General features: G+C 43.3%; 3 protein-coding genes, 28 non-coding genes and 1 pseudogene across 40 annotated transcripts; 16 read left to right on the forward strand and 16 right to left on the reverse strand.

The window, feature by feature from the left end:
* Nucleotides 1-2,919: 2,919 nt before the first annotated feature.
* Nucleotides 2,920-15,319, reverse strand: ZNF391 (zinc finger protein 391). Of its 9 annotated transcripts, none has more exons than XM_081523068.1 (4): nucleotides 14,574-15,319; nucleotides 7,448-7,556; nucleotides 5,524-6,675; nucleotides 2,920-3,369 (listed from the first exon to the last, which is right to left on the reverse strand). In XM_081523068.1, exons 3-4 carry the CDS (start codon nucleotides 6,594-6,596, stop codon nucleotides 3,351-3,353), a joined length of 1,092 nt encoding a protein of 363 aa, XP_081379194.1. In that variant the 5' UTR covers nucleotides 6,597-6,675; nucleotides 7,448-7,556; nucleotides 14,574-15,319; the 3' UTR covers nucleotides 2,920-3,350. The 9 variants fall into 9 exon arrangements, with proteins under 9 accessions (XP_081379194.1, XP_081379193.1, XP_081379195.1 ...); XM_081523067.1 differs by lacking the exon at nucleotides 14,574-15,319 and adding an exon at nucleotides 10,627-10,869 and having other exon boundaries at nucleotides 7,448-7,559; XM_081523069.1 differs by lacking the exon at nucleotides 14,574-15,319 and adding an exon at nucleotides 10,627-10,856.
* Nucleotides 15,320-23,830: 8,511 nt separating this feature from the next.
* LOC145519043 (uncharacterized) lies at nucleotides 23,831-25,648 on the forward strand (annotated as a pseudogene). Its single transcript, XR_014063492.1, has one exon. The product of XR_014063492.1 is annotated as an uncharacterized LOC145519043 (transcript).
* A 9,250-nt stretch (nucleotides 25,649-34,898) lies between these two features.
* TRNAK-UUU (transfer RNA lysine (anticodon UUU)) lies at nucleotides 34,899-34,971 on the forward strand. The gene has a single exon. It is a non-coding gene; the product is annotated as a tRNA-Lys (tRNA).
* A 4,005-nt stretch (nucleotides 34,972-38,976) lies between these two features.
* TRNAM-CAU (transfer RNA methionine (anticodon CAU)) lies at nucleotides 38,977-39,048 on the forward strand. Its single transcript has one exon. It is a non-coding gene; the product is annotated as a tRNA-Met (tRNA).
* Nucleotides 39,049-40,834: 1,786 nt separating this feature from the next.
* POM121L2 (POM121 transmembrane nucleoporin like 2) lies at nucleotides 40,835-46,104 on the forward strand. The gene has a single exon (XM_081523000.1). It carries the CDS (start codon nucleotides 40,928-40,930, stop codon nucleotides 44,018-44,020), a length of 3,093 nt encoding a protein of 1,030 aa, XP_081379126.1. The 5' UTR covers nucleotides 40,835-40,927; the 3' UTR covers nucleotides 44,021-46,104.
* A 134-nt stretch (nucleotides 46,105-46,238) lies between these two features.
* Nucleotides 46,239-46,312, forward strand: TRNAI-AAU (transfer RNA isoleucine (anticodon AAU)). The gene has a single exon. It is a non-coding gene; the product is annotated as a tRNA-Ile (tRNA).
* Nucleotides 46,313-52,759: 6,447 nt separating this feature from the next.
* Nucleotides 52,760-52,842, reverse strand: TRNAL-UAA (transfer RNA leucine (anticodon UAA)). Its single transcript has one exon. It is a non-coding gene; the product is annotated as a tRNA-Leu (tRNA).
* Nucleotides 52,843-56,752: 3,910 nt separating this feature from the next.
* Nucleotides 56,753-56,826, forward strand: TRNAI-AAU (transfer RNA isoleucine (anticodon AAU)). Its single transcript has one exon. It is a non-coding gene; the product is annotated as a tRNA-Ile (tRNA).
* Nucleotides 56,827-59,946: 3,120 nt separating this feature from the next.
* On the forward strand, nucleotides 59,947-60,020 carry TRNAT-AGU (transfer RNA threonine (anticodon AGU)). The gene has a single exon. It is a non-coding gene; the product is annotated as a tRNA-Thr (tRNA).
* A 2,216-nt stretch (nucleotides 60,021-62,236) lies between these two features.
* Nucleotides 62,237-62,309, forward strand: TRNAV-UAC (transfer RNA valine (anticodon UAC)). The gene has a single exon. It is a non-coding gene; the product is annotated as a tRNA-Val (tRNA).
* A 5,439-nt stretch (nucleotides 62,310-67,748) lies between these two features.
* On the forward strand, nucleotides 67,749-67,821 carry TRNAR-ACG (transfer RNA arginine (anticodon ACG)). The gene has a single exon. It is a non-coding gene; the product is annotated as a tRNA-Arg (tRNA).
* Nucleotides 67,822-68,443: 622 nt separating this feature from the next.
* Nucleotides 68,444-68,517, reverse strand: TRNAI-AAU (transfer RNA isoleucine (anticodon AAU)). Its single transcript has one exon. It is a non-coding gene; the product is annotated as a tRNA-Ile (tRNA).
* A 1,015-nt stretch (nucleotides 68,518-69,532) lies between these two features.
* Nucleotides 69,533-69,605, forward strand: TRNAV-CAC (transfer RNA valine (anticodon CAC)). The gene has a single exon. It is a non-coding gene; the product is annotated as a tRNA-Val (tRNA).
* Nucleotides 69,606-70,143: 538 nt separating this feature from the next.
* Nucleotides 70,144-70,217, forward strand: TRNAI-AAU (transfer RNA isoleucine (anticodon AAU)). The gene has a single exon. It is a non-coding gene; the product is annotated as a tRNA-Ile (tRNA).
* A 3,362-nt stretch (nucleotides 70,218-73,579) lies between these two features.
* TRNAM-CAU (transfer RNA methionine (anticodon CAU)) lies at nucleotides 73,580-73,651 on the forward strand. Its single transcript has one exon. It is a non-coding gene; the product is annotated as a tRNA-Met (tRNA).
* Nucleotides 73,652-74,182: 531 nt separating this feature from the next.
* On the forward strand, nucleotides 74,183-74,264 carry TRNAS-GCU (transfer RNA serine (anticodon GCU)). Its single transcript has one exon. It is a non-coding gene; the product is annotated as a tRNA-Ser (tRNA).
* A 638-nt stretch (nucleotides 74,265-74,902) lies between these two features.
* On the forward strand, nucleotides 74,903-74,984 carry TRNAS-GCU (transfer RNA serine (anticodon GCU)). The gene has a single exon. It is a non-coding gene; the product is annotated as a tRNA-Ser (tRNA).
* Nucleotides 74,985-78,131: 3,147 nt separating this feature from the next.
* On the reverse strand, nucleotides 78,132-78,213 carry TRNAS-GCU (transfer RNA serine (anticodon GCU)). Its single transcript has one exon. It is a non-coding gene; the product is annotated as a tRNA-Ser (tRNA).
* Nucleotides 78,214-78,851: 638 nt separating this feature from the next.
* On the reverse strand, nucleotides 78,852-78,933 carry TRNAS-GCU (transfer RNA serine (anticodon GCU)). The gene has a single exon. It is a non-coding gene; the product is annotated as a tRNA-Ser (tRNA).
* A 531-nt stretch (nucleotides 78,934-79,464) lies between these two features.
* TRNAM-CAU (transfer RNA methionine (anticodon CAU)) lies at nucleotides 79,465-79,536 on the reverse strand. The gene has a single exon. It is a non-coding gene; the product is annotated as a tRNA-Met (tRNA).
* Nucleotides 79,537-82,898: 3,362 nt separating this feature from the next.
* TRNAI-AAU (transfer RNA isoleucine (anticodon AAU)) lies at nucleotides 82,899-82,972 on the reverse strand. The gene has a single exon. It is a non-coding gene; the product is annotated as a tRNA-Ile (tRNA).
* A 538-nt stretch (nucleotides 82,973-83,510) lies between these two features.
* TRNAV-CAC (transfer RNA valine (anticodon CAC)) lies at nucleotides 83,511-83,583 on the reverse strand. The gene has a single exon. It is a non-coding gene; the product is annotated as a tRNA-Val (tRNA).
* A 1,015-nt stretch (nucleotides 83,584-84,598) lies between these two features.
* TRNAI-AAU (transfer RNA isoleucine (anticodon AAU)) lies at nucleotides 84,599-84,672 on the forward strand. The gene has a single exon. It is a non-coding gene; the product is annotated as a tRNA-Ile (tRNA).
* A 622-nt stretch (nucleotides 84,673-85,294) lies between these two features.
* Nucleotides 85,295-85,367, reverse strand: TRNAR-ACG (transfer RNA arginine (anticodon ACG)). The gene has a single exon. It is a non-coding gene; the product is annotated as a tRNA-Arg (tRNA).
* A 5,439-nt stretch (nucleotides 85,368-90,806) lies between these two features.
* TRNAV-UAC (transfer RNA valine (anticodon UAC)) lies at nucleotides 90,807-90,879 on the reverse strand. Its single transcript has one exon. It is a non-coding gene; the product is annotated as a tRNA-Val (tRNA).
* Nucleotides 90,880-93,095: 2,216 nt separating this feature from the next.
* On the reverse strand, nucleotides 93,096-93,169 carry TRNAT-AGU (transfer RNA threonine (anticodon AGU)). Its single transcript has one exon. It is a non-coding gene; the product is annotated as a tRNA-Thr (tRNA).
* Nucleotides 93,170-96,289: 3,120 nt separating this feature from the next.
* TRNAI-AAU (transfer RNA isoleucine (anticodon AAU)) lies at nucleotides 96,290-96,363 on the reverse strand. The gene has a single exon. It is a non-coding gene; the product is annotated as a tRNA-Ile (tRNA).
* Nucleotides 96,364-98,139: 1,776 nt separating this feature from the next.
* On the reverse strand, nucleotides 98,140-104,775 carry PRSS16 (serine protease 16). Its single transcript, XM_081523023.1, has 12 exons — nucleotides 104,573-104,775; nucleotides 104,336-104,496; nucleotides 103,377-103,476; nucleotides 103,106-103,235; nucleotides 101,441-101,564; nucleotides 101,113-101,190; nucleotides 100,980-101,027; nucleotides 100,235-100,525; nucleotides 99,264-99,405; nucleotides 98,768-98,947; nucleotides 98,543-98,688; nucleotides 98,140-98,425 (listed from the first exon to the last, which is right to left on the reverse strand). Exons 1-12 carry the CDS (start codon nucleotides 104,640-104,642, stop codon nucleotides 98,357-98,359), a joined length of 1,539 nt encoding a protein of 512 aa, XP_081379149.1. The 5' UTR covers nucleotides 104,643-104,775; the 3' UTR covers nucleotides 98,140-98,356.
* Nucleotides 104,776-109,203: 4,428 nt separating this feature from the next.
* On the forward strand, nucleotides 109,204-109,286 carry TRNAL-UAA (transfer RNA leucine (anticodon UAA)). The gene has a single exon. It is a non-coding gene; the product is annotated as a tRNA-Leu (tRNA).
* Nucleotides 109,287-115,651: 6,365 nt separating this feature from the next.
* Nucleotides 115,652-115,724, reverse strand: TRNAR-ACG (transfer RNA arginine (anticodon ACG)). Its single transcript has one exon. It is a non-coding gene; the product is annotated as a tRNA-Arg (tRNA).
* Nucleotides 115,725-116,884: 1,160 nt separating this feature from the next.
* Nucleotides 116,885-116,966, reverse strand: TRNAS-CGA (transfer RNA serine (anticodon CGA)). Its single transcript has one exon. It is a non-coding gene; the product is annotated as a tRNA-Ser (tRNA).
* Nucleotides 116,967-121,399: 4,433 nt separating this feature from the next.
* On the reverse strand, nucleotides 121,400-121,472 carry TRNAV-CAC (transfer RNA valine (anticodon CAC)). The gene has a single exon. It is a non-coding gene; the product is annotated as a tRNA-Val (tRNA).
* Nucleotides 121,473-121,896: the final 424 nt, after the last annotated feature.

Genomic DNA, 121,896 nt, shown 5'->3' on the forward strand with positions numbered 1-121,896 from the left:
TTCCAGGCAAGAGTACCGGAGTGGGTTGCCATTGCCTTCTCCGCATGAAATAGAGCAGAAGTCTAAAAGCCAGATAGATGCCATAGTCACGTACATAGGAGAGATCAGGAGAAGACTGAAATGTGGAAGAGCATGAAGGTAAAACGTGTGTTCTCTAAGGAGCTGAGATTTACTTTAGTTTCAGAGGTACAGTGAAAAAAACTAGTAAGAAGATGTGTCCCAGGAAAAGGAATCAGTCAGCATTACAGATGTAACAGTGGAGCTGAAAATTCTTCATTTGAGCAGAGGTCAAAGGATGACTTGAACATGAGGTTAGAAGGTATTAGCTGGACATATTGTTCCAGAAAGAATGCTAGTATACATTTTAAAAAATTATTACAGAAAATTTCAAATAAACACAAAACAGAAAAGTGAACTCCAGTGTATTCTTCACCCAGACTAAACAATAATGAATATTTGACAATCTTGTTTAGCAATCCCTCCCTGACTTTTTATTTTAAAAATGTTATTTTTTCCTGAGATATTTTAAAGCAAGACCCTTGTTGTATGTATCTTTTGTATGTATCTTGTTGTATGTATCTTTTGGGGCTTCCCTGATGGTTTTGGGGTAAAGATCTGGCCTGCCAGTGCAGGAGACACAGGTTCGATCCCTGGATGGGGAAGATCCCCTGGAGGAGGACATGGCAACCCACTCCAGTATTCTGGCATGGGAAATCCCATGGACAGAGGGCTACAGTCCATGGGGTCGAAAAGAGTCAGACACGACTTAGTGACTAAACACCATCACCACTGAACCCATGTATCTTTTAACCAATATGGACTTTTTCTTTCTTTTAAACATAACCATAATGTCATTATCACAAGTAATAAAATTAACAGTAATTTTATAAAGTTGTTTTGACAGCAGATTGAAGCATTTGCTAGGGTTTCCAAATAAAATCACTGGTATTTGGGAAGCTGGAAAAGAAATGCTTGATACAGGGACAGGACTAGTTCTTTGATGGTACCATTAAAAATTATACTGGAAAATACTAACATGGGGAAAGTTCAAGATAAATGTATATAGTAAATCTTTTGTTATATAAAACTAAAGCTTTTTTTGTTATGTATACACAAAATCCATCTCCATATCTAGCATATGTAGATATATAGATATCAGAAGAAGAAAAAAAGGCTGAAAGAACATTTACTACGTCCAGGGATGATCCAAGTAATGCGATCAGTATTTATTTTTCGGGTTTTATTTATGCTTTTCAGAGTGTTTGTGTATGTTAGGATGGGGGGGTGGGCAGCAGGGAGAACGTGGCCTCTTTAATGAAGCTGAATGAATAGTTAAGAAAGTGACTCATCTTCAATCTCAGTTCACATATCAGAAAAGTAGATTTAACACAGTAGGCGCCTAACACACCAGTTAAATGAACAAAATCTAACGGAAAAGGGTGAAAACTTCACTCTGCTTTATCAATTTTCTGGAAAAAGAAGTGACAGAGATTCAGGCTAGGCTACCTTTCCAAAATGAGGCTTATTGGTACCGCCACAGCTCGTTGCATTGCATCGCCCACCACGATAGCCTTTAGAATCTACAGCAGGAGAGACGCGCAAGAGGGTGTTTCAATGAGGGTGGGAATTGACCCTAAGACTTCTGGGAAATAGAGTCTTAGCGCTCTGTCGACTGCGAGTCTCTGAGCTTTCTGGGAATTGTAGTTCTCAGATGTAGGATCAGCTCTTTGGCCGATCTAGCTTCCGAGCGCCCCCCAGGAAGCTGGAAGATGGCTTGGAGCAGTTGAGACGGTCGCTGGCCCGCATCCAGTGGCTTCTAGGAGTAGCCGTCTCAGCTTTGTTAGGGGAAATCTGGACACACAAAGGTCACCATGAAAGTCCAGGAACACAGCGAAAGCGCGGAGCTCAGAGGCCTTTATCCCCGCGATGATCTTCGCACTCAAGCGCCTCCTTCTGGTCGAATGACGACAAGGAAGGCAGCTTGCCTCCACGAGAGCCTTTCTCCCCATCTATCTACAGCGTTTCTAGAAATGGCCCACGCTGAGAGTCTGGATAGGGGCTCCGTGCAAGGACAGAGATTATTCTGAAGACATGCTTCAGTGTGAGCCGAGTCACCGTGATTTTGGCAGCACTGGAAGACCCTCCGTTTTTCCTTAGAATAAGACTCCCTGCTCCAGATCACTCTTATCTTTTGACCCTACTTCCCCACCAGAAATTGCAAAAGTTTTGGATTCCACATTGACTTTAGAGTTGCAAATTAATCATATCAGGTTTTCAACTTTGTAATGTTTTGTATGCATGGCTAACTGCTGAGTTAGCCTATGCCCTCCATAGCTTACATGAAAGTTAACAGGAATTAAGGAATTGCTGGTCCCTCTTCTTCCTGCCCGTATCTAATCACCAATTTCATAGGATTATTCCTTTAAATCCAGTTGTTGTTTAGTCGCTAAGTTGTATTTGAGTCTTTGCAAGCCCATGGACCGTAGCCTGCCAGGTTCCTTCTGTCCATGGTTTTCACCAAGCAAGAATACTGGAGTGGGTCGCCATTTCCTTCTCCAGGGGGGTCTTCCCAGCCCAGGAATGGAACCTATGTCTCCTGCGTTGCAGGCAGAATCTTTACTCCTGAGCCACCTGGGAAGGCCAAGAGGTCCAGTAGTGGGGTCAAACCCTGATCCTTGGGTAAGCTGTTTAACATTCGTAAATTTCAGTTTCTTCATCCCATAATATGTTAAGTAAAATGACTCGAATGTGTGAAAAGAGCTGTTCTGGCCCCCACTAACTACTTGATTATGCAGTATACTCTGTCCTCTGCTGCTCTAACCCCGCTCCATCCCAAGAAGAATCTTCATATTTGCTTTTCTGAGACTTCCACCAAGAACTCAATATTTATTCACTGGGAAATAAACTGTTTGCCAGGTGTTGTGGGGAACACATAATTTAATTTTTGTTATCAAAAGTGCACTGTATAATTACATGAAGGCCAATGGAGAAATTAATCTCAAATCTATCAGGCTTTCCTTGAAGAATGGACATTTTCTCCCCATCCAAATACAGTGTAAGCAAGTGAGCACCTCACTTCACCTGAATGGTCACTTTCCATCTCTACCTGAATAACCATATGGCATACCACAATTTGTCATGATCTTGATCTTCTAGGCACCTTCTCCTTTCTCTAATGCTGATTTGTATTGTTTTCAGTTTTCTGTTTTATCATATCTTGTAAGCTGCCTTGAGTCATTTTTGATACACAATAAAGTAGGTGACTATTTTCCAGGATGGCAGTCAGAAGAAATATCTTCTTATTTTTTATTGTGACCCTAGTTTTCCATTTCTGTGGAGTTACAGGTCCTTTAGGATTGAAATGAAAGACTACAGGCAGATATGAAGAAATAGAATGATAACTATTAGCATTTATTGAGCACTTATTATGTCAGGCACTGTTTTCATCACTTTATATGAATAAACCCACCTACTCCTTAAAACAGTCTCATGAAGTGGAAAGCTAAGAGGCCAACGTACTGGGGGCTCTGAAGGAGAGCCAGTCCCAAGGCTTAATGTACATAATTAAAGATCAAACAAAAATGACCAAAAGATTCATAAGGTTGTCTCATCATTCAAAAGATTAAAGCAAATGCACCATTAAATTAAACCCTCTCAATTTAAGTTAAAACTACAATCCATTAGTTGGGTAGATGGGGCTTCTAAGAGATTTAAGACAATTTCTAACTTCAAAAAAGTTCATGGATTAAAAGCACTTGACAGAACCAGAGAACAGAATAAGAAAGTATGTAATATAGCAGAATGATGCAAACCATCGCTGTAAAAGACTTCTAAGAAGGTGGGGAATTGAAAGTATCACAGTGAAGGCAGGATGTGAGCAGGGCTTTAATAAAAGATTTCTGGAGATGTTAATACAAGGAAGAAAGCAGGACAGGTAAAAGAATGCCATGGAATAGTCTGAAAGGAAGCCAAGTGTGAACAGAAAGGGTATGGCAGAGACAAAGGGTAGGGCCGCCCAGAGTAATGGAAAATAAATAAATAGATCCAATTGTGGAAGGTCTTCAAGTTAAAGCAGTTTGAACTTTTTCCTGGGGACAATGGGAAACTAGATTCTTTCTGAGCTAAGTGATAGTTTAGTAAGACAGCTAGATAAAGACACAGAGATAAGAGCAGTAACAGTGTGTTCACTCTGGTAATCTAGGTCCAAACTACCAAGGAGTTGGCAGCAGCAGTAGGAACACAGAGAAAGAAATCAACTATTAGGCCATTTCAAATAACCCCTAGCAGGCTGATTACCCATGATAGAGAGGAATCGGTAAGCAATAATTATGGGGCATTTAGTGACCACTCAGCACTGCAGGACGTTTTGTAGGGATCTAAAATGAGATTTCTGTCTTTAAGAAGCTTACAATCTAATTGAATAACTGTAAGTATTATAAGCCAATAAAATGAAATTATTCTGGTTCAACTCTTGCCCCAAAGTCACAGAGCTAATCACTGTTAATCAGAGAAGTGCTGGGAAGTAGGAAAATTCATGGATCAGCACAGAATCATGGATCCCAGAGGCTCAAATTTTAAGGCATGAGAGTAGCCAAAAGTGTCAATTCTGCAAGTGTCAAGTAGGAAAAGGACTGAGAGGTAGACGCTGCATTTGTCCTCGATAGATCAGCTTTACAAGATCGGTGAGAGTCAGAACCAGAGGGTATACATTTCATGAAGTCTGTAAACAAAAAAAATGTTTTTAAACATTTAAGCATTTTTTTTTTAAAGATAATGTAGGAACTAAATATAAGATTTTTAGGACATTTTTGGTCAGGATAAGATAAAATAATAACTAGGATTAGTTAGGCACGTTAGTAGAACTATGGGTTATACTTTGAGGAAAATATGGTGTAGCCAAAAAGGTGAGGGAGGAAGGAAGAGAAAAACTGTCTTTTAAGTCCAGAGACTGAATTGCCTTATTATTGTTATCCCCAAACTAATGGATAGATTTTTATTCTGAAGCCAGCTTCTCTTCTGCTACTAGAGCCAGCAAGCCCGAAAACATCCACACACAGGATTTCCTCTTTTAAGTAAAGGGGCTGATGTGGTTGGGAAAGAAAAGGGTTCACTGGTTGTTCAGGGACCAAAGCTCCATGGAAGAGATAAGGTGAAGGACTGAAAGGTATAAGGTAGTAAGGTATATTGTAAGACTGGAGCCCTCCAGAATATTAGATTGAATATATTAAGGTTTTTAAAGTCATCCCCCCTTGTTGGAATGATCACTCATTTGACCAGGTATATTGTAAGACTGGAGCCCTCCAGAATATTAGATTGAATATATTAAGGTTTTTAAAGTCATCCCCCCTTGTTGGAATGATCACTCATTTGACCACTTAGTTTCCATAAAGGAAGGAAGGCTAGCTTGAAACTGGCTTATTGCTAGTGGGAAAGGAAAATTCAAACAAGTATATGTTTCTCTTCAGCTATAGGAGGTTATGCTATGTGCTCTTATGCCAAGATTAGTGAAAGCTCAGATATTACTCTTTAGTGTGAAGCTGCTGATGTCTAATAAGAGTTGAACTCTGACTGAAGGCTTTCTCACAGCTATTACACTTGAAAGGCTTCTCTCCGGTATGAATTCTCTGGTGAATAATAAGGGAGGAGCTCCGACTAAAGCCCTTGCCACACACTCTACACTCATGGGGCTTTTCTCCAGTGTGGATTCTCTGATGTTCAGCAAGGGATGAGCTTCGACTGAATACTTTTCCACAGTCATTGCATTCATAGGGGTTCTCTCCAGTGTGTGTTCTCTGATGTTCAATAAGAGATGAGATCCAACTGTAAGCTTTTCCACATTCACTGCATTCATAGGGATTCTCTCCAGTGTGTATTCGTTGATGCTGAATTATAGTTGAACGGTCACTGAAGGCTTTCCCACATTCATTACACTTGTAAGGTTTTTCTTGAGTATGAGTTCGCTGATGTTGACTAAGGTTAGTGCTTCGGCTAAAGGCTTTTCCACATTCACTACATTCATATGGTTTTTCTCCAGTATGGATTCTCTGATGTAGACTAAGGTGTGTACTCCGGCTAAAAGCTTTTCCACATTCAGGGCATTCGTAAGGTTTCTCTCCAGTGTGAGTTCTTTGATGTTCAATAAGGTGTGTACTTCGGCTAAAAGTTTTCCCACATTCATTGCATTCAAAAGGCTTTTCTCCGCCATGAATTCTCCTGTGGACAATGAGGTCTGATTCATAACTAAAGGCTTTAACACATTCATTGCGTTTACAAGGCTTCCTTTGCAGAAAGAGTTTTTGGTGTTTAATTAAGTCTGAATTATCTTTGGAGTTTTTCCGAGATTTGGGGGACCTAGCTCCCTTTGGAATTCTCTGCTGTGAATTAAATTTTGAGCTTAGATTAAATTTACTGGATTCAGGGCCTCTTTCCTTAGTGAAAATCTCCTTGAGAGACACTGACACTTTTCTGATTGCTGTTTTCTCAAAAGAAGATTTCTTCTGTACAGGACATTTTGTCTGCCTTGATAATTGGCCCTCACTTTTACAGGCTTCTTCATCCATAGGATGCTGGGCAGTATTCCCTCGAAGATTTTCCATTGCTGACCCTGAAAACTCTAGTTCTTCCAAAACAGCCTGATTGGTGGTGATGCTTCGGTTCAGTTCAAATCTTCCCTATCTGAAAGACATTTAAAGTGCAAATGTCACCTGTCTCTAGTGTAGAGAACAAGGAAAATAAACCACTAGAAACAAGAGACAACTAATTCATGCACGCTAGCAACTTTATATGGGGAGAAAGTTAAAACGGACAATGAAAGAGAAGTGAACGAGGCCAGAAGAGATAACAGAGTCCTCACAGTGGATGCAAAGAGACATCAAGAAATACAAGTAGTGGACTGGGTAATATGTTCAGCCCCCCAAAATGAAAATGAGTAGACATACCAATTGATGAGTAGAGAATAAGGGATTAGAAAGTAAAATGAGCTATTAGCTATTTAGCCAGTTACTTATGGTAAATGAGAGAAAGGAAAGGGATGAGAAGAGTAAAGACTCTCAAATGTAGAAAGATAACCACCCTCCTAAAAGCAAAAAGTGAGAAGACTCTGTCAAGGTTGGATGCAACCATTTTCTTGGCAATGAGAGAGAACAGAATTTCAGAAATGCTAATGATACCACCGCTATCCCCACTGAATCCACCAACCCTTCTTCCAACTAGTTTAGGTACACTTCTAAACAAGTCTACGACCCCAGATTTCAGAGGCTTAATAACACTTGCCAAGGATCTCATCTTAGATGAGATGTCAGCTTAACTTAGAGTTCATTGAGGCCAACTTGCTCATTGGACAGGAAACAGATTGAGTAACTTAAGTCACCCAGCAAATTATAAGAGCTTAGACTAGAACTCATGTCTCCTAAATTTCAAACTGGTGGTCTTTTCATAATACACTCACCTAAACAGATATTTTTTGGTCAGTCCCCTCTTCAGTTCCCTGAAGATCCAGTATGTATAGTTGTTCTTCCTCCAACTGTGTGATCATGTCCAGTTCACATGCTGGGATTCTGCTGATTAGAAATGATTTAACACAAGTCTATTGGTGCTGGAAACACAGGGCTATTGAGAGCTCAACATTAATGCTTTGATCTATAGAAAAGATAGTGTGAAATTTCACAAGGCTGTGGCAGAAAGCACTGGAGAAAATGGGTATCTGAAAATTCTGGGCTAAAATTGGTTCCAAGGCTATACAAATACCCATCAGAATCACTTATGGAACTTGTTACTCTAGATACTGGGCATTACCTCAGACCCAGGGAGTATGATGAGGCCCAGGCATTTGTATTTAGTAAGTTCACATGACTTGATACGTTGTATTATCCAACATGAACCTTAGAAGAAACACTCTAGGTTGCCTGAAAAATGTGCTCACTGGGACCAGCCTGCCTACAAACATTCTTCTCAGAGCTAGAGGATCTAAAACATAAACTCAGTCTCCCATAAGACAGGTGGTTTCTTTCTTCTGCTGGAAGGTCCAACACATGTCAAGGATCTTGTTTCCAAGTATTAGGTAACTGCATTCCCAGACGACTCCTTTAAAAAGCTGGCACCCCACATTCAGACTGTACCAAGCAGTCTGTTTATCTTCCTACTCCCAAGGTTGTTCTTACACTTTCCTTATAAGAAGGAAGAACAGCAAGGCCTTCTCCGAGAATACTGACCTACACTGAATATCTAGCAGAACATCCTGGCTCTAGCAGTAAAATGGGGAAGATATGGGAATAGGTGCCTATTCTTCTGAAAGCCTTTCTCTGAACTCTTGAGTTTCCCCACTGAAGCTTTTTCCTTAACCCATGCTCTTGTAAATTTATTCAGAGCCCTTGGGCATGACAGTAGGCAACCAACCGTATAATAGTTGCCCTAATGGTTCTGCTCACAGCATGCACTAGGTTAGGAGCATATCTGGTTTCACAAGTCTTGCCTTTCTCAGAGACTGGGAACCCTCCAGATGTCAAGGTGAACCTTGGAAGATGTTCATCAAGAAGCCATCCATGGAGAACCTCAAGAGCAACATGATGCTGCTGCTGTCTGTGTCCAGCTTTGCCAAGAACATTCCTTTCAACTGGAAACAGGGAATGCAAGACCCTACCACTGAGTTGATTGATAAGTCAGAATTTCTAATTTATTTAGAACCTTGGAATAAAATCCAGTTGCATACTTTATGGTGCTAATATTTCTTAGTAGGAATCTGCCTAACTGCTTAGGTTGGCTGGCCTACATTCTTGCAGCCCAGATCCTTAAGCTACTCTGCCATTACTCTGTTGGAGGTTTTGAGAATTTGTGAGGGTTTTTTGTTTGTTTTGGTTGGAATGTTGATTTCATGGTGTTATTAGAATTTAGAGGGGGCCAATGATGATGGCTACTTCTGCAAAAACAAATAATGTTCTTTATCCCGCCAGACTTTAAAAAAATTTGTTAATGGTTACGTGACCCTGGAATGCACCACTACTTTTCATGTAAATACAAAGTATTTTGTAGAAATTTGCTATGTAGTGCAAAATCAACGAAATACACTTCTTTCTCTTTGAATGATACTAGGAATTGTTCACCATTTTAGGAAAATCAAACCACTTATGGTATTAGAGTCATAACTATGACATTCACATATCAGCCTGCATCCATAGCTGTTGCATTCACAGTGATTCTATGTATAGGTACAATAGTCTGTTTTATCCAATCATTAACATGCTGAAATACATATTATTCTAAATTACTTTCCTTTTTTTCTCCTTTTTATTACAATTAAGGTAATATAGTGATATTATATCTGTAGGTAGTTAATATTACCTATAAATTTTATTTCAAGATAGTGCAAGGGACAGTAGGTCTTAAACGTAGAGAATTACTTCTCCAGTGCAATGGAACTAAAGTATTAACAGTTACACAATTGATAAATAGTGAATCTCTCAGGCAGTAAAGTGCAAAGCCTCTAAATCCTCTAAAGCAAAGTCCTCATCCCCAACAGAAGTCCTTGAAGATCTGAGAACATTCACACTCCATAAAGGTGACGTAGGTACAATGGGATTTTGTATATAGCGGGATATTATTATATTTTTACATGTTACAGTCCACCTTGGAGAAGGGTTATTTTTGATAAAATGTTCAGGTTTTTGGAGACAAAGGGAAACCAGGAAGATCTGAAATTTGAAGACAGTTATAAACTGACTCACTGGAACCCTTAAAACGTAGAATATCTAAAAACAGGCAGAATCTCCTGAACAGAGAAAGAACTAGAACAGAGTTCAAAGGAGAGAGCCAATTTTGAGGGTTTACTTTCATGCTTATTAATACTTGATGACTGGTAAAATATGCCAGTTTGATATAAGATTATCTCTAATTTAACTAATGTGTATATAGTGTGCAGTATAAGAGTCCCCCCCCCCCAAGAAAAAAGTTGTTTTGGCATTTCAAATAAGCTCATGACATGTGTAACTGTTATTATGTATTGTTTGTGTATGTGACACATATGACAGACACATAGAAACCACACCGAAGAAAATTTCTACATTAAAAAAATTTTTTTTGAATAGCTCTTCTCCTGGTGCTTTGCTTTCTGGTATGGGGCTGACTACTTCCTGGGGCCTTTGCCAGTGCACCAAAGAGTTAGCCTTAGCAGCCTCCATTCAATTCTAGAACATAGATGGTCAAGTCTCCAGGCCTATCAAAAGATGCTCTTCAGACAACAGTGTCCATAAAGATTGGCTCAAAGTCACAACAGATTCACAGAATTTGATATACAGAATTTGTCAGTACCTCAACAAATAACACCTGCTGAGTTCAAGCACCAACCTTCATCATCAGAATCATTAAAAATACTACTGCTCTCAAGTTCGGTAATTTCAAGTAAGGTATTTCGTCTCTATGTGCCTCGATTTTCTTATCTGTAATTGAGGATAATAATAGTACATCTCATGGGGTTAAAGCGAGTATTAAATGAGTTAATTGCTAAAAACTCTTAGAACAGTGCCTAGCACCCACTAAACATCTGGGAAACACCTCCAGTACAGAAGCCCTTCCTCGCCCGGCTAGAATGGAGCAGAACGCAACTCTGATCTTTTCCATCTCCCAGGGGCTCACCCGGAGAACATCACCCGCTGTCACTGCAGCCGAAGGACTAGGCTGTGCCCACCCGGGAAGCGAGATACCGTGCCGGGTCCATGCCTCGGAGGCACCTCTCCGCCGGATCTGCGGCCAGGCCACCCCCAGCCCACTCGCTGGTGTTCCCCGCGAGACCTGTTTCGGCACGACCACCTCACAGAGTCTCCACGCCCACCCGTCCAGGCCCCAGGACCCTGCATGCCCCACTCACCGGCCGTCTCTGGCCGAGCGCCGGGACACACCCTGGCCCGGACCCTGGCTTAGTGGGAACCTGAGTGCGCGGAGCTAGAGGAAGCCGGAAGGATTATTGGGAAACCCTTGCGTCGAACTCCGGATCTCACCAAGTTTCCCGAGGTTACAGACACTGTTCCACTCAGACTCGTGGGCTGCTCAGTACGGAGAGCCAATCATTGCCTGATCAACCGCCCAGCCCTAGTTTTCCTGGAGCAGATGTCCTGTTAGAGGACAGAGACGCTGAGGAGAATAGGAAGCATATCAACGGCCGTGGCTCCGCGCCTGCGCCGCAAGGTCCTGGACCGCCAAGCTATGCTCAGACTTTCTTGGAGATTTTTGCAGAGCACCTTCCCTGGTGTGACACCGAGATTGAGAACTTGACACTAAAGGCCTGGAAAGCGGGTCTTCGAAAGATCCTGAAGGTCTTAATACATTCTACAAAGTATAACCTGGTTTATATTTTTAAACAACATACCTGCAGAATTGATTGAAATACAGATTCACATGCTTCCCACTGGTTGGTTTGAGGCAAGTCTGAGAAACACTGCTATTTCAGCAGGCATCCCAGATAATTCTAACATAGGTGATGCTCAGCCTGTCTCTGTGAGAAACAGGCTCCCCCCCCCCCAACAAACACACACATTCTAGATGCTTAAATGCAATTAAACGCAGGACAGGTCCCCAAAATTCCACCAAGAGATGTAAAGGTTAAAAAAATTAGGAAGCCACTCTGGTCATGAGGATTTTTTTTACCTGTGTTTTACCCTAAGAGTTTTATAGTTTTGCTCATAAATTTAGATCTTTGGAGCATGTTGAATTATTTTTTATATTTTGTGTACGGTAAAGCGTCTGCCTACAATGCGGGAGACCTGGGTTCGATCCCTGGGTTGGGAGGATCCCCTGGAGAAGGAAATGGCAACCCACTCCAGTCCTCTTGCCTGGAAAATCCCATGGACGGAGGATCCTGGTAGGCTACAGACCATGGGGTCACAAAGAGTCGGACACAACTGAGCGACTTCACTTTTTTTCAATGGTACAACTTCATTATTCTGCATGTGGATATCCAGTTTCTCCAGTACCATTTATTGAAAAAAGACTGTCCTCTCCCGATTATGTAGTGTTAACACTGGTTGAAAATTCAACTGATATATATGAGGAGTTTTTTTGTTTTTCCTGGGCTCTCTTTTTAGATTACCACTGTGTAACTTTGTGGTAAATTTTGAAATTAGGAAGTATGATTCTTCCAATATGTTCTTTTTCAAGAACTGTTTTGGCTTTGAGGGTCCCTTGAGATTCCATATGTATTTTAGGGTGGTTTTTTCTATTTCTGTAGAAAAACATTGTTGGTATTTTGACAGGGACTACATTGAACCTGCTTTGGGTAGTGTTGCCAACTTAGCAATCAGTTCAGTTCACTCGCTCAGTCATGTCCGACTCTGCGACCCCATGGACTGCAGCACGCCAGGCCTCTCTGTCCATCACTAACTCCCGGAGCTTACTCGAACTCATGTCCACTGAGTCGGTGATACCATCCAAACATCTCATTCTCTGTTGTCCCTTTCTCCTCTTGCCTTCGATCTTTCCCAGCATCGGGGTCTTTTCAAATGAGTCAGTTCTTCACATCAGGTGGCCAGAGTATTGGAGTTTCAGCTTCAGCATCACTCCTTCCAATGAATATTCAGGACTGATTTCCTTTAGGATGGACTGGTTAGATCTCCTTGCAGTCCAAGGGACTCTCAAGAGTCTTCTCCAACACCACAGTTCAAAAGCATCAATTCTTTGGTGCTCAGCTTTCTTTATAGTCTAACTCTCACATCCAGGATTACTGGAAAAACCATAGCCTTGACTAGATGAACCTTTGTTGGCAAAGTAATGTCTCTGCTTTTTAATATTGTCTTCTAATCCATGAACATGGTATGTCTTGTCATTTACTTAGATCTTCTTTCAGCAATGTTTTGTAGTTTTTGATGTATAAATCTTTTGCTTCCTTGGCTAAATTGATTCTTAGGTATTTTATTATTTTTGATGCTATTGCAAATCAAATTCTTTAATGATTAAAGTAATCAGACAGAAGATTAGTTTTTAAAAAATGGAGAATTTGAGCAACAGTATGAACCAATTAGACCTAACAAAATATATATAGAACATTTCACTCAACAACAACAGGATACATGTTTTTCTGAAGTGAACATGCAACATTCTCCAGGATAGAGCATATGTTAGACCACAATAAAAAAATTAATAATTTTTAAAAGATTAATATCATACACAGTATCTTTTCTGATCAAAAGAGAATAAAACTAAAATCAAAAGCAGAAGGAAAGCTAGGAAATTCACAACTATATGGAAAGTAAATAGAATGAGGAAAAGTGGTAGCAGTGGCATACTTTATTTTCATGGGCTGCAAAATCACTGTGGATGGTGACTACGGCCATGAAATTAAAAGACTCTTGCTCCTTGGAAGGAAAGCTATGGCAAACCTAGACAGCATATTAACAAGCAGAGACATCACTCTGCCAACAAAAGTCTGTATAATCAAAACTATGGTTTTTCCAGTAGTCATGTATGTATGTGACAGTTGGACCATAAGGAAGGCTGACTGCTGCAGAATTGATGCTTTTGAATTATGGTGCTGGAGAAGACTCTTGTGAGCCCTGTGGACAGCAAGGAGATCAAGCCAGTCAATCCTAAAGGAAATCAACCCTAAATATTCATTGGAAGGACTGATGCTGAAGCTGAAGCTCCAATACTTTGGCCACCTGATGCGAAGAGCAGACTCATTGGAATAGACCCTGAGGCTGGGAAAGATTGAAGGCAAAATGAGAAAGGGCAGCAGAGGATGAGCTGGTTGGATGGCATCACTGACTCAATGGACATGAATTTGGGTAAATTCTGGGAAATAGTGGAGGATGGAGAAGACTGGCATGCTGCAGTCCAGGGAGTTGCAAAGAGTTGGACATGACTTAGCAACTGAACAACAAGAACGAAAATGGAAATTAACATAGTCTTAAACAACCAATGGATCATAAAAAAATCACAAAGGAAATTAGAAAATAACTTTAGAAGAATGAAAACAAAACAGAAAATTTATGGAATGATGTACTGTTTTTTCATATCCCCTAGGGGTTGAGAAGCCATTTCAGCCCTTTGGAGTTAAAACTATGGCTGACTTCTGTGCTGACTCCTCAGCAATCAAAAGCAGTGATCAGCAATCAAAACATAAAATCTCAAGTTTCAAAGAGCAAGATCTTTATTGCCCACCACTGCACCAGCAACCTGCACCAGGCACAAAGCCCATAGTTCCCACTGGCTGCCTGCCATGTTGCTAGGAGATGTGGGATGGTAGCTGCTACATGAAACAGTGATAGTCATCAAAATTTAACAATCTTTTCATCAGTTTCTCCTCTGGACTTTGCAAGTGTTTGACTAGACTCCAGAATTCCAAAGAGTTTTTTCACAGGGTCATGAGAGCTCAGTGGTTGTTTCTATGGATGGATGATTCCTGGGTATTCATACTCATCCCTGTTTCATGACATAGCTATCATTTCCTTTTACAAAGTATGGAAGGAAGATGGAATGACACAGAAACAATACTAGAATGAAACCTTATGTTCTTTAAGGGGGAAAAAGCCTCTAGTACAGTGGAGAGAATAAAAAAAAAGAGAAGTATCCTCTTTGGGTGTTAAACTTGCCTTTGTGAGGATATGAAGGTTATGTTCCTAAGCAACATAAAGAACCTGAGACTCTGGTCTTATACAGGCATTATTCTCTGCAGAGAAGTTGAAGGCGTGGAAGGATAAACAAGACCTGATCCATGGCAGAAAAACAGGTGGACGCAGAGCACCAAACTTGGCCTTTGATTCCTCAGTTCAGTTCAGTTCAGTCACTCAGTCGTGTCCAGCTCTTTGCGACCCCATTGACTGCAGCACGCCTGGCCTCCCTGTCCATCACTAACTCCCAGAGTTTACTCAAACTCAGGTCCCTTGAGTCGGTGATGCCATCCAACCATCTCATCTTCTGTCGGTCCTCTTCTCCTCCAGCCTTCAATCTTTCCCAGAATCAGGGTCTTTTCCAATGAGTCAGCTCTTCGCATCAGGTGGCTAAACTATTGGAGTTTCAGCTTCAGCATCAGTCCTTCCAATGAATATTCAGGACTGATTTCCTTTAGGATGGCCTACTTGGATCTCCTTGCAGTCCAAGGGACTCTCAAGAGTCTTCTCCAACACCACCGTTCAAAAACATCCATTCTTCTGCGTTGGTTCCTAGGTCCAGATCAAAAGTTGCTGCCTGGAGCGCTGGGACCAATCTGGCCGTTGTTATGGAGACAGCGAAAGAGGTGAGTTGCCCAGGATTCTCACGCCTCTGTTGCGTCATTTCCCGTCGCCAGCCCTTGGCTGGGTCGCCCAAGCCCAGGTTTTTTGGGAGGGTCCCTAGTGGCAGTCTGAATAGTGTTTGATAGGTTACTGTTGACTGTACGCTTTGCTGTTTCAAAAAGCCTTCTATGGAGATGCGCCACTATCAGTTGCGAGATTGCAACGCAGCAACGCTCCGGATGGAGTCGTGGGAGTGTCTGGATAGGTCTCTAGGTATCCTGGCAACCTCCTGGCCTCCAAGTGAAGTTTCAGGTCCTGTCTCCAGTGTTGGGGATGATTCCAGGCGGGTGGTCACATCAAGCACTTGTCTGTCTTTTCGGTTTTCCTAAGTTTCCGCATTGTGAAATCTGTGTTGCTCCCTGTTCAAAAGATCGTTTGAGACGCGCTCAAGATAACTGGTTTCTGCCAGAGTGGTTTGGGGGATTCATGCTTTTTCTTTATTAACGGTTCCACTAGATATTACAATTATTTTTTTAAAAGATAAATTAAGATTTTTAGTTGGAGTTTTAATATCAAATTCTCAAAAATTAACAGAATAACTATACAGAGAAATAGAATGGGTAGTAGGATATGGTCTTGAAAAGCTCTGTGAACCAATTTTCAGACAACAGTAGGATACAAATTCTATTTATTATTTACTTGGGGCACATGTGAGCTTCTATCTTCATTAGTATGCAGGATCTCTTAGTTGTGGCATGAGAATGTAGTTGCAGTATGTGGGATCTAATTCCCTGATACTGGAAGCGTGAAGTCTTAGCCAGGCAAGTCCTGAGTTATTTTCTTATTGCTGAGTTCTCAGTTCTTTGTATATTTTGGAGAACAATCTTTTGTTAGATGTACCTTTTGCAGTTATTTTCTTCCAGTCTATGACTTGTCTTCTACTTCTCTTGATAATTATCCTTTGCAGAGCAGAAGTTTTTAATTTTAATGAAGTCCAACTTATCAATTATTTCTTTCATGGATCACTTTGAATCTGAAAAAGTATCATCATATCCAATGTTATCTAGGTTTTCTCCAATATTACTTTGTGACAGCTTTATAGTTTTGTATTTTACGTTTATGTCTATGATCCATTCTGAGTTTTTGTGAAGGATGTAAGCTCTGTCTAGGTTAGGTTTTTTATCTTGTTTTTTTTTTGCTTGTGGCTATTCAGTTGTTCCTGTGCTATTTGTTGAGAGTGCTATCTCTGCTGCATTGTGTTGGCCCAGGTTCAATCCCTGGTTGGGGAGCTAAGATTCCAAAAGCAACCCAGTGCAAAAAAAGACATTATGATCAAAGAAAGTAAGACAAAATTATTTTTTAGGATTATAATTGTTCAAGTTTACTTTTTGAATATCTGATGCATTCATATGATTCAAAAATAAGTAAAAAAGATTTGCAGTGAAAGACTTACCTTAGATTTTTTTCTGCATCTGCCCAGTTCCTGCTCCCCACTCTCTTTACATAACCGCTTTACTTATCTGACCAGAGTTTATAACAAATGCAGATTCATATCTCTCCTTTTCATAAAAAAAAAAAATATGTACACTGGTTAGCCTCTTGCTTTCTTCACTATATCTTGGGGAATCTTTCCATATCAGTATGTAGATCCGTTAGGGGAAGCACAGTAACTGAAACTTCCTACCCTTGCCAGGCACCATAGTAATCATTTGCTTGAGTTATTTTACAACAGAAGGTTCTGCTAAGGAACACAGAACTAATAAGCCACTACCAACCTGAAGAGTTTGGGAAAGGTCAAAAAGTGACACCACATGTCTGATCATCTCCCAGAATCCTCGCTGGCATCCATCTTGGCTGCGCAATGCGTGTGCCACCAGGAAGAACTCTTAGTCAGAATGATTGCCCAAAGACAACCCAGAAACTAATTCCATCACTATAAAACCTGAGGCTGTGAGCCACATGACAGAGCAGTTTTCCTGGTTCCCTTACTCTGCTGCTCTCCACCCAGGTGCCCTTTCCCAAGGAAGTCTCTTGCTTTGTCAGCACATGTGTCTCCTCAGACAATTCATTTCTGAGTGTTAGACAAGAGCCCATTCTCGGGCCTTGGAACCTGTCCCCATTCCTACAGCAGATTTAAGCTTGATAAAGTGTTAGTCACTTAGTTGTGTCAGACTCTGTGACCCCATGGACTGGGACCCACCAGGCTCCTCTGTCCATGGAGTTCTCCAGAGAAGAATAATGGAGTGGGTTGCCATTCCCTTTCACAGGAGATCTTTCCAACCCAAGGATCGAACCTGGGTCTTCTGCATTAGCAGGCAGATTCTTTGCAGTCTGAGCCACCAGGGAAGCCCACTTCAGGTGGTGGTGGTTCAGTCGCTAAGTTGTCTCTGACTCTTGTGACCCCATGGACTATAGCATTATAAGCACTCATTAAATGTTAGCTGTTATCATTTTTAAGAATAATTGTTTTATTATTATAGAGGATATGAGAATACAGATAAGGAGCTGAGAACAAGTAATATTGGAATCGAATCCTGAAGAATGAACAGGATTAGCAATTAGTTTAGCAAACAGTAGGTGGTGGGAGGGAAGTTCTAAATTAAAGATCAGCATGAGGAGGGAGACATGAGAAATGTGATGAACTCTAGCAAGTAAAAACAGTACAGTTAGAATATAATGCATATGAAAGTGACAAATAATGATGCTGGATTTGTAGGTGGGTCAAATCATTAAGGACTTTTATCTCAAAAGTATGGGAGAAATTTAAATGTTTGTTCAGAATTTTTCCTATTTGAAAAGTCACAGTATCAGTGAAATTAAGGATTAGAAACTGGACAGATGAGAAGGCCTTACCTGATATCACTCAAGTAGTCTGTAGAAAGCTGGGATTAAAACTAAGTCTTTAGCCTTTATCATTTATATTACATCATACTGCTTCCTAGGGCAGTAGAGATGAAGAGCTTGGACTCTGGAGTTCTGGCTTAATGTGTGACTTTAAGCAAATGACTCAGTACTCTGAACCTCCCTTAAAGTAGAGATTCTATTATTCACTTCATAGGCTCTTTAGGAGAATTAACTGTGTTATATTGTGAATCAGCTTGGCATAAACTCAATGGATATTAGCTATAAAACCAAAAAAGTAATGAGTTTCTTTTCTTCCAAAACATGAAACAATAACTCAAAAGACAGCATATGCACAACTGAGATAATAGACAAACACTAGGCTTATCTATCATCTCTACCGTTTTTCTAAATTCCATTTATATGCATTAATGTGTAATATTTATTTTTCTCTTTCTGATTTACTTCACTCTGCATGACAGTCTCTCCAAAAAAGAGGGGATATATGTATATGTAGAGCTGATTCATTTTGTTGTACAGCAGAAAATAGCACAACATTGTAAAGCAACTATACTCCAATAGAATTTTTTTTAAATAGTTAAATATAAGGCACTGCTTTTCAGTGCTAAAATTAGAAGTTAAAACAGTACAGTAAATACTGTGGGAGATTAGGAAAATAGGGAGTTAAGAATGTCATGAGACTAGTATAATTTGAGTGAGACTGTAAAGAATGGTCAAAAATTAGGTAAAACAAAGAAAGAAGGGCTTTTTGGACAGAAGGAGCAATAATAAACTAGTTACAATGAAAAATTAATGTTGAATATTAGGAACACAGTTAATAAAATCATTAATTTTTCATGTTTAATGCTTGTTTTTTATATTTATGGATCTAAGGGTCACATTGAAAATAGACACTTAAGTGAAAATCTACATACTGAATAGGGAGACCCTCACTCCACAAATTCTTCCTTTCACTTGATTCAGAACATGGGCCATCAGACTTCTACATCCCACCCCGTTATAACCTAGGAGGGTCCTATGGGGTCTTCCCCAAACAGACCCTTCCCACTTCATATCCTTTGCATGAGTCTTGTTTGTAGAAAAACTTTATTTTCCTAGCCTTCCCCAAGTTCTAGAAAGTAAATTTCATCAAAATGAATAAGTAGAAAGAAAGGAAAACAGTCAAGCAAGACAAAATAATAATAGTTTAGCCATTAAAAAAAAGTCAAGGACCTTTAGTTCCTCCTCAAGGGCTGTAGATAATATTCTGAGATGTGTCCTTTGAGCTGTTTTATAGAAACTGAAACTCCCTAGGTGGAAGAAGTTCACTGTATGCTACTCACAAGCACATAGACCTCAGACCATTTGGAACCAGAAGGTTGATGATGTTAACCCCCCAATTATCTCACCACCAACCAATCAGAAGAGTGTCCAAGCTGATCACACACCTCACAACCCTCCTCCCTCTCCTTGTCTTTAAAAACCTTCCCTGAAAGCCAAGTCATCTGGAAATCCAGACCTTTTGAGCACTAGCTACCTGGGTTCCTTGCTTGGCACCCTTCAATAAATGCTGCACTTTTCCTTCACTACAGCCCGATGTCAGTAAATTGGCTTTACTGAGCACAGGCTGGTAGACTCAAGTTTGGTTGATAACACCTTTTCCAAGTAGAAGGTTGAAGTATTTCATTATGGGGGAACTGATCAGTCCAAAATAAAAGACTATAGGTGCCAACATTTGGGGGATCCTCTAAGGAAACAGCTATCCAGTCCAGTATTCTGACCTGGAGAATTCTATGGACTACAGAGTCCAGGGGGTCGCAAAGAGTTTGACACAACTGAGCAACTTTCACTTCATAATAAAACAGCCAGGTCCCCGACCAGTAATCCTGCTGTGAAACCTATTATTCATCATGTCTTTACACAAAACTACTTAGCTTTCAATCAACATATTAGTACTCCTAAGTATGAACCTATAGTAAAGGACTACTAGATATACTGATATATAATCCCTCTTTTGTGCTCTGAGCTTAATGTTTCTTGCTTTTCTATCCTTGACTGAGAATTAAAAAACAACAACAACAATAACAATGTAGGTTTCTCATTGGAAAACCCTAAGAATTATTTTCCATGTCAAAGGAATAAACTTTCCCCTTTTTTAGTCTTTTTCCTTTTAGACCTAGTTTCTGCTCTTCTTACATCAAAGGTTAAGCAATAACATTAGCAGTCATTCATAAAGAGAGATTAGGTAAAACTCTTGCTTTGTGCAATTCAAAATTCCAAATCTAATGGGAAAGTTTATTTGAAATACATTTAAATACCTCCTAGTAGCCTTTGAAATAATAGTGTAAATGTTGCTTAAATAGTTTTCTCACAGAAGATTTCCTAAAAGACCATCTCTCTTTGATAAGAGTTTTTCTTTTCTTAATCTGTGCTCATTTGCATATTTTTCTCCTCTAAGTTCTATAGTTTAGCCTTTAATCACCCCATCTGACAGGCTGATTACTTTATTCTCTTTGATTACATTATTCTTGAATGATGCCCTTTCATACCAGTAGCCTTTCCATCTCTTCCTTCCTGAGATTAATATACCATATTTATGTTCCCCATATGAAATATTCTGAGTATTTTCAGTTTCATTATCTTGTTTCCAATATAGTAGCTTTTTTCCCTCCTAGCACTGGGCTCATATAAATTTGTATTTTTATGTCTAATAGATGGGAAGCCTAGACTTAGAGCCAAGAAATCAACACTAGAGCAGCAGGACATTTTCAAAGAAGATTCCTCTGAAGGAATAAAAATGGAAGAAATTGCAAAGAGAAAGATTCTATTGGGAGAAAACTGGAAGCCAATTTAAGAACCAGCACCTAAACAAAGAGAAATATCTGGGAAAAGATTAGTCACCTTCATGAAAATTTCTACCAAAGGAAGTGATACAGAATGTAATGAATTTGGGGAAAATTTCAATGAAACATCAATACTTGTTTCAGAGCAGAGTGATACTATTGAAGAGCATTGCCATGAATGTGGTACACATGGAAATATGTTCAAACAAAACTCAGATTTAATTATACAAAGTAAATGTGATTTAAAGAAAACATAAATGTGGTGGAAAAACCTTCAGAGAGGTTTCATTCATTCATACTTTCATTCAACATCATACACATCATACTGGAGAACAGCCTTATAAATGTGATGAATGTGGAAAGAGATTTAACCAGAGTTCCCATTTAACAAATCACAAGAGAATCATGCTGAAGAAAAGCCCTATAAATGCAATGAATGTGGGAAGGTTTTCAGTTATTGCTCAGTCCTTATTCATATTCTCATATGAATGAGAATAAATTTTGAGGTTCATAACATCTAGAAAAGTTGGTTGGCCTGTTGTCTGACTTCTTCCTGTGGTTATACAGACAGTGGCCTAAAAATATGAAGATTGATCTCAAAAGTCTATGATTTTGAATTCACTACCTAGGGAAAGAGAGAATTCATAGAGGGGGAAAGACATTTTGAGTGTACTGAATATGGCATGATATTCAGTCATAGTACATACCTTACTCAACAGCAAAGAATTCGTATGAGATAAGAGTTCTATGAATGTAACAAATGTGGGAAAACCTTCAGTGATCACTTAGGTCTTATTCAACATCATATTGCCCATACTGTAGAGAAACCTTTTAAATGTAATGACTGTGGAAAAATTTTCAGTTACTCTTGGGCCTCATTCAACATCAGGGAATGCATACTAGAGAGAAACCATACAAATGCAATGAATGTGGGCGTGCCTTTAGTGATTGTTCTGTCTATTCAACATCAAAGAACTCACACTGGAGAGAAGCCCTATGAATGTAAGGGAATGTGGGTAAGATTTCAGGAGAAGTAATGCAAAAAAGCAAAATGGCTGTCTGAGGAGGCCTTAGAGATAGCTTGGAAGAGAAGAGAAGAGAAAAGCAAAGGAGAAAAGGAAAGATATTCCCATCTGAATGCAGAGTTCCAAAGAATAGCAAGGAGAGATAAGAAAGCCTTCCTCAGCGATCAGTGCAAAGAAATAGAGGAAAACAACAGATTGGGAAGGACTAGAGATCTCTTCAAGAAAATTAGAGATACCAAAGGAACATTTCATGCAAAGATGGGCTCGATAAAGGACAGAAATGGTATGGACGTAACAGAAGCAGAAGATATTAAGAAGAGGTGGCAAGAATACACAGAAGAACTGTACAAAAAAGATCTTCATGACCCAGATAATCACAATGGTGTGATCACTCACCTAGAGCCAGACATCCTGGAATGTGAAGTCAAATGGGCCTTAGAAAGCATCACTACGAACAAAGCTAGTGGAGGTGATGGAATTCCAGTTGAGCTATTTCAAATCCTTAAAGGTGATGCTGTGAAAGTGCTGCACTCGATACGCCAGCAAATTTGGAAAACTCAGCTGTGGCCACAGGACTGGAAGAGGTCAGTCTTCATTCTAATCCCAAAGAACGGCAATGCCAAAGAATGCTCAAACTACCGCACAATTGCACTCATCTCACATGCTAGTAAAGTAATGCTCAAAATTCTCCAAGCCAGGCTTCAGCAATACGTGAACCGTGAACTTCCAAATGTTCAAGCTGGTTTTAGAAAAGGCAGAGGAACCAGAGATCAAATTGCCAATATCCGCTGGATCATCGAAAAAGCAAGAGAGTTCCAGGAAAACATGTATTTCTGCTTTATTGACTATGCCAAAGCCTTTGACTGTGTGGATCACAATAAACTGTGGAAAATTCTGAAAGAGATGGGAATACCAGACCATTTGACCTGTCTCTTGAGAAACCTGTATGCAGGTCAGGAAGCAACAGTTAGAACTGGACATGGAACAACAGACTGGTTCCAAATAGGAAAAGGAGTATGTCAAGGCTGTATATTGTCACCCTGGTTATTTAACTTATATGCAGAGTACATCATGAGAAACGCTGGGCTGGAAGAAACACAAGCTGGAATCAAGATTGCCGGGAGAAATATCAATAACCTCAGATATGCGGATGACACCACCCTTATGGCAGAAAGTGAAGAAGAACTAAAGAGCCTCTTGATGAAGGTGAAAGAGGAGAGTGAAAAAGTTGGCTTAAAGCTCAACGTTCAGAAAACTAAGATCATGGCATCTGGTCCCTTCACTTCATGGGAAATAGATGGGGAAACAGTGGAAACAGTGTCAGACTTTATTTTTTGGGGCTTCAAAATCACTGCTGATGGTGATTGCAGCCATGAAATGAAAAGACGCTTACTCCGTGGAAGGAAGGTTATGGCCAACCTAGATAGCATATTTAAAAGCAGAGACATTACTTTGCCAACAAAAGTCCGTCTAGTCAAGGCTATGGTTTTTCCAGTGGTCATGTATGGATGTGAGAGTTGGACAGTGAAGAAAGCTGAGCACCGAAAAATTGATGCTTTTGAACTGTGGTGTTGGAGAAGACTCTTGAGAGTACCTTGGACTGCAAGGAGATCCTATCAATCCATCCTAAAAGAGATCAATCCTGGGTGTTCATTGGAAGGTCTGATGTTGAAGCTGAAACTCCAATACTTTGGGCCCCTCATGCAAAGGGTTGACTCATTGGAAAAGACCCTAATGCTGGGTAGGATTGGGGGCGGGAGGAGAAGGGGATGACAGAGGATGAGATGGTTGGATGGCATCACCGACTCGATGGACATGGGTTTGGGTAGACTCCGGGAGTTGGTGATGGACAGAGAGGCCTGGCGTGCCTCAATTCATGGGGTCGCAAAGAGTCGGACACGACTGAGCGACTGAACTGAACTGAACACACCTTACTCAACATCAGAGAAGTTATACAAGAGAGAAACCATATAAATGTAATGAATGTGGGAAAACTTTTACCCAGAGTTCATCCCTTACACATGAGAGTTCATACTGGAGAGAAACCTGAATGTGGGAAAGCTTTTAGTGACTGCTCAGGGCATAGTCAACATCCAATAACTCACACTGGAGAGAAGCCCTATAAATGTAATGTATGTGGAAAAGCCTTCAGTCAGAATACAAACCTCACAAATCACCAGAAAATTCATACCAGTGAAAAATCGTATAAATGTAATGAATGTGAAAAAGCCTTTAGTTACTGCTCAGGCCTTATTCAACATCAGATCATTCATACTGGAGAGAAACCTTATGAATACAATAAATGTATCAAAGCCTTCAACTGAAGGATAGACCTTAAAAATCATCAGAAAACTCATATTTAAGAAAAACTTAACAAATGTAATGAATGTGGAAAAGTGTTTAGCAAGAACACATATCTTACAGAACACCAGAAAATTCATAGTGGAGAGAAGGCAAATATACATACTGAGTATAGGAAATCTGTTAGACAAAATCTTTTTTTTTGTTCAACCTGAAAAGCTTCATGTAGAGAAAAGCTCTGAATACCTTGCAAGTCTGACTACTATGGAGAACTTTCCCAGGGAACCAGGAGCACTGTGAAAACTATCAACTTCCTAGAATGACCACATAGTTTAGTGGAAAGAGCACATGTCTAGGTTTGGCAAGTCCTGGATTCTAATTCAGTTCTATTACTAACTAGGTCTATTAGTTATTTTGGGGTAACAAGTTATTTTGCTTGACCTCTTTAGACCTTCATTTACTCACCTGAAAAACTAGAAGACCTGATTAATTGATATTTAATATCCACATTTATTGTTTTTATTACAAATGCAGGCTTCTGTAGATACAGTTCTTAAATTGTGACTTATTTACATCAAGTGTGATAGAATGAAAATATAGGCCACATGCCATATATACTGTTTACTATCCTTGTATTGGTTCTTCAAAATTCAACATTGTGAATATTGGAGAATATTGAGTTAAAATAGTATAGATTCCATGAATTATTGCAGTAGGAAGATTGGAATCTTAACTTAAGAATATGATGTTGGATAAAACCCCAGCAAAGAACAAATCAAACTGTTGGTATATAAAGCTTGCTTTCTTAGAATTCACCCAAACTTAATCTTGCAATGTAACTTTCTCAACATTTTCTACTATATTGAATATTGTTGCCATCATGTCCTAGATAAAAAGGAAGTAGAAACATGTCTTGGGGAAATTATCAAGAAAAGATGAAATTGGGAAGTGCATTTGTTATTTGCACACCTGAATATGTAAAGGTGTGCATATTCATATTCTCATATGAATGAGAATAAATTTTGAGGTTCATAACATCTAGAAAAGTTGGTTGGCCTGTTGTCTGACTTCTTCCTGTGGTTATACAGACAGTGGCCTAAAAATATGAAGATTGATCTCAAAAGTCTATGATTTTGAATTCACTACCTAGGGAAAGAAAAAAATTCAGTTATGGAACTTCTCCAGTATATGGTTTTGAAGGGCCCAGAGTTACAAAATCTGGTGTTTGTTTCAGTGTCTAAGCAGACTGTTCACATGTAAGAATAAATGATAATGGACTTGCTACAAGCTTTGAGAAAACCTGGACTTCAGGCAGCAATGTATAAGCTTTTCTGAATTTATGTATCCTTTTAAGAACTATAAAAGTCATAAACTTTCTCACCAGAACAGATGCATGACAATTTGTGAGCTGTTACAAAATAAAGTTAATAGTACTAAAAACACATATACACTGTACTAACAGTAATTTGAAAGTGTAAAGGATAAGAGACTTATTCACAATAGCAATAGAAATAGAAAATATTTAGGAATGAATTTAATAAGAAATAGGAAAACCAAAAAAATATAAATAGTCTACACATTTCCTTGAGAAATGGGATGCTCATTTGAGGGAATTGATATGGAAAATTGTTAAGGGCACCAAATTCTCAACAGATAAGTCATATAAACTTTGGTCAGCAAATACTCTAACCTCTCAGGGTTAGTTCCTTCATCTGTGAAATGACAGGTTACCTGTCAAGAGTTACTTTAGGGATTAAGTGAGATGATATATAAAAGGTGCCAGACACTTTGTGGGAAGTTTACTATTGTTATTATATAGCATTATTATATATAATATTAATATAATATAATATTAATTACATGTAATATAATATTAATTACATGTTATAATAACTTATACTATAATATATAGTATAGTATATAAGGTACAACAATATACTATAATAGCTATTGTAATATGCTATTACAGTATATTATACAGATTATACACTAACATGTGAACTATTATGCTGTGAACTTGATGATATAAATCATAAATTATTGAATCAGTCAAAAAATGGTAGGCTCAGAAGGAGTACAAGATATCCTTTCTATCAAATGATGATGATAATACTAGCGGCCCTGAATCCAAGATCGACTGGAAATGTAACTTGCCAGAGGACATTTTTTGAAGTCAGGTTTATTGGAATATACTTAAATCAATAATTTAAACTTTTCTCAAAACAAATGCTCTAGGCACTGATGGATTTACTGGAGGATTCAGTCAAACAGTAAAGAAAGAACTGTTCCATTCTCCTAGAGTGTAAAAGAGAATATACTCTTTCCAACTCTTTCTGTGTCTAGTATAGCCTTGATACAAAAATCTGACAAGGACAATATTTAGAAAGAAAATTGAAGCCAGGCTCATTCATGATCATAGATACAAAACTCTTGACTAAAATATTGACCCACTGTCTAGCCACATAAGGGTGAAAGATAATACAGCACTACCAGGTTGGATTTATCCAAAGAATGAAAGTTGGCTGAAGAATATAAATTCAATCCACACTAATTAATCCTATTAAGGAGGGAATTCTCTGGCAGTCCAGTGGTTAGGACACCATCTTTGCATTGCAGGGGGCCTAGGTTTGATCGCTGGTCAGGGAACTAGACTCTCACAAGCTATGCAGCCAAAAAAAGAATATTAATATTATTTTAAAAATCAAAGAAACACATATGATCATCAATGGATGCAGAAATAAGATTCTACTTACTTCTCTGTATGTTTTATTTTGCAACAAAATGTAAAACTAAGCAAAGACAAACAAGAAAGCTTTAATGTTATCAATGTGTAAAGATTCCCAAAATATGTTTTGGGGCATCAAAAGCAAACCCCAAACATATGAATCTATATATTCACATATAAGTGAATAAAGAAACTCCAGAAAGTTAAATAACAAATTAGTTAAATAACAAATTGTTAAATAATAGTAGAAACCTGTGAAAGGTGGAGAAAAAATAGGAAGCAGGTAGGTGAGTAACAGGGATGGGAAGGAAACTTTTAACTGTATAACTATTTATACTTCATCTGAACTCTATGAGTGTATTATCATTTCAAAATACAAAACAACCAAATAAATACAATTTCTTAAAAGCATTATTCAGAAACCTTATAGGAAAATGTATCTTCTTTAGAAGAGATTCCCATTCCCTTGGAGCTTCACATGTTATTTTCATTCATCCTTAGCTCCAGTAGCTCAGGAGTCAGGCTTTATTCCCGGACAGTTGAAGGTTTGGAAACTGGAATAACTAGTGATTACACAAACTGTGGCTCAGATCAGGAACACCTTATTGCCAAATTCAGACTTAAATTGAAGAAAGTAGGGAAAACCACTAGACCATTCAGGTATGACCTAAATCAAATCCCTTACAATTACACAGTGGAAGAGAGAAATAGATTTAAGGGACTAGATCTGATAGACAGAGTGCCTGCTGAACTATAGACGGAGGTTTGTGACATTGTATAGGAGGCAGGGATTAAGACCATCCCCATGGAAAAGAAATGCAAAAAAGCCAAATGACTGTCTGAGGAGGCCTTACAAATAGCCGTGAAAAGAAGAGAAGCGAAAAGCAAAGGAGAAAAGGAAAGATATTCCTTTTTGAATGTAGAGTTCCAAAGAATAGCAAGGAGAGATAAGAAAGCCTTCCTCAGCGATCAATGTAAAGAAATAGAGGAAAACAACAGAATGGGAAAGACTAGAGATCTCTTTGAGAAAATTAGAGATACCAAAGGAACATTTCATGCAAAGATGGGCTCGATAAAGGACAGAAATGGTATGGACGTAACAGAAGCAGAAGATATTAAGAAGAGGTGGCAAGAATACACAGAAGAACTGTACAAAAAAGATCTTCATGACCCAGATAATCACAATGGTGTGATCACTCACCTAGAGCCAGACATCCTGGAATGTGAAGTCAAATGGGCCTTAGGAAGCATCACTATGAACAAAGCTAGTGGAGGTGATAGAATTCCAGTTAAGCTATTTCAAATCCTGAAAGATGATGCTGTGAACGTGCTGCATTCAATATGCCAGCAAATTTGGAAAACTCAGCAGTGGCCACAGGACTGGAAAAGGTCAGCTTTCATTCCAATCCCAAAGAAAGGCAATGCCAAAGAATGCTCAAACTACAGCACAATTGCACTCATCTCACACGCTAGTAAAGTAATGCTCAAAATTCTCCAAACCAGGCTTCAGCAATACGTGAACCGTGAACTTCCAGATGTTCAAGCTGGATTTAGAAAAGGCAGAGGAACCAGAGATCAAATTGCCAACATCCTCTGGACCATCGAAAAAGCAAGAGAGTTCCAGGAAAACATCTATTTCTGCTTTATTGACTATGCCAAAGCCTTTGACTGTGTGGATCACAATAAACTGTGGAAAATTCTTCAAGAGACGGGAATACCAGACCACCTGACCTGCCTCTTGAGAAACCTGTATGCAGGTCAGGAAGCAACAGTTAGAACTGGACTTGGAACAACAGACTGCTTCCAAATAGGAAAAGGAGTACGTCAAGGCTGTATATTGTCACCCTGCGTATTTAACTTATATGCAGAGTACATCATGAGAAACGCTGGGCTGGAAGAAGCACAAGCTGGAATCAAGACTGCCAGGAGAAATATCAATAACCTCAGATATGCAGATGACACCACCCTTATGGCAGAAAGTGAAGAGGAACTAAAAAGCCTCTTGATGAAAGTGGAAGAGGAGAGTGAAAAAGTTGGCTTAAAGCTCAACATTCAGAAAACTAAGATCATGGCATCCGGTCCCTTCACTTCATGACAAATAGATGGGAAAACAGTGGAAACCGTGTCAGACTTTATTTTGGGGGGCTCCAAAATCACTGCTGATGGTGATTGCAGCCATGAAATGAAAAGACGCTTACTCCTTGGAAGGAAAGTTATGACCAACCTAGATAGCATATTTAAAAGCAGAGACATTACTTTGCCAACAAAAGTTCATCTAGTCAAGGCTATGGTTTTTCCAGTGGTCATGTATGGATGTGAGAGTTGGATGGTGAAGAAAGCTGAGCACCGAAGAATTGATGCTTTTGAACTGTGGTGTTGGAGAAGACTCTTGAGAGTTCTTGGACTGCAAGGAGATCCAACCAGTCCATCCTGAAGGAGATCAGTCCTGGGTGTTCATTGGAAGGACTGATGCCGAAGCTGAAACTCCAATACTTTGGCCACTTCATGTGAAGAGGTGACTCATTGGAAAGGACCCTGATGCTGGGAAGGCTTGGGGGCAGCAGGAGAAGGGGAGATGGCTGGATGGCATCACCAACTCGATGGACATGAGTTTGAGTAAACTCCAGGAGTTGGTGATGGACAGGGAGGCCTGGCGTCCTGCGATTCATGGGGTTGCAAAGAGTCGGACATGACTGAGCAACTGAACTGAACTAAACTTAACACAGATGAACATCTGCAGCTCTCCAGATAGGATTAGAAGTTTGAGATGCTTAGTCCTAACTGCAGGGTCAAGCTTTAAGTCTTTGCACAAACACTGACTAGCAATGGTGCCTGTGCATAGCATAATTAAACAGAAGACCCATGGTTAGCAACTCAAATTTATACACATAACTACAACAGAGAACTATATAAATGGAATTCAGAACCTTTACAAACAAACCATTCCTGTATCCTTTCAAGGTTGAACTCTTGAAATCTGCTTGTACATCCACCTGTGAAAAAACTCATTTATTGTACCCTGGTAGACCGTTCAACATTTATTCAACAAAATGTTAAGTATCTGCTATTTGACGTGTTCTTCTCTGGATACTGGGATTGTATCTCTGAACAAAAGATGCAAAACTCTATACTCATGGGGTCTGCATTGTAATGGGAAATGCAGACCAATGAATAAGTAAAATGTGTACGAGTAGATGGTGATAAGTATGAATGAAAAAATATATGTATGAATGAAGAGATAATAGGGATGGCTTTTTTCCTTGTAATGTTTTGTAATTTTAAGCGTGTTGAACAGGTAAGACTTCACTAATAAAGTGATATTTGAGCAGACCTGAAGGATATGAGGAAATGAGTTAGGCGAATGAGTATTTGGGAAAAGGTGTTTCTAGGCAAAAGAAACAACATGTGCAAAGGAATGAGGCAGGAGTATGTCTGACTTGTTTGAGGAAAAGCAAGGAGCTAAAGGGGAGGGTAAGATTGGAAGGGAGAGCTCTTACAGGCCGCTAGAGGCGCTTTGACTTTTTTACTGGACAAAAGGGAAACTCTTGGAGAGTTTTGAACACTTGGAGAATTTTGCATTACTTCTGTGTTTAGAATAGACAGGAAAGGGGCAAGGTTAATAGCAGGAGTCCAGTGGTGAGTCTACTGTAAAAATTTAGGTGAGAGATTGATAAATTTTCTAGTATGATCGCAGTGGAAATAGTAAAAACTGGTTGGATTAGGAATATATTTTGAAGGTGGAGCTGATGAGATGTAGGATCTGAGCAAAAGCAAAGATTCACAGATGCCTGCACAAATGGAGTAGTTTTTGTTTTATTTTTTTCATTTCAGTTCAGTTCACTCAGTTGTATCCGACTCTTTGCAACCCCATGGACTGCAGCATGCCAGGCCGCCCTGTCCACCACCAACTCCCAGAGTTTACTCAAACTCATGTCCATTGAATCAGTGATGCCATCCAACCATCTCATCCTGTGTCGTCCCTTTCTTCTCCCGCCTTCAATCTTTCCCAGCATCAGGGTCTTTTCAAATGAGTCAGCTCTTCGCATGAAGTGGCCAAAGTATTGGAGTTTCAGCTTTAACATCAGTCCTTCCAATGAATATTCAGGACTGATTTCATTTAGGATGGACTGGTTGGATCTCCTTGCAGTCCAAGGGACTCTCAAGAGTCTTCTCCAACACAACAGTTCAAAAGCATCAATTCTTCGGTGCTCAGCTTTCTCAAACCATAGCTTTGACTAGACAGAACTTTTTGGCAAAGTAATGTCTCTGCTTTTTAATATGCTGTCTAGTTTTGTCATAACTTTTCTTCCAAGGAGTAAGTGTATTTTAATTTCATGGCTGCAGTATTTTAATTTCATGGCTGAAGTCACCATCTGCAGTGATTTTGGAGCCCCCCAAAATAAAGTCTGTCACTGTTTCTATTGCTTCCCCATCTATCTCTTTTCTTTTTTTTTTTTTTTTTTTTTTACTGAGATGTGAAAGACTGGTGAAGAGAAAGTTTAGGGGGAGGGTTAGGAATTCAGTTTTTGGCAATGTTAAGTATAAAATACTTGTCAAGAAGGCAGCTGGATTTGCGAATTTGGAGTTTGAAGGAGCAGTCCAAGATGGAAATATGCATATATGTGGTATTTAAAGACTAAACCCTGGGCATGTTAATGGAAGACTCATACAAGAGATAGTTATAATGCAACGTGTAATAAGCACTATTGATGGGACTGAAATAATCTCAGGAATTCTGGGTATATTTCAGGAGTTTCTAAACCATTCTTGAGTCAGCAAAAAGTTCCAGAAGGTAGTAGGTAATGTCTGAACTGTGATCCAAAGGACAAGTGCTGCTGCGGCTGCTGCTAAGTCGCTTCAGTTGTGTCCGACTCTGTGCGACTCCATAGACGGCAGCCCACCAGGCTCCGCCGTCCCTGGAATTCTCCAGGCAAGAATACTGGAGTGGGCTGCCATTTCCTTCTCCAGTGCATGAAGGGAAAAATGAAAGTGAAGTTGCTCAGTCGTGTCCGACCCTTAGCGACCCCATGGACTGCAGCCTACCAGGCTCCTCCGTCCATGGGATTTTGCAGGCAAGAGTACTGGAGGAGGGTGCCATTGCCTTCTCCGAAAGGACAAGTAAGGAATGGCAAATGGGAAAGGGAGAAGGAATTCCAGAGGAAATGCAACTTCCTCGTTCAAAAGCAACAGGACATTAAACAAGAATTCCCCTGCCTCCTTCCACTTCAACTCCTCTGTCACAGTTACTCTTCTGTCAGAGGAGAGACTACAGATATTTGGAGGGAAGTTATATTGGAGAGATTAAACATTTGAGTTTAGTGGGCAATATTTTTGTGGCTTCTAGTTACTTTTATGTGAAGTTCTTATTCAGCATCCAGCACTGCAATTTCTGGAAGGTACCGCTCAGAGGCAGCCTCAAATAACAGGAGCCTTGGTGTGCAGAGACTTCCAAAAGCCCTATTTCCTGAGATCAGCTTCAAAAACAAATTTCCTGTTTTCAAACATAGGAACTCCTGGTGCCTGTCAAAACGGATCCAAACATTATCCAATCAGAAATGGAATTCCAAAAAACCTGGCTCCCTTGAAGGCAAAGAAAAATCTCTTGAGATTTTCGATAGGTTCTTCTCAAGTGAGGGTTTCCTTATGGCTTTGCTGCATTGGCCCCTCCTTGGTTCCCTCTGCAGTTCCTCCTGTGAGCCCAGACAAACTTATGAAGAAGTGGGTCAGAGATTGAATATTTGGCAGAATGGGAAAGAGCAGTCTTGGTGGAACCATCTGGTTCTCAAAAGGACAGAAAAGAGCCCAAGAAAAGGAAGAGTGAGCTAGGGGGTGGAAGGAAACAGATGTGGGAAAAAAGAAAAGAATTCATTCTTATGTTTGAAAAACTGTGGTAGTGCAGTTGAACATCACTTGGCCGACAAAGGTCTGTACAGTCAAAATTATGTTGTTTTTTTAAATCAGTGGCTTATTTTCCTAATATATATAGGATTATCACTTGTTATCAAAGCTGTGGTTTTTCCAGTAGTCATGTGCGGATGTGAGAGCTGTGGACCGTAAAGAAGGCTGACCGCCGAAGAATTGATGCTTTCGAATTGTGGTGCTAAAGAAGATTCTTGAGAGTCTCTTGGACTTCAAAGAGATTAAATCAGTCAATCCTAAAGGAAATCAACCCTGACTATTCATTGGAAAGACTGTTGCTGAAGGTGAAGCTTCAATACTTTGGCCACATGGTGCGAAGGGCTGATTTATTGGAAAAGACCCTGATGCTGGGCAAGACTGGAAGCGAAAGAAGGGGGCAGCAAAGAATGAGACAGCATCAGCAACTCAACAGACAAGAATTTGAGCAAGCTCCAGGAAATAGTGGAGCAGAGAGGAGCCTGGTGTGCTGCACTCCATGGTGTCACAAGTGTTTGACATGACTTAGCGACTGAACAACAACAACAAATTGAATATCAATGAGGGCACATCCATTTATAAGCAGAGTGGAGCCACTGAAGCTTGTTGGACAAGCCAGAGATAAGTGTATTGGAACCAACCTTAGCTGCAAATTTTCTAGCAACTCCATTGTTAAACTATATTCAAACAGTTGAACTAAATCTACTTCTAAATCTTACTTATTTTACCTTTCCTTAGGTATTTACTTTTCTAAAATTAATCTCTCTGAGAATCAGTTTACCGTAGAAGTGTGGCACTCAAGTCCCACGTTCTCACCTTCCATGGAAAATTTTCAGGCTTCTGCTTGATAAATTAAGACAATTCTGATAAATTAAGACATTTGACTGTGACACATTGCCCTGGAGTGTTCTCCTCTCTTATTCCCATCATGGCAACAACTGGAAAAACTGAATCCTTCAAATTGTTATTGTTGTTGCTTTTTTTTTTTTTTTAATGTGGCCCATTTAAAAAGTCTATATTGTATTTGTTACAATATTGCTTCCATATTACGCTTTGGTTTTTTGGCCATGAGGCATATGGAATCTTAGCTCCTGGAATCTGTGTCTCCTGCATTGGAAGGCAAAGTCTTAATCACTGGACCTCCAGAGAAGTCCCAAGATGATTTTGTATACAACTTCATGGAGGAGGGAGGATGGCAAATTCCACATTTACTTCTATTACCTCCTCCATTAAAGGATTTTTCAAATTATTATCTGTTTATCATGCCTTGGTTATGTGCAGATTAGCACAATCCACAAGAAGTATTTTTTATATTCAAAGGAAATAACATCAAATTTCAATATTTATACCTGTATTTGGTACAGAGAAGCATGTTTGGAAGATCAAGAAAAGTCTAAATATAAAATGATGTTGTATTGGGATAAAGTTCTGTGAGAGACACGGAATAGAAATAATGAAATGAAGGAAATAGGAGGTTTCTCTTCTCTCTTTCTCAATAGATGTCGTGCATGTGCTGTCACTTAAGTCCTGTCCGACTCTTTGTGATCCTATGGACTGAAGCCTGCCAGTCTCCTTTGTCCATGGGATTTTCCAAACAAGAATACTGGAGTCGGTTGCTAGGCCCTTCTCCAGGAGATCTCCTCTACCCAGGGATCAAATCCACGTCTCTTTACAATATCCTGTATAGGCAGGTGGGTTCTTTACCACTAGTGCCAATAGATGTTGGTGGATATTAAGTTATTATAGTTTTAAGGTTCCTTTGATACATGTCATTATATCCTTCAGCAAAAATAGAAATTTATGAAGAAAAATGTTAAATGTCCACTGGAAAAAATGTGAGGGGGAATGTCAATTTTGTCAAAATTATCTTGTGTGTGTGTGTGTGTGTGTGAGCTCAGTCATGTCCGACTCTTTGCGACCCTGTCGACTGTAGCCCTCCAGGTTTCTCTGTCCATGGGATTTTCCAGGCAAAAATACTGGAATGGGTTGCCATTTTCTTACCTTAGGGGATTAAGAATGCCTCCAAAGTCATTGAAGTGTACAAGGGAAACAAAGTAAACAAAACATTTTCAGAGCCTGGGTAGCTCAGTCGGTAGAGCATCAGACTTTTAATCTGAGGGTCCAGGGTTCAAGTCCCTGTCCAGGCGGGAGGAGTAAGTGTCCTCTTGTGCTAGAAGTTACTGTTTTTATCCCAAGAAAATTTGTCTTAAACTTTGATCACTTTTACCTGTATAGAGTGAGGAAACACCAAGAAGTCAGTTACCTTCAACCTTAACTAGTAGCTGAGATTTGATATTCTGTTTTAAGCAGGAGATTTTAGCAGTTCTTAATAATGGAGACTTCCTGAGGAAAACAGTATATAATGTTTATATCCCCTGAAATATAAGAAAGCTATCTCTCTAGGCTAGGGTGTATTAGAAAAGGAAGTGGAAACTATATTTGTTGAGTGAAGTATTCACTGAATTAGGACCTTTAGATTTTCAGTTATTCAGTCTCACAACTGAGCTACTTAGTAGATGGGAAAGCCCTGCACTAAGTGGTGGTAATGTCACATTCTAATGATAAACATAAATGGTGGGAAGTTATTTCACAAATACTGCAGTATAATCTTTAGGTGAAATGCTCACCCTACCCAGAAATATTGGCATACTTTACCATTCATTTCTGCAATTTTGTCCAATTGTGTGTTGATGATACGATTTTTTACTCAGTGGATTGTATTTTTCTTTAGAAATATACATTTCCCCCTTCCATCTCTGTGGAAGGATTGTACTTCTCATTTGAAGATTATATGATGGTTTACTAGAAAATCCTAAGGAACTAAAAATAAACAAAAATCCTCCTAGAACAAATAAGTCTGTCTAGCAAAGTCACAGAATACAAGAACAAAATAGAAAAATCTATTGTGTTTTGATATACTAGCAATAAACAATGGACATCAGAATTAAAATATGGTACTTTAAAAAAAAAAAGTAAAGAAGCACTTAGATAAAAACCTACCCAAACATGTGAACGTGTACATGCTGGAAACAGCAAAACTATAAAATTCCGATGAAAACAAAGACTTAAATAAATGGAGAGAGATTCAGTGTTCACTGATCATAAAACTCAAATAACAAAGATGTCAACCCTCCTGAAAATGATATACAAGTTTAATATAATTTAACATAATTCTTATCAAAATCCAGGAAAGATTTTTTTGTAGCTATAGACATGACTATTCCAAAATTTATATGGGAAAACAAATGAGTTAGAATAGCTAGAATGATTCTGAAAAACATGAATAAAGTGGAAGAAATCATTCTCATGATTTCAAGGCTTATTATACAGCTACAGTAATAAAGAGTGTACATTAATTGGCAGAGGGATAAATATATGTCAATGAAACAGTACAGACAATCCAGAAAGCACCACATATAACTGCATCTAAATTATTTTTTACAAAAATGCAAAAGTAATTCACTAGAGAAAGAAAAGTCTTACTCTTTTACCACAATTGTGGGAGAGCAAGTGGATACCCACTTTATCCAAATTACAAGATGCTTGCTCCTTGGAAGAAAAACTTTGATAGACCTAGATGACATATTAAAAAGCAGAGATGTAACTTTGCCGACAAAGATCCAACTTGTCAAAGCTATGGTTTTTCTAGTAGTCTTGTATGGATGTGAGAGCTGGACCACAAAGAAGACTAAATGCCAAAGAACTGATGCTTTCAAACTGTGATGTTGGAGAAGACTCTTGAGAGTCCTGTAAACAGTAAGAAGATCAAACCAGTCCATCCTAAAGGAAATCAACCCTGAATATTCATTGGAAGGACTGATGCTGAAGCTGAAGCTCCAATACTTTGCCCACCTGATGTGAAGAACTGACTCACTGGAAAAGACCCTGATGCTGGGAAAGATTGAGGGCCTGAAGAGATGAGAGTGACAGAGGATGAGATGGTTGGATGGCATCATCAACTCATTGGACACGAGTTTGAGAAAACTCTCAGAGACAGTGAAGGACAGGAAAGCCTGGTACACTGCCGTCCATGGGGTCACAAAGAGTCAAATATGACTGAGTGACTGAACAACAACAATTGGATATTTATAGGCAAAATAAACAAACCTCAACCTAAATCTCATATTTTATTTAAAAATTAACTGAAAATAATTTATAGATTTAAAATAAAACATAAAACTGTAAAACTTTTGGAAAAAAATATGAAAATATTTGGGGGACCTGGTGCTTGATGGAGAGATCCTAGGCATAACACCAAACACACAGTCCATAAAAGACAAATTTGACTGACTGGATTTCATCAAAATGAAAAACTTGTGCTCTGCAATAGACTCTGCTGAGAAAATTAAAAAAGGGTTACAGATGGAGAGAAAATATTTGCAAATAACATATCTGACAAAGACATATCTAGAATACAAAAAGACCTCTCAAAACTCCTCTTTAAAACAACAAACAATCCAATTAGAAAATGGGCAAAAACATGAAGGGACATTTTACCAAAGAGGATATACAAATGGGAAATAAGCACATGAAAAGAGGTTCAATATCACTAGTCATTTAGGAAATATAAAGACCATGATGTGATATCACTACACACGTATTGTAAGAGATAAAATAACGAATGGTAAGAACTGCTAAAGGCTGGCAAGAATGCAGAGAAATTGGATTTGTCATACGTTGCTTATGGGAATGTAGAATGGTAAAGTCACTCTAAAAAATTTGTCAGTTTCTTAAAGAACTAATGCACCATACAACTCAGCAATTCCACTCCTAGGCATTTATCCCAGAACAATGAAAACTTATATCCATACAAAACTGTGTACATTATTATTTATAGAAGCTTTATTTGTAATAGCTCAAAATCTGAAAACAACCAAAATGTTCCTTAATAGGTGAATAAGTTAAAAACTGGTACATCAATACTATGGAACACTATTCAACAGTAAAAAAAGAATGAACTATTGATACACGCAACCTCGATACATTATCTTTGCAACTTCATGTGGATTTACAAGTATTTATAATAATTTCAAGTGAATTTATAATTATTATTTCATTGGAATAATGTATTTATTGTATAACACACACACTTTCTCTTCCTCAAGGACTTGGCCATGTGACTTAGTTTGACTAATGAAATGTGAGTGGAAATGTTCAGTCCAATACATCAGAGAAGCCTTCAGCTTACAGTACTAAAGATAAAAGGCTTTTTACCTTCCAGATGGGCCCTCTCTAGCGTCATCACAAAGGCAGGGGCAAACAAGACCTGTGTTCAGAAACTTTCCAAAGGTTCTGCTCTCTAATGCAGGAAAAAGAAGGGCCTATCTTTAAAAAAGAAAGAAAGAAAGAAAGAAAGAAATCATTTTTTTTTTAAGTCAAAACAACCCCAAACGAGATGCAATGGAAATTGTGACTCCAGTGTAATAATTAGAGCAACAAATTGAGTTAACTTTACTTCAGATGCACCGTCCTTGTGAAAATCTTGCCTCCTTGCAAGCGAACAAAGCATCTTTCGTTTGTTCAAAGGACTGTCTATGAGATTTTCGACAAACAACAAAGGAGACGGTTAACACGATTCCTGTCTGACGGCACCAGAGTTGGCTGTACGACTTGCGAGATTCTCCCCGAGAAGGACCCATCCTGAGTTTTGCTACGCGGGCGCTTCCTCTGCTCTTTCTGAGCGGCTAGCGGCTCCAGGTAAAGAAACCACCTGCCGATACAGAAGACTCAACAGATGTGGGTTCGATCCCTAGGTCGGAAAGATTCTCCTGGAGAAGGAAATGGCAAACCACTCCAGTATTCTTGCCTGGGAAATCCCATGAACAGAGGAACCAGGTGGGCTACAGTCCGTGGAGTCGCAAAGAGTTGGACACGACTGAGCTCGCTTGCATGCATACATACATAGCAGCTTCAGGGAGGGGGAAAGGTGCTGGGGAGGGGGTACATTGACGAGCTTGGTCACTCTTTGGCAGATTGGAAAATTGCAGACCTGGAGGTGATGACCCGAGGTCATCTGATTATGGAAGAGCGCATCTTCTACGTGTATGGGAGAGAGAGGGGAGGTGGAAACCATCAGAAGGAAAGTAAATATATATATCACAAACAGTGATATAATCATTGAAAGGAAAAACAGTGTTAGCATTCAGGAGGTGAGCAGAGTGGCGCAGCGGAAGCGTGCTGGGCCCATAACCCAGAGGTCGATGGATCGAAACCATCCTCTGCTAGGAAGGTTATTCACACCTGTTCATTTTCGCTAAGAGTCGGACGCGACTGAACCGAACTGATTTTCGCTAAATTTTCTTCCAACCAGGAAACAAAAATAGAAACCAAGTCAATTTCTACATCTTCCATGTTTAATCAATAAAAATTTATGAGTTTGAGAATCCTCTAGTTTGGGTTGTTTCCCGCCTTACTTTGAAATCCCACCATTCTCCCACTAGGCAATCACAAAACTCTTCTACCTATCTGAAGTGGAATACTACTCCGAACTGTAAAATTCCTTCCATCCCTGGTGTCCAGCAGAAGAGCAATTGGAAATATTCTTTCTGTCGAGGTGGTCTTATATACTGTATGTGATCTCACAGAGAAAGAAGTGATAAATTCCATATTTTCTTCTGTTACATCTTCCGGTAAAGAGGTTTTTCAACTTATTATCTACTTAAGATGTTTTGATTGATTGCATTCTATTAGTAAATGCAAATATAAATTAAACCCCTAAATTTACTTATAACAGATTTGTGGTATCATCAAATACTAAAATATCAGATTTCAATGTTCATACTTGTTTGGTACAGACTAGTATAGTAGGATGATCGAATAAGACTTTAAGCGTAAACATACATTATATTGGCATATAGAAATGCAAGTTCAAAGAGAAAAAAATCGATGAACTGGGAAATGTCTGGACTCATTTTTGGACGGTGTGGGTTTTGAAGGGAACCCGCTCTCCGAGTTCCTTAACTTAACCTTGAAATGATCTTTCTTCAAAGAGTTGTCTTCAATCCATGCCAATTTTATTATTAAGAGTTGTTCTAGAAATCTTAAAACGTTGTTTTTTAATTTCTCAGAATGTAAGTCCCCTAGTTCACCCTGGCTTAGTCTGAATATTCAGCCTCAAATTAAATCTCCCACTCCTTTGCTCCCCTCCGAAAGCCTCGACCACACTGGGCTAGGTAAGGATCGCAAATGAAGAGATAGTCTGGGTGGCTGAGCTAGCGACTAAGCCGGGTGCCTGCGGAGGCGCTCAGGTTCGCGGTTGACAGACAGGTAATCCCTTTGGCTCAGTCCGAATCCTCGAAACCCCTCCAGACTGCTGCAGCGCCTGCAGAAGCAGTACGAACAATCAGAGGGTAAGCCGGATTCAGTCTCGAGGAGGCGACCCTGGATGGTGGGGCTGCGTCCGGAGTTTGTCACCCAGGAGGCAATGACTGACCCCTACTGGCTGCAGGAACGAAAAGGCAAAGGAAAGAAGTGCGAGAATCCCCACCCAGCAAATCCCGCTTGTGTTGCTCCCGGCTGCTGGCGCCAAGAATGCAGTCTGGGCTGCACAGGTCCTCGCGTCCAAGTCTGCAGTCTTGCGCTCCCGCGAGCTCCCCTACCCCGACTCACCCTGCGGGGCTCGGACTGCACTCATTACTCCGACTCCAGGGAATCTGGAGGGCGCATGGATCCGGTCCGCCGCCCGCAGCCTGGACCCTTTCCACCGGCCGCTGCGGCAATCTGGAGACTCCGCGCCTGCCCAGCTCTAGCTCTGCGTGCCTGGGTGAACTCTGGCCGCGCGCTTTTTCTCCAATCCCTCTCCGCCTGTCGCGCGCTGCAACCTGGAGAGAAGAGAACAGAGGCCCGAGCGTCCAGCTTCTGCCTCAAAATAGCCGAGCAGGCCACCCTGACCGCCGACGTCCCGCGTGTCTTGTTTTCACCGGCTGCTGACTTTCGGATGCCGGACCTGGAGGATGTGGAGCGTCCCGAGACCCTTGCTCTTTCCTCGTGCCGGGATGCCAACCGTCATCCGAACACTGCGCACTTCGACCGCGGTTGGGTCGTCGGAAACCTCGGGAGCGGAAACCCTAAATCCAAGTCACCGACTCCGCTTCATTGATCTGCATGGGCAGTTACCTGGGCAAGCTGGGACTTTCGCCATCATCCCCAGCAGAAGAACGCACAGACTTGTCGGAGAGGCCAGTGAACCGCCGGCCACCTCAGTCCCTTCATCAAGTCTACCGGATTCAGCACATCCATCGTGCCCACTCTGCCCCTCGACACAGGCCTGCGAGGAGGCCGCCGGACTGGGATCCTACCAACCCCACCGCGTGGCTGGTCCATGATGCTTGGAGGCGCTTTCCCATGAAGAGATGCCAGAATTCCATCATGGGGCCTCTTCCCTCAGACTGGTGGGAAGGTTACTTCAAGCGGAGTATCTGGTCTCTGCGGCACCCCAGGGCAATATGGAGCCCGGTGACCATCAAGATCGTTCCTCCTGAGCGGACAGTGCCTCCCTCCGCTTCCCCAGCAGAGGTAATCAACTCTGCAGGGTCCTCGCCCTCTGAGAGGCTCCCAGACCCCTGTGCAAAGGAAACGGTGCTGAGGGCCCTCAAAGAGTGCAAGAAGGGGAAAGGGAGATTGGAAGAACCACTGTTTCTTGAGAGCTTTGACTGTAAGAGAAGTATTCCAGAGACCAGACCATCTGCGTTTGAACCTCTGGTGAAAGAGGGAGTCCTCACTTCTTTCGTGCCCAGGCCTGGGCCTCTGAAGAGAAGCCTCAATCCTCGGAGCTCAGATCACAGCTTGCATAAGAGGCCCAGTTGTTCCTTCATGGACTCCTTGACCAGCACACACACAGGCGACTCCCTTAACTCCAAAAGAAATGCTATCACAAGCTCTTACAGCTCTTCTCGAGATTACTCGGAACCTTGGAAGAAAAGTATTCCCAGCGCATCACTCCAGATACCAGAGTGGCCAGTAAAAAAGAAAGAAAAAGGTCATCAGTCTCACTCTCCAGTCCCACTGGTATCAGATGAGTCCCCAGAAATATCTGGCAGCTCTGAAGAGCAAAATCAAATTCCACTACTTCCATCTAACCCTGAAAACCTGCTGTCTCTCACTCCACCTCCCCAGCTTGATTATCCAGTTCCTGAAGACCTGGCCTTAGGGAAGAAAACTGGACTCCAATCAAGCAACAAAGCCAGAGAGAATACAACTGAGATCACCACAGACTCTGTCCCTGAGACTAGGTCTGCTATTCACCCTTCCCTGTCTCTCACCCTGCCTTCTTCAGGCACAGCTCCAATCCAGGGCACTGATCCTCAGTTGGAAAGTTTAAATAAGTTACAGACGTCTCCAGGTCCACCAGCCTTCCCACAACCCACTGGAGAGGTAATCAGTGCAGCCCACTCACCTCTGACAACAGCAAGCCTGCCAGCCCCACTTGGGTGCTCACAGTCAGAGCCCCTTTCAGGCATCTCTTCAGACTCAAAACCCCCAGCTACTTTCATCCATCTGACCCCTGTTTCTCCCACATCACCAGTCACTGGCACCACACAGCTACCTTTGACTTCTCAGGCTGCCACGCGCCTAGACTCATCTGCTGTTATCCCTACAGCCCCCGCTATGCAAAGTACTTCATTTAGACTGATAAGCAGCCCAGCTCCCCATCATCCTTCATCTGTGCCTCCTGTTGCAGCTTCTGCTGACCACATGTCAAAACCCATTTTGGGGCTCCCACCCAATAGTGAGATTGGGACCTCCTTATACTCTAGAATTTCAGTCACAGCTGCTCCATCTTCAGCTCCGGGTACCTTAACTCCCACTTTCAGGCCTATCTTTGGCAATGTAAGACCACTTAAAACTATGCCCATGATAGCTCCTTTCTCTTTCAAGCAGGCCTCTCCTCCACCTACCCCTGCTTCTACCCATCTCTTCCATGGCCTGGTCAAGGCTACCTCTGTAGTCATGTCCACCACACCAGCCAGCACATCCAAAGACTCTTTTAAGCCACCTTTGGATTTTGGTGTAGTGAATGTTACCAGTACCATGGGCAACACTTACTCCATGCCTTCCACTTGCCACACTTTCCTTTTTGGGGCTGCCTGTGCCTTCAAGGCCAGCTTCTCCCCAGCTTCAGGCTTCATTTTGCCACCATGCCAACGTCCTACCATTCCTACTGTACACACAGTCACTATCTTTAGCCAGGTTCTTCCCAGTGCTGTCCAAATATCCCCTAACAGGAGCACTGCCAATTTTAGGGCTAGCTCTCTGTCCGCTTCAGCCCTAGGAAACACCAACCAGCCTGCACTGTCATCCAGGATCTCCAGTTCAGCCTCAGCATTCACAATTCCCTTGGGGTCAGGCCCAAGGCCACCTTCCCCACTATCCCTGGGAGCAACTCCCCAGCCTGCATTTGGGATTGCATATGGGCAGAAGCAAGGAGCCCCCCAAACAGCCCTTGGCCCAAGCTTCAGTAGCTCTCTCATTTTTGGAAACTCAGCAGTAGCATCCTCAACCCCAGCACAAACTCTGACTCAACCATCCTTCAACAGTTCCACTCAGTCAGCCTTTGGAGGTTTGGCACCATCCACCTCCACCTTTCGCATCCCTACCAACCTCCGGCCAGATGTGAACAACACTCCAATAGTTTTTCCCTTTGGTCAGGCAAATACAAATGGTTTTGGAGTTGTTACCCCAACCCACCAGACTGGGGCTTATGGCTCAGCGTTTGGTAGCACAGCCCCAAGACCTTTTGACTTTGGGGGATTAATAACCCCTATGGACTGTGGGGAGGCTGGGGTCAGTGTGACTGCTCCAGACATGAGTTCCAACTCCAGAGCATTCAGCATTGGAGCAGTGCCGAGTGGGACCAGTAGCACCATCACACCCTTGGGTAAAGGCTGGGGCCCAAAAAACCAGGGTCTGACCAGCCAGGGCACACCTTTTGCCTTAGGGAGGGCTAACATTTCTGCAAGAAAAACTATGTTTAGGGGCCCTTCCATGGACCCCTTTGCTCAGAGCACTCCTGTCCTTGCACCAGTTAAGGCAGGCAGCAGTTTTGGCTTTGGGATGCATTCTTCACCTCCCCAGGGCTCTGTTGGAAAAGGATCTTTCAGATCACCAGCCCCATCATTTTCCATTGGCACAAAGTCAAAAACCTCAAGGAATAGGGAGCAAGGGCATTCTCGAAGGCATCATTCTCGTAAGAAATAACCTGTGTTCCTTGCCATTCATACTGTGATGTGGACCTCAGCATAGTGAATTGCCTCAGTATCTTCTAAGCCTCTACAGCAAAAATACCTGAGATCTAAGGTGAGAGCTTTGCACATTCACCTTGTGGTCCTAATCTACATTCTAGAAGACGATGAAAGACTAAAGCATCAGTGATAATAGCAGAATGGAACTGAGTGGAACTAAATCTTTGGAACTGAACAGAGCCTTGCCTTCCCCTCCCTACCCATTCCTTTCTGTGTCAAGGATGAGCTCAATCAGGACACTGCCTCCTGCTTTTTTTCTGGAAACAGACATGACAGGGAGGTGACAAGTACAGCCCTCTTGCAACTCTGGGAGGAGGAATAGATTCTTTCTAAAGCTCAGCTTTCTTTTATTTGGCCCAAATAAGTGGTTCCTTATCTGATTCCCTAGGGCTACCGAGTCCTTATTTCTTGCACCTTTGTTCCTCAATTGGTTTTTGGAGAAGCTTTTATTTTTTTAATTTTTATATATTTTGGAGAAGATTTTAATGCAATTTGACCTTGAATCCAACTTTTCCTTGAGGATCAGTGGTTAACCCATGAGAGTACCCACAGGAGGGTTGGGGAGAGAAAGACACAGTGGTGCGATCTTGCTTCTGCTCTTTACACCATAGGTCATAATTCCTCCAGTACGAGCCGGAAATGCTCAGTTAGGGAACCAAAGCTTACACTTCATTTTTTCTTTTAATTTGTATAATACCTTATATATTCATCCTTTACATTCGCATCTCTCCTAGCTGGGGTAGATAGGGCAGTAAAACTCTTGGACCTGAGCAAAAAAGAGAAAAAGTACATAACCAATGGGAGGTCTATGAGTAAGCCTCAACATATTCCTTAGCACTTATCATCCTAATGAAAAAAAAGGCAGGAATGGCTCCCTGAATACATCTATCTCCTGCTTTATGGATACCTTGAAAGAGACATAATTGGAAAGATAAACAATCTTAAATTGGTTGATACAATAAAAGTAAATTGTTGAAATGAGTTTATGGTATAGGAATTGCTGTCCAACTCACGTCTATTCTGAGGCAGAGAGATACTAAGAAACGTGCCCAATCTCAACCAGTTAGTAAAGGTTAGATTTGGGATTTAAACCCTCTTGGCTCCAAAGTCTGTGCTCACTTATCCTTCTCTACAGCAAATCACCAAAGTCAGAACTCTAACCCCTTACATATGACTCTAAATATTCATGCTATTTCACCTTTTAAAGACATTCCACAATCCAAGATCGCTGTCTTATAGAGCGGGGCAGGATAAAAGGAAAAATATGAGACTTTTTCTACTGCTCTTTACATGATAATTTATCATTTATATGGTGATGGCTGTGTGCCCTGTACTGTGCTTTGCACCAGACATTCAGAGGAGATGGAAAACTCCTGCCTTGGAGATAATAGTTTAGTGGGTTGATTGGTCAGTGAGCCAGTGATTTCAAAACAAATGACAAAGACTAGAGGAATGTAAGCAGAAGACAGAAGTTCATCTTACCAAAGAAGTCTTTGAACTCAATTTCTGTTCTAAGGTGTGTGTTCTGGGAACAAACAGGGGAAAGGGTATCACAGACCAAAGACAAAACACCTGCACAGGATCATCTGGAAAACAGAGCAGATCTGTTGGGATACCTGTTCAAGGAGTCTGACATGCTTTGGGAGAAGCAGGGGCAGATCATGGATATGCTATAAACCATGTCCAGCGGTGTGGATGGGGCTCCAAATACAGTGGAGAATCCTGGAAAGATTTTAAATTAGGAAAAACACAAGTTTGGGTTTATATTGCTCTAGTTGTCCTGTGAGGAAGGAATCAAATGGGGACAGACTGGAAGCCGGAAATGTGTGGTAGACTGTGGAGACACCAACAAACAAGAAAGATACACCTTCTATCGAGGTAATTGCCTGGGTAACAATCACAATCGGAATAGTTTGAGCCAGGCCCCAAAGAAGTACAGTTCACTGAGGCCAAATGTTTTTTTCTCGTTTTTCTTTCCTAATTCCAAGATGGGGGAAGAGTGAAATAGGAACAATGTGAAGATTAAAAAAATTAATGGTAGTTTTTGGTTGTTTCTGGCCCTTGTGTTCGTTTCTCTTCCGTCATTCCCCGCCTCCCATCCCCCCAAATTTGAAGAAACCATTTCGTTTCATTTTTATTTAATTGGATGAAGAGGAATAGGACAACTATCAGGTGGCCGGTTAGCTCAGTTGGTTAGAGCGTGGTGCTAATAACACCAAGGTCGCGGGTTCGATCCCCGTACGGGCCAACTGGCACGAAGTATTTTTGCTGCATCTACACACAGATGAGAATTCTGGTCGCATATCCACTGCGGTGTCACAATTACTGTCTGAGAGATAAAGCTAGTTGAAGTCCTGTAAAGAATCCGCCTGCGATGCAGAAGACCCGGGTTTCATCACTGGATCGGGACGATCCCCTGGAGAAGGGAATGGCAACCCACTCCAGTGTTTTTTCCTGGACAGTCCCAAGGACAGAGGAGCCTGGCAGGCTACAGTCTGGGGGTCGTGAAGAGTCAGACACGACTGAGCGACTAAGCTCAGCACACTGAATCCCATCTACAGGGCGAAAGGATAGCAGTGAGTGACCAGCAAGGAAAGTAGAGTGGCTTTGGGCACGTTTTTCCACTGGATAACTGATTCTGCAAAGAAACTGAACTTCTTGTATTGTATTCATCTATAAATAAACTGTGAAACATCGATGCTTTCTACACTTCCACACAGGTTTTAACTAGTTCAGCAAAGGATGAAACAAGGTTTTAAAAATGACAGGTGAAAAAAATGTATTAATATCAACACAGCAGTAAAGAAAAGTGAAAGTTGAACAGTAGCCCGCCAGGCTCCTCTCTCTATGGAATTATCCAGGTAGAGTGGGAAGCCATTCCCTTCTCCGGGGGATCTTCCCGACCCAGGGATCGAACCGCGGCTTCCCATATTGCACTGCAGTCAGATCTTTATCATCTGAACCACCAAGTAAAAACAGCTTCTTTAATCGTCTCTTTAGCAAAGAGTCAAAAGCCCGGCTAGTCAAAGCTATGGTTCTTCCAGTAGTCATGTTTGGGTGTGAGAGTTGGACTACAAAGAAAGCTGAGCGCGGAAGAATTGATGCTTTTGAACTGTGGTGCTGGAGAAGATTCTCAAGAGTCCCTTGGACTGCAAGGAGATCCAATCAGTCAATCCTAAAGGAAATCAATCCTGAATATTCATTGGAAGGACTGATGCTGAAGCTGAAACTCCAATACTCTGGCCACCTGATGTGAAGAACTGACTCACTGGAACTGACCCTGATGCTGGGAAAGATTGAAGGCAGGAGGAGAAGTGGATGAGAGGATGAGATGGTCGGATGGCATCAGCGACTGGATGGACATGAGTTTGAGCAAGCTCTGGGAGTTGGTGAAGGACAGGGAAGCCTGGCGTGCTGCAGTCGATGGGGTCTCAAAGAGCTGGACACGACTGAGCGACTGAACTGAATTAACTGAATTGTCTCTTTATAAGAGGGAAACAGCTGTCAATGGCCAAACCTGGAACACTTAGAACTACAAATAATATGGTTTGGGATTATAATCCAAACTGCAGTGTAAAATACATATTCATAAATCCATACTGATATAAATAAATGATTGAAAAATAAGTCAGTGAATACAGGAGAAGGGATACTTTTCCTTTAAGGAAGAATTCCAACTAAAGTAAGTAAATAATCCCCTGACCCACCCAAGACATGGAGCTTAATCCCTTCCCTTCTGGAATATGGGCCATACTCAGTGACTAGCTTCTAAATAGTCCAGTGTTAGTGTTAGTTGCTCAGTTGTGTCCAACTGTTTGTGACCCCATGGACTGTAGCCTGCCAGGCTCCTCTGTCTAAGAGATTCTCCAGGCAAGAATACTGGAGTGGGCTGCCGTTTCCTTCTCCAATAGTCCAGTATGAAGTAGGGGGGTGGAAAGGACATTAGTGTAAGAACAGGTGTGATATAGACAAAGTCAAGAGTTTAGTTATTAGTAAAATATCAACATTGGTTTCTTAGTTTTAACAAATGTACCATGGTAATGTAAGAAACTAATATTAAAGGAAACTGGGTAATGGGTGTAAGGAAATTCTGTTATCTTTGCAACTTTTCGAAAATCACTTCAAAATAAAAATTTAATTTTCAAAATTCTCATAGAAAGCATGTCTTTTTGCCACCACTTAAATCAGCATCAACTCAGATACCTGATTGAGAGTAGGTCTATGATAGGTAGTTGTTAAAAGCTGAAGTAATGTGATTGATGTCTTCTTTTGGTGAGGGGCATGCAGAGATGTTTACGTGGTGATATGTGCAAGATGGTGTATTCTTGTCCTGCAGAATATTCTCCCAGAGTCCTATTCCCATACTGAAATGCAAACCAGACCAATAACATTCATTGTCAACCTATAAAGACATCTGAAATGGAGCTATATGGTTTATGTTGAACTTGAAGCTCAGTGGGCTTCTCTCACAAAGTTTCAAACCACACCTGAAATGTTTTCTTTCCTGGCTTGACCCTAAAATATTTCCATTTGTGTCAATAAACATCTTAACCACTTCTCTTTGTTACATCTTGCCTGGCAAAACTGAGGCTATCTATAACACAGTGGTCCCTTTATAAAATCCAAGTTTTTCAGACAGAACAATGGCCAGTGCAATGTTTTCTTGTGGAGCTTTCACAGAGCTCATAATTTTCTCAGGCAATATTAATCCCTCCTTCATTTTTGAACTTGAATAATTCAGATTACATTAATGCTGGGTGGGTTTTTCCCTTATATTTTTATTATTTTAACAAAGCTTTTAAAAGAATGGAAAGCAAAGCACTGTGAATGGAAATATTCTACAAGAGAAATATTCAAAATTATTAGATTGGGGGGGGTTGCAACCAAGGAAACTAGAGTGCCATTTTAGTGGACTTGAACACCTAAGCTGGGGGTGGTGTAGTGGTCAGCACATTTGCTTCACACCCGGAAAGTTCCTGTTTCAAAACAGGGTGGGAAGAGCTCCCTCTTCTGGTTTTTGTCACCTTACTGACAAGTACAAAATTTTCCTTTGTAGTCTACTGCTCTCACGAAGGTTCAGGACTTCAAAACAAAGATTTTCCAATGTATGCTCACAACTACAGCCTTTTAAAGTACTTACTGCTTTTTAATATTTCTTTACCTTCCTCTGACTCCAACACCTTTACAATGTGTGAATTTTATCTGGAGTATCTCTTTCCAGTCTGTGGCTAGTGTTTTTCTCTCTTAGTGGACTTCTGAGGGAAAAGAGGTTCAGTTTTTGTAAGGTACAGTATAGCTTAGTCCTGTCCAACATATAATTGCTCATCTCAAAGGCATGGAAGTATTTTGCTGCATTTTCTTCAACAGGCTTTACTGTTTTCACTTTCACTGTTGCCCTATTGGCAATGACTTGAAATGCAAGCAACTGGCCTGTAAGCAATTGAGGTATGCCTACCACAATTACAAATGAATTATTGAATGAGTACAATCAAACAAGAAGCTAAAACCAACAAATGAAAAGCAAAAGGGGATGTTTCCAGATGCCTTCCATCTCTGGCATTTCTTTTCCTACCCAGAAATATTTTCAAAAACCTTCAATATAAAATTTGTGTGTGGAGAAGTTTGAAAGGAAAGGAGGAGGAGATAGAAGCAATGAATCAGAAGTTTCCTGTTCCCAGTAACTACACGGAGATCTTGTGTCCGGTGGAAATCATTGTTTAATCTCACTGTCCTTTCCTTTTTCTCCTAGTTACTCCTTGTCGGAGTTTGTACCCCCATCAGTACTCTCAGGGAATTATTCTGCAGTCTGCCTGGATCAAAGTCTCTCTGCTTTGCAATCTTTAGATATTTTGGCCTTAATCTATGATGTTACCACTTGAGAGTTTGCAATGAGTGCTCCGCCAGTTACTGGAAACCACTGTTGTTGTTTGTATAATCCCCACAACAAGTCTTAATTCTTTTTTGAATCTTGGAATATTTACCACACATGATGGTCAATAAATATTTGTGACTGGATCAATGAACACCCAATTTCTTTTTTCTACTATTGTGAAAGTCAATAGAATGGAGTTGGACACCAAAGATGCTGATGGCTGCAGGAACTCCTAGAACCAGAAAGCAAAACTTTTATTCCTACTGTGTCTCTCCTGCACCCTCTGCTAACAAGAAAATAAATATTTAAAAGACCCAGGTCCCTTTTCAAAAAAGCAGTCTAAAAGGCTGAATTTGGAGCTGAGAAGTGCATTAGAAAAAAACAAAACTGCTTTTTCTCCTGTGTGTCTTCTTCACTACTCACACAGAATACTTTACTTCAGACACGTCTGTCCAGTAAATATGTGGAAATGCCCCACCACCATCACCACCAAGTAATTCTGCAACACTATCTGAGTGTCCTACAGTTTAACTCAATGCTGACATTATTTTTCTGGAGATAGCATCAGATCCCACACGTTACAAGATTAGTCCCTTTAGACTACTTCCATTTCAGATGCCAATGGAACATAGTAGGTCCTTTTATTATCCCAATGCATAAACAGATGGTACATTTCAATAGATTGTTGAAAACTAAAAGTCAAATAAATCTGCTAAATTCAAACACAGACACACAGTAAGAGACATAGGATGTCTTCAACAGACTAATTAGTAGACTCTATAGGCAATGGCACCCCACTCCAGTACTCTTGCCTGGAAAATCCCATGGACAGAAGAGCCTGGTAGGCTGCAGTCCATGGGGTCGCGAAGAGTCAGACACGACTGAGCGACTTCACTTTCACTTTTCACTTTCATGCATTGGAGAAGGAAATGGCAACCCACTCCAGTGTTCTTGCCTGGAGAATCCCAGGGACAGCGGAGCCTGGTGGGCTTCCGTCTATGGGGTTGCACAGAGTCGGACACGACTGAAGCGATGCAGCAGCAGCAACGCAGCAGCATAGAAACTGAAAAAAGAAATGATAAACTTGAAGGAAGGCCTAGAAACTACCCAAGTTGAAACATCAAGGGAAAAAAAGGAGCACTTAAGAGTTATTGATTAATATATTTGTAATCAGAATCTCAGAAGGCGAAAAGAAAGAGAGAAAAGAGCAGAAAAAAATATTGGGAGAGTTAATGACTAAGTATTTTCCCAAGATAATGAAATAAAGGTATTCCTCACTTTTCAAAAGTTCACTTTGCTGCCACTTCATCTTTAGGAAAAACCTGCTTTAGTACCTGTTTTGCAGGAAGCCATTGTAGAGGCTGAGCTCATCAGGAGCAGCGAGGCTGGAACTGCCAAGCTCCTCCCCCAGGAATACAACTCAGCATCTCAGTGTCAAGGCACCACAGCTTTAAACTGTATCTATAAGCATCTGTGCTTTATCTCCACTTATTTTGTGCATCCGTATGCAAGAAGGGTGCTAAGGTAATCACTTCTTCACACCAATTCAACTTGTGAAATGTTTCATAGGAACATTTCCACTCTGCTTTTGGATGGCATCACCAACTCGATGGACATGAGTTTGAGCAACCTCCGGGAGTTGGTGAAGGACAGGGAAACCTGGCGTGCTGCAGTCCATGGGGTCGCAAAGAGTCGGACACGACTGAGCAGCTGAATTGAACTGAACTACTTTGTGATAGTGGAGGAAATCTGTACATTAAACCTCAGCTTCAAGGTCAGAGAATTCCAAGCTGTATCTAGCTAGCTAGCTATGTCTCCAAAACAGTAAACTTTTCATCAGATTAGGTATGCCAGAAGATAATGGAATAACATTTGAAAGTGATCAGAGCCTAATTTTGTAAAATCTGTAAACCCAGAATTCTCTACCAAGCAAAAAATATTTTCCAGAACTGAATAAGAAATAAAAGTCTTTCCTGACAAACAAAAACTGCAGTGTGTTTTGATCAGACCTGAAAAATAGGAAATGTTATAAGCTGGGCTCAGGAAGAGGAAATACAAATTAATGAATATCCACAGAAATGAATACAATAGAGGTACATATAAGGAATATTTTTCCCAATTTTAATCACTCTAAAAATAACTGACTGCATTAAGCAAAAGTAGTAGTGACATACTGTACAGCTATAGCATACATGAAAGCAAAATCTGTGGCAGCAATGACACATAATATAGGAGGAAGTATATTATTGCAAGCTTCTTACATGGTACAGTAAGTAGCATAATATAATTTGAAGGTAGGTTTTGATTAATTGTAGCTATATATAGAAAACCCTAGGGAAACCACTAATGATTTGTTAAGACATTAACAAATGATAAGGCAATGCTCTAGATATAATCAAATCATGTAAAATGCTCACATATTTCAAAGACAGGAAGAAAGAGATAAAAGAAAGGAACAAAGGAAAAACACATAGAAAACAACTAATAAGATAGTGGACTTTTAAAATACAAGTATATCATTTACATCATGTCTAAATTAGCTAAATTCACCCATTATAGACAGAGCCCGTCAGATTAGATAAAAAGAATTCAGAATCAACTATATGCTGGACTACTGTCCAATTTTGCACAAAAACTGTCATTTCTAGGTAAGATACATGCTAAAGTAACTTGATCCCTGGGTGAGAAAGATACCCTGGAAAAGGAAATGGCAACCCACTCCAGAATTCTTGCCTGGGAAAGTCCAACGGACAGAGGAGCTTGGCGGCTACAGTCCAAGTGGTCACAAAAGTGTGGGACACAACTTAGCAACAAAAGAAGTTCTACCAGGAGTGGGGTTCGAACCCACGCAGACACATGTCCATTGGATCTTAAGTCCAACGCCTTAACCACTCGGCCATCCCGGTAGTGGGCCCTAGTATCTATGTATCCAATATTACAGGCTTATAATTAATTAGACTTGCTAGTCCCTGGAAGACTATGAATAATTTTACACCAGATTAGAGACCAAGCTTAAAAAAGAAAAATCCTTCTAATGTTTCTTGGATAAAAACAATGAAACACAGTAAGCATAGTTAATATCCATCACCATATATGTTATACATTTTTTTCTTGTGATGAAAACTTTAAGGATCTACTCTTTTAAGGACTTCCAAATATTCAATACAATATTGTTATTAATAACTATATACTACCACCGTGTACATTAGATCTCCATAACTTATTTTTTTAATAACTGGAAATGTGTACCTTTTGACTCCTTTCATTCCTTTAATATCTGTAGCTTCCCTGATAGCTCAGTTGGTGAGGAATCTGCCCATAATGTGGGAGACCTGGGTTTGATCCTTGGTTGGGAAGATCCCCTGGAGAAGGGAAAGGCTACCCACTCCAGTATTCTGGTCTGAATAATTTCATAGAATCACAAAGAGTCAGACATGATTGAGCAACTTTCACTATCATCTATTTCCTAACTCTGGGAAACATTTTTATTATACGTTACTTGTATATTTAAACAAACAAATAATGTTTGCTTTATGCCAAAGCAAAATGTTGAGAACATATACTAATCACAAACTTAGGAAAAGACTGTTTTGTAGCAGTGGTAACAAGTAGCCACCAGACCTGAATTTAAACCAATTGATCTATCCATGATAATCGTTTGGTGAACATTTGCACAACCAATCACTGTCAACCCCTGCTTTCTGAAATGAGCCAGCCAGGGATGCACTCACTTCAGTAAACATCCCTTTGAGTGCCAACCAAACAACAAGAGTCTCTCCAGAAGAACCATGCTTCCACAGAATATGTCAACCCACTGACCCTCTGAAAGTCTGCCCTAAGCCCCCTCCCAGAAAATATCAGTCATCAGCTCTTTCAAAGGGATGGTGCCTTACCAGCACTGCTCCCTCCTTAAATGAACATAGGCTTTGGATTTCAAGCAGTGAGTGGTGAAAATGTCCCTTTGCCAAATCTGAAATGCCGAAATTTCATTTTTTGCCTGGACTGTGTTTGCTGGGGGCAGGCGTAGAGGAGAAGGAAGCCAGTGTCACTGCTGAAGAACAAATGAAGTCAACATTTATTCCCAATTTGATGTCTGTGAGGTTATCTCCAATTTGTTAGATGACTGCAACAAAATTATTCAGTGAGTAAGTAACAAAAGGCTTGCAGTGGCCCATATGGGGCCTGAACCCACATCCTTGGTGTTATTACCACCATGTTCTAACCAACTAAGCTGACTAGCCTACTGGCAAAGAAACCTTTTCACACAAAGGTAATACAAAGATTCAGATTGCTGTACCTGCTTAAAACTAAATAATACATCAACAAATTGGACAACAGATAAAACAGATTGTCAAAACATACAGTCTACCAGGACTGATTCATGGTGAAAGAGAAAATCTGAAGAGCCCTATCACTAGGAAAGAGATTGATCAGTAATCAGAAACCTCTCAACTAACAAATGTGTAGGACCAGATGGCTTCACTAGTTAATTCCACCAAACATTCAAAGAAGAATTAAGACCCATCCTTCTCAGACTCATCCAAAAAGTCGGAGAGGAAGAATTCTTCCAAACACATTTTACCAGGCAAGCATTTTCCTGATACCTAACAAAGAAAACGTGTCACCTCACATATTGAGGGATGGGGAATTCAGACAAGAAACAAAAAGCTCTGGGTGATTTGCCTTATCATTTGCATATTAATTTGCATATCCCTCCTATCTATTAGTGCTGGAGCTTTCCAAATTCTCCCCACTTCTCCACAGAAAATCTCTCAGGAGATGGAGACCTGGCTTGGGCTGGCAAAGGGGAGCCAGGTTAGATGGTGCAACGCCCTCACCATCTCCTGTATGACCACCTCAGTTCTACATGTAACCATTTATTGGACAAGATCTGGCAGCTTGTTCTGAAAAAGGAAATTCCCAGGAATTCACATTTAGCACCTCTCCTGCATAAAACCATCCTGTGTCTGCAAACATCCTCACTCCTGACTAAAAGTGCTTTGTTACAAAGAGTTATATAAATTAAGTGATCACTCTCAATGTTTTGTCATTTTTGTTCACTCACAAAGCCGTGTCCGACTCTTTGGGACCCTGTGGACTGTAGCCTGCCAGGCTCCTCTTTCCAGGGAATTCTCCAGACAAGAATACTGGAGTGGGTTACCATTCCCTTCTCTACAACTCAATGTGAATATCATCATTTTAAATGTCAAATGTCAAATAAACATGCCTGTTTATGCTCATCTCCTCCCCTTGCAATTCAGCTTCAGGCTCAAATTCCGTTCAGCTACCGGGCTGGGTGCCTTGCTGCATGTCTGTCTCTGGACTTCAGACCCTGACCTGTCTCTGCTTCTTACTGTTGCTCTCACTGGGCCCTCCTCCCTCAGTCCCCTCCTGCCTAAACTGTCTCTGTCTCTGTCTCTCAGTCTGCCCCTGTTTCTCTGAATATCTTCATTTCTGTCTCTCTCTGTGTCTTAGTCTGGTTCTCTTTCTTTCTCTGCGTCTCTGTCTCTGCCCTTGTCTCTCATTCAGTGTCTTTCTGCTTTCCTCCCCTCTTGCTTGCTCTGTCCTTACTTATCTCCATTGCTCTCTTTCTCTCTCTCATTTTTGGTCTCTGCGTCCCTTTAGTCACATTCTTTCTCTCTCTCTCTGCCCCTATTTCTCTCTCTTCAGACTTTCCCTGTCCTTTGCTATCTTCTCAATCTGGCTCTCTCCCTGAGGCTCTGTTTCTGTCTCTTAGGCTCTTCCTCATTGTCTATATTGCTCTTCTTGTCACTTCATCCTTGTCTTTCTCTGTCGGTCTTTTAGTTTTCCCTCTTTTCCACTCACCAATCTTTTCCCATAATCAAATGTCACTCTTGGGCATTTCCAGCTTCCAACCCTAGGGATTTAGGGTTCTGATCAAGCCTTCCCGCTGAGGACACCTCCAAGCTCTGAGAGATTGGACCCAGTCGCATGGGGGCCCACTTAGCCTGCCTTAGCACTGCCAACAGTACCATGTTCACCGGTTGGCGCAACCCTCACCAGGACTAGGAATTAGCAAGTCAAGTGGCCTGAGTGTCTCTGGGAAGCTGGGAAGCGGAGGGAAAGTGAAGACGAGTAGAGTGTGGGGAGGGATGGGCAGGAGTGTGGAAACAGAGGCATAAAGCCCATTCTGGAGGGGTCACTCCCTGCCCTTCTTGACTCCAAACCCTGAGGAGTTAACACTGTTATCTCTTCTGAGGATCAGTCCTAGCGCAGATCACAGGTGGCTACCCTGTAACATACGCTGCTCTTTAACCACAGCCACTCATGTTGAGGTCTAGCCTCAGTGTCTCCATCATTGTTTAACGTGTGCACCCTGGTCTGACAGTCATGGGTGCTCGATTCCTGTCGAGAGATGAAAGAATGAGGTCTACTCTCCAATCTTCACTTACTCTTGATTTTCCTCCTACTTTGCTGGGTACTTATTTGCAAACTTCTCCATTTATTATTTAATGGCTTTGGCTTTGGTCCTGGGGTACCTCGTTTCCTCAAGTATTCTCAGAGCCTCCCTATCAATGTGCCTGTGGTGCCAGGCCTAGCTCTCAGGTAGGTATTCCAGAATATTGATTACCTCAGTCCTCAGGAAATAAGAGTTCATTCACGCCAAATACTAAGCATTCCTCTTTGTTTCCGCCTAATTCCACGATGGGGGAGAGGAAGAATGCGATTTCTTCTTTCTTTGAATGTTAGCTTGTGGTCGTTTCGGTTCACTGTGCTCCTTTTCTGGGTCCCGGAGAAGCCATATTGATTTCTTTTCATTTAATAGCATAAACACGAGCTACTTTACCCCTGTCTGGCCGGTTAGCTCAGCTGGTTAGAGCGTGGTGCTAATAACGCCAAGGTCGCGGGTTCGATCCCCGTACGGGCCAGGCTTTCGGAGGACTACTGTTTTCTACACTTAGACACAGAAGATGACGCCTCCTCCGTTTTAGGTTCACCGCTATATCCCAATTAATGTCTGCGACAAGAAACTCTCGCTGAGAACTTTAACTGGAACGCGCGCATCTGCAGGACGAAAGGATAGCAGTCAGTGACCCAGCAAGACATAGCGTCGCTTTGGCACATTTTCATCCACAGGGTGACTGATTCCAGCAAAGAAACTGACCTTACTGGATTATTTTCCCACAAAAATAAACTGTGAAACCATCTACACTTTCTACATTTCCACACATGGGTCTTAACTAGATCAGCAAATGATGAAACAAGATTTTTCAAATGCTATGTGAAAAAAACACTATTGATACAAACACAGCAGGAAAGAAGCAGTTTTGTCAGCTGTCTCTTTAGGAGATGGAAAGAGCCATCAATGGCCAAACCCGAAACACTTTGAACCACAAATAATATAGTTTGAGATAAGAATCCAAACTAAGTATAAAATACGTATTCATGAGTCCATACTGTTATAAATCAGTGATTAAATAAGTAAACCGATGAATACAGGAGAAGGGATGTATTTTTCTTACTGATGCGTTCCAACTAAGGTAAGAAACTATTCCCTACCCACCCACCAGGAGATGGAGCTTAACCTCTCCCTTCTGGAATATGGGCCATCCTGCCTGACTAGCTTCTAAATATCCAGGAAGAAGTAGGAAAACATAGGAAGAAACTTCACAAGGGAGAAAAATGGCAAACGCTACCTTAAAAATGATCAAGGTTGGCATCACTAATGGTAAGCTATCCTCCTATCAAGTAACATCTGATAGGAAGTGATGGGACAAGTACTTCATCTCTGTGGTCTCGTCCAGAAACCTGTAGCCCCAGGCTTTCATGTGAAAACTATCAGACAAACCTCCACTGGAAGATAGTCGTAAAAATACCGGATAAAAATAATTCATCCACACCAAGAAACAATCACAGACCAGAGGAGGCTGAATGCAATGTGGGATCCCATGGGTGGTGGTGGGGGTGGGGGTGGGGGGGAAGACATTAGTGTAAAAACAGATGTGACACACACAAATACATGAGTTTAGTTATTATTAAAGTATCGATGTTGGTTTCTTGGCTTTAATAAAGGTACCGTGGTAACCTAAGAAGCTAATTAAAGGAAACTCTGAAATGGGTATAAAGAAACTCTATTGTTTTTGCAACTTTCCTAAATATATTCCACATTAAAAATTTATTTTTCAAAATTCGCACAGGAAACGTGTCTGTTTCCCACCACTTAAATCAGCGTTGAGACAAATGCCTGATGGGCAGTAGGTGCATGACAGGCACTTCTTAAAAGCTGAAGGAATGTGATTGACGTCTTCTTTGGTGAAGGACACGCAGAGGTATTTACATGGTGATCTGTGCAAGATGGTACATGCTGCAGATTATTCTCCCAGAGTCCCATTCCCACACTGAAATGCAAACCAGACCAATGACATTCGTCTTCAGCCTATAAAAGACATCTGACATGGAGCTATATGGTGTATGTTGAACTTGAAGTTTGGTGAGTTTCTCTCCCAAAGTTTCAAATAACACCTGAAAGTGTTTTCTTTCCTAGCTTGGCCCTATAATATTTCCATTTGTGTCATTAAACATCTTAACCACTGCTCTTTGTGACATCTTGCCCATTATAAAGGGCAAGACCATCTTGCCCTGTGTTCCCATTACAAAATCCAAGATTTTCAGACAGAACAATGGCCAGTTCACTGTTCTTCCGTGGGGTCATCACAGAGATCATACTTTCCCCAGGCAATATTACTCACCCCGTCATTTTTGAACTGGGAGATCAAAGGTTACTTTAATGTTGGGTGGGTTTGTTTTCTTGTGGCTTTTTTTGTTCTTATTTGTGTGTGTGCACTCAAGTGCCTTTCATGTGCTTAACAGCAGGTGGTTCCTAACTTAACTTAGTTTTCCCATTAATTCACAGAATACTTGATAAAGTACAATAGGAGAGGTGAATCACATTGGGCAGAAAAATTTAAATCGTATAGCAGTATGTGATTGCAATGAAGGAGTTCTTCAAATCGAAATAAATGGAAAATGTGACCTACCTTTACAGAAGTACTCGAGAAGCTATAGTTGTTGGGAAAAAAAACAAACAAAAAAATCCCCCAAAACCTCCGTTATTGCAAGAGATACTGGCAGTTTCCTGACACTATTCACTAGCATCTGTGGAAGCAATATTGTTTATGCGGCCTAGATATAGAACACTTGTAGCGGTCTTATAGGTTGAGGCTAGAAATAACCTACACTACCTGCCAGCACTCTTCAAAGAATTTGAGTAAACAAAAATAATAAATAGAGGTTTTACATTTTCTCAAACTCACAGGTATAATGACAGATTTGGAACAAAGAATCAATGGAGTCTGACATCAGAGTTTGAGCTCTAAAGCATCATTGCATGCTGCCTCATGCTCAGAGGAGAGGACTGTTCTCTGACTTTTATGCATTAAGTGTCTATTTTAGGGACTCAGACAAGTCAAGAACTTTATGACATTTTTAATGTAAGACATGTCTACCAAAGTTTTAATTGTCTGTATTTCTGTGTCAAACATCATTCCTGCATGTTCACATTTGCTGAATTCTTACCTTCCTTTTCCCTTTTGCATGCCTTTACCGTCCACATTGCTCTAAAATAAATATGAACAGGCACACTCCTCTCTTGCAAGATACTGCTCTTTGACAGTGAGCGTAGCAAAAGATGTGGAAGTCCTTTCAAGCGCTCCATTTCATGTTATGTTTCAAGACTGATAAGCAGCATCATTTTCCTTTTACAGATTCGAAAGGGAGAAGTATTAGTATCTCCCATAGGAAGGTGCAAAAGTCAAACGATTTGGCTATCGATTCCAAGGGTTCAGAAGGTTTTTCTTGTCTTGGCTCAGCATGTAAACTTCTGTGCATATTTCAGACAAGAGAAGGTAAAAGACTTGATAGAAATATTGAGAAACAGGAACTAGTCCTGAGGTTGTGTGTTGCTCTAAAGATCTTGAGAAATGCATTGGTGAGCCAGGAAAGGGAAAACTCCTTCAAATAATATCAGGAACCAACAGTCTACTGTAGCTGGCTCCGTGGCTTAGTTGGTGAAAGCGCCTGTCTAGTAAACAGGAGATCCTGGGTTCAAATCCCAGCGGGGCCTCAGGCAACACTGTTTTAAATAGAGCAAGACGAGTTTAAAAACGGAATTTGTTTACCTCCCATCAAGCCCCGGAGTACTTCGAATGCTCTCCCGATAGCCATAAAAAGGTGGTTCTCAGACATCTTGAGATGAGAATTAGAACTGCCTCTTGGTCTTTCCTTCACCTCTTAGATCAGGTCTCAGAAGTTGCCAGTTTGGTTTTGTGGGATCTCTTCAATTATGTTTGCCTCCTAGAACTTTTACCACAACGGAGACATTCGTTTTCCTTCATGGAATCATTGAATTGTCATGTCCCCTTTCAGAACCACCCCCTCCCCCGCCAACTCCCACCACCCCGATTTCGCACCAACTTGAGTAGTGCCTTACAGTCGCGCTTCTCAGAATTTTATGAGCATATGAATGACCTGGTGTGATCCATTATAATGAGGGTTTTAAATGACTACATCTGCAACAGGGGCGTGAAAGTCAGCATTTCTACAATCTCAGACTCTACACTACTGTGTCATGGACGATACTTCATGAAGCAAGGCTAGAGACTTACTGGTCTAGTTCAATGGGTGTGTTTTCAAGTTCTGCACTTTCATATGTTGCAGCTGTCTTCCTGAAACACTAGTTAACCAAGCATTGTTTTTACTCATTTGTCCTTAGCAAATGAAATGAAATCAAAAGAAAGAAGAGGAAAGATATTCTAACATAAATTACGGTAGTGTAAATCAAGTTGTGTTCTGTTTCCTCTTTTCGATGTGAAATGGACTCGACGATACTGGAAATTTTGGAAGGAGAAGAACTAAGGTTATATCTAAAAGAGGATAAAAATAGTCAATGACAAAATACACAAAATTATATTCTTTTTTTTTTTTTTTTAAGGTGCTGGCAAACTGACTTTTTAAAGAATTCTTTGTTTATGAACTTCAACTGTTTAAAAACTACATTTTGATCTGAAAAGCCTTTGTGCATTCACTAGTCACATAACTCAAAGGGCCCTTTGCAACCAGTTGCTTGCATAATTTTTCAGGACATCTGGTAGGGTCAGGATTGGGTACATTGTGGGGCTACTCCTTACTGGCTTTAAAATACACTTCTAATCAAATTATGGGAAACTAAATCCCACACTTGCTGACTGGGAAATACTGTCTCTCTACTCTGTTTCCTGCAACGTTGTGACCAATCCTAGTTTTAGTTTTGCTGAGAGCAGGAGCTTTCAGCGCTGCTATTTGTGAAAGATGCTGATGCAGAGCTGATGCAGAGAAATCAGGGATTTCTCACTTGGAATTTAATGAAAGAGAACGGTTTCACTGCTGAGCACCTTCCTGGTCCTCGAGGGAAGTGCTGGGAAGAGGGAAAAGACGATGAGGAAGGTCAGGTGAAATGAAGAGCAAAACAAAGGAGAGGGCATCTGTTGAACAGATTCAGATCGCACAAAGCACGGTCGTTCCAGGGCAGTGTGAGTGACCCTGGATAATAAATAAGTTGACTGATGACTCCCACCTCGACTTATTCGGGCGCAAAGTCCAGTCCCATGAATTCCCAAACACTACTCCTCTTGGCACTCCCTTCTGAGAGTCAAGTGGGCACAGGCCATCCCAACCCCGCTCAGCAGTCTCCTCCAGACGAGCTTGGCCCTCTCGGAAGTTCGGTGGTCTTCAGGACTCGGTGCGTTGTGTTCTGGCTCCAACGATGAGGAAGAGAGGTGGAAATCAAAGGCACAGGACAATATCGGGTTGTTGCTCCTAATCAAATGCCCTCGGAACCTGAGGACACCCTGCCTGATGTTTGGGAAGGTGTTTGGACTCTGCTCCCTCCTAGCTCAGGCGGTAAAGAATCTGCCTGCAATGCGAGAGACCCGGCTTTGATCCCTGGGTCGGGAACATCCCCACTCCAGGGGGTTGTTTCCAGATGTCCAGCCTGGAGAAGCCCACGGGCAGAGGAGCCTGGCAGGCTACAATCCATGGGGTGGCAAGAGTCGGACACGACTTAGCGACTAAACCACCCCCACCACTGAGTTAGGTTTGGTTATGAGCCATAGAGTTTCGATAGTATTCTTTTAGCAAAAGTTTTCGAAACGATGGAAAGCAAGGCATCGCGAGTGAAAGCAATCCGCAAGAGAAATATTCAAAATTTCTAGGCTGGGGGCGTGGCGGGGTGGGAAGCGGGGAGCAACCAAGGAACCGAGTATGCAGTTTTATGGGAGTTGTAATGGCTTTCGGGGGCGTGACGTTTCCGTGGTGTAGCGGTTAGCACGTTCGCCTTACACGCGAAAGGTCCCCGGTTCGAAACCGGGCGGAAACAGCCCGAGCCCCCGGCTTTTGCTTCTTTACAGACACGTGCAAAGATTTCCTTCCGAGTTTGCGGCCCTGTCCAAGGTTCCCGATTCTAACGTATCCTCAGAGCACCCGTGCTCTCACCTACGGCCTTTTAAAATACTTACTCCATTTTAACATTTCTTGACGTTCCTCAAACTCCAGCAGCTTTACAATGTGTCAATTATAATGTTCTCTCCTAGTGCAATTTTGAGGAAAAAGGGGTTCAGCTTTTGTGAGGGACGGGGGTAGCTTAGTGCTTACTATGTCCTGGACGCTTAGTGCTCCTTCTGTCCTGTCTAATATATAGTCGCTCATCTCAAATGCATGGAAGCATTTCGCTACATTTCCTTCACCAAGCTTTATTGTTTTCGCTTTCACTGTGGGCCTATGGGCAAAGGATTTGAAATGCAAGCAACTGGCCCGAAGCAACTGAGGTAGGCCTACAGCAGTACAAATGAATCAATGAAAGCATGCAATCAGTCAAACAAGAAGCTAAAACCAACAGACGAAAAAAGGGGAGGTTTCCAGATGTCTTCCATCTCTGGCAATTTTTTTTTTTTCCCCTTACCAGAAATATTTTCAAAAACCTTCGACATAAAATCTGTGTGTGCAGAAGGTGGAAAGGAATGGAGGAGGGGATGGCAGCAATGAATCAGAAGTTTCCTGTCCCCAGAAACTACACGGAGATCTTGTGTCGGGTGGAGACCGTTGCTTAATCTCACTGTCCTTTCCTTTTTCTCCTAATTCCCCGGGTCCGCGTGCGGATCCCCACCAGTACCCTCAGGGAATTATCCCGTAATCCGCCTGGATCCGAATCTCTGCTCAAATGTTTCCACCAGGCGGTCGGCGCCGAGTCGCCCCTTTTCCGGGAGCCCAGGCAGCACGCGGTCATCTGCAGCCGGACCCAATCACCCACCCACCTAGGCTTGCCTGGGCGGACTGGTCACATCCTGCCGCGGGTTGTCCTTCAGTCGCACAGACCTGTCGCTTCCGCGGGTCCAAAAGACAGTTCCATTTAGGCACGGAACAGTCCCGGCTGGGATCGGAATGCAGTTGAGGTGCGTCTGTCTGCGTGTGTGTTTCGAGACGAGGCTGTGGGACAGACATACACGGAACGGGGCCTGGGGGCCCTCGCAGGCAGGGTATCTAGGCCGGCAGCGGCTCTTCTCCGACGGTTCGGGGACTCGGCTTCGAGATCAACAGGCAGCGCGCGACCGGCAGGCGGAGAAGGTCCGCGTCGCCACCGGGAAGCCAGAACTATTCCCGGAGTCAGGACCATGAACAGCGCACTCTGGATTTGCCGGGCTGTGTGACGGATTTCTCAGAAGTGGAAAGGATAGGGGCAAATGTTTTAATGGTATATTGAGCCGGTGGCGAGTGTGTTTTAGGCACAGACTTTTTTTTTTTTTAATTTAAAAAAACACATAAAATACCGCACACGGTATTTCCGTTGTTGCTGCTGTTCAGTCGCTAAGTCGTGTCCCACTCTTTGGGACCCCACGGATTGCAGCACGCCGGGTTTCCCTGTCCTTCACTATCTCCCAGAGTTTGCTCAAATTCATGTCCGCTGTGTCGATGATGCCATCCAACCGTCTCATCTTCTGTCACCCCTTTCTCCTCCTGTCCTCACTCTTTCCCAGCATCAGGGTCTTTTCCAGTGAGTCGGCTCTTCACATCAGGTGGCCAAAACATTCGAGCTTCAGCTTCAGCATCAGTCCTTCCAATGCGTATTCAAGGTTGATTTCCTTTGGGATTGACTGGTTTGATCTCCTTGCAGCCCAAAGGACCCTCAAGAGGCTTCTCCAGTACCACAGTTCCAAAGCATCGACAGTTCGGCGCTCAGCCCTCTTTATGGTCTACCTCTCTCGTCCCTAAAAGACCGCTGGACAAACCATAGCTTTGACCAGAGGGATCTTCCTTGGCAAAACGCTGTCTCTGCCTTTTAATCCGCGGTCTAGGTATCTCATAGCTTTTCTTCCAAGGAGCAAGCATCTTTTAATTTCGTGGCTGCAGTCCGCAAGCCATCTGCAGTGATTTTGGAGACCCCCAAAACAGTGAGAGTGAGCCCCCTCTCACTGTTTCCATTGTTTCCCATCTATTTGCCATGAAGTGATGGGACCAGATGCCATGATCTTAGTTTTTTGAATGTTGAGGTTTAAGCCAACATTTTCACTCTCCTCTTTCACTTTCATCAAGAGGCTCTTTAGTTCTTCTTCGCTTTCTGCCATAAGGGTGGTGTCATCTGTATATCTGAGGTTGTTGATATTTCTCCTGGCAATCTTGATTCCAGCTTGTGCTTCGTCCAGCCCAGCATTTCACATGATGTACTCTGCATCGACCTTAAATAAGCAGGGTGACAATATACAGCCTTGCCGTATTCCTTTCCCAACTCGGAACCACTCTGTTGTTCCACGGCCAGTTCTAACTGTTGCTTCTTGACCTGCATACAGTTTCTCAGGAGGCGGGTCAGGTGGTCTGGTATTCCCAACTCTTGAAGAATTTTCCACAGTCTCTTGTGATCCACACAGTCCAAGGCTTTGGCTTACTTAGTCAATAAAACAGAAATAGATGTTTTTCTTGAATTCTCTTGCTTTTTCGATGATCCAACAGATGTGGACAATTTGATCTCTGGTTCCTCTGCCTTTTCTAAATCCAGCTTGAACATCTGGAAGTTCACGGTTCACGTCCTGTTGAAGCCTGGCTTGGAGAATTCTGAGCATTACGTTGCTAGCGTGTGAGATGAGTGCAATTGTGTGGTAGTTTGAGCATTCTTTGGCATTGCCTTTCTTTGGGACTGGAATGAAAACTGGCCTTTTCCAGTCCTGGGTCCTCTGCTGAGATTTCCACATTTGCTGGCCTATTGGGTGCAGCACTTTCACAGCATCATCTTTTAGGGTTTGAAATAGCTCAAGTGGAATTCCACCTCCTTCACTAGCTTTGTTCATAGTGATGCTTCCTAAGCCCCACTTGACTTCGCATTCCAGGATGTCTGGTTCTAGGTGAGTGATCACACCATCGTGGTTATCTGGCTCATGAAGATCTTTTTTTGTATAGTTCTTCTGTGTATTCTTGCCACCTCTTCTTAATATCTTCTGCTTCTCTTAGGCCCATACCGTTTCTGTCCTTTATTGTGCCCATCTTTGCATGAAATGTTCCCTTGGTATCTCTAATTTTCTTGAAGCGATCTCTAGACTTTCCCGTTCTGTTGTTTTCCTCTATTTCTTTGCATTGATCACTGGGGAAGGCGTTCTTACCTCTCCTTGCTATTCTTTGGAGCTCTGCATTCAAATGGGTATATCTTTCCTTTTCTCCTTTGCCTTTCACTTCTCTTCTTTTCTCAGCTATTTGTAAGGCCTCCTCAGACAACCATTCTGCCTTTTTGCATTTCTTTTTCTTGGGGATGGTCTCAATCACTGCCTCCTGTCCAATGTCACAAACCTCCGTCCATAGTTCTTCAGGCACTCTGTCTATCAGATTCGAATCCCTTGAATCTATTTGTCACTTCCATTGTATAATCGTAAGGGATTCGATTTAGGTCATACCTGAATGGCCTAGTGATTTTCCCTACTTTCTTCAATTTAAGTCTGAATTTGGCAATAAGGAGTTCATGATCTGAGCCACAGTCAACTCCTGATCTTGTTTTTGCTGACTGTGTAGAGCTTCTCCTTCTTTGCCTGCAAAGACTATAATCAACCTATATAAATACATATAACCCATCTATATAAATAGACAAGGTATAAAACTGCCGAAAACCATGTTTCTCCGGAGTCGCTCTTCAGAATTAGTGAGAGACACTCGCAGGGGCCTATCATCCTTAGTTTGGCTTGATTCACACTTTCTCTTCTGTTCCGGGTATGGGCTGCTTGTTGATTATTTCCCTTGACACCTGAGTACAGACCGCAAAACGGGGGCTCCCGCGTTCAGGGAAGTGATACCTCTATGTCTGAACTCCCATTGCCTCTGCGCTGGTGGAGCTCAGCACTCGGGGGTGGCAGAGCCCTGAAATTCCAATTGAGGGTGTCGGGCGGGTTGGCCGGGCTGTCTATGGGGACCACCGCTGTAATCCGCTGCGGTCTAAAGGGGGCTGCGTGGTTTGAATGCCTGGGAGTTTTCTCCAATCTTTGGGGGAGTCTTAGCTGACTTTTACTCAGATTAGATCAGACTAGATCTCAGATTCTGTGAACTTTGAGAGGACAAATGGATGAAAGGCAGAAAGCGGTGCTTCTGAAAGGGTCACCTACCACCTGAACATCTGAGACCTATTTTATGACATGACCCTTAAGCTTATGGCCTGAAATCCTCCCCATGGCCTCGTCTGTGTCTTCAGCTTCATTTCACACTTCACTGCTCCCTCTCTCCCCACCACCCTGTCCTCTTATTTCCCAGAGATTTGTGAATATATTATTTGTTCCACCTCTGTTCCTAGTTACTATCTCCTCAACCTCGAAACTTGCCCTCCATCATCACTCCTTCAGATAAAACTTCCCCAAAGCTTTCTGCATAAATCTTCACATTTCTGTTAGCTTCTGTACACCTGTCTTTTATTGCAAAGGCCAGTCAGGCAAAAGATGGCAATGCTGGGGTGAGAAAGCGTTGCATTCTGGATTCCAAGTTTGTGCCATCAAGAACATTACTATGCCCTGTCTCCCTCAACATCCAAAACCCTTTCCTCAAGGCAGTTGTATATTTTGAGGTGTTCCTTGTGCCCGACTTGAAAACGAAAAGAAACATATAACCACAGGGTCTAAAGAGAGCATGTCTGTCTGTTTAAATTTTATGTGGTATTAAATCATTTCTTGAATTCCAGCAGTCTCTGCCTGATGTGATTTCTGCACCTTTGAGCATACCGTTCCTGCATTCTTGCCTCTTTTTGCCTTTACCATTGACTTCTGTATGCTTTTATCCGATGCATGATTTATCATAGAATTTGGCCATGATTCTCCCTCTTAGGGAGTATTAATTTCTCTTTTAACAGTAAGAGGAGAAGAATGTGATTCTTATGGCCAAATGCACTTCCAAACCAAATAAATGTACTTTATTTTATAGCACTTAGTTAGAGAGAATACAGGGCAGTCAGTAACCATCCGCAGACACATCATCAGGGCCCAAAAGAAGTATAGAATAGATGAGGGAGGTGGAAGCCCGGCAGATTAACAGATAGCAGAAATTAACCAAGAGCACTCACAGCAGAAAACTTGCTTTCAAGGAGTGACTTCTTTCTACCATGTATGGAATATCCTAAGGGTTAGATTTGCTTGTAATCCAAAACGTAGAAATGGAAAACAACGTTGTAGTACATACACTAACCCTAAATGAAGTGAGTCGGTGGGAGTCATCAGTTTCGGGGTTATTTCTATCTTCATAGCAGACCAACGACTTCCGAGGCCTCATTGAAATAGACATGCTTAAGCCCTCCCGTCGCAGGGGGCCAGTGGCGCAATGGATAACGCGTCTGACTACGGATCAGAAGATTCTAGGTTCGACTCCTGGCTGGCTCGAAACTCTTTTGACAACTGACCTTCCTGCACTTGAACCACACCCAAACTCTTCAAGCTTTGGCGGCTCACAAGCGCTAGGAAAAGCTCCCTCAACCTTGCTTCTTGCTACCCCGTGGGGCCATCCTACCTCTTGTGGGAGTCCGAAGGACCCTTCAAAGGCGATCACTGGAACATCCACAATCAAGCATTTTCTGGTTTCGATCTCCCACAGCAAATATGGAGAAAGGACCACATAGGGACACCTGGACTGAGTTTCACATCAAAGAGGCTTTAAGAAAAAAGAAGAGGAGGACGAGGAACAAGAAAGAGAAAGAAAGTAGGAAGGAAAAAAGCTAGGCAAGTGTCTTCCCACCGTATTCCCACTGGGTTACCCTTCACCACCTCCCTCCCCGCTTCCTAATAGAAGGAAGAGTAGCTTTGACCGAGGAAGTGTTAAACCCAGAAAGTCCAGGGTGGTGCGCACCGGATATCGGGGCTGGCCCTGCGCCCCGAAGAGCGCTGTTCCAAAACGGAGGAGTAACACGCTGGTTTTTTCTTTTGTTTTTGAAGAAACCCAAGTTACATACAAGACTAGCGTTCAAACGAGTAACACCTTGAGTGGTAAGGAGCAAAAAAGCCCCCTTGGCCCGTACGGGGATCGAACCCGCGACCTTGGCGTTATTAGCACCACGCTCTAACCAACTGAGCTAACCGGCCACGACAAATCCTGACCTTCAACTTAAGACCTCCACTTTCCGCGGTTACACTTCTTTTTCGTGGTCCTCAGAGAGCTGTTCCACGCGTAACCCAACAAACACCTGCTGTGACCTCTGCACACAAAGCCAAACTCGGACAGCAGCCCTTTGGACCAAAGGGCGCCAAGCGAGGGAGCGGGAGACGAGCCTCACGTCCACTCCCTTTTGGTTTTTCAGTTAGCGGTGTTTCTGTTGTTGTTGTTGTTGTCTGTCTGTCTGTCTGTCTGTTTTAAGCGGAAGACCAAAGAATCTGGGATTGATCACCGACTCTTGACATTTCAGGATTCAGGATGTTTCCGGTTTACCATTCTCTGCCCTGGTAGTCAGTCCATGGCTCGGAGGTTCGTTAGCTCAGCTTGCCCCGGAGAAACAAACTGACTTTGGAGGTTACTGATGATATCTACAACAGCAGTGTTAGTGCCTTGAGGATGTTACCGACCACAGCAGTTCTAGTCTGACTCTGGTTGACTTGTGCTCAACTGGCACAGAATTGAGGTCAGAGGGGACAAGTAAGGACTGCCTGGCAGACCAGTGGGCATTTGCCCCTCTCCGCCCCTCGGTTTCTATCAGCCAAACACTGCCCGTCACAGAATGGGCAACTGCTAGAGTTCAAGGGCACCGAATCTCGCTTACTTTTCAACCAAGATCATTGAATCATCTTCAATCATTGCAGTCCTTTTCTGGCACTCAAGAGATGGTGATCGCAGAACTTCCAAAGGTCACACAAACCCACATAAGACAAAATCGAGCAGTTTTCCGACATCTACTGTACCCGGACGCTGCCGGCAACGTCTGCTCTGCCCTTTGGCAAGGAATTCTTCGCTTAGAGGTAGTATTTGCTTCGTGTGACTCATTGACTGTAGCATTGTTGGTCGTGATAGGAGGGCGCACTAACGTCGACCATTTCCTGAAAGAGAAAACCGATTCGGTGTGGCCAGCTTGGGCTAGCCGAAAACGAGAAGGCGCGGAGGAAGCAGGTTTCCGTAGTGTAGTGGTTATCACGTTCGCCTCACACGCGAAAGGTCCCCGGTTCGAAACCGGGCGGAAACAGCGTCTCTCTTCGGAGTTTGCATTTTGAACCGTTCTCCGGAACCTTCCGAGAAACTCGGTAGATGAGGAAGCTTCCGAACTCCCACCGAGTCTCACCGGTAAACCTGGGGGGTGGGGGGGGAACTACCGACGATCCAACCCGTCGGAATATTCTTCAGGCACCGTATTCCATCTCGTACGGCAGAGCCTGCACTCAGCCCAGCTTAAGGCGTTTTCGGCGAGCCTTTTACACAAACAGCAAATTCTTCCATGGATTCCCCGGGCCGTAGGCCGCAGCTTCCTCCGAAAAACTTCGGTTTCCTCCTTCCCGTCAAGGAATACGACCGAAAACCAATTGTGCCTTCTTTTCCTTTGGTTTTCTTCTCCGAGAAAGCGTCTCAGCGTCTCATTCTTTTGACTAAGGATGGAAGGCAACGACAATGACGAAACTCTTCTTAAGAGAAGCAACAGGAAGAGTCAGTTGGAACTTGACATTTTGGAGGGGGAGGCGGGGGCCGTAAGAGGAAAGGAAGCTGAGATGGAGCTTTGCAGAGGTGAGGGCCGGTTAGCTCAGTTGGTTAGAGCGTGGTGCTAATAACGCCAAGGTCGCGGGTTCGATCCCCGTACGGGCCACATGTCGTCTTTGGTCTCCCCTTCCGGGAGGCCGTCAACTTGTTTTCCCAGGAAACTTGCATCTTAACCCACACAGTCCCGAGAATAGAGCGTAGAGTCCCCTTGCAGTTGTGGCTGTTCCGTCGGGACGCCAGGCTCATCAGCCCTCCGCTGTCTCCTGGAGGATGCTGTCTAACCACGTCGTCCTCTGCCGACGCCTTCTCCTTTTGCCTTCAGTCTTTCCCAGGATCAGGAGTTGGCTCTTCGCATCGGGTGGCCGAAGTGTTGGAGCTCCAGCTTCAGCGACAGTCCTTCCAATGAATACTCCGGGTGGGTTTCCTTTAGGATTGACTGCTTTGATCTCCTTGCAGTCCAAGGGACCCTCAAGAGTCTTCTCCAGCACCACACTTCGAAAGCATGAATTCTTTCGCGCTCAGCCTTCTTTATGGTCCAGCTCTCACATCCGTACAGGACTACTGGAAAAACCATAGCTTTGAATGCACGGACCTTTGTCGGCAAAGTTACGTCTCCGCTTTTTAATACGCCGTCTAGGTTGGTCATAGCTTTTCTTCCGAGGAGCAAGCGTCTTTTAATCTCGTGGCTGCGGTCACCGTCCGCATTGATTTTGGAGTTTTCCCCTTCTGCTTGCCATGAAGTGATGGGACCGGATGCCATGATCTTAGTTTTCTGAATGTTGAGGTTTAAGCCAGCTTTTTCACTCTCCTCTTTCACCCTCACCAAGAGGCTCTTCAGTTCCTCTTCGCCTTCTGCCATCAGAGTGGCATCATCTGCGTATCTGAGGTTGTTGATAGTTCTCCTGGCAACCTTGATTCCAGCTTGTGATTCATCCAGCCCGGCATTTCACATGATGTACCCTGCTTAGAAGTTTAATAAGCAGGGTGCCAATACACATACAGCTTTGTCCTATGCCTTTCCCAATTTTGAACCAGTCCGTTGTTCCACGTCCAGCTCTAACTGTTGCTTCTTGACCCACATACGGGTTTCCCAGGAGACAGGTAAGGAGACAGTTAAGAGTCCTCTAACGTGTTCCAAATCCACCGCCGTCACATACGTTTTATCCACTCGTTACCCAGTTTAGCTCTCCACTTACTACCACAAGCCCAGCATTTTTCCAGGCAGGCAGGGTTCTCTTTCCTCCAGGACCAATGGATGAGGACAGAGAGTCGGGCAGGGTCACAGGGTGGCCTAACACGAAAAATTTGATGGGAGGTGAGGGTGGGGGCAGTGGAAAAGATTCCTGGCAACCTTTTGTCAAAAGCGCATTGAATTTTAAATTGTCTTTCCAAAGTAGTTGCTCAATCAACGCCCTTTCTCAGATCCTCAAGAGATACAAAGTGAGGAGGCATTCTTAAAAGGTTGTTCTTTCCATGTCTCTGAGGACCCTTTAAGATGAACTGACAGCCAAGATTGCCTTGTGAAGAGAGACCGTGCAAGATGGTGGACTGATTCGGGATATTTCCTCTCCCTACACGCCTGCAGCACTTTCACCACTTTGAACAAGAAACACAAGACCACAGGACTGACTTTTTTTTTTTTTTTTTTTTTTTGAGGCCAGGAATCAAATCTGGACTCTTGTCATCAGTTGACAGCCATGCATCTCCCATGATTGCTTCTGACTTCAAAGGAGAATTCAGTATCATGGTCACTTCTCTGACCACTGTGGGGATTCTTTCCCCAGCCTTGTATAGTTTCCCTACCTGTGTGCACTGACCAACGTTAAGGTCCATGTGGAGAGCTTCCTGGAGTTTCCTCTTCTCCCGGCTCTCTCCTTTCCGGTGCTCTGTCCTGCCGTCTCCAGCTGTCTTGGTCTCCTGGACTTTATCCGCCCCGACACTTCAACTCAGAGAGTTCACCAGCCTCTGCCTGCACTGGGGCCTGGAAACTCTCTCAAGGCAGTATCCTAGATCTCACGTCAGTTCCCAGCAAAATCGCTCATTCGTTTCTTTTCTGTCAGGGATTACCATCCTTCTTTGCCTGATGTTTGGTGTCTGGAAAAGTGTTTCTGATCTGTTTTGCCAGGTTTTGGTTCTTTCAGGCAGGAGGGTGCGTCTGATCCTTGTGATTTTGTCTTGGCTGGAAACAGGCCTTTCCACTCTTTGGAGGAGGAAGAGGGGGAAGCTGAGGCCTCTTCGGCTTGTGGGTTTCTGCTCTGGGGTTGCAGGCTGCGGGGGAGCAGAGAGGGGCAGGTTGGTGAGTGCAGCGGCCTGTCCTAGGGGCAGTTGGCATCGCCTTTCCGGGAAACATGGGGCCTCCTGCTGCTTGTGGCAAGCAGTGTGTGCAGAGATGGGGCCCGGGCTCCAGGTTCCAGCTGAGTCAACCTGTCTGGAGGGTCCAGGCTACAGGCCTCAGCGCCGGTCACATGGTCTTCTCCGGTGTACCAGTGTGAGTGTGTCAGTGTGTGTGTGTGCCAGGGCTGGTTGTGGGAGAGGAGGGCTCTGGTGGGCGAGCAGGGCCTGAGTCCAGGAGTGCCGAGGGGCTGACGTCACCAAAACGGGCATTTGGATCTCTGGAGGGCCGGCAGGCTGAAGGTGGGCGCTTTCTGATGAGGAGGCGGGAGCCTTGGAAGATGGGCGATCTGTACACTCTTTCCTCATCGCCGCCTGGTTGTCACCCGCGCGGCATCGAAACACCTACCTGCTGCACCAGTGCCTCCCCCCCGGGTCAATTCCGGTCGTCCTCCTTGGTGGCCGGGTGATGATTGCCACTTGGCAGAGCCTCAGGTGAACCAGTGGGACCCGCCCAGCACCTGAGTCCACCGGAGCCACCCCTCTCAGTCCCGTGATGCCTCTAGTCCCCTTCCTCTCTCTCTCTCTCCCCCTCGTTCTCCTTTCCCTTAGGTTATTACATCCCCATGGGACCCTTTCCCCAACAGTTTATTAAAGGATATTTTAAAATGTAAAGAGCTTACGTGTAAATCGAGCTGGATGAACTTAACCGAGGTATACTACTCCCACGTGACCACCGCCCAGCTCGAGGTTCAGGACATGTCAGTTAGTCCAGAAAATCGCCATATGCCCCCTCGCCAGTCAGTATTGCCTCCTGCAAGCTCATCGCTGTCTGATTTCTAGCGCCAGGTAATGCGCCTGCTCTTGAATTTCGTAGAAGTGGAGTCATATAGCATATCCTATGGTAAGACTTTTTTTTTTCTTTTCTTTTCTTTTTTTTTCTTGTGTAGGACAATGGTTCTGAAAGTGCTATGAGTCTTTACACGTACAATAAGTCGTACAAGTTTGATCTTCTTATTGCTGGGAGGTTTGTTCTTCCGATTTTATAAACAAACCAAAATTCATCTGTACAAGGAAATGGGACGTTGCTCATGATACTCATAGTAGGGAAAAAGCAGCCTGGATAGGCCATCTGTCAGCAGAGTGGCGCAGCGGGAGCGTGCTGGGCCCATAACCCAGAGGTCGATGGATCGAAACCATCCTCTGCTAGGCTTTCTTTTCGTGACACCCATCCAGTTCCTTTCTCGAGCATCACAGGCACCACACAGTTCATCAGCTTACAGATGCACCTTCTCCTTTCACCACTTCTGGAACCGTTGCCACCGCCTACCTAATCATTATAAACCAGCAAGCGTTTTCCTTTCCCGTCCTTTTTCTTTTCTTTCTTTTCTTTTTTTCTTTTGTCCTGGGCGGGGGCCCTGGGGCCAGGGTGGGGGGAGGGGGTGAGGGTGTAATAGCAAAATCGGCCCTCCTTGCTCATTTCCAAAGAGAGGCAAACCTCTGGCCCTTCTTACTTCGGAACAGTTGACAAATTTACCGTCCATTTCCAACGGATCAGCACTACTTCTTCCAGGGAATAAAATACCCACTTGATTCCAGTTAGGGTTTTATCTCTTCTTTACACTCAAAACAAAAAACTTTTCTTGTTTTGCTTTGTTTTCTTGATTTCTGCCTGAGGACTGGTCCGCGAGTCTCCTACTGTCTGTCCCTTGTCTTTTGACGACTATACACGTGTTGTGCGACGAGGTGGCCGAGTGGTTAAGGCGATGGACTGCTAATCCATTGTGCTCTGCACGCGTGGGTTCGAATCCCATCCTCGTCGTCCGGTTGAGTTTATGGTCTTCTGTTGTGGCTCACCTGGTGAAGAAACCACCACCCGCAAAGCGGGGGACTTGGATTCGATCCCTGTGTTGGGAAGATATCCACTCCGGATGTCTCTATTTTCACTTCTGTGTTTTGTCCTGGAGAATTCCATGGACTACAGTCCACCGGGTCACAAAGAGTGGGACCCGACTGAGCGACTTTCACTTCTGCTTGAGTTACTAAATCTAGGTCAAGTTATCTTGACTGTTTTGTAAATCCATCTTGAAAGCAATGCACGTTGCTATTACTTATGAAGACTCCAATCGCATGCACTTTGTGGGAAAAACAGAAGCAAAGGAGTTAAGTTCGAAAACTCAGGAAAATCAGATTACAGAAAATAGAGAAAACTTCACCGTGACTGTGTGGCAATGTGAGTACTGAAGAAGAATGAGAATTAAAGCTGGAGACACAGCAGTTTAAAAGACTATCAAAGTGTGAAAAGTTCCCCAAGGAAGGAGGAAAGAACCAGTTCTTTGTGTGAATTCTGTGAAAAAGACTGCAGTTTGAAGAATGGTACTGGGCACAAACATGGAGCTATAAGGCTTTCCAGACAGTAATATTTTAAAAAAAGTTTTCAGAAGTTATAGCTTCCTATGAGACGAGGTGGCCGAGTGGTTAAGGCGATGGACTGCTAATCCATTGTGCTCTGCACGCGTGGGTTCGAATCCCATCCTCGTCGGACCTTCTGGTGGAAGGGAAATGCAAGTTGTGCTCCTTATCTTGGCAAAAGAACTGTATACAACTTTTCTGCTTCACCGCATTCTACCTCTCAGTTTCTTTGTTATTGCAGTTTCATTTCCATCCCGAATACTCCGGTATTCACATTGTGACGATGTTCTCTATTTTCTATAATCTCATTCCTCACTGGTGACACTCTAGTTCTCAACCTCTGCCCTCGTTTCACATCTTTTCATTCGCCACTCATTCTAGATCTAGTTTAGTGCTCTTCCATGCCTGACTGAGTGCTATTGCTCTCTAGTGTTAGGGCATGATATATGGCTTATATCTATCATGTTGTGGCACAAATTGCAGAGTCAAGGGATCCAAAGTTTTGGTCAGAACCCAGCTATTCCCTCCTCTGAACAATTTAGAGGGTCAGTTCAGTACACTTCAGTCGCTCAGTCGTGTCTGACTCTTTGCGACCCCGTGGACTGCAGCACGCCAGTTCTCCCTGTCCATCACCAACTCCCAGAGTCAGTGATGTCCATTGAGTCAGAGATGCCATCTAACCATCTCATCCTCTGTCGTCGCCTTCTCCTCCTGCCTTCAATCTTTCCCAGCATCAGGGTCTTTTCAAATGAGTCAGTTATTCACATCAAGTGGCCAAAGTATTGGAGTTTCAGCTTCAGCATCAGTCCTTCCAATGAACAACCAGGACTGATCTCCTTTAGTATGAACTGGTTGGACCTCCTTGCAGTCCAAGGGACTCTCAAGAGTCTTCTCTAACACCACAGTTCAAATGCATCAATTCTTCGGCACTCAGCTTTCTTTATAGTCCAACTCTCACATCCGTACGTGACTACTGGAAAAACTATAGCTTTGACTAGACGGACCTTTGTTAGCAAAGTAATGTCTCTGCTTTTTAATATGCTGTCTAGGATGGTCATAACTTTTCTTCCAAGGAGTAAGCGTCTTTTCATTTCATGGCTGCAGTCACCAAACCATCTGCAGTGATTTTGGGGCCCCAAAAAATAGTCTGTCACTGTTTCCATTGTTTCCCCATCTATCTGCCATGAAATGATGGGACCAGATGCCATGATTTAGTTTTCTGCATGTTGACTTTTAAGCCAACTTTTTCACTCTCTTCTTTCACTTACATCAAGAGACTCTAGTTCTTCTTCGATTTCTGCCATAAGGGAGGTGTCATCTGCATATCTGAGGTTATTGATATTTCTGTCAGCAATCTTGATTCCAGCTTGTGCTTCATCCAGCTGGGGATTTCTCATGATGTACTCTGCATATAAGTTAAATAAGCAGGGTGACAATATACGGCCTTGCCTACTCCTTTTCCTATCTGGAAGCAGTCTGTTGTTCCGTGTCCAGTTCTAACTGTTGCTTCTTGACCTGCATACAGATTTCTCAGGAGGCAGCTCAGGTGGTCTGGTAGTCCCATCTCTTGAAGAATTTTCCACAGTTTGTTGTCATCTCACACGCTAGTAAAGTAATGCTCAAAATTCTCCAAGCCAGGCTTCAGCAATACATGAACCGTGAACTTCCAGATGTTCAAGCTGGTTTTAGAAAAGGTAGAGGAACCAAAGATAAAATTGCCAACATCTGCTGGATCATTGAAAAAGCAAGAGAGTTCCAGAAAAACATTTATTTCTGCTTTATTGACTATGCCAAAGCCTTTGACTGTGTGGATCACAATAAACTGTGGAAAATTCTTCAAGAGATGGGACTACCAGACCACCTGAGCTGCCTCCTGAGAAATCTGTATGCAGGTCAAGAAGCAACAGTTAGAACTGGACACGGAACAACAGACTGCTTCCAGATAGGAAAAGGAGTAGGCAAGGCCGTATATTGTCACCCTGCTTATTTAACTTATATGCAGAGTACATCATGAGAAATCCCCAGCTGGATGAAGCACAAGCTGGAATCAAGATTGCTGACAGAAATATCAATAACCTCAGATATGCAGATGACACCTCCCTTATGGCAGAAATCGAAGAAGAACTAGAGTCTCTTGATGTAAGTGAAAGAAGAGAGTGAAAAAGTTGGCTTAAAAGTCAACATGCAGAAAACTAAATCATGGCATCTGGTCCCATCATTTCATGGCAGATAGATGGGGAAACAATGGAAACAGTGACAGACTATTTTTTGGGGCCCCAAAATCACTGCAGATGGTTTGGTGACTGCAGCCATGAAATGAAAAGACGCTTACTCCTTGGAAGAAAAGTTATGACCATCCTAGACAGCATATTAAAAAGCAGAGACATTACTTTGCTAACAAAGGTCCGTCTAGTCAAAGCTATAGTTTTTCCAGTAGTCACGTACGGATGTGAGAGTTGGACTATAAAGAAAGCTGAGTGCCGAAGAATTGATGCATTTGAACTGTGGTGTTAGAGAAGACTCTTGAGAGTCCCTTGGACTGCAAGGAGGTCCAACCAGTTCATACTAAAGGAGATCAGTCCTGGTTGTTCATTGGAAGGACTGATGCTGAAGCTGAAACTCCAATACTTTGGCCACTTGATGTGAATAACTGACTCATTTGAAAAGACCCTGATGCTGGGAAAGATTGAAGGCAGGAGGAGAAGGCGACGACAGAGGATGAGATGGTTAGATGGCATCTCTGACTCAATGGACATCACTGACTCTGGGAGTTGGTGATGGACAGGGAGAACTGGCGTGCTGCAGTCCACGGGGTCGCAAAGAGTCAGACACGACTGAGCGACTGAAGTGTACTGAACTGACCCTCTAAATTGTTCAGAGGAGGGAATAGCTGGGTTCTGACCAAAACTTTGGATCCCTTGACTCTGCAATTTGTGCCACAACATGATAGATATAAGCCATATATCATGCCCTAACACTAGAGAGCAATAGCACTCAGTCAGGCATGGAAGAGCACTAAACTAGATCTAGAATGAGTGGCGAATGAAAAGATGTGAAACGAGGGCAGAGGTTGAGAACTAGAGTGTCACCAGTGAGGAATGAGATTATAGAAAATAGAGAACATCGTCACAATGTGAATACCGGAGTATTCGGGATGGAAATGAAACTGCAATAACAAAGAAACTGAGAGGTAGAATGCGGTGAAGCAGAAAAGTTGTATACAGTTCTTTTGCCAAGATAAGGAGCACAACTTGCATTTCCCTTCCACCAGAAGGTCCGACGAGGATGGGATTCGAACCCACGCGTGCAGAGCACAATGGATTAGCAGTCCATCGCCTTAACCACTCGGCCACCTCGTCTCATAGGAAGCTATAACTTCTGAAAACTTTTTTTAAAATATTACTGTCTGGAAAGCCTTATAGCTCCATGTTTGTGCCCAGTACCATTCTTCAAACTGCAGTCTTTTTCACAGAATTCACACAAAGAACTGGTTCTTTCCTCCTTCCTTGGGGAACTTTTCACACTTTGATAGTCTTTTAAACTGCTGTGTCTCCAGCTTTAATTCTCATTCTTCTTCAGTACTCACATTGCCACACAGTCACGGTGAAGTTTTCTCTATTTTCTGTAATCTGATTTTCCTGAGTTTTCGAACTTAACTCCTTTGCTTCTGTTTTTCCCACAAAGTGCATGCGATTGGAGTCTTCATAAGTAATAGCAACGTGCATTGCTTTCAAGATGGATTTACAAAACAGTCAAGATAACTTGACCTAGATTTAGTAACTCAAGCAGAAGTGAAAGTCGCTCAGTCGGGTCCCACTCTTTGTGACCCGGTGGACTGTAGTCCATGGAATTCTCCAGGACAAAACACAGAAGTGAAAATAGAGACATCCGGAGTGGATATCTTCCCAACACAGGGATCGAATCCAAGTCCCCCGCTTTGCGGGTGGTGGTTTCTTCACCAGGTGAGCCACAACAGAAGACCATAAACTCAACCGGACGACGAGGATGGGATTCGAACCCACGCGTGCAGAGCACAATGGATTAGCAGTCCATCGCCTTAACCACTCGGCCACCTCGTCGCACAACACGTGTATAGTCGTCAAAAGACAAGGGACAGACAGTAGGAGACTCGCGGACCAGTCCTCAGGCAGAAATCAAGAAAACAAAGCAAAACAAGAAAAGTTTTTTGTTTTGAGTGTAAAGAAGAGATAAAACCCTAACTGGAATCAAGTGGGTATTTTATTCCCTGGAAGAAGTAGTGCTGATCCGTTGGAAATGGACGGTAAATTTGTCAACTGTTCCGAAGTAAGAAGGGCCAGAGGTTTGCCTCTCTTTGGAAATGAGCAAGGAGGGCCGATTTTGCTATTACACCCTCACCCCCTCCCCCCACCCTGGCCCCAGGGCCCCCGCCCAGGACAAAAGAAAAAAAGAAAAGAAAGAAAAGAAAAAGGACGGGAAAGGAAAACGCTTGCTGGTTTATAATGATTAGGTAGGCGGTGGCAACGGTTCCAGAAGTGGTGAAAGGAGAAGGTGCATCTGTAAGCTGATGAACTGTGTGGTGCCTGTGATGCTCGAGAAAGGAACTGGATGGGTGTCACGAAAAGAAAGCCTAGCAGAGGATGGTTTCGATCCATCGACCTCTGGGTTATGGGCCCAGCACGCTCCCGCTGCGCCACTCTGCTGACAGATGGCCTATCCAGGCTGCTTTTTCCCTACTATGAGTATCATGAGCAACGTCCCATTTCCTTGTACAGATGAATTTTGGTTTGTTTATAAAATCGGAAGAACAAACCTCCCAGCAATAAGAAGATCAAACTTGTACGACTTATTGTACGTGTAAAGACTCATAGCACTTTCAGAACCATTGTCCTACACAAGAAAAAAAAAGAAAAGAAAAGAAAAAAAAAAGTCTTACCATAGGATATGCTATATGACTCCACTTCTACGAAATTCAAGAGCAGGCGCATTACCTGGCGCTAGAAATCAGACAGCGATGAGCTTGCAGGAGGCAATACTGACTGGCGAGGGGGCATATGGCGATTTTCTGGACTAACTGACATGTCCTGAACCTCGAGCTGGGCGGTGGTCACGTGGGAGTAGTATACCTCGGTTAAGTTCATCCAGCTCGATTTACACGTAAGCTCTTTACATTTTAAAATATCCTTTAATAAACTGTTGGGGAAAGGGTCCCATGGGGATGTAATAACCTAAGGGAAAGGAGAACGAGGGGGAGAGAGAGAGAGAGGAAGGGGACTAGAGGCATCACGGGACTGAGAGGGGTGGCTCCGGTGGACTCAGGTGCTGGGCGGGTCCCACTGGTTCACCTGAGGCTCTGCCAAGTGGCAATCATCACCCGGCCACCAAGGAGGACGACCGGAATTGACCCGGGGGGGAGGCACTGGTGCAGCAGGTAGGTGTTTCGATGCCGCGCGGGTGACAACCAGGCGGCGATGAGGAAAGAGTGTACAGATCGCCCATCTTCCAAGGCTCCCGCCTCCTCATCAGAAAGCGCCCACCTTCAGCCTGCCGGCCCTCCAGAGATCCAAATGCCCGTTTTGGTGACGTCAGCCCCTCGGCACTCCTGGACTCAGGCCCTGCTCGCCCACCAGAGCCCTCCTCTCCCACAACCAGCCCTGGCACACACACACACTGACACACTCACACTGGTACACCGGAGAAGACCATGTGACCGGCGCTGAGGCCTGTAGCCTGGACCCTCCAGACAGGTTGACTCAGCTGGAACCTGGAGCCCGGGCCCCATCTCTGCACACACTGCTTGCCACAAGCAGCAGGAGGCCCCATGTTTCCCGGAAAGGCGATGCCAACTGCCCCTAGGACAGGCCGCTGCACTCACCAACCTGCCCCTCTCTGCTCCCCCGCAGCCTGCAACCCCAGAGCAGAAACCCACAAGCCGAAGAGGCCTCAGCTTCCCCCTCTTCCTCCTCCAAAGAGTGGAAAGGCCTGTTTCCAGCCAAGACAAAATCACAAGGATCAGACGCACCCTCCTGCCTGAAAGAACCAAAACCTGGCAAAACAGATCAGAAACACTTTTCCAGACACCAAACATCAGGCAAAGAAGGATGGTAATCCCTGACAGAAAAGAAACGAATGAGCGATTTTGCTGGGAACTGACGTGAGATCTAGGATACTGCCTTGAGAGAGTTTCCAGGCCCCAGTGCAGGCAGAGGCTGGTGAACTCTCTGAGTTGAAGTGTCGGGGCGGATAAAGTCCAGGAGACCAAGACAGCTGGAGACGGCAGGACAGAGCACCGGAAAGGAGAGAGCCGGGAGAAGAGGAAACTCCAGGAAGCTCTCCACATGGACCTTAACGTTGGTCAGTGCACACAGGTAGGGAAACTATACAAGGCTGGGGAAAGAATCCCCACAGTGGTCAGAGAAGTGACCATGATACTGAATTCTCCTTTGAAGTCAGAAGCAATCATGGGAGATGCATGGCTGTCAACTGATGACAAGAGTCCAGATTTGATTCCTGGCCTCAAAAAAAAAAAAAAAAAAAAAAAGTCAGTCCTGTGGTCTTGTGTTTCTTGTTCAAAGTGGTGAAAGTGCTGCAGGCGTGTAGGGAGAGGAAATATCCCGAATCAGTCCACCATCTTGCACGGTCTCTCTTCACAAGGCAATCTTGGCTGTCAGTTCATCTTAAAGGGTCCTCAGAGACATGGAAAGAACAACCTTTTAAGAATGCCTCCTCACTTTGTATCTCTTGAGGATCTGAGAAAGGGCGTTGATTGAGCAACTACTTTGGAAAGACAATTTAAAATTCAATGCGCTTTTGACAAAAGGTTGCCAGGAATCTTTTCCACTGCCCCCACCCTCACCTCCCATCAAATTTTTCGTGTTAGGCCACCCTGTGACCCTGCCCGACTCTCTGTCCTCATCCATTGGTCCTGGAGGAAAGAGAACCCTGCCTGCCTGGAAAAATGCTGGGCTTGTGGTAGTAAGTGGAGAGCTAAACTGGGTAACGAGTGGATAAAACGTATGTGACGGCGGTGGATTTGGAACACGTTAGAGGACTCTTAACTGTCTCCTTACCTGTCTCCTGGGAAACCCGTATGTGGGTCAAGAAGCAACAGTTAGAGCTGGACGTGGAACAACGGACTGGTTCAAAATTGGGAAAGGCATAGGACAAAGCTGTATGTGTATTGGCACCCTGCTTATTAAACTTCTAAGCAGGGTACATCATGTGAAATGCCGGGCTGGATGAATCACAAGCTGGAATCAAGGTTGCCAGGAGAACTATCAACAACCTCAGATACGCAGATGATGCCACTCTGATGGCAGAAGGCGAAGAGGAACTGAAGAGCCTCTTGGTGAGGGTGAAAGAGGAGAGTGAAAAAGCTGGCTTAAACCTCAACATTCAGAAAACTAAGATCATGGCATCCGGTCCCATCACTTCATGGCAAGCAGAAGGGGAAAACTCCAAAATCAATGCGGACGGTGACCGCAGCCACGAGATTAAAAGACGCTTGCTCCTCGGAAGAAAAGCTATGACCAACCTAGACGGCGTATTAAAAAGCGGAGACGTAACTTTGCCGACAAAGGTCCGTGCATTCAAAGCTATGGTTTTTCCAGTAGTCCTGTACGGATGTGAGAGCTGGACCATAAAGAAGGCTGAGCGCGAAAGAATTCATGCTTTCGAAGTGTGGTGCTGGAGAAGACTCTTGAGGGTCCCTTGGACTGCAAGGAGATCAAAGCAGTCAATCCTAAAGGAAACCCACCCGGAGTATTCATTGGAAGGACTGTCGCTGAAGCTGGAGCTCCAACACTTCGGCCACCCGATGCGAAGAGCCAACTCCTGATCCTGGGAAAGACTGAAGGCAAAAGGAGAAGGCGTCGGCAGAGGACGACGTGGTTAGACAGCATCCTCCAGGAGACAGCGGAGGGCTGATGAGCCTGGCGTCCCGACGGAACAGCCACAACTGCAAGGGGACTCTACGCTCTATTCTCGGGACTGTGTGGGTTAAGATGCAAGTTTCCTGGGAAAACAAGTTGACGGCCTCCCGGAAGGGGAGACCAAAGACGACATGTGGCCCGTACGGGGATCGAACCCGCGACCTTGGCGTTATTAGCACCACGCTCTAACCAACTGAGCTAACCGGCCCTCACCTCTGCAAAGCTCCATCTCAGCTTCCTTTCCTCTTACGGCCCCCGCCTCCCCCTCCAAAATGTCAAGTTCCAACTGACTCTTCCTGTTGCTTCTCTTAAGAAGAGTTTCGTCATTGTCGTTGCCTTCCATCCTTAGTCAAAAGAATGAGACGCTGAGACGCTTTCTCGGAGAAGAAAACCAAAGGAAAAGAAGGCACAATTGGTTTTCGGTCGTATTCCTTGACGGGAAGGAGGAAACCGAAGTTTTTCGGAGGAAGCTGCGGCCTACGGCCCGGGGAATCCATGGAAGAATTTGCTGTTTGTGTAAAAGGCTCGCCGAAAACGCCTTAAGCTGGGCTGAGTGCAGGCTCTGCCGTACGAGATGGAATACGGTGCCTGAAGAATATTCCGACGGGTTGGATCGTCGGTAGTTCCCCCCCCACCCCCCAGGTTTACCGGTGAGACTCGGTGGGAGTTCGGAAGCTTCCTCATCTACCGAGTTTCTCGGAAGGTTCCGGAGAACGGTTCAAAATGCAAACTCCGAAGAGAGACGCTGTTTCCGCCCGGTTTCGAACCGGGGACCTTTCGCGTGTGAGGCGAACGTGATAACCACTACACTACGGAAACCTGCTTCCTCCGCGCCTTCTCGTTTTCGGCTAGCCCAAGCTGGCCACACCGAATCGGTTTTCTCTTTCAGGAAATGGTCGACGTTAGTGCGCCCTCCTATCACGACCAACAATGCTACAGTCAATGAGTCACACGAAGCAAATACTACCTCTAAGCGAAGAATTCCTTGCCAAAGGGCAGAGCAGACGTTGCCGGCAGCGTCCGGGTACAGTAGATGTCGGAAAACTGCTCGATTTTGTCTTATGTGGGTTTGTGTGACCTTTGGAAGTTCTGCGATCACCATCTCTTGAGTGCCAGAAAAGGACTGCAATGATTGAAGATGATTCAATGATCTTGGTTGAAAAGTAAGCGAGATTCGGTGCCCTTGAACTCTAGCAGTTGCCCATTCTGTGACGGGCAGTGTTTGGCTGATAGAAACCGAGGGGCGGAGAGGGGCAAATGCCCACTGGTCTGCCAGGCAGTCCTTACTTGTCCCCTCTGACCTCAATTCTGTGCCAGTTGAGCACAAGTCAACCAGAGTCAGACTAGAACTGCTGTGGTCGGTAACATCCTCAAGGCACTAACACTGCTGTTGTAGATATCATCAGTAACCTCCAAAGTCAGTTTGTTTCTCCGGGGCAAGCTGAGCTAACGAACCTCCGAGCCATGGACTGACTACCAGGGCAGAGAATGGTAAACCGGAAACATCCTGAATCCTGAAATGTCAAGAGTCGGTGATCAATCCCAGATTCTTTGGTCTTCCGCTTAAAACAGACAGACAGACAGACAGACAACAACAACAACAACAGAAACACCGCTAACTGAAAAACCAAAAGGGAGTGGACGTGAGGCTCGTCTCCCGCTCCCTCGCTTGGCGCCCTTTGGTCCAAAGGGCTGCTGTCCGAGTTTGGCTTTGTGTGCAGAGGTCACAGCAGGTGTTTGTTGGGTTACGCGTGGAACAGCTCTCTGAGGACCACGAAAAAGAAGTGTAACCGCGGAAAGTGGAGGTCTTAAGTTGAAGATCAGGATTTGTCGTGGCCGGTTAGCTCAGTTGGTTAGAGCGTGGTGCTAATAACGCCAAGGTCGCGGGTTCGATCCCCGTACGGGCCAAGGGGGCTTTTTTGCTCCTTACCACTCAAGGTGTTACTCGTTTGAACGCTAGTCTTGTATGTAACTTGGGTTTCTTCAAAAACAAAAGAAAAAACCAGCGTGTTACTCCTCCGTTTTGGAACAGCGCTCTTCGGGGCGCAGGGCCAGCCCCGATATCCGGTGCGCACCACCCTGGACTTTCTGGGTTTAACACTTCCTCGGTCAAAGCTACTCTTCCTTCTATTAGGAAGCGGGGAGGGAGGTGGTGAAGGGTAACCCAGTGGGAATACGGTGGGAAGACACTTGCCTAGCTTTTTTCCTTCCTACTTTCTTTCTCTTTCTTGTTCCTCGTCCTCCTCTTCTTTTTTCTTAAAGCCTCTTTGATGTGAAACTCAGTCCAGGTGTCCCTATGTGGTCCTTTCTCCATATTTGCTGTGGGAGATCGAAACCAGAAAATGCTTGATTGTGGATGTTCCAGTGATCGCCTTTGAAGGGTCCTTCGGACTCCCACAAGAGGTAGGATGGCCCCACGGGGTAGCAAGAAGCAAGGTTGAGGGAGCTTTTCCTAGCGCTTGTGAGCCGCCAAAGCTTGAAGAGTTTGGGTGTGGTTCAAGTGCAGGAAGGTCAGTTGTCAAAAGAGTTTCGAGCCAGCCAGGAGTCGAACCTAGAATCTTCTGATCCGTAGTCAGACGCGTTATCCATTGCGCCACTGGCCCCCTGCGACGGGAGGGCTTAAGCATGTCTATTTCAATGAGGCCTCGGAAGTCGTTGGTCTGCTATGAAGATAGAAATAACCCCGAAACTGATGACTCCCACCGACTCACTTCATTTAGGGTTAGTGTATGTACTACAACGTTGTTTTCCATTTCTACGTTTTGGATTACAAGCAAATCTAACCCTTAGGATATTCCATACATGGTAGAAAGAAGTCACTCCTTGAAAGCAAGTTTTCTGCTGTGAGTGCTCTTGGTTAATTTCTGCTATCTGTTAATCTGCCGGGCTTCCACCTCCCTCATCTATTCTATACTTCTTTTGGGCCCTGATGATGTGTCTGCGGATGGTTACTGACTGCCCTGTATTCTCTCTAACTAAGTGCTATAAAATAAAGTACATTTATTTGGTTTGGAAGTGCATTTGGCCATAAGAATCACATTCTTCTCCTCTTACTGTTAAAAGAGAAATTAATACTCCCTAAGAGGGAGAATCATGGCCAAATTCTATGATAAATCATGCATCGGATAAAAGCATACAGAAGTCAATGGTAAAGGCAAAAAGAGGCAAGAATGCAGGAACGGTATGCTCAAAGGTGCAGAAATCACATCAGGCAGAGACTGCTGGAATTCAAGAAATGATTTAATACCACATAAAATTTAAACAGACAGACATGCTCTCTTTAGACCCTGTGGTTATATGTTTCTTTTCGTTTTCAAGTCGGGCACAAGGAACACCTCAAAATATACAACTGCCTTGAGGAAAGGGTTTTGGATGTTGAGGGAGACAGGGCATAGTAATGTTCTTGATGGCACAAACTTGGAATCCAGAATGCAACGCTTTCTCACCCCAGCATTGCCATCTTTTGCCTGACTGGCCTTTGCAATAAAAGACAGGTGTACAGAAGCTAACAGAAATGTGAAGATTTATGCAGAAAGCTTTGGGGAAGTTTTATCTGAAGGAGTGATGATGGAGGGCAAGTTTCGAGGTTGAGGAGATAGTAACTAGGAACAGAGGTGGAACAAATAATATATTCACAAATCTCTGGGAAATAAGAGGACAGGGTGGTGGGGAGAGAGGGAGCAGTGAAGTGTGAAATGAAGCTGAAGACACAGACGAGGCCATGGGGAGGATTTCAGGCCATAAGCTTAAGGGTCATGTCATAAAATAGGTCTCAGATGTTCAGGTGGTAGGTGACCCTTTCAGAAGCACCGCTTTCTGCCTTTCATCCATTTGTCCTCTCAAAGTTCACAGAATCTGAGATCTAGTCTGATCTAATCTGAGTAAAAGTCAGCTAAGACTCCCCCAAAGATTGGAGAAAACTCCCAGGCATTCAAACCACGCAGCCCCCTTTAGACCGCAGCGGATTACAGCGGTGGTCCCCATAGACAGCCCGGCCAACCCGCCCGACACCCTCAATTGGAATTTCAGGGCTCTGCCACCCCCGAGTGCTGAGCTCCACCAGCGCAGAGGCAATGGGAGTTCAGACATAGAGGTATCACTTCCCTGAACGCGGGAGCCCCCGTTTTGCGGTCTGTACTCAGGTGTCAAGGGAAATAATCAACAAGCAGCCCATACCCGGAACAGAAGAGAAAGTGTGAATCAAGCCAAACTAAGGATGATAGGCCCCTGCGAGTGTCTCTCACTAATTCTGAAGAGCGACTCCGGAGAAACATGGTTTTCGGCAGTTTTATACCTTGTCTATTTATATAGATGGGTTATATGTATTTATATAGGTTGATTATAGTCTTTGCAGGCAAAGAAGGAGAAGCTCTACACAGTCAGCAAAAACAAGATCAGGAGTTGACTGTGGCTCAGATCATGAACTCCTTATTGCCAAATTCAGACTTAAATTGAAGAAAGTAGGGAAAATCACTAGGCCATTCAGGTATGACCTAAATCGAATCCCTTACGATTATACAATGGAAGTGACAAATAGATTCAAGGGATTCGAATCTGATAGACAGAGTGCCTGAAGAACTATGGACGGAGGTTTGTGACATTGGACAGGAGGCAGTGATTGAGACCATCCCCAAGAAAAAGAAATGCAAAAAGGCAGAATGGTTGTCTGAGGAGGCCTTACAAATAGCTGAGAAAAGAAGAGAAGTGAAAGGCAAAGGAGAAAAGGAAAGATATACCCATTTGAATGCAGAGCTCCAAAGAATAGCAAGGAGAGGTAAGAACGCCTTCCCCAGTGATCAATGCAAAGAAATAGAGGAAAACAACAGAACGGGAAAGTCTAGAGATCGCTTCAAGAAAATTAGAGATACCAAGGGAACATTTCATGCAAAGATGGGCACAATAAAGGACAGAAACGGTATGGGCCTAAGAGAAGCAGAAGATATTAAGAAGAGGTGGCAAGAATACACAGAAGAACTATACAAAAAAAGATCTTCATGAGCCAGATAACCACGATGGTGTGATCACTCACCTAGAACCAGACATCCTGGAATGCGAAGTCAAGTGGGGCTTAGGAAGCATCACTATGAACAAAGCTAGTGAAGGAGGTGGAATTCCACTTGAGCTATTTCAAACCCTAAAAGATGATGCTGTGAAAGTGCTGCACCCAATAGGCCAGCAAATGTGGAAATCTCAGCAGAGGACCCAGGACTGGAAAAGGCCAGTTTTCATTCCAGTCCCAAAGAAAGGCAATGCCAAAGAATGCTCAAACTACCACACAATTGCACTCATCTCACACGCTAGCAACGTAATGCTCAGAATTCTCCAAGCCAGGCTTCAACAGGACGTGAACCGTGAACTTCCAGATGTTCAAGCTGGATTTAGAAAAGGCAGAGGAACCAGAGATCAAATTGTCCACATCTGTTGGATCATCGAAAAAGCAAGAGAATTCAAGAAAAACATCTATTTCTGTTTTATTGACTAAGTAAGCCAAAGCCTTGGACTGTGTGGATCACAAGAGACTGTGGAAAATTCTTCAAGAGTTGGGAATACCAGACCACCTGACCCGCCTCCTGAGAAACTGTATGCAGGTCAAGAAGCAACAGTTAGAACTGGCCGTGGAACAACAGAGTGGTTCCGAGTTGGGAAAGGAATACGGCAAGGCTGTATATTGTCACCCTGCTTATTTAAGGTCGATGCAGAGTACATCATGTGAAATGCTGGGCTGGACGAAGCACAAGCTGGAATCAAGATTGCCAGGAGAAATATCAACAACCTCAGATATACAGATGACACCACCCTTATGGCAGAAAGCGAAGAAGAACTAAAGAGCCTCTTGATGAAAGTGAAAGAGGAGAGTGAAAATGTTGGCTTAAACCTCAACATTCAAAAAACTAAGATCATGGCATCTGGTCCCATCACTTCATGGCAAATAGATGGGAAACAATGGAAACAGTGAGAGGGGGCTCACTCTCACTGTTTTGGGGGTCTCCAAAATCACTGCAGATGGCTTGCGGACTGCAGCCACGAAATTAAAAGATGCTTGCTCCTTGGAAGAAAAGCTATGAGATACCTAGACCGCGGATTAAAAGGCAGAGACAGCGTTTTGCCAAGGAAGATCCCTCTGGTCAAAGCTATGGTTTGTCCAGCGGTCTTTTAGGGACGAGAGAGGTAGACCATAAAGAGGGCTGAGCGCCGAACTGTCGATGCTTTGGAACTGTGGTACTGGAGAAGCCTCTTGAGGGTCCTTTGGGCTGCAAGGAGATCAAACCAGTCAATCCCAAAGGAAATCAACCTTGAATACGCATTGGAAGGACTGATGCTGAAGCTGAAGCTCGAATGTTTTGGCCACCTGATGTGAAGAGCCGACTCACTGGAAAAGACCCTGATGCTGGGAAAGAGTGAGGACAGGAGGAGAAAGGGGTGACAGAAGATGAGACGGTTGGATGGCATCATCGACACAGCGGACATGAATTTGAGCAAACTCTGGGAGATAGTGAAGGACAGGGAAACCCGGCGTGCTGCAATCCGTGGGGTCCCAAAGAGTGGGACACGACTTAGCGACTGAACAGCAGCAACAACGGAAATACCGTGTGCGGTATTTTATGTGTTTTTTTAAATTAAAAAAAAAAAAAGTCTGTGCCTAAAACACACTCGCCACCGGCTCAATATACCATTAAAACATTTGCCCCTATCCTTTCCACTTCTGAGAAATCCGTCACACAGCCCGGCAAATCCAGAGTGCGCTGTTCATGGTCCTGACTCCGGGAATAGTTCTGGCTTCCCGGTGGCGACGCGGACCTTCTCCGCCTGCCGGTCGCGCGCTGCCTGTTGATCTCGAAGCCGAGTCCCCGAACCGTCGGAGAAGAGCCGCTGCCGGCCTAGATACCCTGCCTGCGAGGGCCCCCAGGCCCCGTTCCGTGTATGTCTGTCCCACAGCCTCGTCTCGAAACACACACGCAGACAGACGCACCTCAACTGCATTCCGATCCCAGCCGGGACTGTTCCGTGCCTAAATGGAACTGTCTTTTGGACCCGCGGAAGCGACAGGTCTGTGCGACTGAAGGACAACCCGCGGCAGGATGTGACCAGTCCGCCCAGGCAAGCCTAGGTGGGTGGGTGATTGGGTCCGGCTGCAGATGACCGCGTGCTGCCTGGGCTCCCGGAAAAGGGGCGACTCGGCGCCGACCGCCTGGTGGAAACATTTGAGCAGAGATTCGGATCCAGGCGGATTACGGGATAATTCCCTGAGGGTACTGGTGGGGATCCGCACGCGGACCCGGGGAATTAGGAGAAAAAGGAAAGGACAGTGAGATTAAGCAACGGTCTCCACCCGACACAAGATCTCCGTGTAGTTTCTGGGGACAGGAAACTTCTGATTCATTGCTGCCATCCCCTCCTCCATTCCTTTCCACCTTCTGCACACACAGATTTTATGTCGAAGGTTTTTGAAAATATTTCTGGTAAGGGGAAAAAAAAAAAATTGCCAGAGATGGAAGACATCTGGAAACCTCCCCTTTTTTCGTCTGTTGGTTTTAGCTTCTTGTTTGACTGATTGCATGCTTTCATTGATTCATTTGTACTGCTGTAGGCCTACCTCAGTTGCTTCGGGCCAGTTGCTTGCATTTCAAATCCTTTGCCCATAGGCCCACAGTGAAAGCGAAAACAATAAAGCTTGGTGAAGGAAATGTAGCGAAATGCTTCCATGCATTTGAGATGAGCGACTATATATTAGACAGGACAGAAGGAGCACTAAGCGTCCAGGACATAGTAAGCACTAAGCTACCCCCGTCCCTCACAAAAGCTGAACCCCTTTTTCCTCAAAATTGCACTAGGAGAGAACATTATAATTGACACATTGTAAAGCTGCTGGAGTTTGAGGAACGTCAAGAAATGTTAAAATGGAGTAAGTATTTTAAAAGGCCGTAGGTGAGAGCACGGGTGCTCTGAGGATACGTTAGAATCGGGAACCTTGGACAGGGCCGCAAACTCGGAAGGAAATCTTTGCACGTGTCTGTAAAGAAGCAAAAGCCGGGGGCTCGGGCTGTTTCCGCCCGGTTTCGAACCGGGGACCTTTCGCGTGTAAGGCGAACGTGCTAACCGCTACACCACGGAAACGTCACGCCCCCGAAAGCCATTACAACTCCCATAAAACTGCATACTCGGTTCCTTGGTTGCTCCCCGCTTCCCACCCCGCCACGCCCCCAGCCTAGAAATTTTGAATATTTCTCTTGCGGATTGCTTTCACTCGCGATGCCTTGCTTTCCATCGTTTCGAAAACTTTTGCTAAAAGAATACTATCGAAACTCTATGGCTCATAACCAAACCTAACTCAGTGGTGGGGGTGGTTTAGTCGCTAAGTCGTGTCCGACTCTTGCCACCCCATGGATTGTAGCCTGCCAGGCTCCTCTGCCCGTGGGCTTCTCCAGGCTGGACATCTGGAAACAACCCCCTGGAGTGGGGATGTTCCCGACCCAGGGATCAAAGCCGGGTCTCTCGCATTGCAGGCAGATTCTTTACCGCCTGAGCTAGGAGGGAGCAGAGTCCAAACACCTTCCCAAACATCAGGCAGGGTGTCCTCAGGTTCCGAGGGCATTTGATTAGGAGCAACAACCCGATATTGTCCTGTGCCTTTGATTTCCACCTCTCTTCCTCATCGTTGGAGCCAGAACACAACGCACCGAGTCCTGAAGACCACCGAACTTCCGAGAGGGCCAAGCTCGTCTGGAGGAGACTGCTGAGCGGGGTTGGGATGGCCTGTGCCCACTTGACTCTCAGAAGGGAGTGCCAAGAGGAGTAGTGTTTGGGAATTCATGGGACTGGACTTTGCGCCCGAATAAGTCGAGGTGGGAGTCATCAGTCAACTTATTTATTATCCAGGGTCACTCACACTGCCCTGGAACGACCGTGCTTTGTGCGATCTGAATCTGTTCAACAGATGCCCTCTCCTTTGTTTTGCTCTTCATTTCACCTGACCTTCCTCATCGTCTTTTCCCTCTTCCCAGCACTTCCCTCGAGGACCAGGAAGGTGCTCAGCAGTGAAACCGTTCTCTTTCATTAAATTCCAAGTGAGAAATCCCTGATTTCTCTGCATCAGCTCTGCATCAGCATCTTTCACAAATAGCAGCGCTGAAAGCTCCTGCTCTCAGCAAAACTAAAACTAGGATTGGTCACAACGTTGCAGGAAACAGAGTAGAGAGACAGTATTTCCCAGTCAGCAAGTGTGGGATTTAGTTTCCCATAATTTGATTAGAAGTGTATTTTAAAGCCAGTAAGGAGTAGCCCCACAATGTACCCAATCCTGACCCTACCAGATGTCCTGAAAAATTATGCAAGCAACTGGTTGCAAAGGGCCCTTTGAGTTATGTGACTAGTGAATGCACAAAGGCTTTTCAGATCAAAATGTAGTTTTTAAACAGTTGAAGTTCATAAACAAAGAATTCTTTAAAAAGTCAGTTTGCCAGCACCTTAAAAAAAAAAAAAAAAGAATATAATTTTGTGTATTTTGTCATTGACTATTTTTATCCTCTTTTAGATATAACCTTAGTTCTTCTCCTTCCAAAATTTCCAGTATCGTCGAGTCCATTTCACATCGAAAAGAGGAAACAGAACACAACTTGATTTACACTACCGTAATTTATGTTAGAATATCTTTCCTCTTCTTTCTTTTGATTTCATTTCATTTGCTAAGGACAAATGAGTAAAAACAATGCTTGGTTAACTAGTGTTTCAGGAAGACAGCTGCAACATATGAAAGTGCAGAACTTGAAAACACACCCATTGAACTAGACCAGTAAGTCTCTAGCCTTGCTTCATGAAGTATCGTCCATGACACAGTAGTGTAGAGTCTGAGATTGTAGAAATGCTGACTTTCACGCCCCTGTTGCAGATGTAGTCATTTAAAACCCTCATTATAATGGATCACACCAGGTCATTCATATGCTCATAAAATTCTGAGAAGCGCGACTGTAAGGCACTACTCAAGTTGGTGCGAAATCGGGGTGGTGGGAGTTGGCGGGGGAGGGGGTGGTTCTGAAAGGGGACATGACAATTCAATGATTCCATGAAGGAAAACGAATGTCTCCGTTGTGGTAAAAGTTCTAGGAGGCAAACATAATTGAAGAGATCCCACAAAACCAAACTGGCAACTTCTGAGACCTGATCTAAGAGGTGAAGGAAAGACCAAGAGGCAGTTCTAATTCTCATCTCAAGATGTCTGAGAACCACCTTTTTATGGCTATCGGGAGAGCATTCGAAGTACTCCGGGGCTTGATGGGAGGTAAACAAATTCCGTTTTTAAACTCGTCTTGCTCTATTTAAAACAGTGTTGCCTGAGGCCCCGCTGGGATTTGAACCCAGGATCTCCTGTTTACTAGACAGGCGCTTTCACCAACTAAGCCACGGAGCCAGCTACAGTAGACTGTTGGTTCCTGATATTATTTGAAGGAGTTTTCCCTTTCCTGGCTCACCAATGCATTTCTCAAGATCTTTAGAGCAACACACAACCTCAGGACTAGTTCCTGTTTCTCAATATTTCTATCAAGTCTTTTACCTTCTCTTGTCTGAAATATGCACAGAAGTTTACATGCTGAGCCAAGACAAGAAAAACCTTCTGAACCCTTGGAATCGATAGCCAAATCGTTTGACTTTTGCACCTTCCTATGGGAGATACTAATACTTCTCCCTTTCGAATCTGTAAAAGGAAAATGATGCTGCTTATCAGTCTTGAAACATAACATGAAATGGAGCGCTTGAAAGGACTTCCACATCTTTTGCTACGCTCACTGTCAAAGAGCAGTATCTTGCAAGAGAGGAGTGTGCCTGTTCATATTTATTTTAGAGCAATGTGGACGGTAAAGGCATGCAAAAGGGAAAAGGAAGGTAAGAATTCAGCAAATGTGAACATGCAGGAATGATGTTTGACACAGAAATACAGACAATTAAAACTTTGGTAGACATGTCTTACATTAAAAATGTCATAAAGTTCTTGACTTGTCTGAGTCCCTAAAATAGACACTTAATGCATAAAAGTCAGAGAACAGTCCTCTCCTCTGAGCATGAGGCAGCATGCAATGATGCTTTAGAGCTCAAACTCTGATGTCAGACTCCATTGATTCTTTGTTCCAAATCTGTCATTATACCTGTGAGTTTGAGAAAATGTAAAACCTCTATTTATTATTTTTGTTTACTCAAATTCTTTGAAGAGTGCTGGCAGGTAGTGTAGGTTATTTCTAGCCTCAACCTATAAGACCGCTACAAGTGTTCTATATCTAGGCCGCATAAACAATATTGCTTCCACAGATGCTAGTGAATAGTGTCAGGAAACTGCCAGTATCTCTTGCAATAACGGAGGTTTTGGGGGATTTTTTTGTTTGTTTTTTTTCCCAACAACTATAGCTTCTCGAGTACTTCTGTAAAGGTAGGTCACATTTTCCATTTATTTCGATTTGAAGAACTCCTTCATTGCAATCACATACTGCTATACGATTTAAATTTTTCTGCCCAATGTGATTCACCTCTCCTATTGTACTTTATCAAGTATTCTGTGAATTAATGGGAAAACTAAGTTAAGTTAGGAACCACCTGCTGTTAAGCACATGAAAGGCACTTGAGTGCACACACACAAATAAGAACAAAAAAAGCCACAAGAAAACAAACCCACCCAACATTAAAGTAACCTTTGATCTCCCAGTTCAAAAATGACGGGGTGAGTAATATTGCCTGGGGAAAGTATGATCTCTGTGATGACCCCACGGAAGAACAGTGAACTGGCCATTGTTCTGTCTGAAAATCTTGGATTTTGTAATGGGAACACAGGGCAAGATGGTCTTGCCCTTTATAATGGGCAAGATGTCACAAAGAGCAGTGGTTAAGATGTTTAATGACACAAATGGAAATATTATAGGGCCAAGCTAGGAAAGAAAACACTTTCAGGTGTTATTTGAAACTTTGGGAGAGAAACTCACCAAACTTCAAGTTCAACATACACCATATAGCTCCATGTCAGATGTCTTTTATAGGCTGAAGACGAATGTCATTGGTCTGGTTTGCATTTCAGTGTGGGAATGGGACTCTGGGAGAATAATCTGCAGCATGTACCATCTTGCACAGATCACCATGTAAATACCTCTGCGTGTCCTTCACCAAAGAAGACGTCAATCACATTCCTTCAGCTTTTAAGAAGTGCCTGTCATGCACCTACTGCCCATCAGGCATTTGTCTCAACGCTGATTTAAGTGGTGGGAAACAGACACGTTTCCTGTGCGAATTTTGAAAAATAAATTTTTAATGTGGAATATATTTAGGAAAGTTGCAAAAACAATAGAGTTTCTTTATACCCATTTCAGAGTTTCCTTTAATTAGCTTCTTAGGTTACCACGGTACCTTTATTAAAGCCAAGAAACCAACATCGATACTTTAATAATAACTAAACTCATGTATTTGTGTGTGTCACATCTGTTTTTACACTAATGTCTTCCCCCCCACCCCCACCCCCACCACCACCCATGGGATCCCACATTGCATTCAGCCTCCTCTGGTCTGTGATTGTTTCTTGGTGTGGATGAATTATTTTTATCCGGTATTTTTACGACTATCTTCCAGTGGAGGTTTGTCTGATAGTTTTCACATGAAAGCCTGGGGCTACAGGTTTCTGGACGAGACCACAGAGATGAAGTACTTGTCCCATCACTTCCTATCAGATGTTACTTGATAGGAGGATAGCTTACCATTAGTGATGCCAACCTTGATCATTTTTAAGGTAGCGTTTGCCATTTTTCTCCCTTGTGAAGTTTCTTCCTATGTTTTCCTACTTCTTCCTGGATATTTAGAAGCTAGTCAGGCAGGATGGCCCATATTCCAGAAGGGAGAGGTTAAGCTCCATCTCCTGGTGGGTGGGTAGGGAATAGTTTCTTACCTTAGTTGGAACGCATCAGTAAGAAAAATACATCCCTTCTCCTGTATTCATCGGTTTACTTATTTAATCACTGATTTATAACAGTATGGACTCATGAATACGTATTTTATACTTAGTTTGGATTCTTATCTCAAACTATATTATTTGTGGTTCAAAGTGTTTCGGGTTTGGCCATTGATGGCTCTTTCCATCTCCTAAAGAGACAGCTGACAAAACTGCTTCTTTCCTGCTGTGTTTGTATCAATAGTGTTTTTTTCACATAGCATTTGAAAAATCTTGTTTCATCATTTGCTGATCTAGTTAAGACCCATGTGTGGAAATGTAGAAAGTGTAGATGGTTTCACAGTTTATTTTTGTGGGAAAATAATCCAGTAAGGTCAGTTTCTTTGCTGGAATCAGTCACCCTGTGGATGAAAATGTGCCAAAGCGACGCTATGTCTTGCTGGGTCACTGACTGCTATCCTTTCGTCCTGCAGATGCGCGCGTTCCAGTTAAAGTTCTCAGCGAGAGTTTCTTGTCGCAGACATTAATTGGGATATAGCGGTGAACCTAAAACGGAGGAGGCGTCATCTTCTGTGTCTAAGTGTAGAAAACAGTAGTCCTCCGAAAGCCTGGCCCGTACGGGGATCGAACCCGCGACCTTGGCGTTATTAGCACCACGCTCTAACCAGCTGAGCTAACCGGCCAGACAGGGGTAAAGTAGCTCGTGTTTATGCTATTAAATGAAAAGAAATCAATATGGCTTCTCCGGGACCCAGAAAAGGAGCACAGTGAACCGAAACGACCACAAGCTAACATTCAAAGAAAGAAGAAATCGCATTCTTCCTCTCCCCCATCGTGGAATTAGGCGGAAACAAAGAGGAATGCTTAGTATTTGGCGTGAATGAACTCTTATTTCCTGAGGACTGAGGTAATCAATATTCTGGAATACCTACCTGAGAGCTAGGCCTGGCACCACAGGCACATTGATAGGGAGGCTCTGAGAATACTTGAGGAAACGAGGTACCCCAGGACCAAAGCCAAAGCCATTAAATAATAAATGGAGAAGTTTGCAAATAAGTACCCAGCAAAGTAGGAGGAAAATCAAGAGTAAGTGAAGATTGGAGAGTAGACCTCATTCTTTCATCTCTCGACAGGAATCGAGCACCCATGACTGTCAGACCAGGGTGCACACGTTAAACAATGATGGAGACACTGAGGCTAGACCTCAACATGAGTGGCTGTGGTTAAAGAGCAGCGTATGTTACAGGGTAGCCACCTGTGATCTGCGCTAGGACTGATCCTCAGAAGAGATAACAGTGTTAACTCCTCAGGGTTTGGAGTCAAGAAGGGCAGGGAGTGACCCCTCCAGAATGGGCTTTATGCCTCTGTTTCCACACTCCTGCCCATCCCTCCCCACACTCTACTCGTCTTCACTTTCCCTCCGCTTCCCAGCTTCCCAGAGACACTCAGGCCACTTGACTTGCTAATTCCTAGTCCTGGTGAGGGTTGCGCCAACCGGTGAACATGGTACTGTTGGCAGTGCTAAGGCAGGCTAAGTGGGCCCCCATGCGACTGGGTCCAATCTCTCAGAGCTTGGAGGTGTCCTCAGCGGGAAGGCTTGATCAGAACCCTAAATCCCTAGGGTTGGAAGCTGGAAATGCCCAAGAGTGACATTTGATTATGGGAAAAGATTGGTGAGTGGAAAAGAGGGAAAACTAAAAGACCGACAGAGAAAGACAAGGATGAAGTGACAAGAAGAGCAATATAGACAATGAGGAAGAGCCTAAGAGACAGAAACAGAGCCTCAGGGAGAGAGCCAGATTGAGAAGATAGCAAAGGACAGGGAAAGTCTGAAGAGAGAGAAATAGGGGCAGAGAGAGAGAGAAAGAATGTGACTAAAGGGACGCAGAGACCAAAAATGAGAGAGAGAAAGAGAGCAATGGAGATAAGTAAGGACAGAGCAAGCAAGAGGGGAGGAAAGCAGAAAGACACTGAATGAGAGACAAGGGCAGAGACAGAGACGCAGAGAAAGAAAGAGAACCAGACTAAGACACAGAGAGAGACAGAAATGAAGATATTCAGAGAAACAGGGGCAGACTGAGAGACAGAGACAGAGACAGTTTAGGCAGGAGGGGACTGAGGGAGGAGGGCCCAGTGAGAGCAACAGTAAGAAGCAGAGACAGGTCAGGGTCTGAAGTCCAGAGACAGACATGCAGCAAGGCACCCAGCCCGGTAGCTGAACGGAATTTGAGCCTGAAGCTGAATTGCAAGGGGAGGAGATGAGCATAAACAGGCATGTTTATTTGACATTTGACATTTAAAATGATGATATTCACATTGAGTTGTAGAGAAGGGAATGGTAACCCACTCCAGTATTCTTGTCTGGAGAATTCCCTGGAAAGAGGAGCCTGGCAGGCTACAGTCCACAGGGTCCCAAAGAGTCGGACACGGCTTTGTGAGTGAACAAAAATGACAAAACATTGAGAGTGATCACTTAATTTATATAACTCTTTGTAACAAAGCACTTTTAGTCAGGAGTGAGGATGTTTGCAGACACAGGATGGTTTTATGCAGGAGAGGTGCTAAATGTGAATTCCTGGGAATTTCCTTTTTCAGAACAAGCTGCCAGATCTTGTCCAATAAATGGATACATCCTGGACCGAGGTGACCCTACTGGAGTTGGTGAGGCTGTAGGGTTCAAACAGCACTCCTAATCTGGCTCTCCTTTGCCAGCCCAAGCCAGATCTGCAGCTGCTGGGAGATTTTCTGTAGAGAGGTGGGGAGAATTTCGAAAATTCAGACTCCAGTACTAGTAGAGAGCAGGAACATGCAAATTAGCATGCAAATGATAATGCAAATCACTCAGAGTTTTTTCTCTCTAACCTGTCGAGCAAGGCGGAGGCTAGGGGAGTCTGCAGGTCTCTCAGGTGCCATGTCCAAGCAATGGGAGGCACTAGGGATGAGAAGGGCTGGCTCAGAGGGTCCCAAAGTCTGTGTTACACTTAGCACATGCCAAGGGTCTGTATCCCCTGGAAAGAAAGGAGAGGATGGTGTGTTGAGCCACAGCCAGGCAGACACTAAGGAGTCAAGTTCTGATGGCACACTCACCATTAACAAACAGCACTTGGGTGGCCCCTGGGGTCTGGCCACCATAATAGGAGTTAGTCTGGGCCACAGCCTGGGCTACAGATGAGATTGAAAGCCCAAACACCTGTTCACATAGCTCAAGCTGGGAGGGCAGAGCTGGGAGCTGGGAGAAAGGGCACCCAGGGACCTCGCAGGTGACATCTGTGGAGAGAGGGATTCATCAATGTGGAGTACATAGCCAGCCCCCTACCTCTTTAATAATCATGTACAGAGCTCTCCCCAGTGATGACTGAGACAGTTCCAGACCCTCCCTTCAGTGAGTTCATGGTCCTGTCAGAGATGCACTCAGCCCAAGACACTGATGGCACAGAAGGACCAGGGCTGTGATGGAATAATGTCTAGAGTGAGGTTCGGGATGTCTCAGAGGGAGCATAATGAGCCTGGACCACCTTGAGATGGCTTGTCTAGGCACAGCAGAGACTATGTTTTGGAGGTGAGAGTTGGGCCAGTCACTCACAGTAGCCGAACTCGGTACAAGTTTGGTACAACCACTGCCGGTCACCCACAATGGACACTTGGAGTTCTGTGACCCTCAGCTGTGCCACTGTCTCTGCTCGAGAAATGCTTAAACACTTCTGACCCAGGCTGTGTGTGACAACCTAAAGGACAATACACATACATACATATATGCAGACATACATTCCTTGCCACCCTCCCACCCCCCCCTCCACTCTCCCACCATCAAGCCAGGGCAGGGCTGGAGCCCTACGGGTCAAAGGTCAGAAGTCAGAGAGTGAGTTTCTGAGTTTTCCTGGGGTCACTGGTCAGAGTTGCTGGGGGCCTAGGTCCCTGTGGGTTAGAAATTAAGGTGCTAGATGACTAGGAACTTCTCACCTGTAAAGTTGATCTTGGGCAAATGAGACTATCTTAGATCTCAGTTTCCTCAGTTGTGTGTGGGGACAATAGTAGTGTTTACTTCCTAGAACTATTTTAAGAATTCAATGAGATAATATATGCGAAGCACACCACACAGCATTTGGTGCAGACATCGATGAAAAAGTGACAGCTGGATTGTAGAGGCTGGGAGTCCGAGGAAGTCCGAGGCTAGAAGCCCCGGTCTCTAGGAGAACTGTGTCCCAAGGACAACTGTGTCCCCTGGACTAATGTTTTTCCTTCATTCTACAAATACTATTTGAGAGTTTGCTGTGTGCCAGACGCTCTTGCAGGCCCCAAAAAGAGGACAGAACAATGTAGGCAAAATAGTAAGCACAGTCGCTAACATTTGGCTACTGTGCTCCAGGCTCCCTGTTCCCTAGGGCATACTGCTCCTACCTCATTTCCCCTCCGAGGTCCTTTTGAGATGTAATACCCATTTTACAGATGAGGAAACTAAGGTGCAGAAGGGTTTACACTTGCCCAAGTTCACACAGCGGAGGTGGAGCAGGAATCCTCGCTCTGCTCACTCTTGGCAGTGCTCGGGGTTCTCACCTGTACTGCCCGACGAAGCCCGCGGTAGGGTGAAGGGCCGCTGCAGTTGCCCCGATCCCCGAGGAGGAGTCTGCAGAGCTGTCGCACACTCAGCGGCGCTCCAACTTGCCCATCGTACTGCACTGCACCTCCCACGAGTGCCTGCAGCGCCCCCAGAAGCTCTGCCTGGTCCTCAGCGCGCTCCAGGGACCCGCAAACTCCCAGCTCCGCGCGCAGCGCTGCCCGAGAGCCCCCGCTCGCGCGCAGCCGCCGCTCCACCTCCGCAAAAGCTGCGGACGCCGCCGCCCGGCACTGCGGAGAGCGAGAGGCAGCGTTGGTGAAGACTTGGGCCCGGGGTTCGGCCTTTCCCTTTCCGTGACCCTCATCCTCCCTGGGCTCCCCACTTTTCCACATTCAGACTCATCCAGGGGGCAGTTCAAAGTCGCCTTTGCTCGAGGCCCCGCCCTCTTCCGGCTTCTCCTCCGGGCCGTCCCACACCAGGCCCCGCCCACACTAATACAGCCTCCTGATAGGGTCGTCCGTCCACAGGCCCCGCCCCGTACCAGCCCCGCCCCTGTTGGGTCCTCCCTTCTTGGTACCCAGACCCATCTTCAGCTCTTGCCTTCTTCCCAAATTTACCCACCTCTCCAGGCTCCCGAGTCTCTCAGAACCCAACACCTTGCAAGCTTCAGCCGTTTTCTCTGGCTCCCATCCTCAAGGCCTTTTCTCTTTCCCTATACCCCTCCGACTAGGCCCAAACTCATACCTCCAGGGATCCTCCAATCGCAGTGTTCATTAGGCTTCTAGACACCACCTAAAGTCCGGCCGCGGGAGAATATCAGGTGATCCGCACCACCGAGACCCTCCTCCCCCCCGAGCCCACCGCCCGCCATCCTTACGTCATTATACTTGGAGAAATCCAGTATGGCCCGCACTGGAGCAGAAGAGGCGATGGAGGCAAAAAAGAGATGGGGAAACTGAGGGAGAACAAGTTATCAGCCTGTGGGCTGAAGGACTGGGATCCCATATCTGTCCGCCCCTGTGTCACTCACTCGTTGTGTGATCTCAGGCAAGTCCCTACCTTCCACACACCGAACTCTTGTGAAGGCAGATTGGGATGGGGGGATTGGGGTAGGAGGGTGTGGAAGGATGTTTTCCTATTATCTGAGTTAGGGACCTCGCAGTCCAAGTTCCTTCCCCCCAGTCCACCCAGAGGGGTCCCAGGACCTTCAGCCGGGCCCAGGCAGCCAGGGAGCCGGCATAGGAGCCTCCGAAGCAGATCCAGGGGCTGGTGGAGGAGACGTTGAAGAGGCGGGAGAGTGTGAGTCGGGCAGAGGCTGCATCCGCCAGCCTAGGGTCAGAGGAGTGGCTGAGTCGGTTCCCATGGGTAGGAATCCCTGAAGATTCCCCAATTTACAGGCGGGGATTCAGAGACAAGAATGGAGAGAACCTGGCCAGAAGCTAGGGGTTTTTCTCATGAGGTATTTCTGAGGATTCCTCATATCTACACACTCATTTCCGCACAAGTGCCTAGATCAGGGGAGACTCATTTGGAAAGCTTCCACTCTTCTCTTCCAGACTAGGTGGAAGAAGAAAAATCTTCAAGACAGTTTAGGTGAAAATCTAAATTATAGGAGGGATTGGAGACTGTCAAAGAGAGCTACTCAGGAAGAGGAGGGGGCCTCGGCTGGATAGATTACAAGGTATTGGTGGAGAGGGAGATACAATTAGAAAAAGAGACAGAGATATCAGAATATATCTAACATCCTTTCTGTTTTTCTTTCCCTTTGGCAGTACCACAAGGCTTCTGGGATTTTAGTTCCCCAATTAGCAGTGATTGAACCCATGACCCCTTCAGTGGGGAATCGTGAAGCCCTAATCACCAGGGAATAGCCTAACATCTTATTTTTTTAATCCCAAATGCTTTCTCCCCTCCCTAACCTTTCTGAAACAGTTTGCAGTTAGTGTCATCCTACTGCAATTGGAAACTAGTTTAGCTTGTGAAAAGATTAAGAGACAAAGAGGAATATACAGGCAGTGTGATACAGATGGAGACACACAAAGATGGAGACAAGAGTGAGGCAGAGAAAGTCAGACTGATTACAGATACAGAGAGCTAGCAAGCAGAAAAGGGAGAGATAAGTCCTAGGGGGAACAATAATGTAGGTGAGGGGGGAAAGAAAGAGAAGGGATTTGGTAATAGGAGTAGCGTGCACTGAAGGAAGTGAGAGAGGGAGCTAGACAAATATCTGGGGGAAGCCCACTCTTTGAAGAAGGCAGAGTTCAAAGGCTCAAGGAAGAGATGTGCCTGCAAGTCTGGAGAACAGCAAGAACTTCAGTGTACCTGGAGCCCAGTAAGAGGGAGAGAGAGGCCAGAGAGCTGGCTAGGAAGCCTCCAAAGCCAGCATGGGAGCTTCCAAAGCAGATCCAGGGGCTGGTGGAGGAGATGTAAAGGTTTTGTCTTTGCTCTGAGTGCGATGAGAGACATGTGAGGGATTTGAGCCAGGAGCGAGGTGATCTGGTTTATGGTCTAATGATCACTCTGGCTTCATCTGGAGAATAGACTGATGGGATCAAGGACAGAAACAAGGAGACCAGTGAGGAAGCTGCGTCATCCACGTAAGGGATTCTGGTAGTCTGGACCAGCAGGTCATAGTGTGATAGCAAAAGATAAGAATACAGTGGAAGAGGTGGGGAAATAAAGGATAGGGAGGGAGAGAGACACAGAGACAGAAAACAAAAGAATAAAACACTGAAAGACAGAGAAGAAAACATGGGACCAGAGACTCAGAGGTCAACTTTGGGCAGTGGAAGAAGAGAAAAAGATGCAGAGAAGCCAAAATACAGACATCCTCAGTTCCATGACCCCAAACATTCCCTATCCCCACTCACGCATAGCGGCTGGACAAGAAGCGGAGCTGGGCCATGTCCAGCCCCTCAGCAGGTATACTCAGGCCATAAAATCTATGTTCCAGACTTATCACCAGAGCCCCCCAGATTGGGGCCAGATTTGCAGGGTGCCCTGTGAAGAGTTGAAAGAGGATGTGTGTGAGGTGGGTGTCAACTCTTGCAAACCTCAGGCTTCACGGCACTTCAGAGTATGCAACTCCCCTTCCTCGCCTCCACCAGCTTCCCCCTGTCTTTCCTCACCCTTGCTTCTTACCTCTCATCACTGAGCCAGGTCCAAGGCTGCCTTCACCCCCCAGATGCAGGAATACAGGTCCATCCTGGCTGGTCCAATGTTGGTCATTTACCCAGTACCTCTAAGAGGTGGGATGGGGAAGAGGAAATGGGATCATGAGAGTTCTAACCTACTCTTTATTCCCTGTTCATTCTGGTCTCTTTCCCTAATGGATCTTTTTTTTTTTTAATCTAAAATTGACTTGTTTATTTACATGTTCATTTCTCTCCTGTTTGTCTCCTCATCTAGAATGTAACATCTACAAGGGCAGATATTTTTGTCAGCTCTTTCACTCTAATAACCCCAGGGTCAAGAATAGTGGCTAGCAACTGGTAGGCACTTGCTCTGTAATAAGCACTTGAAATAATTATTGTAGAATAATTAATGAATGCAGGTGGATTTAGGAATAAGACCTATGTGAGATGACCTTTGGAGACTGTAGTGAGAGCAAGTGTAAAAGAGTAGGTATAAGAGTGGTAAATCTGTTCATTCATTCAATATATATCTTCAAGTGCCTGTTGTGAGCCAGGTCTGGTTCCAAAGCTGGTCCAGATTTTTGCTTCATACTGAGACTTGGTGGTGGGTTTGGTGATTAATCTGAAGGACAGGGAGAAGGGGGTAGTAATTGAGGGGCAATGAGGAAGTGAGAGTGAATGACAAGGAAAAGGAAAGACTGAAGGACAGGACCCGAGGAACAAAAAAAGTGGGAGGCTAAAGAAAGGAAGGGGAGACTAGGGGATAGAGGGCAAATCTAAGAAACAGAGGGTCTAGACTAAAGGGCCATAGGGATACTGACAGCAGATATCAGGTAAGACTGATGGGGAGAGGGAAGAGGTGACAGAGGTGTAGAGATAAGAATAGAAAGCAGAGACTAAGGTGCGGAGTAGGGGGACTGAGGAGGGAGTAGGGTGGGCAGTGGATCTCTGCTCTCCTGGCCTTACCTGCAGGAAGGAGCGTCTGTCAGAGGCATTGAAGGGGTCCAGTGGCTGTTCCAGCCACCCCTCTTTTGGGAGGGCCACAGACTCTGGGCCCAGCCCCAGGCCCAGGGCTGAGCTCTCCTGAAACCTCAGGATGTGCTCACCAAGGCGCCGAAGGAGGGAAGCTGTGGGGCATGGAGAGAAATGAGTCAGACCAGGCCCCCTTGGGGAGCCCCTGCCTGACTCTCGGGATCCTCCTACCTGGAACTGAGGATGCCCAGAGGGAAACCAGGAGCAGAGGGCCCAGCCATGGCACAGGCCCAGTGGCCATGCTGTCCAATCCTTTGCGAGAGGGCTCTAGCGGCTGTGTTCCCTCCACTCACTCAAGACTTCCTCTATTGTCCCCAGGGCTGGCCTTTCAATTTATAGTCTTTGATCAGGAGCTCAGGTATGTTTGCAGACTCCTGTCCTGGAACAGGTCAAGCTTCTGTTGGAACCATTCAAGCAAGGCAGGAACGCCAGAGTCTGTATATAGAGACCTGCGGCTATGGCCCCTGGATATCCAATTCTCTCTCTGCTCTTGATTTTTCTCCTCTCTCGTCCCTTGATCTCCCTTTCCTCTGGCCCTCAGTCTCCATGGCTGTGCCTCACTCTCCCCTTTCCTCCAGGGGCCATCTCTTTCTACCTCAGGAGCCCCTCTTTCCCCCTCCCTCTCTCTGCCCTCCAGCATACTCTCAGTCCCCCTCATTTGCCCCAATACTCAGTCTGTTCGTCTCTTTGTTCCTCGACTTTCTTTCCATCTTCTCTCTACTTCAGTCTCTCTCTTTCCTCTCTCTCACTCTTTCCTCTCTTTCTCTCTTTCAGTCTTGGCATGTCTATTTTCCAGTCTCCCCCTTTTTTTTCCTGCTCCCCATCAATCTCACCCCACCCTCTGACCCACAATCTCACCACTTTCTTTAGATCCCTTCTAGCACTTTGAATATTTCTGCAGCAGCAGAATATTACTCCTGCCTCAAAATGCTTGCCCCTGCTCCTCTCACTCTGTGGATTTCTATTTCTCCATAAATCTTCATGGCTTCCTCCCTCACCTCAGTCAGATCTCTATTCAGAGTCCAGAAAAGGTCTTCCATGGTTATCTCTTTAAAAATTGTCAAACCTGAGCTCGCCAGCCCCAAGGAACATCACAATTACCTAGGGAGCCGGTTACACACGCAGATTCCGGGCATTACTCCAGAAATTCTGATCCAGTGCGCCTGGGTAGGAGCGGAGGACGCTGCGTGCCTACGAAGTTTGCTTGTGGTAATTTTCTGGCACACAGAACCAGGAATCGGGCAGGGAGCCCAGGGCAAGAGTAGGGTCTCCATAAGTAAATAGAGGTGAGGATGAAACAGCCATCTTTGGCAATAACGAGGAAGCAGGTTAAAAAATCCTCCTCCGAGCATCTTGGCCAATAAGAGACAGAAAAACAAAGAAGTGGGAGGCGCTTGGTTGAAGCATCTACATCCACAGAGGCCAGAGCAGGGAGGCGGGACAGCTTCGATCTCCGGAGTCAGCAGAAGGCCCCGGGGAAGCATCCTGGATCTGCTGCTTTCTAGTTCAGTGACCCTGAGGAGGTTTTGTCACCTTTTAAAGGCTGTTTCTACATGGTGTCAACCGCCATTCTCTGCCTCTTCCTACTCATGTCTTTGGTTCAAAGCACTGCCCTAATCCAAAGCTGAAATGAAGAAAACACTTCCATTTACATGAGTATGGAAAAGAAAAAAATACTCAAGAATAAATTGACCAAGGACGTTTAGGACATGTACCCTGAAAACAAGACAACATTGAAATTAAAGAAGATCTAAGTAAATGAAAAGTTATCCTGTGTTCATGAGTTGGAATATTTTAAAATGTTAAGAAGGTATTAATAAAATGGTCCAAATGGGGGGGGAAAAGGTCAAACCATTAAATCTCCTCTATTCTTTACTCTTCTTCATAGCAACGTATCATTATCAGAAGTATATATATATTATTTATATAGTTCATCATCTGTCTCCCAAATGAAAATAGTAAGATCCACAGGGCCATGGATTTTTTATCTCCTTTGTCCATTGCTCAATGCCTGGTTCTTACAAGAGTGTACACAGTGGGCAATCAATAAATGTTTGTTAAGTGAATGAAAAATCCATCAACCAATGTTGATGGGGTTCTACTCTAAAAGTTTATCTACAGTCCAACAACTTCTCTCCACCTCCAGTGCTATCACCTTCTTCTAGCCACCAGCATCTCTGACTTGGATTATCACAGAAGTCGCTTAGCTTTACCTCTATTTTCATAGCAGACATATTTTACTTCTGGACAATGCACTCTTTTCTTTAATGATTAAAGCAAAATATACCAGATATTTTTGATTGGCCACAAGACAGGCTATTCTAGTTAACATAAAGTTCACGCAAAGTCATGTATAAGTCAGCATACCATTCCTCAGTATGTGAGGTGACATCTTTTTCCTTGTTAGGTATCAGGGCAGTGCTTGTCTGGTAAAATGTGTTTGGAAGAATTTCCCCCTCTCTTTGGATGAGTCTGAGAAGTATTGGTCTTAATTCTTTGAATGTTTGGTAGAATTTATTAGTGAAGCTACTGGTCCTAGACATTTGTTTGTTGGAGGGTTTTTGATTACCAATTCAACTCCTTGCTAGTAATAGGGCTGTTCAGATTTTCTGTTTCATCAGTATTCAGTCCCAGTAGATTGTATGTTTCTGGGAGTCTATTTCTTTCTATCTTGTCCAGTTTGTTGATGTATTATTTTTAACCAGGTACCAGAATCTGAATCTTTGTATTACCTTTGTATGAAAAGGCTTCTTTGCCAGCTGACTACACAGCTTAGTTGGTTAGAGCACGGTGGTAATAACACCAAGGATGTGGGTTCAGTCCCCATATGGGCCACTGCAAGCCTTTTGTTACTTACTCACTGAATAATTTCGCTGCAATCACCTAAAAAATTGGAGATAACCTCACAGACATCAAATTGGGAATGAATGTTGACTTCATTTGCTCTCCAACAGTGACACTACCTTCCTTCCCCTCCACCCCTGCCCCCAGCAAACACAGTCCAGGCAAAAAATGAAATTTCGGCATTTCAGATTTGGCAAAGGGGCATTTTCACCACTCACTGCTTGAAATCCAAAGCCTGTGTTCATTCAAGGAGGGAGCAGTGCTGGTAAGGCACCATCCCTTTGAAAGAGCTGATGACTGATATTTTCTGGGAGGGGGCTTAGGGTAGAATTTCAGAGGGTCAGTGGGTTGACATATTCTGTGGAAGCATGGTTCTTCTGGAGAGACTCTTGTTGTTTGGTTGGCACTCAAAGGGATGTTTATTGAAGTGAGTGCATCCCTGGCTGGCTCATTTCAGAAAGCAGGAGTTGACAGTGATTGGTTGTGCAAATGTTCATGGATAGATCAATTGGTTTAAATTCAGGTCTGGTGGCTACTTGTTACCACTGCTACAAAACAGTCTTTTCCTAAGTTTGCGATTAGTATATGTTCTCAACATTTTGCTTTGGCATAAAGCAAACATTATTTGTTTGTTTAAATATCCAAGCAATGTATAGTAAAAATACTGATTTTATTATTGATGACCTTTCATTGATTTAGGCCTTGAGGGAATTATACTAAGTGAAATAAGTGAGACAGAAAAAGACAAATCCTGTATGCTCTTACTTACATTTGGAATCCAAAAAACAAAATAAATTGATATCGAGTTCATAGACACAGAGAACAGATTGGTGATTGAGAGGGGAATTAAGGATGGGTTAAAGGTATGAAAGGGGTCAGAAAGTACAAATCTCCAGTTATAAAAGAAATGTTATGGAGATGTAAGGTACACCGTGGTAGTATAGTTATTAATAATAATACTGTTTTGAATATTTGGAAGTCGTTAACAGAGTAGACCCTGAAAGTTTTCATCACAAGAAAATATATATATAAGATGTATGGTGACAGATGTTAACTAGACGTACTGTGTTTCATTAGTTTTTTCCAAGAAGCACTATAAGGATTTGCTTTTTCTCTTTAAAGCTTGGTCTCCCATCTCAAGGGTGTAAAATTATTCATAATGTTCCAGGGACTAGCAAATCTAATTAATTTCCAGGTCTCCTACATTGCAGGAGGATTCTTTACCATCTGAGCCACCAAGGAAGCCTAATCAATTTTTAAAATTAATTAATTTATTTTAATTGGAGGCTAATTACTTCACAATATTGTAGTGGTTTTTGCCATACATTGACATGAATCAGCCATGGGTGTACATGTGTCCCCCATCCTGAACTCCCTCCCCGCTGCCTCCCCATCCCATCCCTCAGGGTTGTCCCAGTGCCCTGTTTTATGCTTCAAACTTGGACTGATGATCTATTTCACATATGGTAATATACATGCTTCAATGCTATTCTCTTAAATCATCCCACCCTCGCCTTCTCCCACAGAGTCCAAAAGTCTGTTCTTTTTATCTGTGTCTCTTTTGCTGTCTCATATATAGGGTCATCGTTACCGTCTTTCTAAATTCCATATATACTGCTGGGCATACACACCAGAACTGAAAGATTCACATGTACCCCAATGTTCACGTCAGCACTGTTTACAATAGCTAGGACATGGAAGCAACCTAGATGTCCATCGGCAGACAAATGGATAAGAAAGCTGTAGTACATATACACAATGGAATATTACTCAGCTATTAAAAAGAATGCATTTGAACCAGTTCTAGTGATGTGGATGAAACTGGAGCCTATTATACAGAGTGAAGTAAGTCAGAAAGAAAAACACCAATACAGTATATTAACACATATAAATGGAATTTAGAAACCCTAATTAATTTTAACCCAGTAATATTTGACTTGTAGGTGTTAGCAGTCACCATCGGGATGGCCGAGTGGTTAAGGCGTTGGACTTAAGATCCAATAGACATCTGTCTGCGTGGGTTCGAACCCCACTCCCGGTAGGATTGGTTTTGTTGATGCCTAGTCATGTTTTTGTTGATGCCAAGTCATGTCCAACTCTGTTGTGACTCTGGGGACTGTTGCCCACCAGTCTCCTCTGTCTATGGGATTTTCCCAGTTGAGAGTTCTGGCGTGAGTAGCCATTCTTTCTGTAGGGAATCTTCCTGACTCAGGGATCCAGTTACTTTAGCATGTTTCTTATCTGGAAATGATGGTTTCTCGTGCAAAGTTGGATAATAGTCCAGCATATGGTTGACTCTGAATTCTTTTTATCCAATCTGACAGGCTCTGTCTATAATTGGTGGATTTAGGGAATTTAGATATAATGTAAATGATATACTTGTATTTTTAAAAAAATCCACTGTCTTATTAGTTGCTTTCTATGTTCTCCTTTCTCTTATCTCTTTCTTCCTGTCTTTGAAATATGTGAAAATCTTATATGATTTGATTATTACTAGACTGTTGCCTTATCATTTGTATGTCTTAAAAAAAATAATTAGTGGTTTCCCCAGGGTTTTCTATATACAGCTACAATCATTCAAAATCTACCTTCAAATTGTACTATGCTGCTTCCTTTACAATGCAAGAAGCTTGCAATAATATACTCCCTCCTATACTCCTATATCATGTGTCATTGCTGCCACAGATTTTGTTTTCATGTATGCTATAATTCTACAATATGTCACTACTATTTTTGCTTAATGCAGTCAGTCATTTTAAGAGTGATTAAAATTGGGGAAAATATTCCTTATATATACCTCTGTTGTATTCATTTCTGTGTATATTCATTGCTTTGTATTCTCTCTTCCTGAGACCAATTTATTACATTTCTTGTTTTGCAGGTCTGATAGCAATGCACTTCAGGTTTTGTTTGTCAGGAAGGAGTTTTATTTCCTAGTCAGCTTTGGAAAATATTTTTTGCTTGGTAGAGAATTCTGGGTTTACAGATTTTTTTAAAAAAAGTAGCCTCTCATCACTTTCAAATGCTATTCCATTATCTTCTGGCATACCTAATTTCTGATGAAAAGTCTACCGTTTCAGATAGATAGAGAATTAGACAGCTTGTAATTCTCTGACCTTGAAGCTGAGGTTTGATGCACAGGTTTCCTCCACTATCAGAAAACAGCATTCCTACAAAACATTTCACAAGCTGAACTGGCGTGAAGTGAAGAAACAATTATCTTAGGACACTTCTTACATAGGAATGTACAAAGTTAGTGCAGCTAAAGCACAGATGCTCACACTGTCCCAAGCTGTGGCGGCCTGACGCTGAGATGCAGAGTATAGTTCCTGGGAGAGGAGTTTGGCGGCCCCACGCTTGCTGCTTCTGATGCGCTCAGCCTCTACAATGGCTCCCTGGAAAACTTGCTGCTGTTCAGTCGCTCAGTCGTGTCCGACTCTTTGCCACCCCATGGACTGCAGCACACTAGGCTTCCCTGTCCTTTACCATCTCCAGGAGCTTGCTCAAACTCATGTCCATTGAGTCGGTGAGGCCATCCAACCATCTCATCTTCTGTCGTCCCCTTCTCCTTCCGCCTTCAATCTTTCCCAGCATCAGGGTCTTTTCTAATGAGTCAGCTCTTTGCATCAGGTGGCCAAAGTATTGGAGCTTCAGCTTCAGCATCAGTCCTTCCAATGAATATTCTGGACTGATTTTCTTTACGATGGACTGGTTGGATCTCCTTGCAGTCCAAGGGACTCTCAAGAGTCTTCTCCAACACCACAGTTCAAAAGCATCAAATTTTCTGTCCTCAGCTTTCTTTATGGTCCAACTCTCACATCCATACATGACTACTGGAAAAACCATAGCTTTGACTACAAGGACTTTTGTGGGCAAAGTAGTGTCTCTGTTTTTTAATAAACTGTCTAGCAAAACAAGTACTAAAGCAGGTCTTTCCTAAAAATGAAGTGGTAGCAAAGTGAACTTTTGCAAAGTGAGAGATACCTGTATTTCATTTTCTTGGGAAAATACTCGATCATTAACTCTCTCAATATTTTTTCTGCTCTTTCCTCTCTTCTCGCCTTCTGGGATTCTCATTACAAATGTATTAATCAGTAACTCTTAAGTGCTTCTTATTTTTATTTTTTTTCCTTGATGTTTCAGCTTGGGTAGTTTCTAGGCCTTCAAGTTGATCATTTCTTTTCTCATCCCTGTAGAGTCTACTAGTTAGTCTATCAAAGATATCCTATATCTCTTAGTCTGTGTGTGTGTGTTTGTTTGAATTTAGCGTATTTATTTGACTCTTAGTTTCCAAAAATCTACTGAAGTATGCCACCTGTTTATGTGTTGGGATAGTGTGGGGACCTACTACGTTCCTTTGGCATCTGAAATGGGAGCAGTCTCAAGGGACTAATCTTGTCATAAGCTTTGGGGTCTGATGCTATTTCCAGAAAAATAATGTCAGCATTGAGTTAAACTGTAGGACATTCGGTGTTGCAAAATTGCTTGGCTGGGGAGGAACTTCCATATATTTACTGGCCAGAAGTGTCTGAAGCAAAGTGTTCCGTGTGAGTAGTGAAGAAGACACACAGGAGGAAAAACAGTGCTTTTTTTTTTTCTCTAGTGCACCTGTCAGCTCCAAATTCACCTTTTTAGATATTTTTTTTTTTTTTTTTTTGCAGAGGGATCTGGGCCTTTTAAACTTTTATTTTCTTGTGCTGGGTGGCACTGAAATTTTGTTTGTAGAGGGTGCAGGAGAGACACAATAAGAGGAAAGAGTTTAGCTTTTTGGGTCTAGGAGTTCCTGCAGCCATCAGCATCTTCAGTGTACAGCTCCATTCTACTGACTTCCACAGTTGTAGAGAAAAGAAATTAGGTATTCATTGATCCATTCACAAATATTTATTGACCATAATGTGTGGTAAATATCCTAGGATGCCAGAAAGAATTAAGGTTGGTTGTGGGGATTATATATAAAAAAAGAAAAAGAAAAAGCAGTGGTTTCTAGTAACTGCTAGAGCTCTCACTGTAAACTCTCACATGGTAACCAAATAGATGAAAGCCAAAATATCTGAAGATTGCGAAGCACATCACTGATAATCTTGTCACATATGAGAGGGGCATTGTCATCCAATGAGAATCTGAATTGTTTGGTGTCCAAATAGTAATTTACAGTGCTTCAGTCATACCTCGTGTGGAATGATTTTTCATGCAACTTTTTACATAGTTCACTCAGTCTTTACTTCTCTTCTTATAAAACTTCCAATGTCTGCCATCTTCGGAAACCACACTGATGAAGTAAACATTAGACTCTTAGTTTCCCACATCATTCAGCAGTTGGATAACATAGCCTTGAGCAAGGTTAATTCCCCAAACTGTGTTCAACAAAATGAAGGCTAACACTTTTCAGAAGGCTAAAGCCTATGAAGAGAGCTCTGCCAGATTTCAATTCAGGATCTTTTATTTATGAAACAAGCTCTTTAACTAGCCAACCCACAGAGCCCTCTTCAATAGAGAAAAAGAAAAACAGATAAAGAAATATATTGTGAGAAAGTTTTCATTTTCACATGCTAGGTATTGCCTTTAGAGAATAATACACATTTTTTGAAGTGAAAATCAAATGGAAATTCTTTGGAATATGACACTGCTATTGAGCCTGCTCAAGAGAACCACTTCCCTGGCAAATTGATCACACTTTACTGATGTTACTACATCAATAACCACAGGAAGATGTGAATGGTAGTAAATATCACATAATAAGTAAGTTTAATTTTTCTAGTAGTCATATTTTAAGAAGTAGAAAAAAAACAAGTGGAGTTAATTTTAATGTTTTAACTCCAAATATTATCCAAATATTATCATTTTGGAGAAGGCACTGGCGACCCACTCCAGTACTCTTGCCTGGAAAATCCCATGGACAGAGAAGCCTGGTAGGCTGCAGTCCATGGGGTTGCTAAGAGTCAGACACGACTGAGCGATTTCACTTTTACTTTTCACTTTCATGCATTGGAGAAGGAAATGGCAACCCACTCCATTGTTCTTGCCTGGAGAATCCCAGGGACGGTAGAGCCTGGTGGGCTGCCGTTTATGGGGTCGCACAGAGTCGGACACGACTGAAGCGACTTAGCAGCAGCAGCAGCATTATCATTTTGACATGCAATCAATAAAAATTAATGAGATATTGCACGATGTTTCTCTAAAAAAAAATTGAATTTAGAAGCATGTGTTAATGTCTATTATTTTGGACAGGGCATCTTAACCCTAACCCAACATTCTGGGGAAAAGGAAATAATACTCACTTCACAGTATTATCTCTGTAGTTTTTTCTTTTCTTTTTTTTATTTGAGGAGGGGAAGAACCTCCCAGCAATTTTTGAAAAAAATCTGTTATCTCCTTTAGGTCCAAGATTGATTTGGTGAATAAATATATCAAATGTGTTTTTGTTCATTTGAAAGGGAAGTTGAAACGGACTTCCTTTTAAAAACAAGCCTCCACCATAACCAAAAAAAAAAAAAAAGTCCAAAAATCTTGAGAATAGAAACGCTGGTTACCTTGCTTGGTTAAAGCCTCGTGGAATAATATTAAAATTGGAAGTGTCTCCATATAGACGCTATATTTTCCCCTTCAACCGTGGAAGTGCTCTGTCGTTACTAGTTGGAAAAAGAGGGTAATAAAATACAACATCGGTTTGCTAAAAATTCATGAGCTGCATCCTAGAATCATTATAGAATCTCCGAGGGTTGAAATCTAGAAAACTGGGCTTAATACTCCTTCCTAGAGATTCTCCTCCGCGCCAAGTTTTGAGAAGGGTTTACATCAGGAAATTCCGGATCCTTTGGGCCATTCTATCCTCCCCATTCTGCCCCCACTCCAGCCTTTTAATTGGGTAACAGCCCAATAGATCATATATCAAACGAGGACTAGACGCTTGGCAGGTTCATTCTTTTAATTGCCAGCACCGTTTAAAACGCACATCGTACGGAGCCTATCAACTTCCGTAAAACAAATATGTGAAATAAAGTGTTAATCTCTCAGTTGTATCCGATCCTTTGCGACCCCACGGGCTGTATCCAGTCAGGCTCCTCTGTCCATGGGATTTCCCAGGCAAGAATACTGGAGTGGGCAGCCTTTCCCTTCATCCAGGAAATTTTCTTGACCCAGGGATCGAACGTGGATCTCTCACATTGCAGGCAGATTCTTTACTGTCTGAGCCACAATACACCAAATGAAAGTCTCTTTTGCATGTTTTTGTTCCTTCCCATCGTCACCTTGATTTCCTTCCCAGACGCCTCTACTTTGCCCCAAGCGTTTGAAGTCACGCCCAGGAACACCTGGAAAGGAGATCAAGCTGTTGAAAGAGACATCACCCCCAAACTGCTGCTTCCTTGACTCGTTTGACATCCTTGCCCTCTTCCTGTCAGTTTAATTTCTGCCTCGGATTCCTTACAACTCTGAATAGTCTCTTAGTTTGGTGGTGAGGCTGCGGCGCTCTTCTCGTTGAGATCCGGGGCTGGGCTGGGAGATAAGAGTCTGAGTAGCTTTCTCAGGTGTCAGGGCCGATCTTTGCCAAGATCGCTGAATTGAGGGGGACGCTATGATTTCATCTGTCCACAGAAGCAGCTTTCCAGATTCAATTTTTCTAGTCGATGTCCTTTATTTTCCCTCTACGACCCATGCTCCGAGACAGAAATTGTGCAGGGAAGAGCTTAAAGAGGGAAAACCCTGCCCAATGGGGGACAATTAATGAAGAAAATGTTGGTCATATTTTTCTTTTCTTTCTTGCTTCTTTGATTTTTAAAAATTAAGATATACTTTATATATTGTAAGATTCACACAAAAGTGCACAATTCAGTGTTTTTGAGTATATTCCCAGAGTTGTGCAACCTTCACCATTATCGAGTTTCAAAACATTTCCATCACACAAAAATCAACTCTGTACCCTTTCCCCAGTTCTTGGCAACTACTGTCTCTGGATTTGCCTATTCTGGACATCTCATATAAATGGAATCATACAAAATATGGCTTTTTGTGTCTGGCTTCTTTCACTTAGCATGTATCTTCAAGGTTCGTTCATGTGTACCATGTATCAGAAATTCATTTCTTTTTATGGTCAAATAATATTCCATATTTAATTTTTGAAGTTGTCTTTCCAAAGACCTTTCTCTCAATTCCCCTTCTCAGTATCATTGAAAGAAACGAGATAAAGGGGACATTTTAGAAGACAGATACTTTAAGCATCCATCCAGACTTCAAGCATCCATTCAGACTTAAAGAAAAGCAGAAATTGCTCTGTGCGGCAGGTACCACGGATGGTTAAAAACCAGATCAGATGACTTACTTCGAAGAATTTTAAGAACTTAAAAACATATTTTTTTTATCAATTTGAAAAATGTAGTTTTTTTCTTCCCCCTAAAAAGTAAGGGATGTCGAGCCAGCCAGGAGTCGAACCTAGAATCTTCTGATCCGTAGTCAGACGCGTTATCCATTGCGCCACTGGCCCCCCTCGGCTCGAGGTTTTCTGTTAGTCTTTGTTCACTGGAATGGTTGAGAAAACAGTTATTTGACGATGAAGACGGAAATCAGACAGGAAGGAGCTGTGGATTCTGGTAAAGCTGATGGGTTATCTTCGGGGTCATTTTGCATGTTACATTCACTTAAAATATTTATAATTACGAAAGAATTTTCTGCCTTGGAGCATCATGTTTGTGACAGAACCACTGTGGTTAGCGCCCCCCCCCCCCACCATTTACGTGCTGCTAATTTCTATTATTTCTACTTGTGAACGCTTCATTAATTTCTGCAATCGTTCATCTGTTCATTCATCAAACCATTTCGTTTTTATTTAGCACTTAGATACTGATGCTGTGTATGGGTCAATTATTAATGACTCGTTGAATTTTCAATTTTGATATAGTTAAAGTGGAATAAAACACATTCTTGAGGTATTAATCATGTGTATTCAATCTCACTCTCCAAATAGCCAAAACTCTTTCCAGAGGAAATAATTTCAGACACTGCATCAGAGAAGACATTCTGAAATACCCACCTTCTCAAATTAGGCGAAATGAAAGTAATAATTCAATAAAGGTAAAACTCTTTGAGAACTAAGTTCACATAGGAACTTAGACGTTCTAAGTTAATATAATTACAAAATTAAAAAATACCAGTCATCATTACATAAATTGACTAGTTATGTTTAAGGGCTCAAAGTAGGCGAAACGGGCACGTGGAAATACAGAAGCGTTTATAAGCGAGGGCAGTCCTTTGAGCGAGAAGTGCAATAGTTTGGGTCTGAGTGCAGCCACGGTGCCCACAACTTTTATCCGTACTCTTCCTTGGTTAGATTTATTGCCTTGGCCCAAGCTGTGTATCTTCTCTTTGCCTCAGCTTCCTCATTTCCATAGTTTTAAAGAGCACGCGCGCGCACACACACACACACCACACGGATATTTATGATTCTAGATCTTTATAGTTCCTGCCAGCCCGTTCCATGGTTGGCTGATTGCTTTTAAATACCAGAGAACTCTTTAAGGAAGCTACCTGCATTTCTGTTATCAGAGCGTGGAATTTTATTACAGGTTTTTAAAAACAAAATTTGAAGTAGAGATTCACAGGGAGAAACAAATCGCCTCGCGACCTGAACAGGAAGCGATTGAGTAGCGCTGTGAGCAGGATTTGAACCTGCGCGGGGAGACCCCATTGGATTTCGAGTCCAACGCCTTAACCACTCGGCCATCACAGCCCGGCTTCCATTGTTTATTTGGACGATAAAAAACACATCGTTATAGGGCCCTGATTTACAATCCTGTCTACCAATTTTGGCTGCTCTTGCTTATTTGCTATGTTTACTTTAAGTATTCATCACATCTGTCTGCTCAGCGTCATCCAACTTGTCCCCATCCTGCCAGGCTCCATGCTGCGAAGACTCACCTCTGAGAGAAGTCAATATTCCAGCATCACAAGAATTCTTGATTTTCTACAAGTTTCTACAGTTTTCATGGATTGCCTGGTTTTTCTTTATACTTGGTGCCTACGATCCTATTCATTTCTGTTTTCCACAGACAAATACACTATGCTTTGAGGCTACAAGGACAACTGGGCAGGAATATAAGAGATAGACTTGAACACATGAGAGTTATATTGTGTTCCAACTTACTCTCTAAGGACTGAAAAAAACCTAATTAGTCAGAGTTATTTAATTAGATAAATAATGGCACAACTACACAGTGGAATGCAATGCATATTTAAGACAGAATGATGAAGACTACTATATACATACATATATTATAAAATAAAAGAAAGGTTCAGAGCAGTCTTTGTAGAATTCTACTATTGGAGGTATATTCATGTTAGGTTGAATACACATTTTACAAAAAAAAAAAAAACTCTCAAGGATAATCAGTAAACTCATGGCAACAGTTCCCAGTTGAGGGGCTGGAGACTAAGGTGGTGGAACTCTTCGAAAGCAGAAGGGAGAAGTTTACTGCATGTCCCTTTAGACCTTAGAGGTTATCTATTAAAAAATCAAATAAAAGTTCAAGAAAACATCATAAATGAGGAAGTTGGGGAGAAAAATTTTTCTAACCAGAATTCTCCTCTGGAATGATGAATAGAGCTTCCTTTCTGGAACTCAGCAATAGTCAGCACTCTGAAGGAGGCCTCACTTGGAGCCTCAGAAAGCAAATCACACAGATGAGATTTGAAGTCACTCAGGAAGCCTGAGGCAGAAAGGCAGAAAGGCAAAAAGATTTTGGAATGCTGTCCAAGCTTAGACCTGGACACACAGGCCATGGGAGACATGGGAGTCTCTGGGAGAATCACCTGATCCAAGCTCAGATGGTTCTGGAATGTTCTTCAGACACTGAATCGAGTCTTCTGTTTGTGAGCAATCAGGACCAGCTCAGTAGGTCAGACTCACCTTGACTTCAAGGTCCTTGATTTGTTCTAAGATGTTCTCTCCACAGTGTAATCTCAGTGGACTATTTTGTCCAAAATTGCAGAATTTAAATAGCTAAAACTTCCTCCTCTGGGTCTAGGAATACAATTTTTAACAGTTGTGTTTATATGTGTTTTGTTGCTTTGTTTGTGCAGAGAAAGTAGCACATCTTTCTTTTTATTATCTGTCTTGGCAGAGTGTAGTTCTGTTTACAGTGGACAGTTTCCCAGGAGTTGTTTTCATGAGAAATCCTTTCCAGTTTCCTGTCCCCAGTTTTGCCACTTAGCCAGTTCACAGTTCTGGCGGTTTCATAGAACTTCCAACAGAGCACTTTGGAGAATTGAATAACCTTGGGATGAAGATGTAAAATCCACTCACAAGTTAAGAAGTTCTTTTAAAATGTGTGTGTGTGTGTGTGTGTGTTTCTCTCACCTAGATTTTGATCTTCTTCCTAGTACTTCTACTCTACTAACGAATTTGGGAGACCCAAAGAGGGAGGGAGAACAGGAAAAGGAAGCTGTTTAAAAAAATCCCATCACAAAGCAGTCACACAGGCAGATCTGGCTCAGTCTCTTGTGGGGGTCACTGCTCCTTTCCCTGGGTCCTGGTGCACACAAGGTTTTGTCTGTGCGTCTGGCGGGTATGAGGTTTGATTTTAAACACAACTGCACCCTCCTACCATCTTGCTGCAGCTTCTCCTTTGCCCTTCGATGTGGAGTAACTTTTTTGGTGGGTTCCAACATTCAGAGGATGAGATGGTTGCATGGCCTCACTGATTCAATGGACATGAGTTTGAGCAAACTATGGGATATAGGGAAGGACAGGGAAGCCTGGCGTGCTGCAGACCATGGGGTTGCAAAGAGTCGGACACGACTGAGTACTGAACAACAACAAAAGCAGTCACTGTTCATCCCTTCCTCCCTGTCTCCTCCTTGGGAATTGAACTTTCATCAGAGTTCTAAATGGTTTCTCAGACTCGCTGTGCCACTGTGAGGCGTCCATACTCTTCTGTACATCAACATTCCCCCAGGAGATGTTCTTTTTCTTTCCTCCTGGGTGGACACTTGTGGGTTTGGAGCTGTAAAAGGCCAAATGAATGTGGATGGATACTATCCAGTGGGGAAAAAAAAAGTTGGTGGAGAAAATGCTGGTTAACTTATTATCATGTTTTAAACCTTATTTGATTTTAAATATGTCCGATCATCTTTCTCAGTCAACTTCCTCAATTTCAAGAAGAAGTGGGAGGTAAAAAATCTTAGAAAATGACTCCTTTGATGGCTCTGAAGACTCAGATTCAACTGGCAGGACTGTATGTTGGGGCAGCACTTTCCAGATGTGAAAAAATCAGGATAATTTTCATTCAAAATGTCTTAACAATTGGTTTCAGCATCACCTATTGGCCACTGGCCTCCCTGCACAGATGGTCAATATTATCTTATCCTTGACTAAACATAGTTGAAGGTAGAAAAGGAAATGGATGTTTTGGGGATTGCTGTAGACTGAATGTGCTTCCCCCCACTGCCCCCGATATGTTGAAACCTAATCCCCAATGTGATGGTTTTTGGAGGCAGGTGCTTTAGGTCATTAAGTCATTCATGAGTAGAATTAGGTCCTTCTAAAAGAGATGGTAGAGAACTTCTTCACTCTTTCCTGCATCCGAGGATATAGTGAGAAGATAGCTGTCTGTGAGACAGGCAGCCAGGAAGCAAAGTTTCACAAGAGTGAGAATCAACACTGGCCTCCATCACTGTGAGAAATAAATGCTTGTCTTTTAAGCCATTTGGTCTATGGTATTTTTGTTACATAATCCATATGGACTAAAACTGGGATGAAGACACAAGTGAGGCTCACAAGACTGAGCCACTTCTGGAAAGGTAAACCCATTCACTTGTGATCAGTTTGCACCATATAAAGTTGCCTAAAATATTCATGTAAAACAACAATAATCAGCTTTCAACTTTAGAACACATGGTAAAGTGGTGACGGTCTCTGTAGACTAATTTATAACATATAATTGAAAAGTTGATATACCCCTAAGGTAGGGTAAGTAAGGTATACAGTTAACTCAGCCAGCTGAAAGCTCAGTTGCTTCTGATGGTCTTTCTGAGTGAATATAGAGAAAATGGCACTAAACATATCGGTACCTGCATACCAGGTGCCAGGGTATGTGTACATTTTCTCCACTAGCGAAAGGACATCTGGGCTAATAGATGCAACTGACATAATCACTTAACCAGATTTACAATAACTAACTGTCATTCTCCATAACAGATTTATCTTCTATACTTGAGCAAATGAATTGAATATAAATTTGGTGAATCTGTGACCCTGTACCTTTCAAGCTCTTAATGTTGGCACTAATCTCAGCTATCCCTCCAGGAATATCAGTTTTGTGTTTAGTTTAATTATTTTCATAGAGAAAATTCTGGTGGCGTCTAATTGGCCTTTCATGCCATAATAGCTTTCACTCCATCAGTCATGGAAATGACATAGAGATTCTGTCTGGAATTGGGAAAGTAATCACAGGGTGGACTCAGAGACCCACTATGCCCACAGTGAAATGGATCGGAGGAAAAAAAAAAAAAAACCTTCATAGGTTGTCTGATCTTCATGAATATGTACTTTGCCCGATGAACAGCAGTGATATCTTGTATCTCAAGCAGTTGATGCCAGTTCAGAGCCATTGTTTAGTAACCCCTGAAAAGTCTATTTCTCTTTCCCTAATGCGCAATCGCTTTGGTACACGAGCACAGATCCCTTTAGGAAAGGCTGGGAGAAAGAATAACAATATAAACATTTGGTAGTGTGCCGATGGTCTCTGTCAAGGGAAACCGGATTTCTCTTCATTTAGAACTGGTTTAAGTTGGGAGACTTTCCTGCTTGGAAAGATCAGGTCCAAGACCAAGGTGCCTTCAGAGTCAGTTCCTGGTGAAGCCTCTTTTCGTAGAAATCCCAGTTCCAAAGAGAGCAACTGTTTCAGTGGCGCGGGCTCATCTCCGTCCTCTGATTTTTGTCTCAGGGACACGAGATCGCAGGCCGGGTGGGAACCCAGCGGAAAGAGAAAAGGGGGAACGCTGCAGCGTGTGCACAACGAAACCAGGCATCATCGCGGGACTGTCAGGATAATTTCTTTCAAACAAACAGCAAGTGCGAAGGCTTGTGGGCTGTTTTATTTTTTACATATAGGGAAGTTGAAATCTCTTAAATCAAGCAGCAGTGTCTAACAGTTTAGGAAAATGTGTTTCCGCCCGGTTTCGAACCGGGGACCTTTCGCGTGTGAGGCGAACGTGATAACCACTACACTACGGAAACAGCCGCCAACCAGTTCTCCAGCCCTTACATAACTGAGCAGGCTGCCTGTAGAGCCCAGGTTTATTCATGCCTGTGAAGTAATGTTTACGGTTGCAGGGCATTTCTCTCCTTTTTTCTCTGTTTATGAAAACAGATAAACAAAACCCAACTCCTTTCATAACCCCAATTCTTAAATAAATTCCAGGAATGGAAAGCTAAGGCAACATCCTGTAGATTTTTTTTTTCTTTTCTTGTGTATTAAGGATATCTGTTCAAATTACCGCACAATTGCACTCATCTCACACTCTAGCAAAGTAATGCTCAAAATTCTCCAAGCCAGGCTTCAACAGTGCGTGAATCGAGAACTTCCAGATGTTCAAGCTGTATTTAGAAATGGCAGAGGAACCAGAGATCAAGTTGCCAACATCCACTGGATCATCGAGAA

This window comes from Giraffa tippelskirchi, chromosome 8 (genome assembly GCF_054371585.1).
Source record: "Giraffa tippelskirchi isolate mGirTip1 chromosome 8, T2T-mGirTip1v1.2.pri, whole genome shotgun sequence".
Lineage (NCBI taxonomy): Eukaryota > Metazoa > Chordata > Mammalia > Artiodactyla > Giraffidae > Giraffa > Giraffa tippelskirchi.

Bases quoted from the DNA above. Each gene is read 5' to 3' on its own strand.
- PRSS16 (XM_081523023.1), bottom strand. From the start codon at position 104,642: ATGGCCACTGGGCCTGTGCCATGGCTGGGCCCTCTGCTCCTGGTTTCC. The intron at 101,565-103,105 runs GTGAGTGGGGAT...CTCTGACCCTAG, and splicing joins TTCTTGTCCAGCCGCTATGC to GCTGGCGGATGCAGCCTCTG. The intron at 98,948-99,263 runs GTGAGTGACTGG...CTCTCTCCACAG, and splicing joins TTGTACCGAGTTCGGCTACT to ATGTCACCTGCGAGGTCCCT.
- POM121L2 (XM_081523000.1), top strand. From the start codon at position 40,928: ATGGGCAGTTACCTGGGCAAGCTGGGACTTTCGCCATCATCCCCAGCA.
- ZNF391 (XM_081523063.1), bottom strand. From the start codon at position 6,596: ATGGAAAATCTTCGAGGGAATACTGCCCAGCATCCTATGGATGAAGAA. The intron at 4,721-5,523 runs GTAATATCTGAG...TTTTGTTTACAG, and splicing joins CAGCAGCTTCACACTAAAGA to ACTTCATGAAATGTATACCC.